This window comes from Pseudochaenichthys georgianus, chromosome 1 (genome assembly GCF_902827115.2).
Source record: "Pseudochaenichthys georgianus chromosome 1, fPseGeo1.2, whole genome shotgun sequence".
NCBI lineage: Eukaryota > Metazoa > Chordata > Actinopteri > Perciformes > Channichthyidae > Pseudochaenichthys > Pseudochaenichthys georgianus.
This window is the reverse complement of record NC_047503.1, coordinates 37,756,213-37,876,662: the sequence shown is the minus strand read 5'-3', so window position 1 is coordinate 37,876,662 and position 120,450 is coordinate 37,756,213. Positions and strand designations below refer to the sequence as shown.

At 42.4% G+C, this 120,450-nt stretch overlaps 2 protein-coding genes across 5 annotated transcripts; one reads left to right on the top strand and one right to left on the bottom strand.

Moving 5' to 3' along the window:
• Positions 1 to 721: 721 nt before the first annotated feature.
• znf827 (zinc finger protein 827) lies at positions 722 to 68,062 on the bottom strand. 4 transcript variants are annotated; one of them, XM_034086147.2, is made up of 15 exons: positions 67,689 to 68,062; positions 46,509 to 47,786; positions 44,028 to 44,200; positions 43,246 to 43,729; positions 34,913 to 35,182; positions 24,264 to 24,503; positions 21,583 to 21,637; positions 21,364 to 21,464; positions 14,051 to 14,188; positions 12,732 to 12,894; positions 12,003 to 12,169; positions 8,885 to 9,094; positions 8,391 to 8,568; positions 5,215 to 5,265; positions 4,785 to 4,875 (listed from the first exon to the last, which is right to left on the bottom strand). In XM_034086147.2, exons 1-14 carry the CDS (start codon positions 67,729 to 67,731, stop codon positions 5,217 to 5,219), a joined length of 3,549 nt encoding a protein of 1,182 aa, XP_033942038.1. In that variant the 5' UTR covers positions 67,732 to 68,062; the 3' UTR covers positions 4,785 to 4,875; positions 5,215 to 5,216. The 4 variants fall into 4 exon arrangements, with proteins under 4 accessions (XP_033942021.1, XP_071059580.1, XP_033942028.1 ...); XM_034086130.1 differs by lacking the exon at positions 5,215 to 5,265 and having other exon boundaries at positions 722 to 4,875; XM_071203479.1 differs by lacking the exon at positions 5,215 to 5,265 and having other exon boundaries at positions 722 to 4,875; positions 12,732 to 12,855.
• Positions 68,063 to 81,255: 13,193 nt separating this feature from the next.
• lsm6 (LSM6 homolog, U6 small nuclear RNA and mRNA degradation associated) lies at positions 81,256 to 83,389 on the top strand. The gene is made up of 4 exons (XM_034092830.2): positions 81,256 to 81,355; positions 81,783 to 81,888; positions 81,996 to 82,109; positions 83,217 to 83,389. Exons 2-4 carry the CDS (start codon positions 81,795 to 81,797, stop codon positions 83,249 to 83,251), a joined length of 243 nt encoding a protein of 80 aa, XP_033948721.1. The 5' UTR covers positions 81,256 to 81,355; positions 81,783 to 81,794; the 3' UTR covers positions 83,252 to 83,389.
• The last annotated feature ends 37,061 nt before the right edge of the window (positions 83,390 to 120,450 follow it).

Sequence of the window (120,450 nt, the reverse complement as noted above, 5' to 3'; positions counted from 1 at the left end):
CAATTCTTGGTTTTCTTCTTGGCAGAATTTGAGGTTATTTCTTGTTTGTACTCCTTGTGAGATAATTTGAATGCGAGCTAGAAAGGAGGATCCTTTGTTTGGGCAGGGGAATATTCAATTTTAGTTTTCGACTCTCAGTGACATGGTGTTGGAATGTCATCCATTTGATTTACAATGAGTTATAGAAGATTTTAGACTATCATTCGACCATATCCAAACTGAAGGATTGGTTTTATGTGTAGGATCTATTTTACTACTATAAATTAAGTATGTACTAACTAGTGCATAGTGTTTTTTATGCCTAATCCTTAAAAAGAAAGAAAATCATTTTAATATAAATAGTTGTAAAGTTTGTTTGAGGGTTTTTATGTCCAGACTAAAAATGGGGTTAATCCAAGTGATGTTGCATCATTTTATTCAAAAATGTTTTTGTTTAATGACAAACACTGAACTTGTCTGTATTAGTATTGCACTTTAAATACTTATTTAAACATACACATATCTGTGAGTTGCATGGGGTTGAGGGTGTTAAAGCCATCTGTTATATCTAGCACAAATACTAAAACTAAAGCGTTTGTCGTTTAGAGATAAGAGACAATGAGTACTTTGATACCTTAAGTATTCACAGTGTTTCAGCAAAGTGTAAGACTGATGCTGCGACCGTAGTAGTGAAAACATTTGTGACACCATTAGAAGAAAGAGAGAAGACAAAACACCGACGTAATATCTGATGTAAGCTTTACTTTCAAATCCCGTTACATTTAGACCTGGCAAGTTGAACATAAAATAATGCCAAACAAAGAAAACAAATACAAAACCAAAAAAGTACAAATGATCTATTTACCAGTTATCGTCACAACCCTGTACAGCCTTAACAATGGAGTAATAAAAAAAAGCTTTGTACAGCACATACCAATCTTTACCGAGTGCCAAAAGATAAGAGAGCTGAGCCTTTTCTAATCATAACGTACAGCCAAACTTAAAGCCAACTGATTGTAGACAGTGCAGTGTGATGCTAACTAAATGCAACCGAGGGGGTTAGTTTTAAACACAATTAAGTGCTGAAGAACTAGAGAGGGCAATTTCATGCATACTCTGAAGTGCTGAAAAGGTAGTCAAGCTTTTTTTTCTTAAAGAAACGGTCACTGTGCGACTTACAAATGGGCAAGATAAGAATAAGTGCTTAAGAATATTGGTTTTATAAACAGATGGAGCCCTGTTTTAACATTACACTCAAACTAGGGGGGGGGGGGGCACACAGAAGTGCAGCCATTCATGATTACGCTGTAATAAAAAGGCAGACATTAAAAAAAAAAAAGGGTGTCAAGAGTGGACACATTCTTTTTTTATCTTAAATTTTCTTAAATCTTTTGGACCCTGACAATTAGTTTGACTCATTCTCAGAAGTCTCAGGTGGTTTCCTTCCACCAAGTGGCACTAGAGTATAAAAGATAACAGAGATAGTACAAGACGAGAGAGAGTGTGTGTGTGTGTGTGTGTGTGTGTGTGTGTGTGTGTGTGTGTGTGTGTGTGTTGGAAGGATGCTCCTTTCACTCCAGAGACAGCATGCCAGACATCGATAGAGCAAAAAGGACCAAACAAACAGTGTAAAGGGGACAATCGAGGCATCGCTCCACAGCAGGACGTGACGGATTCAATCCTAACATCACGTCCTGCCGCGAGTTACATTGTGGTCTCGACGATCCGTGATCTCTCTGTCCAATCAACATCTTTCTGACATAGTTAAGTAGAAAAATAAAAATAAAAAGCAACAATGATTCCATATAAGAAAATGCATGAGTACAATAGACACACGGAGAACATAAGGAACATAAAAAACAATCCCTTTTACAATAAGGGATTTTGGCTTGAAGACCACTTAAAAACACAGGCGCTATGAATAGGGTAAAGCTTTATTTCAAAATAAAATGCTTGTACTTTGCTGCCGTATCTCGCAAACATCTCCTTTTGAGCATTTTACGGATAAATACATATTCTCTGAATCAAAAAGTGCAGCACTGTGCAAAACTGGCTATCACAATTTAGCCTGGGACCTTTAGCTCCCAGGGAGAGCTTGACCTCTACCGTCTAATTCGTGCAATTTGTATTAATTTACGTTCTCTGATTTCACACAGGCAGGACTTTTGCACTGCTAGAAACGCCTACATGTGAAACTAAGGGGTGTTGATTGAGTCATTTACAGCAACAACCGTCCACTTCACATTATGGTGACATGGTGGATCTAAGTTTGCACTTCAAAAAAAAGGAAAATTAAAGGTTTAAGTGCTTTTGGCTTGAAATGTAACTACATTAAGTGCAATTAAAACTCAAAAGGAGGGACACAAAGCAGTACCGTGTCTGCCGGCCTAACAGAAGCCATTGAACACAACGCTGTACAAGTGAATGGCTTTGCTTCATCATTGCACCTACAGGACCTTTTTCGCACGATGGGTTCTTTTATGAATGTTAGTAGAAAATGTTTTATTATGATGTAAAAGGCTCAGTAAAAAAAGTAAAAAAAAAAAAAAATGAAAAACAACCCAAAAGACACAGAAGGCCACCAAACACACTAACTTTCCCGTCTTTCCCAGCACAGAAGAGGTCCCTGTTCACACTTCTGTATCGCTTCTTTTTCATGTACATAAACAAAAATACATTCATTCAAGTCATTTTGGAACAGTTTTTTTCTTTTTTTTGTACACAAAAATTACAAAAAGCTCCAAAAAGCACCATTGAATCGGCCTGTGGTGACCGGGGCCGTGGGAAGCTCGCCAACCCAGAGCTGGTCACCTCCACAAAACAGTTATCTCATATATCTCTTCTAAGTATAGGTGCGTGATACATCGCTCTGCATGTGAAGCTGCGCTGCTGCCACCTGGTCTCAGAAGTTAAAAGTCTCTATAATGCACTGCTTATTTATCTATAAGTGCAAATTCATTGTCATCATTTTACGTTTATATTCAAATCATTCGTAATAAATGTACGGTAGTTCTCCTCATGATAGGTCAGATTCTCCTTATTTACATTATCTTCTGTTTTGTGAGCTTACAAAAAAACCGATTGAAATGCGCTCGTTATCCGTTGAAAGGGTATTCTGAGACAGAGGTGACACCAGGCAGCCGCCATGCACAACGTGTTTTCACCATTATACAAAAACCCAACAGAAATCAAAAAGATGGGAGGGGGAGGGGCTACAAAACTATGTACAAGACTGATAAATAAGTAAGTGCGTGGTTTGAGGCGTTGCTTTGGAAACGTGCCTTTTACAATGAAAAGCAATCCGTTTCATTGGTTCTGTCCACGTTGCACCGCTAACACTTCAGGATATCTCAAATGTAGCTTCCTAACGACGTCAAAGCTAGTTGAAACACAGGCATGCTATTTCGATGCATAATAGCAATAGACACAAATGCACTAAAATATAGCACTTGCAAGTTTTGTTTCATCTTTTTATCTCGTCAAACGACTAACGAAAACAAATCTATAAAACTGAGATACGTTAGTTTCCTCAGATAATGCAACTGGGTCCAAGTCATTCAGACATTTAAAAACGGAAAATAAGGTAATAGAGAGTAGTAGCTGAAGTAGTAATAATTCAATTGATAGAACTGATAAGAAAAGCAGCTTTTTGATATAAATGCATTTTTAGCATGTACAGCCTTTTTGTCTTATAAATGTTTTCTTTTTTTCAATATGTTCGTCTGGTCCAGCTTATCCTGCTGGTCTGATTGGAAAAGACGTGGCTCCCACTGCGGCGGTTCAGTGTCATTCACACCACCGTCCGAGGAGTGAGGGGGAGGGTGGTGAGGAGGAGGAGGAGGAGGAGGAGGAAGAGGAGGGTGAGCAGGGTGAGGTCAAACAGTCTTGGCTCTCTCCATCAGTCCCAGGTAGGCCATGAAGGAGTGTTTGTGGGAGGAGGGTGAGTGTGGAGAGTGGGAGGGGGATGCTGAGTTGGAGGCGGAGAGGAGAGCAGAGGTGGCGGGCCGCCATCTGGAGTGGGGGTGCGAGTGGAATGTGAAGCGGCTGTTTTGGGTGAACAGGGTGGTGAGGGGCATCAGGTGCGCCCGGTCGTAGTTCCTGTACTGCTCCAACAGGTGGCGGGAGGAGGGGAAGAAGAGGGAGGGGCCGCCGCCGCTCGGGCCGCCGGGGGTCCTGCAACCGTTGTTCCCGTTAGTGCCGAGTAAGCAGTGCAGGGGGCCGCCGGCGCCCTTACCCAGAGTGAGGGACAGGGCGACGGACTGCAGCGCCTGGGACGCCGTCAGGCTCATGAGCGGGCTGTTACTCCCACTCCCCCCGCTGCTCCCCCCTCCTCTGCAGAACAGGAAGTTCTCCTGGCCCGTCTGCAGCGAGGTGCCCCCTGGTGAGGATCCCTGGAGTGGCAGCTCCTCCTCTCCCGCCTCCTCGTCTTCTTCCTCCCCTTCATCTTCTTCTTCTTCTTCTTCTCCCAGACCCCCGTCCAGTCCCCCTCCGCTCTGGTGTTTCTTGAGGTGGCGGCTGAAGACGAAGGGGTGTGTGGTGGTGAAAGGGCACTCTTGGCAGCCGAAAGTCTGGCGCGGCGCGTGCTTCAGCTTCTTGTGCAGGTTGAGGTTGTCCTTGCGCTTGCAGCTATAAGAGCAGCGGTCGCAGTGGAAGGGCCGCTCGCCCGTGTGCACACGCACGTGCTCGATCAGCTTGTTGGCCGTCTTGGACAAGTAGCCACACTGCTCACACTTGTAGTGGTTGCCCAGGCGGTGCCCGCGCATGTGGGCCTCCAATGAGGCCTGGTCGGGCCACAGGCCCTGGCAGATGCGGCAGCGGTACTCCATCTTACAGTGCGTCTTCAGGTGGCACTCCATGGCCGCTGGTCGATTGGTGGAGTAGATGCAGAAAGGGCACCTGGGTAATGCAACAGAAAGGGGAAGTAGGGAGGGAGGACACGACACAAAAAAGCAAAAAGGACAGTTGAAGGGAATTTACATTAAAAAAAATCTATAACATACCGTGAAATATAATCACACAAAATGATGGAGAGGAGGAGAAGGACAGGTAAAGTGTGTGTCATGTGGAGTTCTGTGTGCTCATGGTGGTATGTGTGGCAGTTTAATGGTTGGATAATTGACGTTGAGGTATGTGTGTGTGGTGGAGGAGGAGGGGGGGGGGGGGGGGGTGACAGGCTGGAGAAAAGATTGGAGCAGTAGGACATGAAGGGAAATGAAGGAATGGAGTGGCACTTACATTTAAATAGCACCTTTCATCTGCTCTGGGCCCCAAAGCGCTTCACAAACCCTGCAGAACAGAATCACCTCAGAAAAACCTCGAAATGGTCAAGGCCCTCTCTCCCTTTCTACACACTCCTACATAGACACACTTCACATTGCTCGAGTGTATACACGTGTGCACACCAGTCGAGACAATAAACCTTGATCTGGATGTTGAGGTCAGAAAGCGTAGGCACTCCAAGGTTATCTAAAACCCCTCATGTCCAATAACTGACTCTACAGCTGGCCTGCTTCTAACAGTAACTATCATGTGGTTTACATAAATCAAGAGACTATGTAAACCTTGAAGTATAACTCACATGTGAAGATACAAACAGTACAGCAAAGAAGTTAAAGCACATTTTCTGATACATTTAAATATAAAATATATCAAAGGACCTCAGCTCTGCCCTCTCTTTTTTTGATTCTCCCTTATTAAAACAAAGAATCTAAAATATCCACAATCTGCTTCTTTCCCTTTTGAACGACAGCTTAAAGAATCTGGCTTCAAACACATTAACACCAGACAGGAGAAACATTTAAAACTGTTATATATATTCACTGACACACTACAGCTAGCAGCAACTCCTCAAGTGAAGACTAATGCTGTGTGGAGATCTCTGAGCTCTAAAGGGGCTTCTTATGTGTTTGTCTTCTGTTAACCACAGGATATGTATTTAAGTAATAATATGTAACTGTGACGGTAGCTTTAACATTTAGTGATATGCTACCATTTCCAGATATTTAGCAATGTTTAAAACATCCTAAATCCACTGATGGCGGCACAGAATAGGATAAAAAAACAGATCTTTGTTTATGACAAGATGAGGCGATAACCATAATGATTCTGCACATGCACAGCTGGAGTTATGAGAACAACTTAAAAAACAGAAAATGGCTTGTGTGTTGCTTGAAATGAATCTTTTACAAAATATTTTAATTACTGCAGTATTTCCTGAGGCAAATCCAAAACGCTGTCAACTTCAAAAGAAACTAACATCAGTGTGTGTGTTGTGCTGCTTCAGATCGACACACAGGCTTTATGTTGGCTTGACAGACCTGAAATGGGACATAAACGAGTGACAGTACAACAAAGGCTCCTGAGGGACTGGAGTATGGAGATGGGGGGGGGGGGGCATGTGGGGAAACTAGAGCGACAAAACAGCCAATCAGTGTTTAGGAAAGCAAAGCTGCCTTATCACAGATATGATAAAATTAGATGGCTATTGTAGGGGGTTGGGAAGCAAACTGTGGGCTGAAGTAGGTTTGCACATTATGTTTTTGAAGCACTTCATTAGGGTTATTCCTTTCACAAAAGGCATGCATTCGTTTTGGTTTATATATATATATGAGTGGATTGATGTGTGTTTATGACCATGCGTAGTCCAGGGGGGCCAGAACGTTACCCCTCAAAGGTTAACAGTGGGCCATGGGCCGAGGTTATTATATACATATACGTTTTTCAGTGAAACACTTGATATTTCAGGTTTCACTGACTTCCTGCAAAGAACTCTGGGTGTTTCTCAATGTCGAGGACGCTTGCTTGGTAGCACATGTACCTCCGAGTCAGTTGCTTCAGAAGCGACGCAAGAACGCAAGAACCTCCTAGCCTCGGAAACCGAAGAATTGTGGAACAGACTAACAGGTGTGCGTCATATGCGAGGCCCCGCCTTGAATGGAGCGCGATTCCCGCCAAAGATTTGGAAATTGGTCCGGGCGCAAAGCATTGTGGGGATTTTAAAGTCTTAAAATCCCCACAATGCCTCGGAATTTCCCGCAACGAAGTACGCCAGCCTCGGTAGAATTCCAAGTATCCTGGACATTGGAACAGTCCTGCGGCGGCACTCGATGACGTAGCGTCCTTGAAATAGTGGCTCTGGAGCAGCCTTCCTCGACATTGAGAAACACCCACTGAATCTACAAGGACTATTTTCTGGCATACATTTTTACAACTCTTTATAAATAAACTATGATTTTCGTTTTGCACGAACATTTGTGTAATAGTATTTCATGATATATTGTACTAGATATTTCTTAAGGACTTTTTTAAGACCGACAAAATATGTTATAACATTATATAATGACATTTTTCCGGACATCGTTTTATAGCATCTCATTCTATTATTATTTTTTGTTTTCTTCTTGATAAAATGTTATATTATGACATATTTTAATACTCTTAACGACAATGTTTATATCAGTGCTGTCATCACAACCTATTAAAAATAATTCAACCGTTTTTCCCTTTCTATATTTTTGCTGATTTCAAGAGATTTATAATTCATTATTAGGAATTCTACAATTGGAAGTGCATTTTACCTAAAAAAAAACAGCATACACTTGGATTTATATTATAATTGATCCTAATACAGTTATGTGTATCCTGCTAAAGGACATCTGATTGGCCAATTTGAACTTTAGAGAGGGTTACCTTTGTCCAGACCTCGACTGATCAATGCTACAGATCTGACGTTTGTGCTTGTTCTAAATGTTTTTGTTCTCTCGAGGTGTGCCAACAGATTGTATACAAGTGTCTGTATTCGGGGGAGGGGGGTTTCTGGAATGCAATGCTTCAGATATTTCTCTTTGGCCAGGCTGCTAGCTGTGGGCAGTGGAACAACAGACCCTGAGGGGAAGCCCATTTCCATCCTTTCCACTCTCCCTTCTGTTCAGAGCAGCCACTCAGACACAGGGACCACTGTCTAATAACTTAGACCTGCCAAGAGAGGCTGTCGAGCAAAACTACAGCTTGTATCGTTTCCTCTTCTGGCCGCAGATAACGAACATGGAAGTGAGGTTGGCTGATTAAGGACACATGGCTGGAATGACCTCTAAATAGGCCTCAAATCGTGTTCCTGTCTTCAGCTGTATGACTGTGACAAGCTCCTATTTGAAAGAACTCTGATTGTGTACGCCTCTACCACATGTGACATCATTTTAGGGAAGTTAATGTTAAATGGTGGACGCAATGAATAAAACCCTTGTGTCTGATGGTTGAGTTTTAGCCTAATTAAGATATGCAGTAACTTGCACAGCCTAACTATGACTGTGTATGTCCTGTATGTGTTTATGTATTAATGAATTGACAGGGTGAGGGAGGGGGGGGGGGGATGGGTGGAGTTAGGAACCTCTGTCTGTACTTGCTTTCCTTACTTGAGCCCTCCGGAGGGGACGGTGTGGCACTTCTTGTGCTCCAGCAGCTGCTCGGGCGTCTTGAGGAACTTGTGGCAGACGTCGCACTCGAACATTCGCGTGATGAGGTGGATCTGCAGGTGCCGTTCGTACATGCTACGCGTCTTGCACACAAAATTGCAGAAGACACACTCGAAGCCTGGGGAGAAGGAAAAGAGGAGAGGCGGTGAGTCTGGGTTGGCTCTTCAGAGGGAAATCACGTAAGGCAGGAAGGGCGTTCAGAAACAGGAGAGAAGACAGCAGGTCCGATAGAATTATTTTGAATTAGAATTCTATGATACTGATGGGTTTTTTCATCACTCTTAATCAAAGAGTTTCTGACTTACATAATACCTTGCCTTTTCTTTAAATGGTAGTTTTGCCTAGTCAGCATTGAATAAAATGTATGTTGTCGAAGATAACTTTTCAGATGCACTACAATTATTAGAAGTGTACGTGAACCCACAACTCCTTGCCTTTTTCAGACTTGTCCTCAGTTCCGGACCCCGAGTGGCTCCCAGAGCTGGACTGGCTGCCGGCAGAGGAGGGCAGGGCGAGCAGACCCCTGAGCTCTTCGTTAACGTGGGTGAGGTCTCCGCCCTCGGAGCTGTTCAGTGAGTCGCTGAGGGCCGAGAGGGACGAGGAGGTGCTCTTGGTCTCGCTGAGGGGACTCCTCGAGTTCAGACCTGGACACAAGAGGACAGACGGCAGAAAGTGAGACATTTTTATTAATATGATCGAAAATAGAAATATAGCCCCTCCATGGAATAGGAAAGTATATAAACTGAAACTCTGCAGAAATGTCAGGGTATCCTTTATCTTGAAAAATCTGAACCGCACGAACACACAAGCAGAAGAGAAGCAGGCAGCCTCAATTGCCCTGTGCTCTGACGGAGGCCCTGCTGCCCATCAAATCAAGATGCAGTGGGCTTTTATTGATCTCCTTCTCCAAGTCTGTAATTCACTCCGGCGAGAGATGGAATTAGAAGGGGAGGGGGGCGAGAAGGAGCGAGGGAGGGGTGAGGAGCGTGGGTCATGGCCGAAGGAGCTAAGATGGCGGGAGCATCTCAGGGCACTGCTCAACAAAGGGCATTCACTCAGGAGGGAGTGAAAGGAGGGAGAAAAGGCTGCAAGGAGCCTGAAATGGCTGACCTATCTTTTTAACGCAGGCAAACACACAATCCTTAAACACCCAAGGATGCCTGCATGCTGTGCACACACACACACACACACACATACACACACACCGTTTTATACTTTAACGGGAGATATGGTTAATTGCCTTCAATCAAATCTAAATAAACCAGGGTCATTCACGGCAGCATCTTGAATACGGTATTGAACCAGCTGGAGGGAGCTTGTATCGGCTCTGCTGCAGTATTTAACATACACTTGCCTTCTCTTACAATATTCAAAAGGTTAATGCCACGGAATATGAGCAAACAAAGGGGGAAGGATATATAAAATAAAAGAAGGTGCTTGGGCCTTGACCTTGAAATACACCTTTATTGAAAGATATTCCTCTTACAGAATAACTTCGTCCATGATCGTCTGGCATCATTTAAGACATAAGAACAGAAATAAAAAGGCCAAGTCTGCCGGTCTGCCAGAAGAACCCAGGGTAGGTATTAAGTAAAACCGTCACATAATTCAGCTCCTTCCCCCCCGTGGAGAAGGGCACCAACCTTTCCCCCAAGTCCAGTCCTCACAGCTTGAACTGTGACTCCTGCTGAGCCCATCCATCTCCTGCCCCGTCTTCTCAACACAGTTGACCAGATAACTAGCCTTTTACAGTCCGTCAGCGTTCACTGAGTGCTGCTCCGTCTACCTTACTCTGAAGAAAACACCCCTTAACAAAACAGTGCTGGACCATGAAAAGGTGCACATGTAGAAGGTAGAAAGTGTGAATATAAGCCACACCCCTGTACATGTGTGTGTTTGGTGGTGGTGTCCATCTTGTGTGAGACTGAGATAAATGCCAAGCCAGGCTGAGAGACTTCAAAGATGGCCACAGTGGCATCGTAAACCCAGCTCGTCTCCAAAGGAACCGAGGCCTATTGATTTCCCCCCCTCAGGCACGATAAAGGGCCAACCTTCTCAGATAAACAAGGCCACCGTGGCCTCTGAAAGACCCCTCAGCTGTCTGTGCCGGACAATCCCACCCACCCACACAAATACACCAGCACCACACACACGGAGGAACGGTGGAAGAGCAACACGTCAGCAATAAACTGGACAAAGCCGTTTTAAACAAAAACACTCATATCGACCACCGGGGGTTCAAGCCAGCAGCTTTAAAAGTCCACAGAAGGTCGACCTGAAGAGGCTGGTTTGAGAAACTCAGTTCTGCTGCTCGTCTTTCCCCGAGTCCTCTGAACTGACACAGAACTGTGTTTACAAAGCGTTAATTACCGTCACATGAGGATGTCTCGACTTGAAGGTGACTGGTTTTGTACAAAGGAAAATGCCAGGAAGATAGAGAACAGCCTGAACATAGGGATTAGATTCCACTGTGCAGACTACAGGTCCAAGCCCAACGAAATGCACAAGTGCCTTTACTAATATACGATATAAATGACATACAAGTGCAGAAGGTATTAAAGCTATCATTCATTATATTTCAGAAGTTATAAATGTTGGTTCTGTCCTGAAACACTACTTGTTGTTGTATCTGAAATGGAAATAGCGCTGAAGTCCTGAGTCTATTAGTACATCGATTTATCTGCCAAGATGTTTCCAATCAATACCATTTAATTCATTATTTTAAGCAAACGGCACATTTGTACGGGTACAGCTTCTGAAATGTTGGTTTTGTTTGGTTTGTCTTATTAAAAGATAAACTAAATACCAGTATTTTATTGATTATGGGTCAGTCCAGACAGGCAATTTCGATGTCTACATTGTTCATTCTTACCATTTTTTTTTTTACTTTAGAGACCACCAACTAATTGTAAATATAATCTGCAGATTGAGGTTGTTTTACAGACACATGTTGTAGGCATAGTAACAGTATTGTTGTCAGTGATTGCAGGGACTATGTTTATAAGGGCTACACTTCTCCCTTAAAGCCGAGAGTCCGCTCTTTAACGTCCGTTTTTGGTTACATTGAAACCCCATGTGTTTGAGCGTGGAGCCAAAACAATAGGAAATGTGTCACTGTCCAAGTACTGCACTGTATTTCTATTCTGAGCTGTGAACAAGAGCCACAATGTGTAAGCTACCACCCACTCGAACATGTGAGAGTCATTTTGAAAATAACTCCATCAGGCATTTTTCTCGGGGTTGAATCGTGTACTTTGCTACTATCCAGTACATGGAGTTTGAGAGCCGTGCACGGACGGCAGACACGAGGACATCAAACTGCTACATTTAGTCCATAGCCTTAGCCAATCTTCAAAAACCTTTAAATTATATTATTTTTGATTATCAATTTAGTGTATACACTTCTTCTGCATATTATTGGGTTTTCCGCTGTTGGTTGGGAGAAAAAAGGCATTTGACGATTTCACAGGGATGGGAGGTTTTCACTATTTCCCATCTTTTATAAACAAAATAACTATTTGAATTACTCTGCCATGCACCCTGATCGTGTACCTGCATGTCCCGTACTAATGTGGTTCTTCATGTCGTTCTCGTCCATGCAGACGTACTCGCAGACGCTGCAGCACAGCGAGAACATCCACTGCTCCTTGTCCACATGGAGCGACATGTGGCTGACAAACTGGGCGTTCAGCTCAGTCTGGAAATCACACACATGGCAGCTGGACAGAGAACAGAGGAAGAGGAAGGAGATGGCGATAAAAACGGCTTTAGCGTTATATTATGAATGCATAAATTGGTAAGTGGTACAGCCAGGAAACATTCATTTTAATTAATTGAATTAACTGCAGACATGATGCTAATTCTCTCAGATCATTAGTCACTCAAGTATTAAAAGCAAAAGTATTGTACATTTGGGGAAATACACTTATTTGCTTTCTTACTGGGAGTTTGAGGAAAAGATTACAGTAAACACTTTAGCCAGTTTCTTAAAAAAAAAAATATTTTCCAAAAAAAGACAGAACCAGAATAACTAAAACCATTGTTAATGGCAGCAGTAAGATGTTTTACGCCATACATGTTTGTCAACTCTGTAAAACACAGTTAACTAAACTTAAACTAACTCCAGATAATCAATCTTTTAAAAATCCTCGCAGAAGGGGAGAGAGATATCAAGATATACTCGGGCATCAAGCAGCAGATAGAATTGTATTAAAAGCCAACATTGTATCCTCTGCTACCGGCTCGAGACATCGCAGAGTGTGTCTGCTGTGTTCTCACTACCTGTAGTAGTACAGGCAGTTCTTGCGCTCGGCGGTCACGGCGCTGACGATCTGCTCGGCGTCCGTGTTGACCAGCTTCACAGAGTGGATGGTCAGGTGCTGATTGAGGTTAGCCCTGCACTTGGCTGCATAAGGACAAAGGTGACACTTGTACTTCCTCTCTTCTGCAAAAATAAACACAGGCGTAAGACCCCGGGTTACAGAAAACATGACCTCAGATTATATTTTTATTAAGTTACGCTCAGCCTGTGAGACTTTAAAACAAGCTGAAACCTAATTGCTTAATGCCTAGCCCTGCCTCACCTTTGCCTGACCCCAACTGTAACTCTGATCCTGGGAAAGAGGAAGAAAAACACGCCATGTGTTCTCTGACAAAATGTACTTTTCAGGGAAGCATCTGGACATTCCTGTAGATGCCACGACACGGTGACACCATTTCACCTTATTTTCAAGCCCTATACAATTACATTTAGATGGGTCAAATTATAATATTTAGCAAAAACAAAATCATCACAACCTCTAACCCCCCCCCCTCAAACACACACACCATTTGCCCCAAGGACATGGAGCCAGGCAACCTTTATGTCGCCGGGGGAAACCAAAAAGACCATCACACTGACATATGCCCCTGCTTCTGCTCTCTGTGGTGTGGCCAAGCTGTTCACAGCCAACACTCTCAGATGGCGCGTGTGTGTGTGTGCGCGCGCAAAATGTGAGAGCATGTCCAATTGTGTGGGGGCATTTTGTACACGAGTCTCCATTTGTGCTCCCGGTGATTTAGTCTGCAATCCCAACGAGGTTGCATTAAATTCTAATCCAGCGTTAATGTGCTTTAAATAAAATTGCATGAGCAGTATATTCATTAATTTATGTTCCTAATAAGTACTGGGGAGGGATTGGAGGAGACAGTGATGGGATGGAATGGATCAATTGGGAGCAAAGAAGGGCCAAGTTTAAAAAACACAGTGTAATCAGGACACGAGGGAGCGTATAGCTTCATCCTGGGGAAGTCTCCCGAGTGCGAGAGAGAAAGTGAACGAGGGAACCAATCGGGACTGCATCAGAATTACTGGTGTGTGTTTCTGTGTGTGTGTTTCTGTGTGTGTGTGGAGATACTCTGTGAGGCATCCCTCTAGCTGGGTAATTAGACGGGCAGATTTCCCAGTGAGACTAATCATGGTAGTAATCTCTTTAAAGGAAGGGTAATCTAGTCAAGTCAACCTTATTTACTCATTGTGGGAAGCACAAAGAAACACACGCACACACACAGCTATACATTAAAAACAACAACGCTTAAACAACTTGTGTGTTTTTATTTACCTGTGTGCAGAGACAGATGTCTGGAGAGAGTCTGCTGTCTACCGAACACTTTGCCACAGACAGGACAGGGGAAGAGCTGCTCGTTTAGTCTCCACGGGGCGATCCCGTTCCCCAGCTCCCCGTCGTCCTTCTCCGAGTCTGGGACACAAACGCACAGATCCAAACTCATCATTCCCTGCCGACACAAAAGCCTCTGCAGGAACACCACATGCTGTTAGCTCGTGCTATTACGTTTTATTATGTACCGATGCTGAAAGTACCAACTACCGTGTGCCACAGATCAAGGTGGTATGGTTTGAATTAGTGGGGTAAATCTTAATTTGACCCAACTTTTTTTCATTTTGCCTTTAGTCCAATAGGAAGACGGCGGGAGACGGGCGGATGCAGCAATGGTCCGAAACAAACCGGAGAAAGTTGTAGCAACAGTTAAATGTATGGTGCAGTAGGTATAATAACCACTAGGACTCCCCATTTACATCAATTTTTAATGAGATTTAACACCAGTTAAACTGCTAAAACGATACCGTCTTGTTTAGTCCATTCAATATTTGTATTTAGGAATACTTGACATTCTGGTAAATGTGCTTGGCTTTCTTACGGAGAATAGAAAAAAATACTGGCTGATAGTTCACTAGCTTCTTATATGTTATATACTATCTTGTTTTTAAATATGTAAGCCTACTAATTCTGTTTTTGCCTTTCATCTGAACTGTGCCTTTGCTGTTGCAACGCTGTAAAGCTCCCAACTGTGGGACTAAATAAAGGATATCTGATTATAAGCTCTTTCGTGTCTGTCAACTAATTATGAAGCTACAAGCTAGCTAATCACAAACACAGACTACAATGCTTTTTACACAGCTATAACCTCCTCATATAGGATCCTGGTTCATCCTCTTATGGAGGTTGTTGGGCTTTCTCTGCCTCTGGACGGTGAAGGGGGAATGGCAACAGGACACACAGAAAAGACAACAATAGAAGATTTAGATTACCGTACTTTTCGGACTATAAGCCGCGACTTTTTTCCCCATTTTTTTTGTACAGCTAACGGCCACTAGGGACCCTCCTAAATCTATGGATTTTACAGGTACAATTAACCACCTTTAACTCTATGGGCTCTATGACCGGTCCGCGCCCGCCACCTTTAAGCGGCGGGCTCCAGCAGGAAAAGCTGGAGGCCGGAAAAGAGTGAGACAGGTAGCGCGCCAAAGTAAAAGTGGAACCGAGAGACAGAACGAGAGCAAGACAGACGGACAATTTAGCTTCTGCGGCTTATATGCAGGTGCGCTTATAGTCCGAAAGTACGGTATTTATATAGACGAAAAAAGAGAAAAAATGAAGAGAATCAGACGGACACATCTTGTTCAATTATTGAATAGCCCAAATCTACACATTAAAATGGTGTAATCTATCAGGGAAAGTCTCATTGCCTTGCCTCTCAGTGAAACAGAACTACTGATACACTCTGTGTTAATTTGCTAACCCACAAGACTTCAACCTGTCTGCTACCATTTGACAGATGCTCCTTGTGTAGCCTGCGGGTGGGATGAAGTGCAAATGCATTCTTAATGTCAACAGCCAGCACCAGTCCTCTGCTCTACAGCCTGCAGCACACAAACTTCACTGTAGCGCTCCTCACTGTACGTCACCCCCCCCCCCCACCCCTACACTCCGTAATCAAAGAAATAAAAAGAGTGAGAGAAACTATTTTCAGCTGCTTGAATCTGAAGAATTTAAGTTTCTGTTTGAATGTAACCTCACCATAGGACTGAGGGTAATGCCAGAGGATAAAGACATGTACTTTTTAAATAAGGCTATACAACTGTTTGCAAATTGAAATGGGGTTCTTACTTTTGTCTAGTATATGAATTGTTCAGAGAGCATGAAACACGGACTGACATTGACACTGACATTCAATGAATCTGAAAAATAGTTTAAAATTTTTTGTAAGGTTCATAAAGGGTGGAAAAAAGTTCCTTCTCACTAAAAGTTTTGATTCTTTGCAGATGGAAATCATTTCAAAGGATGATACAAAAGAGAAAAGGAATCTTTATGCCACATTAAACACTGTTTATAATAAAACAGCAAGTTTTGGTAGGGTCGTAAACTCACTTTTCAACATTACATTTGTCTTTTTATACAAAACACATTGATGAAAGAATCCTTTCTGGAATGTTCAGGTATTATGTCACACCATGCCAAACAGTGGTGTGACATTTGACTGATTCACAAACCCAGGAGAGTTTTTTCTTTACTTGAGTCACATATTTATGCCCCGGCCACACGAGGACGAAAACGGTCGTTTCCGTTACTGTTTAGTGTCATATATAGACCGTTCGGCCACACGAGGACGACCGAATACGGCACTAAACGACTGCGGAAACGATAACGGGTCCCAAGGTGGATAGAACGGCATACGCAACGCTCTGGGGGGTCCAACGGCTCCGTGTGTGTGCGCCCTATACGATCATTTTCTGATAATGATGAGGCAATAGCCCCGCCTCTCCCCACCTCTGCTGCTCACCCCCGCGTCAAAGTAAACTGCACACTGAATTCAGATTATTTATCTTTCTCTCGATATGGACCTAAACGCGAGTGAAGTCTAATCTGACAGGACCGAGACACCTCTCAAACTACCTACATTAGTTATAAATATGTTTATTTTTACTGTCGGCCGGGTCACTCATCACTGGATCAGCTGCTGCATGAGACAGACACTGACCTGTCCGAAGAGAGGGAGGAAAAAGAGAGGCTCCGTGTAGGCCTATTTTATTATTATATAGATTCGTTATTCATTTGTTTTAAAGCTCAATAAATAACAAAGAAGACCTTTGACCGGGACTTTTATAATTTTGTCTGAAGATTTAAACTTTAATACACGTTGACTGGCGAAAAACTGCCCGGTTCCCTCGGCCCCCACCGCGGAGAATAAACAGAAGGGCAACTATGACAACCATGCTTCTTCTCTGCTTTTGTGGAGGAAGTTACAGCCCCACGTAGAGGCTCCTGCATATGTACTGCAGCTTCTCCAGCGGTTGGAGCCAGTGTTGTAGTCAAGTCACCAATTCACGAGTCCAAGTCACCCTCGAGTCACCACTCTTCGAGTCCGAGTCCAAGTCCGAGTCACCAAGGGAGAGTCGTAGTCGAGTCCGAGTCCAAGTCCGAGTCACCCAAGGAGTGTCCAAGTCGAGTCCGAGTCCGAGTCATCATTACCTGTGTTCGAGTCCGAGTCCAATTCCGAGTCACTTAAGAGCACGCTTAAGAAGAGTCCAAGTCAAGTCCGAGTCACAAGTCTTCATGTATTAATCTTCGTGGATATATGTTTTGAAATGTAGCTGCTCCTCTACATTGCTGTTATCCTGTCTATTGAACTGCTGTGAAGCGAGTTTGGCTACAATTCTTGTAATAGGTGCTATACAAATATAAAGCTTATTTCTAATATTAATATTATTATTATATATAAATAAACTATATTTAAAATGAGTTACCTTTTAGAGAAGTGATTATATTTGTATGCCAATATTTTCCTATGGTAAAGTTTTCGTTTTGCACTTTTATTTTGAGAGTAATAAGATCGGGACTCTTATTTTGAAGGAACTTTTACGGGTTAAATCAGTTTACCGATAAAGATTTATCCCCAGAAAGCACATGGCTACTTAGCATGCAAAATGACGTCATTCTGCATGTTAAGTATGTGCTTTCGTTATCGGCTGAATCTTTATTTATTGATTAGATCACGTTACTCTGATGATAGTGTTCAAGACAGCCTATATGTCTGAACTCGATCCTTAGAGTAATGTGTTACGGAGCCTTCTCTTCTATATTGTTTCCACATAACGAGCATTTTGCTCTTTTCCAATGTGGAAGCAGAATGTGTGAAAGCATACAGCATGATGCGGGTGTGTCTGTAGACATCTCTAGACTGGAACAGCGGGGCCCAGTACGTGAACTCGCCATACAGGATAGAGGACATCAGACTCCAGAGAAAATGTGCTCGAGTCCGAGTCCAAGTCGGAGCGTCAATGTACGAGTCGAGTCCGAGTCATCGTGGGGGGGGAATTCACGAGTCCGAGTCCAAGTCATCCTGTGCGAGAATTCACGAGTCCAAGTCCGAGTCGCGTCAATCAGTGTGCGAGTCCGAGTCGAGTCACGAGTCCCGAAAATCGGCACTCAAGTCCGACTCGAGTCCGAGTCCAGGACTCGAGTACTCCATCTCTGGTTGGAGCTAAACGGAGCGGTCTCGTGTGGACAGAAACTTTCCGGTGAATATTGCGTGTGGACGGAAGCTTTTTTGCGATTGCGTTAATCCTATGCGTTTAGCCGTTTTCGTCCTCGTGTGGCGGGGGCATTAATCCTCACTTTGCCCGTCTACTGTACATGCATCTACTGCATTTGAGTTGTGTGCCTTTGTTTGTTGCTTTTATTTTTGTGACGCAAAATAAATAGTACTTATTTGCCCGAGAGTAGTTAGTATTCATATGCAAACTATTTGGTATGTACACAGGCAGTTCAATGGCAAAGAGGGACACACAATAAAGGCTACTTATAGGCATTTTCTTCCTAATTTTATTATATTATTATTTGGGTTTTATATTCCTCAACCCTGTCAAGATATCTTCTTATAGTGCGTGTAGCTGAAGCTTAGCACATAAAGCATGAACTTGTCCTGACTCAGAGAGAGACTCAGGGACGGCCTGGTCGCACGAGGTGAGGAGAAGCCGGGCGGCAAAGACCACGACCCCGCAAACACACTGATGATTAAACCAGTGAGGGTGTGGCGTGAGCCTGAAGGTGGTTAATGGCTTTATTAGTGCTATTACAGCTGGAGCGAGACAGAGGGATATAAAGAATACATTTAAGGATTGTGCTAAAGGCCTCCACACTGCCTGCTTTTAAATCGCTTCTTAAAACCCACCTCTTCTCCTTAGCGTTTTAACATTTGGCGTTTCAACATCTTTTAGAGTGTTGCTTTTTTGCATTTAAATTGTTTTTTGTTTTTACTTGTACTTGTTTTATGGTGTGTGAGCTGAGCTGTGTTTTATCTATTTGCCTGTACAGCACTTTGGTCTGGAGGTTTAAAGTGCTTTATAAATAAAGTTGTATTGTATTGTATTGTAAACCTCAGATTAAAGCAAAATTACTCACTTGTTCATGCGTAAAAAAGGAAAATATGCACAATTGTACTTCTACATACATTTATATCATATGATGTATACTAAACAAGTACACGTAGACTTTTTTCCCTTATTTGAAATTGTCAAAGACTCAAACTATGTTATTATTTGCTTGTTTTTTCAAATACAAAATACAATTTACAACACAGCAACCTATTGTAACTTCCAATTCATCAAACCATTATTATTGTGTACTAATAATAATCAATATCATGTCCTTTAATAAACTTAGCTAAACCTTTGACTATATTTATGCTGGTTTGTAAGGGACAACAAACAGGAATGGTTACTAGGTTTACCAACCACTGAACAGAACATCTGGGTAATAAAAGTCTGCCTTCCTACAACTGCAACTAGAAATACTTTTGGAGAAAGAGAAGATTAAAAAAAAAAGGGGGGAAAAAGAAAACACTAAAAGAAAATGTACAGGCATAGAGAGAGACATGAAGCAGAGAGAAGAGTACACTAGTACTACAGTAGAAGAGTGAGCAGCAGAGGCTGAAGCTTAAACACACAAGGGAAAGGGGAGGTGGGCTGGGCGAATTAACTTTCAGGACACTCTTGACACCCAGAAGCCAATCAGATTTTCATTAACTGGCAGAGGGACAGGCAAAGCTGGCACAAGCTAATTAACCTCTGGATCTCTCACTGCCAAAGGAACATGGAGGGAAGTTATGGGATGCCAGGGAAGAGGGGAGGAGAGGGAGAGGGGGGATGCCCCGGGCAGAGGCCTCCGGGCTGGGGAAATGTGTGAGGGCAGAGAAGAGGACGGAGCTCGAAATATGAAACGGGAGAGGGGGGTGGGATCATGTAGAGTGTGAGGTGGTTAATTGAGATGTGTCCTCGTGGCTGTACACTCAGATTTAGAGATGTCTTCATTGGTGTTTGAGTAAGGCTACAAAGCTTCTGGGAAAGAGAGAGTGTGTGTGTGTGTGTGTGTGTGTGTGTGTGTGTGTGTGTGTGTTGTGTGTGTGGTGTGTGTGTGTGTGTGTGGTGTGTGTGTGGGTGTGTGTGTGTGTGTGTGTGTGTGTGTGAGTGTTAACTGTATATGCATGCATGTATGAAACTGTATAATGAGCATCTCTGCATAATCAGTTATTTCTTCAAGCTACAGTGAGAATAACTGGAAGACTTTGATGCTCGTCTTTGAAGATACTGGACTATGAAGGATGCAGGTAATGCGTGTTGGCAGTTAACGTCTGTTTGGGCCAGCTGAAGATACATTTGTTCTGTCTTATTATTATTTCTTCGGAGGAGATAGTCTATGTGTAAAACAACAAATGGACATATTGAAACTGCAGCGGCAACTAACATTTAATTTCAAATGGATCAATCCTTTTATTATTTTCTTGATCAATTGATGATCTTGATAGTCTTTGAAATGTTAAAAAAATATTTCACACAAAAACTAAGAAGCTTATAAACATCAGGTTTAAAACTAAAAGAGCTTTGAAACACAATGAAAGATGTTTGGAGTTTTATTTGAGTTATTCATTGAGATGCTGATTTGAAACCGTTGTTGCATACAGTTACGGCATTTCCTGTTTCTGCCGGAGAGAGCTGAGGCCGTCCCAAAGCTTGCCGCTGTATTTATACCCTTAACCCTTAATGGAGGGAACTTCATTCAGCTGCGAGTGTGGCTGCAGACGGAGTTCACTCCGTCACGGAGGGGTAGGGTCGAGGGGGTGGTTTGGGCCTTAATGTCCACGGCTTGAAAAATGACCAAAACGTGAATAATCTGATCATCACGATTGTTTCCGACTAATTGAATGGTCCCACCGGAACCCGGTTTACATATTTAAAAAGAGTAACAAGGACTTGGTATGAAAATAAAATAATCATGGTTTATAAAAGTGATAGGATTCATGTAATTCGTGCTAGAATAGAAATTGAAGTTCTTTGATATCATTTTATCAAAGGCATAATGCTGTCTGCATGTGTTTCCCTCACAGTCCTTTCATTGATTTGGATGTTTAAGAAGTAAAATATATTGACCATCCGTGTTCTATGACCCTGCAAGAAACTGCTAGAAATGTCCGTTCCTCTACCACTACTACTACTACTACTACTACTACTACTACAGTATGTCCCTGTGTGTATGCATTAATGTGTGTCTGTGTGTGTGTTTCCCATGTGTCTTACCGTGGAACAGTGCCCTGGTAGAGGAGCTTGCTTCTGCGGGGGAAGAGCTCTTCGAGCGAGAGTTAAAGGGTGATTGTCTGAAGCACTCATCCAGAAACGGACTGAAACACGATACATAATATTAAAAGTTACTCAGCTCCTAAATGTAACACCTACTGTATTCAAATGGTTTGGAGAAAATGCATTATGAAGCAAAAGCACCGGGTATTATTGACTCACCTGTGTATTCCCACCATGTTGTTGTCTTTGTGGTTGTTGGCTTTGCTGACTTTTTCTGAAATAAGAAAATAAAACACAATGCCGTTAACATATTTAAAATGTTTTTATAATCTGTGCAATAACATCCCCATGGACGATCTGCAGAGACACAGGGGTTCAAATGTACTTCCAATGCATAACAAATGCGTGGGACAAATAATGTGGATTGTATTTAATAAAGTACAAGAACACATCAAGAACATTTAAGAACACAGAAGCAGATAACACATTGTTTTAATTAAACATAAATTAACTAAATTATTAAACTCGGCACACTCGATTTATACGCCACTATAATTTATTTAGTCTCTTAGAAATGGTTACAACATGTCCCAAAGCCTCGCTGCACATTGGCCACTATATGATCCTGATTCTTTCAAGTTTAACTCTGCTGGTAGAGCGCAGGTTGCCCATGGCAGCGGGGGGCACTGGCCATCTGGAGAAGTGGGAGTCTCTCTGGTGGGCCCGCCGACCTGTGGGCCGAAAGTTAGCCCAACAACACCAATATGAAAAGATTCTTTAAAAACTAAAACATGCATAGATGGTCAGATGAGAGGAACCAGATGGCCCGTGTGTGTGTTTGTGTACGGTAACACTCTTGTATGTAAATGGAGAAACAAAACATTACAAACACTTCTCAACGTAGAGTTGAATCATTGCTGCCAACATAATTTCAAGGAAAAGTATAGATGAGATAAGTTTAATACAGTTTTTTTACTTTGAATTGCAATGTATAGATCCACATAATAGACGAGGACTCCTTTGACAATAATATTCAGTCTTCAGAAATGGCTGTTGAAAGCTATTCATCAGTGAAATCCTTTTTTAAGAACTTTTTCTCTTTCAGTTCTTCTCTACATCCTATCGTAAAATATGTAGATATTTCTGATAGAACAACGCGTTGCTAAGAATAATTAAAGAAAAGTTTAAACGATGTGATCGATCAACCAATCACGTCCTGCGCATTATGACACCTAAAGACGCTTAATAATGCTAGTACTATATTCACCAGGAAGTAACATTTTCACCCCGGCCATTTTGGTTTCATGTGAGGCGGTTAGCCACCTCGACTATGAAAGAGTGCAGGAAATACTGAATTAAACATCGCTACAAAAACAATAACATAAAGTGAAAAAAGTGTCAATGACTGTTTTTTCAAAAAGACCGAGATGCCTTCCACAAAGTTTACAGTCTTCATACCTCAGATCCCAACTCTTTAATCACACATGAAGTTGATTCTGTTCAAGTGCAAGGCAGGTACAGTTTCTGCTACACCTCTACAGAAATACACAACTGAACAAATAAAACGGAAGCTATCGGCGTCTTCCAGAGAGAATCACTGTACTGTAGATACAACACAGTAGAAGCTTATATTACGAACGACGAAGTAGCCATTTCCTCGCTGTTAAGAGTTATTGAGCATTACATAAAGAGAATTCAAAGAGGTTTATGAGTGGTATGTAAAGTGAGAATTGCTACAGTTATAATCTACTAATGCTAGTATCGGTTTTCAGTCGTAAAAAGCCCTATACATTGTGTATGAAAATGGGAGTGAGTTTCAAGGCGACGCACTGAAGGGAATTTCAAAGCTGCAACCATCTCAGTGTTCAGAGCGACCTTGCTACTGATGCGTCTCTGTGGTCCTCCTGCTCTGGGTAATTCGTATTGATTGCTCATTGTGTGACAGTGGCCCACTCTGTTCCCGTCCCCCTCACATTCAGACCCGGCTCTAAAAGGTGGTGGGGGGGGGGGGGGGGGGCTCTCTGTTGCCAGGCTAGCAATGCCCTGGCCTCCCTGGGTGGCATACTCTGTACCCCTGCTGCCCTCTCTACCCTCTGCACCCCCCCCTCCCCCTGTAAACACCCCACTCCGTCACACCACTCGCCAAGGACAGAAGTCTCTTTCCACGTTGCCATGGAGATGCCGCACGGGAGAAATGTAAAGGGAGGGAGGAGGGAGAGGAGGGGAAGTGCAGGGGGAGAGCGTGTGCAGCCAAGTGTGCTTGAGCCGGCATGTCTGAAAACGAGTCAAGGGAGAGAGCGAGAGAGAGAGAGAAAAAGAGAATGAGAGAAAGGAGGAGAGGGAGGGAGGAGGGGGCATTTGTGCAGACACCACTCCCCATGGGGCCGTGTGTGAGCCTGTAAAGGTGTGCATGCAAGACTGTGTGGGAAAGAAAGACTGCCAATGTGTGAATTTGTGAATATGTGTGAGAGCAAGAGGAGGGAAACGATTTTACACAAGCCCCTTCCTCTATCCAGCTTCTGATTGCTTCGCCTTATAGAGCTGGGGGTCACAGCCCAGGACTACAAGCCTGACCCCCCCCACACATATGCAGCTTTTCCCTGGGGGGAGACAATGGTTCCACCTCAAAGCTCTGTCTTAATCTAGCAATACAAACAGCTGTCTGCCGCTTCAATGTCACTTTCATGGCCGCACAGGTAAAAAGCAGGATGTCATTACATGTCGTATATAACCTCGACTTTACAACAGAGCCATGTGGGTTTTATGGTCCAGTATCAGAAACTGCCCAAGGTTTACACTGCCGCGCTGCAAGGGGAAAAGGAAACATGTTGCCGTGTGCATGTGTTGTTGCTCGGAGAACACTGTGTGCCTGGATTCGCACATGTCTGGAAGGAACATACCTGACAGTTTGAACAGAAGTTCAGAGGCCATTTTGACCGATATGTCCTGGGAGAAGAGGTCTTTCTGGGGGCGGGCCAGCGTCTCCGGGAGGTTACTCAATGGCTCCGTCTTCTCACTCGCCCCTAAAGTGCTGAAGGCCAGCCGGTGTGAGGCCGGGGGGCTGCGGTCTGCAGGGGGCGGGTCCACCTCCATGGGCTCTGCCTTCACTTTCACCCTCTGGTACTGGTCTTTGCTGTTCTCTGCAGCAGAAGATTGAACAAGAAAGAGGACATTCTGGTTAAACGTCTGCAAAGATTAAACTGTTAAGAGATTATCTAAGTACGAAGATTTTGTTTTTTTCACAGTAAAAGAGGTTATTGTTTCCGTTCAAGCATTACAAACTGACTAACCAGAAAAGAAAACCTATGCATGTGATTGTTTTCTCTTCTTGTGGATTGCAATCACGTTCATCTAATTAAGGTAAAAGGACTTTTACTTAAGGAAATAGATTGAGCACGTCTTCTACAACTAATGATTGCTCATTGTCTACTAATGCTACTAATACAGTTAGCCTGGACTGTATTTTTATGCCTCTCTTTTATTGGAGCGGACTTTATGCATACTACACGTCTTCCACTAAAACCATGAAGAAGAATAGTCACACAGGTGATTACACTGTAGCTGGATATCCAACAAAGATATCATTTAATGTGTTTTGTCAGAAGTCAAGTTCATTGTGTTCATACAGCCAACATTCACAAATCACACATCTGCATCAAAAGTCTCTAAACTCAGCAAGACGTATCCTGTAAGACCCGCTCAATCTTTAGAGACTTGTCATAAAAGAAAATTCAGAACAAACGCGTAACCCTCAAAAAAGGTCAAATAATTTAAGTAAAGCTGAGATAAGATTGAAAAAGATTAAGTGTTTTGATTTGATTGAATTGCTATTAGCAAATCGACAGAATAGACTTGTCCTCAGTGTACAATAATATTCATAGTCTCTGGACAGAAAATCTCTGTTGAAAGCATTTGCAGTGAAACATGTTCCAATACTTCTTCATGGTACTACTGAGGAGGAATAAAGTCAAACATGTGTACAACTGGTGATTATTAAACGCAACTCTCTGACGTGCGATGCAGAGATGTCCCCTCATCAACACCTGATTGTTACTATCTGTGCTGTGTCGCAACTGTTCCTAAACACTGAAAAGGTTTTATTTGTCCCAACATAGCAGCATGCTGTTCCGAATAACAACAGAAACGTGAAAACAAAATGAAGGAAACAAACAGCTGCTGAATCAGACATGTTAGGATGCTCAATAAGCCTAATAATATATATTTCAGAAATGGTAGTAATGTTGTCTTGCCATTATTTCAGACGAGGGGTTGAGCCCCAGATCACTATGAACTACCGTACTTTTCAGACTATAAAGCGCACCTGCATATAAGCCGCAGCAGCTAAATTGTCCGTCTGTCTTGCTCTCGTTCTGTCGCTCGGTTCCAATTTTACTTTGGCGCGCTACCTGTCTCCGGCCTCCAGCTTTTTCTGCTGGAGCTTAAAGGTGGCGGGCGCGGACCGGTCATAGAGCCCATAGTGTTAAAGGTGGTTAATTTTACCTGTAAAATCCATAGATTTAGGAGGTTCCCTAGTGGCCGTTAGCTGTACAAAAAAAATGGGGGGAAAAGTCGCGGTTTATAGTCCGAAAAGTACGGTAATCTCCACAAAATATGACTTTCGCACATATGTACAGGTAAATTACACATCCAGCAAACATGTTCAAAGGTGTTGGAATTAGAGCTTGAACAGTGAAGCCAAAACATTGCCTTTTAATCTGAGCTGAGCCAGTTAGCATCTTGCCGTTTAATTATTAGGGCATGAGGGCACCGCGAGGTCAGACTGTCGCTTGGGGAGGGCTTCTGCCGCTCATGTAGGTTCACTGAAGCAAACAAGGAAGACACTTTAAATGTTAAATCATAGCTTATTATTCTGTGTTGATGATAACTCGAGGTGTTGGTTGACAGAGTCTCTCCTGCTAGTCGTTTTTCAGCACATGAATGGTGGAACAAAATGGCCTGGTGGAACAAAAACAAGCTGTTGACTCCCTTTTCAAACAAGTTCAAGAGGTGAGGCCAAGAGAGCACGCTAGAAATAGTGGGGATGGCATCCGTGAGGAATGTCCCGAGTCGATCTGCAGAATCAAACCCTGGCACTCTTCCCTCTACGCATATTACACAAAACACTATAGGCCACCATTATAGAAATATTAGAAACTATAAAAAGGAAACTGATGCAGGCTTTATTTTCTTAAATGGAGAGCTATTACATTGTCAGAAATTGCTTCTCTAAAGTCCTCGGTGGCTTAATATACTTAAATGCGGTCCTACTTTAGGCTATAGTAAGTAGTACATGTAGTGCAGCAGTGTGATTTGGAATAAATAAATGCTTGGTATGGAGGTCGCTACATCCGTTAGCATGTGAACATCCACGGTATCTGATCTCTGGCTGCAGGGATGGCAGGAGGCAGTGTGTCGGTGCGGCAACAAGCAGGAGCAAGACAAAGCAGCGGGGCTGATACTCAGCACGATTATGGGATATATGAATTTGGCAGGGCATCGGGAGCAGTGGGAGGGGCACGGGGGAGGTTAGAGGAGCGGGATAAAGAGTAGGGAGGGAGAGAGATACGAGACAGTAACCCTGCCGGCCCTCCCCTCACATTCTCCACTCTTCTGTGTGAGAAACTAAGAGCGGACCTGCAGTACAGTGTGTGTCCAGTGTCCACGTCTGAACATGCAACAATCAGTATGTATGCTTCTGGGTTTATGCGGGCGAGTTAAAGTGTGAACTCCCCTTTGCCGCCTCCCTGAGGTGTCCAGGTGTAGCCAGCGTGAGGGGGGGCACTGACAACCATCAGCCTCACTAATCCTTTAATCAGGTGGCCAGAGTTGGCCAAGAGTAACCTAGGAGAGGCTGATGGAGGGGCAGAGGAGGAGAGAGGGGGGGGGTGGAGGGGTGATAGTGTTGTGGGGGGGGGGGGGGGGGGCACAGCTCTGTGAGGGTCAATAAAGGGACATGCTTGCTTCCTATCATTGGATCACCACGGAGGCTGAGTGGACTGCAGCGCTGCAAAAACACCCACAGTGTCACACAAAAATTCATCCCGAGTACCAACGCACACCAAAACGTACTTGAGCTCTCAGCGTGGGGACAAACATGCGTACAACCCGAAGAGCCATCACCGAGAGGTCACGTGACACAGCGAGAAAAAGATTTGGCCGTAAACACGCTGAAAGAATCACATGAAAACAGAGCAGATCAGAAGTGTACCTGTCACACAATGAAAACGTGATAATAGCTATGGCTTTTTGGTCGGGTCAGGACCTAATGTTCCGAAGCCATAAAAACAGCCCTCCGTCTGTCCGAATACAGCGTGTGTGTGTGTGTGTGTGTGTGTGTGTGTGTGTGTGTGTGTGTGTGTGTGTGTGTGTGTGTGTGTGTGTGTGTGTGTGTGTGTGTGTCTGTACTGTAAGTGAGAGTGAGACTATTTGTGTGTTTGTGCCCTTTGTGTCTATGAGTGCATGTGTCATCCCCTCTGGTGCTGAAGCCTTTTTTGTGATACACCAGCTGCCATTGGGCTACAGAAACAGGTCTTGAGGAATATGTGTGTGTGTGTGTGTGTGTGTATTCAGTGTTGCTCCAATTCCTCTGAATATTACTTAAAATATATCAGTAAAAATACCATTACTAAATATATTTTAAGAACTATTTAAGTGGGGTTAAACCGGGGGCTTTTATTACATTTGTGTGATAGTACCATCACGGATAATGAACACGACTATAATTAGATTTATATCGTGACACATCACATCACATGGTGTGATAACAACTTGAGAAACCAGGCAAACTGACGCAATAAGTAATATTTTATTGCAAATCATAATCATGTTCCTGTTCACAGTTTGTCACGGATATTAGTCTTGCCACAAAATGCAACTCGACGAGCAGGCGTCACAAGTACACATAAAAACATCTCTGTTCTTCTGGCTGTTTGTGTGGTAAATAAGCGACGAACTCGTTTTATTTGGGTTTTACGGTCAGTGCTTAAGATGTATGTCTATGCTTAAACAAATGCCCATGGTTCCTCTTCCTGCAGCACTCCATATGTTTCAGAAACTATTGACAATCTGTTAAATTGCAAGTCTGTCTAAATGTGGTGGTTAAAACGTGTCCAAATGTGACTCTTTAAGTAAAAGGCTGCCAACAAAGCTACTTTCAGCTCCATTTGGTTTGTAGTGGGCACCATGTTGCAAATTAACAATGTGTGTGAATGCCAAGTTACTCTCAATGCACTATACATCCCCCGTTCCCTCTGATGCAGCACTACTCAAGATTTGAGTCAGAATGAAAGTGACTGGGGTTTATGCGATGTTCTGTTTTTAGTGATCCAACTTTGACCTCAGATGTCTACTTGAATCTGTGTGGCCGTGACAACCTCTTTCGCTGAGAATATACGGTAGGGAGGTAGACCCAGGACAGATTTGTAACTACACTTAAACAAAAAAGTCACACACCATTAGAGACTTAATGCATGCGAGTCGATTTACTGCACCACTTTGATGCATCGATGGCACAGTAACAAAAACGTGGACAGACAGCCGGACGAAGTAAAGCAAAAAAGTCATACTGTGTCAAAATAAGAAGACCCGAGGGTAAGAGAGGAAGGAAGAAAGTGGGATGGGGAAGAAGAGATGGGGGAGGACAGAAGGATGAGGAACGGCTCGAGCCTAAATGACAAGCTCTCCACCTCTCTCCCCCTTCGCGTTATCCTACTATACCCTTCTCGCTGCTCTGTTATTCCACATCTCTCCATCCCTGCCCCCATCCCTCTCTCTCTCTCCCTCTCCCAATCTCTATTCTCCTGCTCTCGAGCCGACCTGCTCAGACAGGGTTCAAGAGTTCATGCGCTTCAAAGGCTGCAGTGTGGAGACTGCATGTCATGTGGGAGCCACAGCAGCCTTGCCTGCAGACTTCACAGACAGCTGCTGCTACAATTGATCCTCGACCAGCTAGCTCTCAGTAGTCTCAGCCCTCCAATTGTTGAAAACTGCAGATACATCCGACTCTGGATCCGCGCGCTTGATACACAGCCCATAAGGAACCCGATATGGCCCTTATAAAAGTCGTCTTTAAACAAAAAGAAATGCGACACAAGCAGAGCAGATCCAAGGCTCGGCGAGCTTCATTAGGGTCAAGACAAAAGAAGACCGCCTGTAACTCAATCACTTCCACATATACAACCACCTACCCAGGAACAGACGCATACAGCGAGGGGCAAAAGGACTCAACTGGGCGCTTCTGTAAATAGAAATATAGGCAGTGATAGAGAGCGGGTGAGACAGGGAAAAACATGTGAAGGTAGGGAGGGTGGGAGTAGGAGAGGTCAGCGAGCGGCCACACTGAGGGGGCATGATGAGGACACCGTCAGAGCACAGCTTAACATAAAGTAATACTGTACACAGTAATCCCAGTGTTGTGGTTTAGAATGGTGAACTGCTTACACTGTCTGCTGTGATAAGCCATATTGAGTCAACGGTGAATCCTTTCATGTGAGGGTTGAGATAAATAAACACAATCACATTAAAACCGTTACAAAAAGAAGGCCTAGATATTTAATGGATATCATGTTTGGATTTAATATATAACAAATGCTATTATCAGTGCCCCCTCTTTTTAGTTTTGGGTGCATTCCTTCAAAATTGCTTGGTGGCGTTTTCTCCTGAAAGCAAAAGGAAACTAAGACCGTTGATATAAATAAAACTATTTCTGTCATTTGTATTTCATTGAAGATTAAATCATTCTCTTTGTCACATAACAGTTGCTTGACAGTGTGAGCAGTGCTCCGACATGGAGAACATTGGCTATTTGTATTTTTTATTGAATAGCTGTAAAAAGGATCATGTTTTCTTTTCAGTGCACCATCATTGAGTTAAGATAAGATGGACTTTTATTAATCCCCCGTGGGGAAATTGTTTCTCTGCATTTGACCCATCCTAGTGTTAGGAGCAGTGTGCTGCCATTTTGAACGGCGCCCGGGGAGCAGTGTAGGGAACGGTGCCTTGCTCAGAGACACCTGGGTGGCACCCGGGACTTGAACTGGTGACCTTCCAGTTGCCAAGCCAAGTCCCTATCGACTTCGCCACCACCGCCCTTGATAATTAATTCAACCATCATCTTTTGCATTAGAATGATGTGGTTCACATTGCGTAATAAAGCTGACTAATGTAAATACACGCATTCTGAAAACAGAAGACACAAAGAAAATCCCACATTTGCAGCAATTTAAGCAACACTGACATTAAGTCGTCCTGCATCCGTCATCCTAAACTGCTTTTAGACCTTAGGAAAGCCTTCCACTTTGATTGACTAAATCCCTGCAGCTACCTGAAGGCAGCAGGAAATGTAAAATGTGTGTTTTTATCTGAAACAAGTGCTGCATCAAAGAGCAGAGACATAACACGGCCTGATCCACTGTGGTTACCTCGAGGAAACCATGCACAACAAAGCAGGGTGCAAAAAGTCTGCATACATAAGGCAGGCCCGTTACAACGTGGATGGGAGATGGTAAATCTTTTGCATGTTGAGACCAAAATAAAGATACAAAAATGGCAGAATTAAATCAGGGAATGTTTTGGCTAAATGTAACCGGGGCATGGCAAGAGGAGAACAAACCCCCCACAAAACTCTCGACGGAGAGTCGAGTATCTGTCAGATTATCAGCTGACAGTGAGGATATCCACACTGCAGGCTGACAACATGTGGTATGTCAGTCAGTTGTGGCTCCGACAGTAGAGGCAATGTGGAAATCTTTAGAGGGGAGGCCAGGTGGAGCTGGCATGCTTTGATTACAAACAGTGTTAATTATCACTCAATCAATCAGCGTTGGCCACCGCTGCACGAGCCGCCAATGCTTCTGCAAATCAACCCCCACTTTCCAGCATTCAGCTAATTGCTCTGACGCAGAGACAACATGAAAACAGTACAGTTTTCTTATAAAACCATTAGCTTCAACCATCACTGTGGACTAACCTGGGAATCAACACCTGTTCATATTACATCTACATTTGAATATAACCCAGATAAAGCGCTGATGCACAGTATATGTTCCTGGATGTCTAAGAAGGTTGTTTCTTTCTATAAAAAAAAAAATCAACAAAAAGAACGTCATAACCTAAAAATGTGCGGCTGCCAGTTTCTCTTTTAAGGCGTTCTGCTCCTTAGCGGTCACAATGGCTTGATGCAACTTTTATTAGGAATGTAACGAGCAGCGCTGAGGGCCTTTAAAATGTCCTCGGAGATGGAAGGCCTGTTCCTTAGGAATGAGGAATGAGTTAAGCAAGTACAAAGTGTGATTTCACACCTATAGCGAGGGTGGCTGCATGGTGAGTGGGTGGCACGGCTGTTACCCACACGATGCCAGTCTGCCAGGGCACCACCTAGGGCCCTGTACCCTCCCTTCCCCCTCCCCCTCCCTTCCTGTGCCGCCATGTTCCCCTTGCCCTGCAACACCAATGCCCATCTGCTTGGACACGTTAGCCTCTGGCGCCAGGGACTATTTAGCCCGGCGTAATTAGCCCCCAGACACCAGCAGCCTGGTTTTAAACAGATGTGGGGGAGGTAGCGCTTGCAAGGCGACTCAACGCGACCGAACAATGTTTGATAAGGAAGTAGGGGGAAAAAAGGAAGGAGACAAGAGAAGAAGAAGTGACCTAGTTAAAGGGATGATGCAACTCATGTTACAGCAAAATGGGCAGTAATGATGACAGCCCCACTTGCTCGGACTGCCCAATGCCGCGGTTGAGGAAGGACGAGCAGCAGAAATCTAATTAGGCTTTGTCCATTTGCTCTACGACAAGCAAGGATGAGGAAACGAGCGCTTTTTAACAGACAGAAAGCCATGTTCGGAACAAAGAAAATGCTTAGTCCTAACTCCCCAATGTGATTTCCCTATCAAGTATCCTCACTGGGTTATTGTGCTCTGCCGCTGACCTTTAACAGGGGACAGAGGGAGGTTACTGTGGAGACGCCCTTGAACCTCATGACCGTAATCACACGTGACCGTAACGGCATTGACCTTTCCCCGGCCGCCTCCTTCCCTCCCCGGCATCTTTTTCTCCTTCCCTTCCCCCCCAGGGTCATTTGAGGGTCCAGACTCTTGTCAAGGCTGTCACTCTAGACAGCCCTCTCCATCTACCGCCCCCGCTGTTGCCATGGCAATGGACGGCACTGCGCTCCGAGGACTGTGTGAGGGGGCAGAGGGAGCCAGCGGACGGATGAACGCTGCAGCATCTTTCCCTAACCTAGGTCAACCTTGCAGAGCCGGTGTAAGTGAAGGGTGGGGAGAAGCGCTGGCCACGCTGCTTGGGAACCAAATAAAGTGGCAGGATAGCGTCAGTGCAGGGACTGGAAATGGCAGAAGTGATGGAGAGGAAGAGGGTGACGAAACAAAGAACATAGGTGGATGCAGTACAGTGGAGGAATCACACACTGCCCACATCCTCCCAGCTTCTCTCGGATTCAAAACAAAGGCCAGTTCTTAAATTAGTCTTTCCCCCCGTCGTTTTAAAGCAGCAATCATGTGAATGTCCCTCAAACGCACACACAAAAGCAAATGCGCACACACACGCGGGGAAACGTGACCTGGGGGCAGGCAGTGGAGCAGCACACGTGAAGTACCACAGAGCTCCCAGCCAGCATGAGTCACTCCGAACACCGGTCAACTCGGAGAGAACAATGGCAACCGGTGTGTGAGGTGTCCGTCAAGCACACACACTGGCACAGGATGAAGAGCCGCGGAGAGTAACACCCCACTGCGCCGCCACTTGCCATTTTTTTTTTTTTTCACGGTATTGATGCATTTGCACAAGCTTGTCACATTGTTATGCTAATCATTACAATGTTGAAAGCAAAGTGGGGGTTTTTTCTAAAGGAGAGGTAGGTCATGGTATTAGTTGAACTGAAATTTAAAAAATATTGCTTAATTTAGAAAATTGCATTCAGTTTATTATTCAAATAAGGACACATGTGTGTATATCCCTAGGGAAGCCAGCTCTGTTGTTACATACTTCAGCGTGTGTCATCTCGACTGCCTGAGAGATGCACTCCAGCAGCCCACGGCGGACTAACACCTGTCCATAATACACTTGAACTTGACCTGGCATTCAGTAGTGATTTTGGAAGTAGGCTAAAAATAAGCAGTGGCTTTATACTTTATTTAGCAGCGACACAGTGTGTGTTGTAATCGAAGAACAATGGTTGAAACAACAACAACACAAGAGCAGCAGCGCACACAAAGTGCTGCAAAATACATGACTCGGTTTGAATCCCTGCCCGAGGACTTGCTACCAACAGAGTTCAGACCTGACGCTGTAAAGGCTCAATCATGCAGCATAGGATGTGTGGTCAATGCAGGTTGAGACATGATACGTTTCAAATGTCTTACCGTTAAACTGTTGTGGGAAAAGGGTTGAGTTTCAAGTTCATTATAGTAAGCAAATAGATCCGTCCTTTAATAGCTTTCAAGCTGTTGCACAAAACAAAGCGGAACAAAATCTATATAGACTTCTGGTTCACAGACACTAAGACGCATAGACTGGGACTGCAGAGAAGCACCGAGACAACTTCCATATCGTCACAGAGAACACAAAGCAGCCACCACCTGGAGCAAAGGCCTCAGAGACATCACTATTTCACCACATATGCTTTTCCCCCACAGGTATACTTTGCTCACCTTTAAGAAGCCTCCAATTTTAGCTTGTTAAGGTGGAAAACAACAGAACCCTTTCATGGCAGTCAGAGTCAGAAGTAACCTTTGACCTAAAGCTAACCTGCCATTAGCTGTTCTGAAACTCAAACAGCTGACCAGCACAAGGAACATCAATAACATGGCCTGTTTTTTAGAAATAGTATAGAGGTGACGGTTTTCAAGTATATTTGCATAAAAAAGGCTCTTTCACACAATTTCAAAATCAGCTTTCTTAGATTTAGAGGATTCAAGGAACTCTGTAGATCAGGGGTGTCAAACTCAAGGCCCGGGGGCCAAATCCGGCCCGCCACTTCATTTAATGTGGCCCCACAAGAGCTCTGAACGAATATAATAAGTGTATTATACGGTTACATGCCGATTTCTGCACGTTGCACATAAACTACATGTCCCACAATGCATCTGGAATATGATATTCTTTTCAGAATTTTTTTTTCTTCAGAATTTTTATTTTTTCCAGAATGTGACTTTTTTTTTTTTTTTTTTTAAATCATTTTGTGACATTCTCACTGAAGAGACTTCCAATGATTTGCCCTAGACTTCTGCTTTCAGACGTAGTTAATTATGAAGTTATTACCCTTCATAATGATAATGATAAAATGCAGAGGCAATAATGTCATACATACGTTTATATTAAATATTTACATATGTATTTTCATATAGTCTAAAAGTCACAACCGGCCCTTTGAGTGCAACCATAATGCTGATGTGGCCCGTGATGAAATTGAGTTTGACACCCCTGCTGTAGATTGTTCAATAGTTCAGTTTGAGAACTATAAAGCTAATTAGCATCGGCCCCATTTAGATGCACAGATCAACAGTATAGATACATTATGTTCACAGCCTACCTGAGAGTTTCATGAGCAGCTCAGAGGCCACCTTAATGTTGATGTCCTGGTTCAGCAGGTTGTTCTTCGTCATGGGGCTTCCTTCCCTCTGCTTCAGGGACCCCAGCCGCTCTGCTGCCCCCATTGGCCCGTTGTGGCAGAAAGACGCAGGGAAGCTTGGCTGTACCTGGCTCTGGGACAGGGAGGAGGGCCTGGGGCTCAACGCCTCCTCCGCTTTGGGCTCCTCCTTCATGTGGAATGGAGACTTGAGCGTCTCCCTCTGGTTGGCCGCTGCAGGCAGAAAGCAAACAAATGTAAGGAATGAGAAGAAATGTTGAAAAGTATTTGAGGAGAGGACAAATTATGTTTTTGGTAGGTTTCGTATGTAAAGTACCCAAAAAGCTCTTAAGATGCTTCGATGTCATCCACAATATCAACAACACAGATTACAATAAAGTGAAACAAGTAGGTCGATCTCCCATATTCACTATATAACTCACATTCTGATTACTGCTCCTAATTATTTTGCCATTTTGAATGCGAGTTGACCATAAAAAGTCTTCCCTTTAATGTGACATACATCGCTAAAGCTTGCGTGCACCCAAGGGTCAAACTGCATTCTGTATACCACTCATCCTTCCTCTTGTGGTGGGGATCTATCTTAAATTGATAGCGGTGCCAAGTGAGCAAACAATAACAACTTAAAGGTGGGGTAGGTACGTTTGAGAAACCGCCTCGAGATCGCTAGAATTTGAAAATACACAACCGGAGAAAATCTGCCACTTCCTTACAGAGCCCCTCCTCCAACACACACGAACGCGCACATGACCAACGAGGGCACGAGATAAGTTTGTGCCCCGATGGAAGGCTGACAGGCAGGTAGGCCATCATGGTTGTACTTTTTACAGTATTACGGCTTCTACAGATGAACTTTTTTAATGGATTTGTTGTCAAAGTACTTAAGATATTCCTTGCTATCGGGATGTTAAGAGCATTCCATGGAATATAACAAAAAGTGTATCTCGAGCCGGTTTCTCAAACTTACCTACCCCACCTTTAAGTTCAGTGCAACATGCCACAGGGACATTAAATCAAAAGTTCTTATGAGGAGGATACTTATTAAGGTGAGTATGTATTTACACAAAATAAAGTAGAATACATATAGATTAAATAGCACAACAAAAGGACCCACAGTGGTTAAAGCCCCACCGCTGCAACAGTGGAGTGCTGTGGGACGATACCGAGGGTACAACCTCATGACTGTCCTTCTCTCTCAGCCTTTAGGGCATCCGCATACAATTCATTTCCCTCCTCCCTCTTTTCTCCTTCACACTGCCCCCTCCCTACCCCATTCATTTCTGCACTCTTTATTCTCAGCTCTATTCTACTTTAAGTCTGGTTTCTTTATCCCGTCTCGCCCGGACATCGTCTGAATCCTCTTCAGACGTAAGGACATAAAATAACTCCTGTACTTCTAGAGAGAGATGGCAATCAGCTGACGTCTTATCTGCCATCTCTGCAGCCTAGGTTAGGGAGTGAACTGTCACATGGATCCCACTGCTCTAAAGTCATCTTCAAGAGAAACTGGGCCACATCTAATCCGCCTTAGATGAATAATTAATAATTAGACATGGAGCAACTTCCGATAGCCGCCAAGAAAAGAACAGCGGGGCGAGCGCCTCTCTTTGTGTCTCAGCACATTGTACTGCACTCTGTGCTAAAACGAAGGTTTACTACATTGTGATATTTACAATGGCTTTAAATAAGATGTGAGAATAGCTGCAGAAAATTGTTTTCAAATAAAGGTCTTTGCCTGTGCAAAATGACATGATATCTTCACTTGATTCAGTGCAACTATGGAAACGGTGGTTTAAGGATACTATTGTAACCTGATGTACAATGAGTGAACCAAGCCACCTTTCAGAAACAACTACAGCATTGTAAGTGCTTCATTACGTGGATTGTCTGTTAGCAGAACAAGACAGTACTGTTGCAAAATATATATCTTTACAATAGGCATAGTATTGAAACAATTAAAGAGTCTTTTCAAAAATGTTTGTTAAATAAATTGTAGAAGAAGGTATGGAAGCTCCGTCTGGTTATATGAATTAATTACCATTATATAACTTATTCGTTTTGATTAGATTAGTAGCACCCACAGTAGAAGATGGTGGGGAAGCAGTGTTGATTTGAGCGACCATGAATGTAGGCAGTGTGTGTAGAACCTCATCTTCTCTGCAGTGTTGCCAAGTTGTAATTTTCCAAAACAAAGAAGCAACTATGGATGAATAAATATCTGTACACGTGGTGTTGATTGAGATTGCTTCAGACGTGAGTCACGAACAGAGCCGCGTTGCTATAGCAAAGTGTAAGATCACATATGCAAAGGAAATGTGGCAAAGGTTGCTTTCTATATTTGTCTTTGTTCATTGTAAAACATACGAGCACCTCGAGAGTTATTTCCCCCACAGCAGAACATCTGTGTAAGATGACAGGTATCCTTCAAATAAACGTACATTTGATGATGCTTTCACAGGCAGCTGCCAAGGAGCTACACCTACAGTAGAAGTGAACCTCTGTAATATATAATGTTCAATTATGTTTCAATTCAAAATAAAATGTAGTTATCATTTAAATAAACGTACTTAATGAAGTTTGGTTGTGGCCGAGTAGGGTTCCAACAAACAGATCTCTGTGAACACATTTCACGACCTTTGACACATAAACCGTTTTTAAACATTTGTACACTACTACTACTACTACTACTACTACTACCTGTCTCACACACACACTCACACACACACAGGGTTTAGATATAAGAGAGGCCATCACTCTTGGACCGACTGCTGTCCAGTCTCCTCTGGCCACGGCAGAGATCCTCACCCGACCGCCTCACCTAACATCTCCACCCGCCACGGGCCTGCCGCCCCCTGCCCACATCATCAATCTGTGCCGGCTGCAGCCCCTCTGATTAATGATGATCTACGCCGGAGGGATAGAGGGCTCAGGGACAGGGGGATGTGGGGCAGGAAAGGGGACAGGTGCCAGTGTTTTGACCACCTAGGCCACAGTGCCACACCATGGCAGGCCGAGGCTGCAGTTCAAGAGAAGGGAGAAGGAGGAGGAGGTTCGGCGGTGAGGGGGGAGGGGGGAGGGTGGGCAGTGACCTTCAAGTTCAGGGGCAGTGGCGCAGGGTCGCACCCGGCACCAGCTGGAAATGTCACACCGTCAGATGTCAGCGGGCAGGCTAAGTATAACCTGGTCAGCACCTGGAAGGACGTCCTCTAATTAGAAGCGTGTTGGGCCATGTCGGATCAGACAGGGACAGCACACTTGGTCACCGCCTTACAACACACATCAAAATACACTATCCCACGCAGACACACACTTTTCTACATCTTAGGAATAGTCCACATACTACAGTACGCGTGCCTTGCTGCACTCAAGCCATCCAAAACATGCTGGGCTGCACATAACCCACTGATAAATACACACTGAACACAAACTTAAGGTCCTCAAATTCGTCTCCTCTGTGGCCTCATGAGAACAAAAACAACCCCAGGACGTGCACTCGTACACAAAGTCACACCACTCCAGTGACCTTTTGGATTGTCGCTATAAATAGAGTGTATTTCCACTCAGAATCTATGTTACAGAGCTCAATGAATTATTTAGTAGCCCAATTCGGTGGGCAGGTTTTTTCTTTTTTATTCCTCTAAACTGATGGCTCAATAACAGAACGCCTGCGCACACTACCGACAGTAACACGTCAGCCTGCGATGCCAAGCTCACACGTTCGGCCTTTTGTCCGTCCGATTTTCACAATCACATCATGCGCGGCAAGTTTCTGGCAGATCACCGTGTGAAGTGAACACAGATCTGTGGCGGCGATGGGCATCTCTGGGTGACTGGGCATTCCTTCTACGGGCGCCCTGTCTGTGTAGGTACGCAACGCAGGCCAATTCCAGCTTCCTGTGCGTGATACCGTAAGGTTAGCTCGAGCTCAGGGTTGACGATGCCATCAGTTTGTCTCCATGTTATCACACCCTTCTGACACCTGCCACCGAGGCACCCTTCATCGCCGTTCCCCTGTTTCGCTCCCCTTCACCGTGATTCTCTCTCGCGCCTCATCCGTCTCGCTGCCAGGCGCTTGTCCACTCCGCCTCACCTCTCGCTCCGTGGCCAGGGCGGCCGTCAAATAACTTCATTAGCTTTCCACCTCTGTCATGCCGGCCTGCTCCCCCTCTGACAATTGGCTGCTGTTTTCTCCCGGAGAAAAAAAAAAAAAGCAGCACAGGGCTACATGGGGCAGGTTGAGAACCCAACAATAGCTGACAGTGTGCTAGACACTGGACAGTGATACTGATGGCTGCAGTGGGGATGTATGGACCAGAGGTCACAGACAAAAGGCCTGCCTGTGTCTGCTCATGCAGAGCTGGAGAGCAAGAGACATGCAGATGAAATCTAGATGTTAAAGTGACAGAAATATAGACCGGACATTTCCAAATTCTACTTTCTGTGTCAGAGCTGGTGCAACGAAACCAAAGTACCTCTAAACTGGACGACATTAAAAATATGTGCATTGTTTTTTTCAAACACAATACCACAAAAATAATGTCCAGATATTCAATAATGGATAAAAGACAGTGGAAAAAATCTATGATATCAAAAAATAGTCAAAGTCCTCAAGGTTTGTCATGTGCACCGATCAAATTCTGCATGTGTATCACTTTGCTGTAACATGCTACATGCTCTCCCAGGAAAAGGATAAATAAGACAACTGCAGAAGCATCATGACAGATGCAACACCTCCTACCACCCCCTGCATGCCAATTATTCACACCCTGCCAGGGTCAACGCGATGTGCCCGTGTCACCGCAGCAGGGGTTTGGGGATGGGGGGAGCCTTTGGAGGATGTGCAGTGCCCACTGTCATTATTAACTCGGGGTCCACTGGGCACAGGGTAGGGGCTGTGCATTTCAAAGTGCCTCGGCGGCTTTCATCTCTGAATCAGAATGTGGATCAGACTAGATAGCTAACGGTTGTGTCAGCATGCAAGGATAGAAATCAAAGGGTATCAGTGGAACACTCAATGGAAAGCAGAGCAACCCAAAAACATGATATGCTTATTATGTCAGAGGTCAGGAAGAGTTCACTTGGCTTGTTATACCTGGGGAACTCAATTCCACTCCCTCTTTGCCTCTTCCTCTCTCTCCCTCACTTGCTGTCAATTTATCTGTCTCTCTTTTTTAAATCCCCCCCCACCACCCTCTCTCCTCCCTCCCTCCCTCCCTCCCTCCCTCTCCCAGGCCTTGTGGAATTGAGGCACTGAGACAGCAGTGCAAAAGCAGGAGGGATGAGCTGCTCGTGTACACATTCAATCTGGGTTGGCAGGGAGGTCAAAAGAAATGGAGTCTCGAGGTCCCAAGAGGAACTTCCTCACCTCTCCCTCCCTCCCCCGCTGCTCCGTGGCACGGGTAAGTCTCACAAAGATCTGAGCCCAGTTCTTCACAGTTTCCTAACCCGGCCATCTATAACTCCACCCCCAACAAAGGGGAGAACTTTGTGATCAAAGAGGCGGTATTCATTAAAACCCATCATCATGCATTCAAGTTCAACATCCTCTCGTCCTGTCTTTTTATATCCTTCCCCACTCTCCTTGAATGATGCCCTGACTAAGATGTCCGCCACTTGACACTGGACTGACATTGCGAGGAGCCATCTTGGCTCCTCTGGGAGTTGCCTGGGCTTGATTGTGCAGTCTGGGAATGAAGTGCAACTGGCACCCAGGGGGCATCCATTTGGAGCCCGGGCATGCGAGATCGAGGGGGAGTTAACTAAGCCAGCAGAGTCCCCGTGCATCCTGGCGGGGTCACGGGATTGCGCTGAGGGCGCTAATCATTTCAAATTATGAATTCCTTTTTAATTATGAATTATGCATACATTTTTAATTAATCGAATGTTCCCAGGGTTTTTTCCCTCCCATCCTCGCTCAAGATCTCAATCTAATTACACAGCATTAAGTGGAAGAGTGGCAGCCGTAGCCTCGACCCCGAGGCTGAACCTCGGTCAACCTTTTTCCATCAATCTTGCCATCGTCTCCGAGCTCATCCATTGATAATTTGCAACATTGTGAAATGCATCTAAACACGGTCTGGACCTAGTTTACCTTAGAGCAGCATGTTTGTTACAACAATGCTGTATAATCATATTAATAAAGCACCCTGCAACAAATACAAATGTGAGCACAAGTTAACTTCTTTAAATTGTTTCGAGAGATGATAGAAAATGAATTACAAGTATTACTCGTACACGCGTCACCATTTTGACAGTCATAATAAAACCGACACAGGAGAAATGTGCCTAGAGATTATATCTCTGATGAAATGTGAAAAATGAATCCCTCAACAACTATTGCGGAGGTGCCCTTGAGCAACTGAGTCAGTCCCCAACTGCTTCAGTGGAGCCACAGTTATCAGGGTCCAACAGCAGAGGACTGAGGAGGTACTGCCGGGCAGACATCAAGTGTGATTCCAACTGTGCGCAAAAGGAGGAAAACATTCACAGTATTCAGCCTTGACTTGAAAAAGAATCTCTAAAATGTTAGAAGTATGTAATATCATTTGGATATTGTAATGATAATTTTCAAGATATACAATGTAGTTACAAAAGAGACTTAGATTTATTTGGCAGATTAGATAGAACATAGTGTAAATGCTCTGATTTGGGTCTTGACTTTAGTGCTGCCTGCTCAGTGGTTCTTCGGTTGATTTATTATGGGACAACATATCCCCATTGGCCCTTAGCTAAGCATTATTTATCAAATGTAAGAAAAAAGATACATTTTAGAATGTCTCAGTCTACTGAATCACTGAAACACTGTTACTATGCTAAGAATGTTTTCTCCTTTCTTTCTTTCAACACACCTTCATTATACACTACACAGAAGTGGCAGGACACAAGGTGTGCCTAATGTGATTTTCAACCTAATTATACAGTATATATATATATATATATATATATAGACAGTATGCGTTTTGCAAGACTACACGGAACTTAGTCATGTAGGTGGTGTCCCCAGTTACTGTATATGATGAACAGTCAGAGTGCTTGGTGCACATGATCCAACTTTTACATAAATGTTGCTTTTGACAAAAATAGGTGTGTCTGTTTAAAGTTTCAATGCTCAGCAGATTTCTAGGAAATAATTATTTTAAATGGTTTTTTTCTGAGAGCTAAACGTAATCAATGTGAAAATAATCGTATCTGTTTGGTCAAATATACAGTTAAGTATAATTTGTTTTCCTCATATCAGAATCATAAGGACACGTTTTGAATTCTTTGAGTGTTGCCCTAACAAGTTTAAAAGGCATGTGGTACTTGTGAAAAGGCTAAAGGTCCATGGCCTACTTTTCTACCATACTCATGGGAGAGACACTGAAACCAAGGTTGTGAAAAACCCTGTGTACAAGTGAAGGCATCCCTGATATCCACCATGATAGTACACGTCTGAGAAACAACAGCTCAAAGTATGTGCCTGAGAGTAAGACCCATGCAGCTTTGGCACATGTTGTATAAACTATATTTAATTCACTGTGGAAAGGATTATTCCAGCAGGATTTGACTTTTTTTCCTCTTAATGTCCATAAAACGTCAAATCTCATTAATGTTTTTTGATAGTGTCTAAAAGCTAAAACTGTCGATTCACTAAAGGTTTGAACTAAGTCTCATTTTAGGCTCTCATTGTTTTAAAATCCATTTAAAACGGCTCACAGAGAGAGACTGCAGCCTTGACCTGAAACGATAAACATAAAACTGTTTACACTTCTTAAGAATGTTATTTCTGGTGACAGTGAAGAATCAAAACAAAACTTATGGCAAAGGGGAGACAACATCGAGCTCGAGATCTGAAAATATGTCTTCACGTTAAAGTCGGGAAGAAGAGAAAATACTTTTTATAAAAGTGCAACTGCAATGACTGTTCCATTTTCTCAACTTGACTTTATAACTCCAAAGAAAAAAAAATGGATTAAAAAGGAGTACTTTCAGTTGTGTACATTTGACCGGCAAACCAACTGAATTGTTTTAAAACGTGAATATTTGATATTTTCTTGAAATTTTCTTGATATTTCTTGATATTTTCTGTGAAATGAAACTGCATGCTTTTTACTTTTTGACTGTTTGAACAAAACAAGACATTTCCAGATGCCATCAAGGGCACTGCAAATTTATGACGGACATTATTTTTGCTATTTTCTGACATTTTAGTAGATCAATTATTAATGTAATTAAGCATTAGTTTCAGGCCTAGACACAACTGCATGTGTTACTTTATTAAAGACAATGTAGCCAACCTGAAAGCTTCATAAGCAGGTCAGTGGCCGTCTTGGTAGTGATGTCAGGGCTGAAGATGGAGGCTATGGTTGGACCACTAGGACTGGATCTGAGCCCGACCCCGACAAGGTCCAGGGAGTTGGCACTGCTGATGGGACGGTCCCTGCACATGCTGAAGGGGGAGAGCACGGACAGATCTCTCTCCTGCGGCTCCTCCTTGATGTGGACGTGATTGGACGAGGCCTCGAGCGAAGGGGACGCCTGCTGCCGAGAGTCTGAGTGCAGCGGCGACATCTCAGTCCCTCTGAGGTCCGCGGAGCCGCTGTCACCCATCAGGGAGCCCTCGCCCTCCGTGTCCGTGGTGAGCTCTTCTTTCACCTTCACGTCTGTGCGGGGGAAGTGCTGGTGGCAGCGCATGTGAAGCTTCAGGCTGAAGTGACGGGAGGAGGTGAAGGGGCAGAGTTCACACTGAAACGTCTCACCCCGGTCCTGGTGCTGATGTACCTGGGAAAGGGGGCAGGTGTATGTGTCAAATCCCTTTCTTTTTCTCTGGCACCACAGGAGGACAGCAAGAGGAACGGACCCTTTTCACTTTCACTTTATCTACAACAAACATGCAGTAGGCTTTAATTACACCATGTAGAGGATACATTATACATTTAACTAAAGCATGCATACCCTTCAATGTTAACAATTATATTCCAAGAGCCATAATAGCCACTAATTAAACATGATGTGGTGGGGGGGGGGGGGGGACAGGTGATGCAGGGGCATAAGATGAAGCAAATATAGATCATCTTACCTTCATGTGGGACTTGAGATTGTCTTTGCGAGCGCAGCGGAAGGGACACAAGGGACACTGGTGGCTTTTCAAGCCTGTGTGGATCACCATGTGTCTCTTCCAGTAGCTCTTGCGTTTGATGACCAGTCCACACACAGGACACTGGAACGGCTTGCCACCATCCTCAGGAGAGCCTTCAGGACACAAAGCAACATTGTTAAGAGTAGGGTCATTAGGGTTGTTGTGTGTGGAGATGCGCGTAATGTTGCTGAAATGCCGTTTTGTTAACGTGTGGAAATTAAAAACATGCCTTTACCAATACAGACTAGAATACTCACGGATCTGGAAGAGACAACTACCCCTCACCTAACGATGACAACTATCAAGGGAAATGCCAGCTGGAGGCAATGGAACAATGGAAGTAAAAACTGAAGCATGTTTTAGTATCTCGATTATTGTTGTTGGCTTCATATCCGGCATCCATTACTGTTTAATTGGTCTTATTAGAAAGAGGCATGATTGCATTACAGATTCTACAAGGGACTGTCAGGATGGCTTCATAAGTATTCCAGAGCCGTTCCTTGGAAAACATCTGGTAATCAGTGTTTGGTGAAATTACTGTGCTCAGCCATTCATTGACCTGAGGTGTAAAACCTCGAGACTGCCTATTTGCAACAATAAACCGCCATCTGCGGCCCAACCTCTCCACGCACAGCAGAGAACACGAGGCAGAAAGGACTTCTGCTTATTCTGAGCCGAGTGAAGCGGAAATAAAACAGGAGAAAATGTGCGTGATTTTAGTACCTTTATCTTTGTACTTAACTCGTCTGTTCCCATCACAACCATGTTTTTTAGAAAAAAAGGGGAAAAGCTTTCCGTCGATATTTAAAGTGCAGAGCATGCCCCGTGAAAAAGAGTTTTATAGTAGAACTGGCAAGTGGCGACAATAAAACAAGATGTGACAGTCAATAGTCAAGGTCACATTTTTCAGTCTGGCGACCAAACAACTACCTGCATTTTTACAGCGCTGCTCGACCTTGACGGCTCGCGGGTTGGAGCAGACCCCTCTTTAGCATGCAGATCACAGAGTATTACATCGACTGCCTCATCTGTCTGAAGTCAATTTGATCCAGCCATTTTAGATTTGGTGGGGTTGCGACACAATCCGTCAAAAGTGCCCATCCATCTCCCTGAAAACATTCTATTCTCCCTAAAGGCTACTTAGCGAGAGCGTGCACTTTCAAGCTTTCCATCTCCCTGTGCAAGAGTGAGAACTTGGTGTGCAGCCTTGTTTGGTCATATGTCTAGTACACACTTAGAGAATATACTGCATGGCCATTTGTGTGCAACTGAGAGAGAGCATAAGGGGAAGAGAGAGGAGAGTGTGTGTGTGTGTGTGTGTGTGTGTGTGTGTGTGTGTGTGTGTGTGTGTGTGTGTGTGTGTGTGTGTGTGTGTGTGTGTGTGTGTGTGTGTGTGTGTGTGTGTGTGTGTGTGTGTGTGTGTACACGCATCTGTATCCAGTCAGTGGAAAATGTGATGTGTTTGGCCTTAAGTCTGCTGTGCTGATCAGTGCAGAGGGCTCTGGTTAGGGGGGTGAAGCCAGGAGGAGGCTGCCGAGATGGATATGGACTCCAATGCTCCCCACTGTGCAGTGCACACACTGACGGCCCCCTTTTGGCAGCGAGCACATCCGAGCACAAACGAGCTGGTCTGGGAAGGCAGTGAGGTCTCAGTCGGCGCCCCCCGCCGAGCCCACGGACCATTTCCCAGACTAGAAGGCCAGCCAGGGCTGTTTTCTTTCGCCTGTGCTCTCTGCTCGACTGACAGTTAAGCCGAGGCTACACTACACTACACTACACTACTCGCTACTTCAGCGCCAGTGAGGCGAGAACAAATCCATTGCCAAACGAGAGACAACATGTCATGGCAGTTCAGGATTGTGCTTTTTCTGAGAGTATTTCTGGCGACAAGTAAAGCCGATCCCACAATGACAGAGATGTTATCCCTTTGAAGTTGTGCTTCAATTGAAATATTAGTATCAATTTATAAGTACAAACTGTTTTAATTTGTGTGTCATGACATGAGTGGTAATTCTTTGGTAAATGCTGAAAGGGAAAAAAAAGTATAATGATCCAGGAGACGGTGCTTTTGAAATTCATGTGAACGAGACTAAGGTTGAACGATGAAAACTTTCCATTCTCAAATTCAGATGAAATTAATGAACTTCACAGTCTGTCCTTTCTAAACAGACTTAAGGCCACTTTATTTAATGGTAACAACCTTTATTGAGCTAATACAAAGTATTTTAGTGTCAAGTAACTCTCCCTCACCAAGAAACAAAAACGTATTTTCACTAGTTAAATATACAAAATGTGTGTCTAACCTGTGCTGAACTCCAATAGTCTTCTTATCAGTAAAGGTGCGACCATTCATTTTGTATGGAGCATAGACATTACTATGCATTTAGTTATTGCTATTCATTTATGATGAATTAAGATTACCTGCTTGGCTGTTGGGTTTGCCTCTGCTATTTGGAGTAGAGGGCAACAGCATGTCCATGGTCTGCGTGGGTGTGGAGGGAGCGGTAGAATTGTGGTTCTTGTCCAGCAGGGGCTTCACATCCTCTTGGAGGACCCCAGCAGTCGCCAAGGAGGAACTGTCCTTCTCTGCCAGCAGGTTTCCCGCCGCCCTGGCTGCCACCTCTTTGAGCAAGGCAGCAGAGGAGGTCATTGACACGAGAGACAGAAAGGAGCTGGCTGAGGATTGGTGGTCAGTCGCAGCGCTGGTCGTTGACAAGGCTTGGCTCCGCTCGCTGACTTTCTTGGAAAGGGCAGCGAGGGTGGAGCTAGCCGACTGGGGGCTGAACGGAGAGTTGAAGGCATCAAAGCGCACCACATCGTCCCCTCGGCCACCCCCTCCCAGGGTGGGTACTCCAGACGAGGCCGATGTGGAGGAGGAGGAAGAATTCGTAGACGAGGCGGCTACGGCATTCTTGTCTTGAAGTACAGCGTTTGCTGCCGCTTTTAACTTCTGGATGGCAGAGTCCGGCGACAGGCTGGAGCCGCAGGGCGTGGAGCAGCTGGCCGGCGGCCACTTATCTGCAACACCTGCCCATACAAAGCCACTGCCATTGCTAGGGGTGACTGAGTTAAAGGGATCGAGGGGCTCTTGCTTAATGTTGGTGACTGAGGGTGCCAAGGAGGCTGGGGAGGCTGAGCCGCTGTTGTTGTTGTTATTGGCGGCCAGTTTTCGGGCAAGAGCACTTAGCTGCTGGGCATGGTGGGAAGACGGTGAGAGGGTCAAAGGTGGAACTAGACCTATTGGAGGAGACTCCCCCCCAGCACCCCCCCTGGATGACCGCCCCAGGAGCTCCCCAGTGTCAAGTTTCAGCGACCCGGCCTCTAGGAGGCGCCGCAGGTTGCTGCTGAGGGGTTTCCCCAGGGCGCGAGACGCTGCCTCACCGTACAGAGATGATACCACGGAGGAGAGTGTGTCCTGGGCCGAGAATGCACTTCCATCCAGTCCGAGAAGTTCCAAAGAGGCACGATGGACGGGTGTGGGGCAACCCAATGTGCTCTCACCTCCGCAGGTATCGTGGTCCCCGGACCCGCTGCTGACTCCAGGCCGTTCATCGGGAGACGAGCCCCTGGCCATGAGGAGCTCATCCTGCGTGTCTCCGTAGGACGACGACTCTGAGCGCGTGTCAGAAGCATTCCCAAACCAGCCTTCCTCCTCCACTGGACCGTCATCAGGGCCCCCTTCCTCGTTGCTGTCCACATCTGGAAGAGGGGAGAAAACACAATTCACCAGAGGGCACAGACATAAATGCTGTGAAAGTATTGGTACAAAGATATCACCATGACGCTCGAGCGAACCATTCGAGTAGGCAAACACTGGAGTATCCTAAATATGATTTGTGATCATCAAACACTTATTACTAAGGAGAAGCGTTAGTCATAGCCTCTGGAGTTTTGGCAGTGGAATATTTTTTTTACTATAAACCGTTATTATTTCCCATCCTTGCTCGTCTGGTGTTGCAGATAAATTGGTCATCTGTACTATGTGGAAGCTTAATTGGGATTTGAACATTCATAAAAACGCAATTACCTGCCCAATACCAACCTGATAAAAATACACTTCATTGCTCAGAAAGGAGACTATTAAAAAGGAACACAGATTCAACCTCTCTTTTCACAATGGCAGCTTTCCACAAGGCGCATGCAAGATGTTTGAGTAATTTAGATTTTTCTGTCCTTTTTTTAAACCATATTTTTCCCACCCTTGGTCTGGAAGAGTCTAGTAAAGGGGTTACCATGACAACGGGTCCTTCTGGGAGGCTAGACAGCAAAGATTAGGGTAATGGAGGTTACAGAACTAGATTAATATTCATGAGCCTGCAGATACCACTGGGGAGCCAATAAGGATAGGGTTAAGGTCACCAAGGGTCATTAATATACACTTCATGTATCAATATTCATAAGAAAAACATTACAGCTTGCCAGACAAGGGCGAACAAAGAAAAGTGAATATTCCTGATACATATTAACAAACCTCCATAAGAATATGTCAGAAGCACAGAGCCTGGGCAAAATGTCAAAAACTTTTTTTTAACCTCCTCTTTGCGTTACTGTACACAACCTCCCAAGACATCTGATCAGTAGAAACTGAAGAATATAATTGAAATGTCTCACACACCAACATAGAGTACAGTACACACACACACACACACACACACACACACACACACACACACACACACACACACACACACACACACACACACACACACACACACACACACACACACACACACACACACACACACACACACACACACACACACACACACACACACACACACACACACACACACACACACACACACACACACACACACACACACACACACACACACCACACACACACACACACACACACACACACACACACACACACACACACACACACACACACACACACACACACACACGAGCTGTCTTCACCCTCGTGACCCTGAGCCTGGTGGGTCTGCTCTCTGTTTACAGGCAAAGGCAAACTGTTGCCAGGCAACCCAGCCCAGCGACCTGTTGGGATCATTAGAGTCGGCTGACATCTGGCCAGCGTGGCCTGGCCCACAAAGGTGACCACTATCACAGCCCACCATAACTGCTACTCTCCCGCTGCAACAGATATCAAACGGGCTTACACACTTCCAGACAAGTTCTCGTGTTTCACACACATACGTCTTGCATTTTTTCAGTCACACCATAACCAAACGCTGACAGGAAATGTCAGATGCCAAAAAACCAAGGCAACGGATTATGTTATAATATTGGCCTTAGGGCTCTCCAGCCTTTCTATGAACCCATGTCTAATAGACTTCACCTACACAAACAACGCAAGATGTAAGAGGCTGATGAGCATAGATGCATGACCCTTCGCATTTCTCATTACCGTTTGAAAGGCGAATGAAAGCATCTTAATGTGCCAATTGTGAGCCCAATTTTCCAATGCTCCTCGAAGCCATTTTTCCACCTGAGTCGGGTTAACAGGAATAAAAGAGCGGAGGAAAGAGCCTGTGAGTCATGCAGGGCAGGGCTTGACCTATTTCCATGTGACATGCGAAAAGCAGCAAGAGTCACTAATGGCTGTAATGTGGTTAGAGGGAAATCACTAGATTGCTGACCTAAGGTCCCAGCTTTGTGGCTGAACTCTCTTGCTTCCTAGGTTCACTCTTAAACCTCCGGGTTAGGTGCAGCTGAACGCAACACCACACCACTCGGCTTCTGTCAGAGTGCTACAGTGCACTAATGCACTCCACTACCATGGCTTTGTGTGTCACAGACGAGCCACCCCGCGTGGGCGGAATGACATTTCCCAAGGTCACGGTCTCCGGCCTAATCTCTAAGGGGGGTTCGCCTGAGCTCTGTTCTCACAACTGCCGCTGTATACCCACCACAGGCACGGGGGCAAACAAATGGACGTGCATACATACATTTAGACCGCAAACCCACAGCAGAGAATGTATTTAATGCCGAAGTCTTCCCCCCCACTGCATTTCTGAAACACATTCAACTGCTTTGCCTCCAATACAGCGGCAGGCTCTGCGACAGTGACTGCAAACACCCAAAGTGATGGCGGCGAGCGTCTGCCACTGAAAGGGGACCATTTAGTGGTGTAATGGCGGGGATGACTTGCATGTTGAGACAAACAGCTGCGGGGTGCTCAGCAGTCTGGATCTGTTATCACTCACACACACGGGTGATTCAGTGGTGCAGCGGCGGGGGGTTTTCTCTCTGGTCCACTGAGATGTATAGCACCACCACATTATAGACAAAGAGAGCCATAACAAGTCAAAGTGCAAGCTGAGGCCACATAAAGAAAAGGCTGTGAGGCCGGCTAGAACAAACTGCTTGAGCTTGAACAGAGTTGTACATTGAGCAGCTTAAATATGTTGATGTCGCACCTCTGTGACTTATAGTGGAAAACCTGAGTGTTGTGTTAACGGGTTACACAAAAAAGGGATAGCCTGTAACTACAGTAACTACAGATTATAAAACAGTTGGAGTACATGTTCATGTTTCAACACGCGGTGCTGTAAACAATCTCCATTTGTGAACTTGGCAGGATTATTTTGGCCATTGTTTTTCTAGGTCAGAGAAGGGTGCATGTATGTGTGTGTGTGTGTGTGTGTGTGTGTGTGTGTGTGTGTGTGTGTGTGTGTGTGTGTGTGTGTGTGTGTGTGTGTGTGTGTGTGTGTGTGTGTGTGGTACGGGAGTCAGACAGATTTTCCTTGTCAAACAGAACGATGGCTGGTGAAGTTAAGAGTCCGAGAGAAGAAAGAGAGAAGAGCAAGGGGACTGGAGTAAAGGTAGGTCAGGAGGTCACCCAGCACATGACTTGTGTGATGCTGCTGACTAACATAGTCCCTCTCTCTCTCTTTCCCAGACACACACATATACACACATATACACACACACACACACACACACACACACACAGCTATTCTGTGACTTAGCCAGGCATGAAAATTGGCCTCACTGACCCCAGGCTTAAACAGGGTAGAGGGAGAGGAGACGGGAAGGCGGAGGAAGGAAGGGACAGATAAAGGGATGGTTAGGGGAGGGGTTGATTTGGCAGGGCAGGATAGAAGAGGAGGCCATTAGCCGATTCAGGCTGGACAGGGGTGCATCAATACTGTGCCGATGTCAAAATGAGAGTCATGCCCACGAGCAATACAGCAATGAGTAGGAGAAGCAAAGGGAGAGGGAGCACGAGCTCGAGAGAAGCAGTGCAGGTCAGGGAATCACACAGATTGCTGAGCACAAAGCCATAAAAAAAGAAATAACATTAAAGACTGCCACAACATACCAAGACTAAAGCCATCACATCTACGCTGGCAACATGATGATTCTTACATCTTTTGTGCTATGACTGGGAGGGGGAGATGGTGGTGGGTGTGTGTCTTTGGGGGTGGGTTAAGGAGGTAGAGCAGGGGGTGAGGACATAGGAAGGGGTATGGATGCAGTGAGGACGGAGCCACGGCGGTAATTAAGTGTCCGGCTGGGCCCTGGCGGGGGTTGCCACGGCCGCGGGCTATGCTAATGAGCACGCCCGGCGGTCAGGACTGCCTTATTAGCGGCTGCTGGACAGTATGGTGGGAGCGACGCTCTACTGGCAGGCTCACGTCTCTGCAAATGACTAACAGTCCTCCCGAGGAAGGAGGTAATTCCATTAATTGGGACACACTGGATCAGGATCGCTTCCCTTTTCCATAATCTCTCACTAGCTTGATCCCTTTCACACCAACATCTTTTTTTCCCTGTATATCCCTCCCTTCATCTCTTACAGTCTTTTTCCTGTCTCCTAAACTGGGAATAATATAATGTTAAAAATAAATAAAGCGCAGATGCTCGAAATAAATCCAGCTGGTTGTGTGGGAGCTAGCAGACATATAGCCCCCCTTCCTATTACATTATACACCATCAATCTGTTAAATACTTTTTTTTGCAGTAGCGACATGATAATTGCTCCGAAGTTTATCCATGATGGAATTTCCATTAGGAAGTTGATGAAACATGACAACCAACAAGTGCATGAAAATGTCATACAATGAAGCAGGTAACTTGTTTACTTTTCATTAACTTGGAGATGGGGTGACTTGACTTATGGATATAAACCACGCTTTGACATTAACGTCTTTAAATTAAAACTCTAAAAATCAACACTTCCTGTATACAACTGTATGTGTAGTCAATTATATAGGAGTTGTCAAAGCCATTACTTTAAGTGACTTCAAAAACTGACACCAATTTATCTTCCATGCAAGAATAAACTAAACCATTAAATATTACTTTTAGTCATTAATTATTTGGACGCAAAGGATTGATCCAGGGAAAGAAATGCTCCTGTGTTTCATGTTAGACTTTTAAAACATTATGAAAACTCTATATCAACTCCTTCAGTTGAATAACTCCTTCAACAAATAACTATCTCTGTCATGGTGTACGAATAGTAATCATCTTTTATTTGGAATCTGATGTGAGACGATACACTCGGTGAGGATCAGGGATCAGGCATCATGGCTATATATAATGGCGGTTGAGTCGTATTGAAATGTAGTGCAAATTACCATCTGTGTATTTTCAGCCTTGGCCTCCGTGGTTTGTGGGCACTTTGGGCAGCGTGCCAGAGGTGAAACAGGAAGGAGAAGTGTTCTTGGAAGAGAATGAGACGAGAGAGACCCAGACCTCTGAAATTCCTCAATGCAGATGAAGTGTACTTTACTCCCTGGTTTATTTTTCCCTTCCAGTTTTAGCATCGCATGTAAAAAAGATTTGCTCATAACCTCAGATGTCTCATCAAAGATATGGACCTAAACTGCTGGTAGGAGGGAAGTGTATGTTTGTTGCATCTTTGCAGCATAAACCAACATATTACAAAGATCAGGAGACAACAACTACAGGCCTTTTTCCTGCCTTCAAAGATTCAGGCTGGACTGGAAAGTAGAGTACAACCTAGATACAAATGTTTTGGAGCGATCGTATTATGTTGTACATGTGTTTCTCTTACTGAATCATCAAAATATTATTTACCGTCTCTAATGTTGTGAACATTTAATATAAGTGTTATATAAAAGTTGGGATTTACAAACCTGTTTTTCAAATTGCAGATTTGCTACCAACCATCATTGTAAATTAATTTGGTTCAATAGCAGTGTGCTGTGTAGTTATTCTGGCTCCTGCCATTATGCTTATATACATTATTTCTGTACACATTCCTCAGTTGAGAGTAGGGCTGCTCAATTAATCGTATTTTAAATCGCGATTACGATTATGGCGTGAAACGATTACGAAAACAACGTACCGTACTTTTCGGACTATAAGCCGCGACTTTTCCCCCCCATTTTTCTTGTACAGCTAACGGCCACTAGGGAACCTCTTAAATCTATGGATTTTACAGGTACAATTAACCACCTTCAACTCTATGGGCTCTATGACCGGTCCGCGCCCGCCACCTTTAAGCGGCGGGCTCCAGCAGGAAAAGCTGGAGGCCGGAAAAGAGTGAGACAGGTAGCGCGCCAAAGTAAAAGTGGAACCGAGAGACAGAACGAGAGCAAGACAGACGGACCATTTAGCTGCTGCGGCTTATATGCAGGTGCGCTTTATAGTCCGAAAAGTACGGTAATCGAAATAAAAACGATTATTTTTTTATTATTCAGTTGAATTATACTTAAAGTTCAGGGTAATCAACTGTTAAAAACATATGGTTCACATTTTTTTATTCTCCAATAAATGGATGTTTTCAAAGTCAATGAATAATCGCAATTACAATTATTGACCCAAATAATCGAGATTAGGATTTTTGCCATAATCAAGCAGCCCTAGTTGAGTGAATTTCCATCCATCCATCTTCTCCCGCTTATCCGTGGTCGGGTCACGGGGGTAGCAGTTCCAATAATGTTACATATATCCAAATCCTGATCCAAATGTGTGAATGTGTTGCGAGTCATGTCATTGTCATCACATCAATGCCTGGATGAGAAATCAATCGACCAGGAATAGATATATACAGAAAATGTGCATTTTTTTTTTACTTTTTCATCTAATTTAAACACCCTGCAGTTGAACACAGAGTTTCTCACTACATGATTAGGATTCTCATTCTTGGATTAATCCACAGCCCAGGCTCGAGGCAAACTGCAGCATCGGGCTAATGACCCTAATTGGCGAGTGAAAATGGGCCAATGTTCGCTGTCACAGTCCCAAAAACAGCATCAAAATGTTTGAAACATCTATACACACGAGACTGTCAAATCCCTTCTCTGTCTACCAATCCCCATTTCAACTGAAGGGACAAAGGGCAGTCACGATGTGATCACTGTGCCATACTATCAGAGACTTTCAAAGTCATGTTTGTGCGTTTAGTATTCGTCTTCGGAAAATGTCTAGAAAGAAATGCAACTGTGAAATCAGAACAAGGGTGAAACTAGTGATGCATTCATGTGCCACTTTACAGATTAATAAAGCTTTCCAAATCTGGAATAAGTCAGTTTCAAAGGCCATTACTGGATATTGGAGATCCACTTAAATCAAATTAATCTATACATGTTGTTAATGTTTTAGCATCTGCTAACCAAGTGGCGAAAGCAAGCAAACACACAGTTGGCTTTATGAACGTGGGGAACTGCAACTCCTAAGGAGAACAGATATATCTTCAAAAGACTAAAGGCCATTAGAATCAATAATGAACTATCCAATGCACTCTTCCAATCAGTCAGTGATGTGTAAATATGAAACATAAAAAGCCTCAAGGCATGGAGACACCTGCCATAATGTCAGGATGGCCAAAACCAAAACTTCAACAGAAAAGTCTCTGGATGTCTGCGGGCAGATTTCGGGTCGTAGTATAGCTCAGTTTGTAGAGCTGGCGGCCCTCGTAATGGGGCATGGTCCCCATGCAGAGGACCCAGGTTTGAATCCGGCCTGAGACCATGATCCGTGTGTCATCCCTTCCGTCTCCCCTTTTCATAGCCATCACTTGATTAAAAAGGCAATGGTTGCCCAAAAACGTATTTTAGAAAAGAAAAAATGGGTTTATTGCATGTTTTATTTAGAAAACACTTCTTAGTAAGTTAATGGTATGCAACCCCTGTAAAGGTATTTTGCCTTGGGCTGTCTGTAAAAATGTGCGTGAATTATTTCTTAATGCAAACCTGCATTTGGTTTCAGATGTGAATGTATAATGCAAGGGGTGACTGTGGTAACTTTCATGATAAAAAGCCATTGGCCTCCGTAATAACCAATTGTTATCAAGCCTTTCAATAGCAGCTATTGGTCAACAACAAATGATCGATTCATAAAATAACCACAAAGGAATGTCGTTATTGGTTAATCATCAAATGGATATACAAATCATATTTAATGTTGCCAAAAATCTAAATTTCTAATCGGTTTACAACAGAGGCCACTTACAGTATTCGTCACATTGTACCCCCCTACATAATGGCAAGGATTTCTGACCAAATGGATGACATTCATAAAATCAAGAGGAAAATGCATTGGCTCACTTTTTGTATTTATAGTAGGAGTTTCAACAAATAGCGGATATCATGTGTTTGTGGTGGGTGAAAGGTATATCAAATCAGCCAGATTTAACCCACTCCTTTTATTGGCAAATGTTAGATCAGCGTGCTATATATTCCAATAACAGCACATTGATGTGTCGATGGCATGAGTCACTCAAAATATTTCTCCAAGCGACTGGGTGCCTGACTAACATTGGCATCGGTTCTGACTGTGTTCATAACAACATAAAGGATAGCTGCACTGGGACAAAGCAGAGTGGCAAGGGCCAACTGGCTGGTTATAAAGGTGAAACATAATAAAGTAAGTATCACTGCCAAGGCACTATCCTATGGTTTGACTGGTTATCATGAGCGACCTATTCACTCTCTTTCGGTAACGCTGAATCGTGCTTTTTCAACCAGCACTACTAAATCATCTTAACATCCATTAGAAAAGAAGATCTTATGGCAGACAAGGTTGTCATCCTCTCTGAATGCAATTCTATGTATTAAACGAATAAGAAAAAGATAATTTCACTGACAGAAAAAGCTACAATTTCTATTTGGATGAGAGTACTCCACGACATAACGCATTGCTGTACCATTTATTAAATCAAAACATTATCCTTTTAAAAGTATTAAATGCAAGCGGTCCATTGTTATACGTAGTGTCACATGGTCTCACTCTAAAGGGACATCATTTCCTGCTTTCATTTGACAAAATAACAAGTGTCTGTGTTTATAAAATGTTTTACAAAAGGTTTCCCTCTAAGGAATTAGATAAAGAAACCCCAAAACAGATGAGTGTGTCAGGGTCTTTAACAGCATGGTGTCGGTGAGGGTTTTACTCAGCCGCATTAATCTAATCCCAGCATTTAAAACTGCTGACAGGACAGGGTGCTCAAAAAAAGTCATTTGATCACATCGGTTTCTTCATGCGTTTATTGCTTGTCACCATTTTGTTTGTACTTGTCTGCACTGATTTATTCTACTTGCGCACTCCTTATTGTTAAGTGGGTTTAGGCCATTGTGTTTTTTAATTACTCTATTGTTCTATTACTCGTAGGCTTAAGACACATTTCAATCGGGCTTTAGTTTGTGAATATAGTACAAATGCATCCAAAATGTGATGTTATGAATCATAATGTTACATTTATTGTGAATATAAGCCAGATGCCTAGTCTGCCTGTAACCAGCCCAAACACAATCCCTTCATTTTTGAAGCGGTAGGCTACTTTGATGGATGATGTGGAGTTGGTTTGTTTTCTCAAAATAAATGATAATAAATTAGCAATCTTTATCATGAAGTAATTACTGAAAATGTAAACTCTCGCTTTCTCGTTTTACCTAAAACCTATACATGCAATTGTTCCCAACAGTTTATTTAAATTAATGAATTCATTGGTTACTTGCATTGCCAGTATAGTGTCTAAACGCACAACACAACAACAAGGACCAATCTCTTGATTCCGAGGAAGAGCTGTTCCTATTCATCAAGACTCAAGCTGTTCCCTCTCATAGTAATAGGCATATGTGGGTGGCATCCTTGTTTGGGAAACTGAACACAGGCAAACACATGCAGCACACTTAAAAACACCACATATTGTATGAAAAGTGTTTTTACATCCATGTGTGAAAAAAGCAAGAATGTATGCCTCAGACACACAATTGGTCACAACAACACAAGTTACTTTTTGCCAACTGCTGGTTTTCTTATCTAAAATGTACTTGGTGGCAATACATTTGGATCGGCATAACCAGATACATTTGCTGCACTGGTGTAGTTGTTTTTGTTATGTATACAATGTTTTCTACAGACTGGCGTAGTAACAAATCCAGAAGATATTACAGCTACTTCAGGGACAAGCCGGTACTAAATACTAAAACAATGAGTAATTAGCTTATTCCCGCAACTATTCAACCCATTTTAATCTCTCGCATATTTTCTTTAACAGTTCATATTAGCACTGCATGTGCTTTTAGAAAACGACTAATTATAAGTCACTTGACATACAAGTCAGATCCCATCCATGTGTCTTCCGGTCAACAAAGTAAGCTCATTCAAGCAAGACGTGGATGTCGCGCTAGCATTCTCAAGTAGACGGGGTACATTCTTTGAAACAAGTGCGAAAAGAAACAGGCCATCACCCTGCTGCGTAGTTCTCTGGCATACTGAAGCTCCTCACTGAGGTGATTGTGTGTCTGTGGAAGAGAAGTGAGAGAGAGAGTGGGAGGGTGGAAGGTGGGAGTGTGTACAGCGTCCATGTATTGTTTGTAAATCACCCTCCTGGCAAAAGGGACACTCGGCTCTATAGCTGCCAGTCCACCAAGGGACACAAAGCCAGGTCCGGTGGGAGTAGAGTGTGGGGTAATTCTATATGTGCATGCATGTATGTAAGTGGACAGTATGTTAGCGCGACAGAGGCGGCGTCTATTAGAAACACTCAGAAGGGACGGCAAGGGAGAGTGAGCAGAGGAGCGAGGAAGACGAACGAACGAGGGATTCTTGAGAAATGAGGGGGAGGGGGTAAAGATGGCTTTTTTTTTTAATGGTGGTATTGCTTTGACGGCTGTTTGGCAGAGGCGCCCAAGGCAGTGCCTGCTTGGATTTCGTCCTGTCACTTAGGACAGGGACACTAATCAGGATTGGTCCTGGTCCCTACCCCAGGAAAGGGGGGAGCACTTTCAGGCCATTATTAAAAGAAAAGGAAAAAGAGGGAGCAGGAGAGTGAGAAGAATTGCCGTGGCACAGCAGGAAAAGCTAACCGCTAACCTCATTTACATGCAGGTCCAGGGAGAATGGGGGGAGAGCTTATTCCGTTTCCAATCTCCATGTTAAATGCCGGCCAGGGCAGCTGATGGGAATGAGAGGCATTGTTCGCCCCATGCATCTCTTCCTCTCTCCCCTACACCAATACCTGCCTTGCTTTCTTCAAGGTATAAAAGACATTGCCTCGGTAATTGTAACCCTCACCTGAGATCCATATGAACTTGACATGCAATGTATGCAGCGGTTTACTGTGTGCAGACTGTATACGGCAACCAATCCTCATAGGTCTATCTGTTCCGTCATAACCAGGTAGTGACCTGAGGCTGCCGCATTCAAAGCCATCCTTCACCCACTGAGTCTGTTCTGAGGCATAATGATTGCTATGACAACCATCACTTAAAGCCATGGGTAGGTGGAGGAGAGATGTCAGCTTCTCGTCTGCTCTTCTGATGATCTCATTTCTGGCTGGCAGGTGCAACAAGGTCAAACCACTGAAACTGGAAAAGTGGCTGCTCGCTACATGCAAATTTAGAACCGAGTTTCTAAACAATTACACTGCGCTGTCTGAATCGACACGGGGCTAAGCTCAGAGAACCACAAGGTAGGGGGGATAAAAAAAAAAAATGAAAAAACGAGGGGATGTCAGACAGAATGGGATGTCGAGGGTGGGATGGCAGTCTTTGGCCAGCGATGAGCACAAAGTCTGGCTGTGCGTGCCAAATGAGGTTTTTAAATGTTTTTTCAGGGAGGATTTGTGCTAATCTAGAAAACCTTCTGGAGGAAGTGCAAATACATCTGCCGCTGACCACTCCCCTGTAGAGTACGAGGGATTAATGACATGGCAATCTGAACCAACATGGCCCCCATTCAAAACACCCGCGGGGAGTGCTGTGAACATACGGGCAATCATGAGCCGAGCTACCTACGACCATTCATTCATTAACCATGTCTGCTAATTCATCCGGCGCCACGCGTTTCTGCGTCTGGTTATGGTTCTTAGAGGAACAATAAACTACAGGGCTCTCAACTCTCAATGAAACATCCAGTGATTAGCTTATCTCATTAGCATCACAAGGACAAACCCAAGTGACCAAATGCCCTTGGTAAACAAGGAGAGGATGAGACCTGAGTCAGGTGAGTCGTTTGTTTAATGCACTGGGTGATGCTATGACCACATTGTGCCAATGAAAACGTCTTCTCCACAACACTGTATTAGTCAAGATGCTCACCTGCATTTTTAGCATCATAAATAACCTCACACGGCACTGACAATGGCTTTCTCCGAGATGACATCACATCAATGATTTTAACTTCTCGGGATTCTTGTCCCGGAGCCAAACACTTCCACTTCCTTTTAGAGGTGATATATGGTTTCCCTAGAGAGCTGTCACTGCCTTATGGTCCTACTATCCCGTGTCTGAAACGCCCCCCCTCCTTCTCTGTACTTTTAATCTCCCTATAAAACTGATGCCGCTTCCCAAAAAGCTGCAGACACACAGCTGTTAGCCCGGCTAGTTAAAGACATTAGCTCGTGCCTTGCTCTTGACTGCCTAAATGTGCAATGTGGAAACACTTCCACTGCAAAAGGAGAGAGGGGTTAGCATTGCTTGTGCACTAAAGGCTAACTAGAGCCTGGCTATGCTTGAGAGAGAGCCTGTGTGCATGTGTGTGTAAGAGGCCTCCTGCCCTGCTCTACCCACACAGGAAGTGAGGTCATCTCATAGCACCGCGCTGTGCAGAGTGCATTCAGCGAGGGCGACAAAGATCAACGTGTTGGCCAAAAGCCATTTTAAGCCCCCTGGCAAAAATATACATACTCCGATGGCCTACACAGGATTAATATGTTTTAAAACGCAGAGTTACGGACAGCTCAAGCAGTATGTTAGTAGAAACGGTGAAAAGGCAGAAACCAAATCCAAAAACACAGAAATTAGATGCGGCGCAGTGCCAAAAACTTCTCAATATCACAAATGCTTCACAGCCCACAGGCAATGGCCTTTCTACGAAGACAATTAGGGAAGTTCTTCATCTTTTTATATTGTAATTTGAGTACTTTCGAGGAGTGAAACGTGAGACAGAGTCCAACAATAAATCACATCCCTGTTTAGAGCGGGCGTCTGGCACGACTGGCCGGCTTCAGCTCCCCAGACCACCACCTCCTCCTCCACTGCCACTGCCGCCGCCGCCGCCGCCTTCTCCTCCTCCTCCTCCTCTCCTCTCATGCTCTCCATCCCTCATGCCTGTTAAAGGCTTGTCCTGCAGGGCCTGGATGCACTTGTGTGGTACAACAACAGAGAAACCGCCCAAAGCTCTTAACAGCTCTTCCTCTCCACCTCCTCCCTCCCTCCATCTCCACTGCTACCACCACCAGCTCTTCTCTCCCTCTCTGCTCTGCTCTGTCTTTCCCAGCTGCACCGGCGAGCTGTTCTGTATGAACTGCTGCCAGCTGAAAGCCTGCTACTCCTGTGAGATTGCTATTACTCAGTGCAAGCAGGGCTCTGTGTAGCCAAAGGGCTGCTCTCCGAGCTGTAGATCTCCATGTTGTGACTTGTCAACACGGGAAAAATCGTTACCAAGGCTGAGGCGATTCCATTCCACACAGAGGGGGCTCTGATTGAGACCAGGTACTGTACTAGAGGGACCAGGGCGAGTACTGATACCTGATTTCGGCTGCAGGAGGGTGGAATGCGTAGAGAAGGCACTTTGAAGTGATGAGATAACAAACATCTTAAGAAACAAAATACAGATGTAACGTGTAATGAGATGCTGATAAAACATAAAGGGTTTGAAAACTTGACCATTTCAGGGTTGTTTTTTTAGCAAATGCAAACAGACAACATCATAAACTAGAAAGAACAAGCACTCGATTTCTTACATCCCTGGTAAATGCAGGACTAAAAACAAGTGTGTGGTACTTGCACTGAGAATACGAGTAAGGTTGACAAAAGAATATAAGAACCGCATTCCGTAGCAACTTCCTTTTTTTACGTGTTTGAAAAACTGTAGCTGTGAAACCATCTCTATAGAGAGGCGAAGTCCCTCCCCTTCCGGTGGGACTCATGGGACGTTATTTCGGAAAAAATATGCATTGAAGTCAATGGAGAGAGAAAGATTATCTTTCGATCCCGTTTGATTTGTGCCACGAATTACACATATGATGTTTGTCAATCTTAAATAATCATTTCAAATTCCATGTCAAAAAAGTCACAGTTTGTCGTAAAACTGTTGAAATATAAGACTAAGAAAAATATGCAACTAGAAAGACTACAAATCCCAGAATCCCGGTCCCGCATGCTGGCTCTTACGGAACCGACTAACTCCCCCTTTGTGTATGTACAGTTCTCAACATGCTCGGAGTGATTTTGACCTCTTTTAATACTTTTCACTTCATTCTGAAAGAAAGAGGTGCAATGTGCCAACGTGACGGCCGTCTGGGTGTGTGGTGCGAGACGGGAGATGTAGTTCATTGAGCGGTTCACACAAAAAAAAGTGTTACTTCACAGTTTTACGACACATTTTAATTTTTTTGACTTGTAAAATTATCTTTTAAATTGACAAACATCATATGTGTAATTCGTGGCACAATTCAAACGGGATCGAAAGATAATCTTTCTCTCTCCATTGACTTCAATGCATAACTTTTCCGAAATAAGGTCCCATGGAGGTCCACCGGAAGGGGAGGGACTTCACCTCTCTATCAGTATCCATCAAACTCCCACGATAAAAATGTTTAAGTTAAGTTAAGTTATTATGTGATAATATTTACCAATCAAATATATTCATAATAAAGTACAAAGCACAATATTTTCAATAAAAGATGCCTTCTAACTTTGTTGCTTTGCCATTTCACATGTGAGCAACTTTAACAGTTGGGGTGAGCTGTAGGGCTCAAAATACACCCCTCATCATTGACATCGCAATGTGAGCATGCACACCAGTCACACTGCATGACGGGCTACGTTAGGTTAGGCAAGTTAACTCAAACTCATTATTCACAACTTTTTTGCTGCTTGATAGAAAAGGGAATTAGTCATGAGAAAAAATGAATGTTTCATGACTCATTTCCAAAATAGATGGTTGCTAGTGAGGCACAGCAAACCAATGGACACAACTTTCTTATGATCAATTGAACCAGTAGGGGCCTCATAAGTCATCGATCGCAACCTTTATTTAGACTTCTGGGACCGATATCTAGACTAATACAAGCAGAGTACACACTTAACCAGCTCTTCTGCCGAAAACACATTTGTGTTGCTAAATTATTAAACACGCATGCCTCCTTCCTTCCAGTGACCTCAAATGTTTTGGAATCAAGAAAATGTGAGAGTTATAAGACGAGATAAGAGCAACAATTTAAAAAAAGGAGCAACTCAAGACGATTTTCTTTTAAAAAGCCATAGATCACAAATAACTTGGGTTTTGATTTATGTCTGATCAACTTCTTGATGCCTGGTCTTTCTGTAATTCACCAGGATTCCACGATGCTCTTAAACGGGAGATCTAAATAATCTTTAGGATATATTAGATGAATGGACTTTGACTAGCATAACTAAGCTAACATTTAAAGCTTTTCTGACAAGACACAGCCTCCAGATATTGAGTTCAAAGGGTGTTCAGAGGGTACGGTTATGTAAGGAAAAACATTTTATATAAATACATACCGGCTTCGACCTTAAAAGACCCACACCCTGAAACAACACAGTTATGAATCTTCAAACTTGTTGCCCTGAATAGCTTTTTACTGAAGATGTGATTAGAAATGATAAGTGAGGTAGATAAAGGTCATCAGAGGCTAGAACATTTTACTGGACAATTACATCTCTTGAGGGATGGAAAATAAAATGTAATAGATTCTTATTATTAATACAATTCTTCATAGATTGCTGAATAAAAAAAGATTATACACAGGCAAGACTTTTTTTATATTATATTCTTCTTTGTTATTGTCATCTATGGTGGTTATTTGTATAAAAATAAACATTTCAATAATATTATGAAACAATGAGGAAGTCATCATTGTATTTCAATTTGCCAATTTGATTAGATTTTAAAAAGATGGGCGTTAGTGGTGTTGTTTATGTATCATAACCTGCTAATAGCTAGGGTTAGGTAGTCATAATTCCCTCTCCAGTATCTATTTGAAATCCTTATCTAAGATAAAAGTAATCTCCCTCAAACAAACGTATTTATTCAAGTTTCTCTCCAAAGATAAATGTTACTAAATCTTCAACTTACTAGCATTTTAACTGAATAGAGCATAAACATTTATTTTTAAGTTGTATTTACCCTGAAACGCATCACTACCGTGCTGCCTATGTACCGTGCCATTTTAAAATAAGCTTAGCGTATGTGTATAAGATTCACACCTAAGATTTAGCCAGGCCCATCAAACGTGACCGGTGTATTTACATCGGTGTTTACATTTACTATCGAGCAAAAGACAGAGTCCAGTTTGGCGGCTGTATGTTCGCTACAAGCCGGTTTCTCACTTCTCTGTGACAGTGTATGGTGAGCGAGGCATCCACCACCTTTCCCCTGCCCTTTAATTCATTTCTAAGTTAAAGTCTGTGTATCATTATTCGCTTGAGCTTCACTCGCCCGACACCGCCAGAGCACCCAAGCCCCATCAACCTGAGGGGGGGGACGTAGCGGTGGTGGTGAGGTACGGGATTCTTGGCAGAAATACCCCACAAATCTTATGCCAAGAGCGAAATGGAAACCTCCTCTAATTTTCCTTTCCCCTTAATCCAATGTTTTTCGGGCCCCAGCCCTACCAAGGTCATTATAATCATAGCAAGTGGAAGGGAGCCAGTGACCCGCCATTACAGTGAGGTAGAGAGCCACCCAGTCAGTCAGCTATTGGCTGACAAAGAAGAGCCGATATCAGTCTGGAAACGATTCAAAAATCTCCCCCATTTGAAATGTAGATTACCATTGGATAAGCAGGCAGGATGCAAATATCTAAATATATAGTTACGGTTGTGCTGTTTATGATATGGACTCTCAGTTCATATTTTTAACATCCACACCCACTTTATTTTGAGGACAAGAATGACTTCTCGTTGAGAAATCTTAATGGTAACGTTTGACCTAATGACAACAGACTATAATATCAACATTTTGAAATGATATATGCCAAACAATAATGGATATAGGCTTATATTGACTTCTTCAATGTCATTTTTGAAACCACAAAGTCACACATACAAAACCCTAAGCGTTTCTACTATCTGCAACTTTAAAGAGAGAATAATAAGGCAGCTAAATTATACCAACAATAACACACTGCAAGGTCATAAAGAATGGCAGTTTTCATTGTGGCACCAAAGGTCATGTTTACTTGTCAGAGTGAAGGCGCCATACTGTACTGTGACCTCCATAGCCGGCTTATGTACCTACAGACAAACACACACACACAAACACACTAGATCACTTTCACATGTGCGTGCCCTGCACACACACACTTCAAGAATAGTCTCCTCTCGCAAGCTGTGCCACACACAAAAGGACAGTGCACACTGGGCTACACAGGCCATATATCTGGGTCTGTGCTAAGATAAAGCACCTCCAGCATTAAAGCCAGTGTATTGGCTTGCCCTTTTTCACCACAGATGAAGAGATTTGAAGCTCGATATTGTGCTTGCTGGCTGGCACACCACCAGGGTGTTGTTGGCTGAATAATGAAAACACACAGACTGACAGAGGGTGACACTTCCTATCCAGAGTGGGAAGATCCAAAACAAAGCGCAGAAAGCTTCTGACAAATTCATACTTTTTGTTGACAGTTTGTTGACTGAGGAGGGGAAAAAACAAAGAAATCAGAAAAGGCTTTCATTTAAAGCCGGGAACACAGGCACAGTCGTGCTCCAGTACAGCGCCTACACAGGAGTACATCATTTCAGATACGTGGGTGAGGGGTATTTCTGTTACAGACCAATTACAAAGCTGCTTAATTGAAAGGTTGACATGGACTAACTTTCTCCTCTTGTCCAAAAGATGGGAAATATTGGACTTCATGTTTGACGGATCCAGACAATATAATGAGGCCACTGTGTGAAACAGAGCTTCAGTACACAACCTCATGCATTTTAATCGTTGGATAACACAATTTTTCTGATGGGACATTGATTTATTATTTCCCTCTTGTTTTTTATAAATCAGAAGTGATTAAGCTTATGTATTTTTGTTATATTTGAAACAAAGAAAACCTAAATATTCTATTTTTTATTTTAACATTATCTGAGTAGTCAAAATTAAACTCCAGGGTGCATTAAGGTTTTTAAATAGACAATCAATTGAGATACCTAACCTAGGTGGGCATCATATTAAGAGCTTCAAAACAATTATGTCAACAAGTTATATATTTAAATGTAGCTACTAAATTATATCACAAAAAATCTAAAGACTAGAGTTTTGTTTTGACTTTTGATTTGACCAGGAAGTCACACTTTACTCCAATTATGAAAGCCACCATTCTTTCTTAATCCACCATCACTGGATGTACCCCATACTGTACTATGCACCTACTTATTTATGAATGCCACTAACAAATGGACATTTAGCAGAATGCACCCTGCTTTAGGTATGAAGATAACTGCATGTATTTCACGTGTACACAGAACACTAAATTCGCTTCATAAAACACAGATGTTGGTAACAGATAAGGAAGATATTCAGTGAACAAGCTCCCTAAATAAGCCTCGGTATGCAGAGTGGTAGTAAAGAGGCTGCAATGGGTTATATATATATATACATTAATATGTGATACATAAATATCATGACCCTGTTCTGTGCAGTTCAACCATATGGCTTACATACTCCTTATGAAGCATTTCACTGTACAAATATCTCCCTGCCACTCAGTAACACCCTCACTACTGTCACCAACTCTCCACCTTTACCTCTGAACCAACCGCTGCCATTTCCCAAGTTCAACCCTAGGTAAATCCTCTGAGCTGTTTATCAGTAAATATTACCAAAATAATATTAAAAAACTGCATGTTTGTCTTCTTTGTGAAGCTACAGGAATAACTGTATGTGTACATGTTTTAATATGTCAATATTAAAGTATGACATGAGCTCATTCATTCCTCAGTTCCTGTAAATGTAAGTAAACTGAGGAAAAGTCACAACTTAAAGTGCTTTTATTTATGGTGACAGGCTTTGATGAACAGCTGGCATGGTCTGACATTTAAGAAATGAAGAAAATAGTGTGTCATAAGATAAATGTATTGGGACGTCGTTGATCTAAAGATGAATCACTTAATTATTCATTACATTTTGCACACCAATGTGACTAATTGAGCTGGATTACTCATGTATTGAGCAGAAAATGTCATGGTGGATGATTTCTTAAATAGTCGTTGTCACTGCCCACTACCTTCTAAGCAATCCTCTAGTGGCCGGAGTATGTTATCGCAGCTTTTTCATTATCTGGACTGATAAAAGGCACAATACGAACATCCAAGATACGGAGGGTCAAATGTACAAAAGTAGACCAACCTCCCATCAAAATCAACAACACGGAAACTACAATAGGTTTCGGCTGCGGTTAATTGTTTGTTAAAGCAACGTAGGAGAGCAAAACTGTCGCTTCCCTTTTCTAACCGCGTTATTGATCGTAGTCTGTCTGCAATGAATGGCTGCAAAGGGAATGGGGGAAAAACCCTGAACTTCAGGTGACCGACCATGGCTCTGACATAGCCTGCATGCAGACTGGGAGGGGTAGAAAAAAAACACACACATTGCCCTGGGGTAAAAAAGAAAGACATTCTCTCCACACTTTTTAAAGTCGACGACAAACAAGCGCGAACAAATTCGGTTCCGCGATTTGGAGCAGCAAAAACTACGGGGTGAAAGTTACACGTTTATCAGAGGAAATTAAGTTTACCGAGGTTGCTAGATAGCGCTATTGCTAACTAGGAACACGGGGGTATGGGGGAGCCAGACTCTGGATGTCTGATCCGACTGACCCTTCATTTTATTGCGGCCAGACTCCCAGATCCTCCCCTTTCTACCCGAAAAAGCGAGCAAGCAGAGGCGAGCACATTACCGAAAACGCTCGGCCGTTATTCCGTCACACACACATTACCGACATGCCAACTGACCGCAACCTTTAGCGGAACCGGACCTCCAATCGATTATACTCTTTAATAAAGCCACGTATCATTTATCCACTCACTGCCTCAGCTAACGTTACCCATCGCCAACAACATGGCTGCCTCGCTCGGACCTAAAAAGGGAGAAATAACCTACGCCGAGTCTTTTGTCTGTTTCACCTCTTTAACCCTAAACTACTGCGCAAAACACACGGAGAGACATTAAAATGGTACAAATCCGACTTACGTGAAGGCAGGCGCTTGGGTTGCTCCTGCTTCCTCCTTGGCATTTTCCCCCGTTTTTAATCACATTCTCGTCCTTGTTTAGGGATAAGAAGAAAAAAGGTTTTTCCCATTGAGACTGGAGGCGCCAGTGATGGCAGGGACTCGGTCGTGCACCTGGCTTTGCTCGGTTTAAAGTGTATTGTTGGGGAATGGGAACACAGGCGGAGGAGGTGCCGCTGTTGTTGTTGCCGTGTCTTGACTATGGCTGCTCTCGGTGCAAGTGTGTCTCCGAGCCCCTAACTAACACTAATGCAGGGATCAAAGGGCAGCAACAGCAGAGCAGACACACACACGCGCGCAGGCACACACACACACACGCTCACTCACACACATTCACACGCTCTCTCACACACACTCACGCACACACTCAAACACGCTCTTGCGCGCCCCCGAGAGCAGCGTACGGACAAGGTGCCCCCAAGCTTTCAGGGTGTATTACTGAAAAGAAAATGTATTTGAAAAAAAATAAGCAAAGATGGTATAAATCAGCAGAGAGAGCATATTGATCGAATTGAATACATTAACGGTGTCCATTTAATTTCCTGCAAAAATATTACGAGGAGTGACGATAATAATTTATGCGAATGATGCAAACATGAATGTCAATTTAGACTGAGAAATAGCCTACATAAAGCAGAGGCATGTGAATTAAGCTTGTTTTAGCACAACCGGGAAGAATAGTCTATTACAAAATGTATATTTTAATTAAAGCTAAGCATCCCCTTTGCTTCATGGTGGAATTAAAATGCTGAAAAGCCATTTTTGTATTTCAATATTGAATCTTTGGCTTTTTCTACACAATGATTTTGCTAACTTTACATACATTCTATAATGCTATGTAATTATAACGTGTTTTTGTGTGTTTTTAGTAATATTATCTTAAAACCAGGAGAACCTACACAGAAGGAAAGACATTTCAAGCATTTGGCTTATTAGAACCACTATTGTTTCCCTCTAAAGTTTCTATTTTAACATGATTTAAAAAAACGATATAAAAAGTTGCATGAAGCAAAACACAACTGAAAGCTGCAACTTGAGCTTAATTAATTACAACAAACATCCTCATTTTCAAAAATCCTATATATTAATTAGGTATATTGCTGTCATATCCTCCTACCCCACACACAGTCTTCATACATGTCGTGCTGCTCATTTAAAAACAGCCTGCTGAGTTATACCTGGAATTTTACTATTAAAATAATAGTTTTTAGTGGAAGAAAAAGTACATTGTGTGGGAACCAGTATTCAATCAGGTAGGAACAATAACAGTCCAACAGTTATCCAACCCAATGTAGTCATCTCCTCATCAAAGTTGAGAGAGCAAAACTGGCCAGAGCTGAGTCCTCCTCCCTCTCAGCTGGGTGTTGGGGCTTTTTCACAGCGCAGCCTGTCCCCCACTCCCTGCTGTTGGATTCCTCCAGGCTGCGTTCTGTTGGCCTGTCGCGTTCTTTCACACCTCGGCCGTGTGTGAGGAGAGCTGTGTCTTCATCCCTCCATCCTCCATCCTCCATCCTCCTCCTGCCATGCCTTCCTCCACCCCCAGTGGAGGCGCAGGAGGCTCGTTACCGTGGCAATTAGTGAAAAGCCCAAATTAGCCCTCTTGGCTGTCCACAGGTGACAAAGACACTTTGCATTTCTGCTAATTAGGAAACAGAACAACATGATTAAATGGGGCCTATCAGGAGGAGAGTGGACAAACATGTTCCACAAATAGAATAGCGGTATGTATTATTGCATCTCCTGCATGAAATGATTAAGACATCCCATTAGGTTTTTCATTTGTGGAGAGATAATGTTGGGTTGTGATACTGAATATTATAATGGTTTACATTACAATTTTAATAGACTTGTGTGAGTGTTTGTATGTCTCTGTGTGTGCACACAGCTGTGTTTCTAACCTTCACCTGCAGACGGATAGTCTATGGACCGGTGCTCTGACCGCAGAGTGAATGAGCTGCTACAAGGCAAAAGTGAAATTATCATTTTTAGATTTGTGCACATATTTTTGTGGACAGAACAAAATATGCATATGGCAAGACCTCTAGACGATTTCTCAAAGTACCTCGGGGAAAAAGTACTCAAATGTAGTTCTGCTGGAAACACTGAACTTGGACAAAGAGTTATACATTAAGCAGTTTGTCCAACATACATACATTTGTGATTTTATGCTAGTGCACAAATAAGCCAGAAATAAGTTGTAAAAGAAGGAAAAGGTGACTTTAAGAGCATCCAGAGATATTTCCTGGTCCAGATCAGTTACCATGTTCATGAAATGCAGCCCAGTGCAAACAATATTTTTATTTTCCCAGTAAATCATTGTAATGCAGCAGCTCAGTTGTATGTCCTGATGAAATCACAGATAACTGGCGTTCTCTGCGGGTTTCTAGATTTCCAAGAGCGATGTTTATGCTCACAAATGTGGTATTTACAATCCTAGGGAAGCTGAAATTCTCCTGCCTGATGACTTATTCAGTGCTAAATCATTAGGGATATTTAATGAAAGAAAACTGTGATATTAAACTTAATTCAGCAGATTGACTGAAATAATTTAAAACATGGTAATCATCTGCATCCAATGCCAGCTACTAAACATGACTTAACCTCATTGCATTAAAATGTAATTAAAAAACTGCAACTACTTTGCAAACTTGTGTAATGATTACATTAGATTAGATATACTTTATTGATTCCACGGGAAGTGTTTTTTTTTGTGTTCACAATAACATAACTGTAAATATATAGATATAAACGGTATCAATAAAATATATAATATAAATACAAGGAATTAGTTATATACTGTAACACACCAACGTATTACAAACAAATAATATACAAAAATAAGAGAATACATACAAACATAGTATGATGTATAGTATCCTATTTTAATATTTTATAAGCAGTAGGTTGGACTGTTATAGTGACTTTTTACTTGTTCTTTGTATGTCATATTGTGTAATACAGTATATAGATACTCCATAGATATATGCCTTTCAACCGTTGGTATGTATATACTATATATTATTTAAATGTTCTTAACTCAATGCAATGCCTTGTTAACACGTTGCTGCTGTAACAAAACATTTTGGTAAATTTGGGTTTAGTAATGTAAGTCAAATCGAATTTTTATTGGCAGAAAATTTGCTGTACTAGACTATAGTTAGCGGTGTTTTTGTCAAAAGTTGAGTAAACCGTGGGGAGGTCACAGCCTGTTGCCTGACCCTGGCAATGCCAGGCGGCTGAGGTAATGCTGGCACCAGGAGTCTGCTGATAGTAACCATGGTAACTCTGACATGACCTCACTCAGGGTTGAACCTAAAGGTCATCCCTCATTCCTCCGGGGACGTGTGCTCCAGCTACATTACCAGTGACAGCGCTCGTATTTCCAAGCTGGAACACTGTACACTAAACACATACACTAATGCAAAGAGCTTTCACTGAATGGCCCTTAAATAACACCCCAATAAGAGCTGTGCATTCTACTTTTCTAGCTAAGTGGACATGTAGCATATACCCGAGATCAATTACAACTGTTTCCCCAATAACTGGCACAGGTTCCCTGCTTTGAAAACAGCTCATAGTGTCAGTCGGTATTATTACTACTTATTAAAACGGTTCCCTATAGTGGCACAACTGTTAGTGGGGGCCTAATGAGTTTGAGGTGCAAGTGGAGGATGGAGCTGACTGGAGAGAAATAAGCTAACTTGCTTATGTGCCTTGGGGGCAAACTGAGAATCCTGCAGTTTTTCTCTCCTTTCCTTGTCTATTTCTCTTCCTATCCTCTCAGGCTTTGTCCTGTGCGGGCGGGCGAGGCTTGTGGGGCTAACGTTAGGCTCGGCCAGTCAGATGTTGCCCTGGGGTAAACAGAAACATCTGTCCCCTGCCCAGCCGTGACTGTCGCTGAGTGATAAATCCTGGGGTGGCCTGTGCCAGTGCTGTCCGCCGTGCCACCTCCCCCCCCCCCCCCTCCTACACAACATCCCCAACTCCTGCACGAACACACACACTTCACCCTATTTGCACCCGCTCGCCTTCATCCTGACAGTGTGACAGAAGCAGGTGGTTCACACCCTTTTTGCCCTCTGGCCTTCTATGCTCTCGTCCTCGCCTGGCACATTTATGCAGGGAGCGAGGAAAGGTTGTCGCCTCTAGCAAATACAAGCGGAGAGATCCCTGCACCAGGTTATTCAGCTGTGGTGCTATGAAACTCCAAAGCCTGAAGCAGTCGTTTCCTTCAATCAGACATAAAGATTGCAGATCAGATAAGTTTCATAAAGGTCAACAAAATGCCCAGCAAGCAAGAAACAACATCAGAAAATGCTGGAGATTTTATAAGATGTGACTTCAATTATAATGTTAGTTATTTAAGGATGTTTAGGCCTCAGTTAAACACATCTGACCTTAAATTCAAATGTCTAACAAAAATGTATGCTCACATACTGACAGACATTCATACTTTCGCTTTGTCTCTCATGTGTTACTCTCCGGCCGCCACTTCCTCTCTATGCTCTCTACTTTTACTAAAGTGACAGAGGCAGGTGGCCAACTTCCTGCCCTTTGACCTTCAACAGTTTCCAAGCAGTACGAAGACAGAGCCCCCTCTCTCTCTCACACACACACACCACACACAGAGGAGGAGCCTAAGTTGGCCTGGGTGAACTCGAGCAGAGGTCTTGCAAAAGGAAGGGAAGTGAAGGTCCTTCAAATCAGGGACAAGACTTATTTTAGCAGTGCCAAACCTGACCCACTGAATGATAACCTAGGCACACCAGAAAGAAAGTGATATGCACAGTATCAAATGCAGCCCTATCTTACTAAAAACGGATTTAAAAATGAAAAGAATGATTAGTGGGACACTCCTTGCAAACCGGGTTCTAAGTAAAATGTGCTCTTTTATCATTCGGAGCATTTTGCATACTGAATTGCAGTACATCTTTCTAGAACAGTAACACTGTCTGCCACCTGCCTCTAAATCACTTTTCATACCAGAGGCTCAGGGAGCAAATATAATTATAATATATAATATAATAATTACAAAACGTGTTATGAACAGCTATTCATATGTCCACCCTTCTGCCCTCGGGTGCTCGACTATCTTTCCCTCAACAATATGTTTGAATTTATCTAGCGAAAGGCCAGTGATACATTCTTTATAATACCATTTAAAATAATATCAAATGGAAAAGCACTCCAACATGTGTTTTTTGCGTGTATGATTTGCATGTTTGTTTTATGCCTCTATGTGTGTGTAAGAGGACCCCCGCTGATTGATGTCACTTCGTATTGTAATGTTACCAGACTCAGCTTGATTCTACTGCCATGGTCTAATAGGATATCGCCACCACCACCATTTGGATTAACTTCCATATCACTGTTGTTAAACCGAGTGAGATTTGTATGTGTGCACACAACTGACAGAGGAGTGGGGATGTCTATTGGTGCGCTTTGCTCCGGTCGATTAATTTCACATGCTGCACCTCCTTCAAAATGTGTCTCTTCTGTTGGTCATCACAATAGTTTCTAATTTGAATCGTTGCAAGTGCAGTTTTTCCCTCTCACTGATGTGGTGTTTGAAAATGTTTGACCCTGTTTGAATTAAGGCACTGCTGTCTGAATTTGCTACGGGGGACAGTGTACTGGCAAGTGCTTTTGTGTTTTTTGTTACCAGCCTTTTATGATTGGCTTCCGTCTGGTGCCAACACACACATACAAACACGCACACACACAGGTATAACGAGCCCTGGTGAAGAGGTCTGCCATGCTTTTATCTGAACATTTTTTTGTCAGCAGGGAGCAGGGAACTCTATGCAGAGGAGGCTGCCCTTACTCTGTGAGTCCTTTGTCTCCCCACATCCCCAGGCTCCACCTCTCTTTCAGCCAGCCCTCCAATGGGAGAGCCTTCAGGTGTTGACCTTATCGGGTGGAGGTCAAAGCCAGGTCAGGGATCTGTTGCTAGGCTACCATCAGATAAGTGGCTGGGGTAGGCAGCAGTGGGTAGCTCTGTCATTCAGGGCTTGTCATGTAATCTTGTTCATTTGCAAGCGATTGTCTGGACGTCGGAAAGGCTATCTGGTCCATACTGTTGTAATGAAACACATTAAAATATTAAAACCAGACATGCTGAGCATTGGCAGCTCCACTTGGCACATGCCTTTTTTTACAGTCATGCCAACTGTCAGGCAGTAACATGAACCCCTTAAATCCGCTTGTCTGGTTTGCTGTGGTATAATGGTTGTAGGGGTAAAGGTGCTTTTAATTTTTTTCTTTTTCCTTTTTGTACTTCAGCTGATGTAAATGCGATAACATGAATAATATAATTAATAAAAACCTTGTAATAAAACTAAATTTCAGCTAAATTATTCATATAAACAGTGATACAAACTTGATATGTCTATTGGGAAAGAACAGTTTTACACTATTATCCATCTGTGTATATACAGTATGCTCTTTTCCTGCAAATACTGTTCATAAATAAATTCATTCATGACTCATTTGGGGGTACAGGTGGGGAGGCATCTTGTTGTTTGCTAACCTAAGACCTTTAAATAGAGTACAAAGAAGTGCTACAGCAGTCTGTTTGAAGAGGGACTGGGAGGGGGGAGTGAGGGAGGAAACGAGAGAGAAAGAAAAAGAGAGCGATAGTTGTTGCATCTTCACACAAACATGGTCTGTTCTCCCACTCTGCCATTCCACCACCTGGACCGAGCTATGTGGGAGACTGCGCCACACAGTGACGAACGACACTAAACAGTATCATTTCTGTTCACACTGCGGGTCATATGGAGTAAGACGAGCTGACACGGCATCTGTGTCATATCACAGGTTCCTCTTTGGTGACACCTGCATTCTGTCAATGTCACCCACTCAGCCATTCAGGTTAACCGCCAGGTCTGGGAGGAAGTGGCCTTCGGAGGCCGTGAGAGGAGAAAGCCCTCGGACAGTTAGACATAGAGAGACCTAGATAAGGCACGTGGCAATTTATCCATGCCAGTCCTTGTACTGCAGCTCCAACATGGGATCTCGTCTGTTAGATTGGCGCATTGTGAAAAGAGGTTCTCAGTGTCTGGGCGCTTGCCAGCTGACATTCCACGGAGACAAATTGAGAGAGAGGCTCCGGCAGATTTATCGGGCCATTGGCTCGCCTCAGGAATTCTCTTGTAACATGGCACTCCTGTGAAAGGGATAAAGAAATTAGTGTAAAACAGCCCCCCCAACGCCCACTCTCCCGAAGCACCCGTTTAGATATCTAGTACTACTGCCCCCCCCCCCCTCCCCACCCAACACACATTTCCTTTTTTTATATATATAAATGTGGATGAGTACAAGATGGATGGGTCTGAGCTTGAGTCCTCTTATTTCTATGAATATTCAAGAGGGTAGGCAAGAGAGCGTGGCTGTATCCTGGCTGATGAGTCACAGGTCCTCAGTGGCAGGAAGCACTGCTGGTCAAATGACAGAGAGAGAGAAGGAGAGAGAGACATGGAGGAGAGAGGGAGATATGCGTGTGTGTGGGATTTGAAAGGAACTGCTTCTGGCTGTCTTGGATATTTATTCCTTTCTAAAGCAATGAGGTGTTTGGAGAAAGAGGCCAGTTATGTTGTTAATGCTGAAGTGAGAACAGGGAGCATTCTTTTGCACTTGTCCTAACATGTCTTCTGACCTGAGACATTTTAATTGACTTTCTCCAAACTGTCTGGAGAACAAGACCATACATTATACTGTATACACTTTAAAATACAAATTATTAATTATTAATTACCGGTATAGGCTTCCCTGTTGGAAATTCACTTTCGGGTTTTGCATACAGTAGAGCCCTAATGCCATCCCCCCATATCATCTGTCAACTATAGAGGTTATCTGCCAAGTTGATGAACAGAGAGATTGGCTATGAAACACAAGGTGTGACAGTATGGCAATATGTTATAGTATGCAGGCAGGGCTCATCAGGAAAGAGAGGACGAGCGGCTTTGTTCCAAATGTCACGATGCATATTTATGGGAGCACTGGAGTGGCTCCTTGTATAAGCACCATTCACCATCTATCAAGCAAAACCACTACAGTGTCTCTGACAACTTGGTAGGATAGTGTTGTGTGACAAAATGAGCAACTGGGCGATCTGCTCATGGCTCGAGCCAAATTTTCTTGTGAAATGGACTGTCATTTAGATGGTTGAGACGAAAAAGCATGCTGAGGTTAACAAAGTGTAATTATAAGTTACTTTGCACATAATTATTTTCATGACAGGATGCTTCTTCCTATCCAAACAAGCCTGTCATATTGTTTAAAAAAATGTATGTATTGTTCATGCGACAAAAGGGAACAGTGGGATGGCTGGTTTTAGAATGCTTTGCCTCCTTGCCTTCGATTGAGATATTGAAGGGAAGTGAGAGAGGAAAGGTGACATGACAGGGTGTCACATACAGAAAGACAGACAGCAAGATACAAGCAAAGCCCTCAGCATAAGCTCCACTGAGCTCACTTTCCACAAAGGACGATCTCAGGAGAGTTGTGTGCTGGCTGGCTGCGCCCGGCCGTATACCACAGGACGGCAGCCTGACTGTCTGTGCTGCCACTCCTTTGGGAGAGAACATGGCTCCAGGGCTGAAGCTGATTTGAGATGGTCCCAGAACAAACCCCTGTGGGACACCAACCAGGCAGAATTGGTTCTCTCAACCTCTCATCTGAGGCTTTTGAAAGCAGCAGAGCTTGGTTGCTGTGCAGAGCGACAAAACAAGAGGAAGGCTTTCATTTCGAATGTGAGCAGCTCAGTGGATTTCCTCCAAATTACAGGGAGTGATTATATCCCACCTTGTTGGCCATGTGCCACCCCCTACTCTCAGCAAGGGGCCCCCGGGTAGCCAGCCACTGTTAACTGTCAGTGATCACAGCTGAATCATTTAGTGGAAGCTGAGAGGTGTGTCATTGGCACAAAAATAATAAGGAACTAAACCCAAAGAGGAACGAGAGTCGTTGCACACTGTAGGTAATTTACCAATACCTATGATTCTTGATTCGTTATTGCAAAAATAAATGTTTTTCCATTGGATTTGGGAAATTGCAGAAAATAAAAAGCAATTTATGATTTTGAAATCATAACAGAAATGGCTGGAGGTAAAGATTATATTATCAAAACAAACAACATAACAGCGTTACATCAACACAACAGTTATCAAAGGCGCCCTTGTCTTCGCTTTGAATAGTTTATAGTCTCATTTAGCGACTTGTTTGGCACCGCTGCTTTTAAGACAAATTTAAGGCAAGGCAAGTTTATTTAGCACCTTTCAACACAAGGCAATTCAAGGTGCTTTACAAAAATGAAGGACATTCAGACAAAGGCATTTAAAAACAGTCATTACAAAAAAAAAAATATGAATAAAAAGTTACAGTGCAGTTTAAGATATGAATAGTTCACACAGAATGTTCATTAACCGAAAACAAAACACAACCGCTCAGTTTCAATTAAAAGCAGCGGCAAAGAGAAAAGTCTTCACCCTGGATTTAAAAGTAGTATGAGTTGCAGTGGACCTGCAGGTTTAAGCTTCAGAGATTCACAAGTGGGGTGTTGTTCGACATTAATAGTTCAAGCTGGTGTTAACAATAGACCTCATTTCAGGCATTTAAACAATAAACATATCCAAAAAAACAAGTTATATTGTGATGGAGGGACCAGAAGTGCTAAAACGCTAACTCATAGGTTTTCAGGTATCTGAATCACTGTATAACAAAGGGATGCAGAACTCTTAAAGGGGATGAGCTTTATGGATGTAAAGGTCCGACCATCAATGAGACAGTGTGCCACTGAACAGTTGCACAGACAATGCACAGGCATGGAGGGAGTTACAAGAGCTTTGAACAAGTGTGTTTTTAAAACAACCATTGATGCCTCAAAAGCAACAGATCCAAGCGTGCAGCCATGCAGCGGGGGTTTCCTGCCCCCATTTTTGATGGAAGAAAGGTTTCCCATCACTTCTAAGCTATTGGCTCCATACAGTTTGGGATTACATAGAAGCACGAAGGAGGACACTCTGTTTACCAATCTGTTTTTTTTATTTGAAAACTCCCCCAAGCTTTTCCATTATCTACTCCATATCAAGCTTGACCTGAAGAGCAAACCTGGCTTCAGAAGGGTCAATGCAGTCGAGACCTTCTCCACATCCTGCATAGCCGCCCCCCGCCTCCACCTCCACCCCCATCCTGCATATTGCTTTAGGACACAAGAGGGATGTGCACTCCCCTCCTCCTTATTCCCACCCCTGCCTCCATTTACAACTTACAATAGCATCTCCCGTCACCATAATCTTTCTATTTCACTACCCCGCCCCTTGGGCTTAAGATGGATATGGGATTTGTCTCTCAATTGACAGCACCGCTGTTGTGCTTTCTGGCTCTGTCCACTCTTATGGATGGTCAGAGCATCCATTTGAAGAAAAGTCACTTACCGTTTGTCCAGACATTGAGTATTAAAAACTATAGCTTCATAGGGCGAGTGAGCAGAGGAGCCTGACAAAAAGGAACTTTAGATACCTGATTGATTATACTAATAATTATATTACGTACGAGCAATAAAATATAATGTACAGTAGGACAATTACTCATTATAATAATGATGGCAATAAACCCTAATGGTATACCATTATTGCGGTTGCTTGTACTATACTTTCTTAAAACTACTACTTCTGCTACGAATACAAATGGTTATAACAGGAATCATTTAATACCATTTTGATAAATAATATTTTGAACATTTAAAATTGCTGTTACCCAGGCAATACACCTGCATTTATTAATTGTTTTGAGCAACTTGGGGGCAGCTGCACCAACCAGTGAGCACAACATTGACATAAAAAAAATAATCCTTTTTTTTTACGTAATGATACTGTGTTAATTGTCAGCAAACAGTTGCTTATCTACACATATGGAGCAACATAATTATTATTTTAGAGTTTTCTTTCTCACCACTTGAAGGAGAGCAAATCTATAACGAAGTAAATTAATATCCAAAGAAATTGTTGTAAATATATTTCTTTGTTCATTAATAGTATATTTTGTTAGACATCAGATGGGTTAGAACTAGAAGCAAAAACAAAACCTGCTAATGCTTATGCATTTCACTGCTATAACAGGATGGTTATTTTAAAAGGTGTACTGCTACGCAATCCAATTTTAAATAATGTATAGGTTGCTGAATGTGGGGCCATCATTGACATGCTGATGGTGATTGTAAACCCTGATGTCAATCATTACAATTAACCTCCATTTCAGCGTAATTAATATTTGTGTATTTTTGCAGGTTACAAGCTAAACACTCTCATCTCAGGGCACCTGGATACTATGATTTTTCTGGGATTGCTCAGTTTATGTGTATTTTATCATTAGCTCCAGTTACCAAGCTGCCTATTAAAACATAGCCCATTGGAGACACAGCCTCGGTCCTAGGTTACATTTTATTTTAACCATAAATGTAATGCCCTGGGGGGGGGGGGAAAGGATTACCTTAATATCACATTATAGGTTTAATGTATTAAGCAATCAAGTAGTTACATTTGCTGCATTCAGCTGCATAATGAGTAAACATTTTAAATAGCAAAAACACTTTATATTATGGCGAGTCAGACCATCTATTATGATAACAAAGGAAGGTAAATGTTAGTGCACAGAGGTCATTTATTGAAGGCAACAGAGATAAACTGGGATTTTTTTCTGTCCAAAATGTTCCTTCAAAGCGAGAAACAACGAAGGGAACAGGGGACAGGGGAGAAAAAAAATCTTCATTGAATATTCATTAACCGTTGCCTAGGTGTATACATGGCTCTTATCCACTCTTGTTTATGACTTAAGGACTTGTAGTACTGACCTTAGTTTAACACAGAAGCAGATACCAAATTAACCTCTAGCCTCCACAGGGCTAGCCATGCCCTGCTAACAAGCAACCTGTCTAGACACACAAGAAGTACTTTATGATCCCACCTCTCACGATCGCTCTCTCTCTCTTTGCCTCTCTCCATCTTTCTCTCTTTCTCTCAACCTCTCTGTTAACACGTACCGGCACATCCTCTATCCCTACTAACCTCTTGTATCGTTCACCTCAACATTTCATCCCTATTTTGCCCCTGCACCATTTATCATGTACCTCCCAAGCTGTGCAGTGTTTGGGTCATGCACCCAGCTACCAGAGATTTTATCAGATGGTGGACTTTCTCTTGTCCTTCACAACACAGCCTGGCCAGAGCAGAGTAAAATAATAATGGGAAGATCTGAAACCTCAAGGGTGCTTGATTTCAATTAAAGTCACAATAAGTAAGAACAATAGTAAAGCTATACAAATAAAAGCTTAATCATGTTACAGTATACATTTCAAAGCAGATGTCCACATGACTATTGTAAGACCAAGAATTTCAGAAAAGATGGCAGAAATATCTAGCAGAACGTGCAAAGAGGTCACTAAACTCACTTACTGTGTATCATATGCACAGTATAACTATGACATTGTAAAACTGAAATATTACAATCATTTATCTCAAAGGAATAAGATGATAGGAACAACAATTTAAAAATAATTAGCCCTGTCAATTATAGCAATAAAGGCACTTCATTGGTTTCACTATATGTTATACAAATATCATCTATGTGATTCATTCCTTCTCCCCGACTGAGAAGAACAAAACATGTTTATTCCATGTTGAGCCTAAACATTTCAGAAATGAGTGCAAATGCAGGTTATATTTCCCCAATCCAAGGTGATGTATAAATTGCTTATTTTCAACCAACCAGTCAAGAATATGCAGTTCATTTGGGATGCTGCCTTTAAAAACAATATAAAAACAACTGCCAACTGTCACTTATTAGTTAATTGACTAATTGTTGCTACTTTACTGTACTTACAGTCTGCACTATGATCCAGAAATGTCTGTCCTTCCTTGCAGGCGGATCAGACCTGAACCTGTACATCTGGACTCCAGCTAAAGGCTCACTGTCCAGCAGCAGCCAGTTCTCATCTAGACTGTGACAGTTTGCAGTGGTCCATGGAAACTGTGCTGTAAAAATATAGCATAGTGCGGGAACATAGTTATAAATTAGGTTAGAAGCATTCCAGGAATGACTTTTTATAAGGCCTGGTCAAAATCTAAAGCTACCTTTAATAATTTCTCCACAATAAAATGTTATAACAAAGTAGTCATATTCAGATATTAATGTTTATATTTCTACTTGAATGTAAAAGTAAATTGCAAGATAACACATTTATATTTTATACAAATAAAGCAATTGTTAAATGGATGAATTTGAGCTTTTAGTTTGTGTTAGGTCATTTTATTATAACACTATTGGGGATATCAGAAATGTTAAAAAAAAAAAAATCTGTAACAGGCTTATCCACATAAATGCAACGTTTGCAAATTGTTGATGTGTTTACTAAAACTGTGTGTTAAATAATTATAAATATGTCAAACTCTCGAAGCAGAGATTACCCAGTGTCTGTCTACATTTCTGCTCATGTAGTTTTCACTTCACTCAGAATATGTACCACCGCGTTCTTAAGAGTTTTGTCCTCGCTCGGTCTCCGTATAGTACACGCCTCTGATTGGTCAGTTCACGGTCCATGCAAAATACAATCGTTTGGAAGACGTACATCGGGTAAGTGAAACACTACCAAACATTTCGCTTATAATAACAATTATAAAAGCAAACATCTCCATGTGCACTCCGCTTTATATTCAGTAAACGTATACAATGTACTCACAAGCAAAAGCACCCTCTCACACCATTAAGTGCAAGCATTTTCGTGACAGAGTTGGCAGTTAGCCGGTTAGCTACACTCATTAGCTAGCAGCTAACGCTACTTGTCCATACAGTGTGAAGCTAATTATTATTGACTACATCAGTGTTTGGGTCAAAGTGGGAACATGACTACGCGTTACGCTCAGAACCCACTGAAAGACAATCTCTCCTGCTGTTGAATTAAATAAATAAACGCCATCAAGCACGAGTTAGCTGGCACGATGCTAATGTAGCTAGCTGAAGGAAACCATAACAACGTCACTTGTTTCTGCAACTTTTTCAGATCACAGCAAAGATGAGTTTGAGAAAGCAGACCCCGAGTGACTTTCTGAAGCAGATCATTGGGAGACCTGTGGTGGTCAAACTGAACTCTGGAGTGGATTACAGAGGTAATTCACCCGGCATGTACAACATATCCCTTTGTTTCCAGTATGTGATTACAAGTGTTAAGAGTTCTCTTATGCTTTAACAAAACACGTGTGTGATCTGCCTGCAGGTGTCCTGGCCTGCCTGGATGGTTACATGAACATTGCCATCGAGCAGACTGAGGAGTATGTCAACGGGCAGCTCAAGAACAAGTATGGAGATGCTTTTCTAAGAGGAAACAATGGTAAGATTTTCCAATTTATTATTTTATCGCCAATTTGAAGAAGTGAGCATGTGTGCACAATGTTGTCTTATACAAGCCAGTAGCCTCATGGTACTATAAACAAAAACAGGCCACAAGTAGTCAGTTTTTAACCTTTTACACTAGAAAAGGTTCGTTTTTCTAAACTAATAACATTAAACATTGCTTTGTTCCATTTAAGTATCCCTGTGTACAATTACATATCATCTTAATCCTTTAGAGATGTCTTTTGCTCAGTCTTAGAGCGTTGTGGGCAGAGATATCTGTGTCAGATGGTGCCAAAACACATTTTAAGTGACTACACAAATCGGTACTGTTCAACAAAAACAAAAAGTATGACAACCGTCAGAAAAGCACTGACACTGTATTCAGATTCCCCCCTCATTCGTTTAGAACAAATACAAAAGTTTCATTTACTGGCCCCTTTGATTGTTCCAAAAAGTGAACTAGGATATTGCTGATGCTGTAGGAGCTATTATTGTGACTGAAGTTCTCTCAATTGTCGATAAATAAAAAATCCCAGCATGTTTCATTATTTTAGTATTCACTATAAAATCAATGTCTTCCTTCCTGTCCTGATTTCCCCTACACCAGCCATGTGCTGTATTTACTGTTATTCCCTCTTGAGTATGAGTCATGCTGCCCGGTGGAGTTCTGTGTGAAGAACGAGCCAACCGCTTAAGATGGGGCTATTTTAGTCCAAACAGAGCAGGCTCATAACCGGTTTCTCGGTACAGTCTGCAGCTGTACTCGTCCACCCAGAAGGACCAGTGCAAAAAACATTTCTACAATTGAACTCGGAAGAGAGATGTGATCACTCTGAGATCTACATCAGTGAGCCTGTTCTTACAGGGAATGTATTTATGGTGTACCATGGGAAGTCAAGGGTGAGCTATACCGTAAAGAGCTATAAGCATTACGGGTCAGCCTTAAAGTACATGCATATAAATTCCATATGAATGTACAATTGCAGCAGACTTGATCGCATCAAATGAACACATACCAAGACATAATGCATTTCAGATGCCATTGTGTTTATACAGTAAAACTACAGCCTTTTTTAATGTTCAATGTTTTTTCTCTCCACAGTCCTTTACATCAGCACCCAGAAGAGGAAAGTGTAGTGAAGACCCTTGTTTTTTTATTTCCAGTGTTTGATATGTCGGTGGACAACTGTCCTATGTTGTTGGTTCTGTAAAGGCTGAATACCTGTTTGATTTGGTCGAATCGGAATATGTTAATAAATCCCCAGTTTTGATTTACATCTGATTTGGTGAATATTTTTTTGTTCGCATTTTGGTTTGAACTTCACAAAGATAACAATGTTTTTTCTTTCCTCAAGTGTTCTTTGTAAAAATGTTAATGCTGGGTTTGAGGTAACGGTATCATTTCAACAGGCCTTGTTCTCAAAAAGTTTGTTGCTCATATCTTTGGATTTAATTCTTGAATATATCGGGCTTCTTCACAAGTGCCAGTGGGATTGTTGCAGGGGAATACAGATGTTTGGGTTAAATCCCTCTAAGTTCATCCCTGGAGGAAGCAAATCTACCGATGTTTTACCACAAGGCTTCAAAGGGATTAGAACTCATGTGTAATTTGCCAGTACTAATTTTGTAGTTGATCTTGATTCAAATTGCCTACAGAAAGCAATTACTGAATAGCCTGTGTACAAATGTACTTAAATTATAAAGCAAGAGCAGGATGTTAAGTACATTTGTAATTTGAACAGGTGTTTTCATTATTGGAAATAAAACAAAGCAATTGTTTCACATATTAAAAAGACTGCATTTCTACTGAAAGCTGTTGTTTTTTATAATTCTTTTCATAGTGAAGATGAGTGTTGGTACTGGAAATGTTCCTACAGCTCTGACTCACTCCGTTAATGTACCTGCTTCTGAACTTCACTGGTGTCCAGCTGAGACAATCATAAAGCATACGCCTGCATGATGGAGTACTTATGCATACAAAAGCAACTCCCTTTGTTAAATGCAGCATTGGAGAACACTTCAGTACGTACATGTGAAATTAAATTCTTCACTTACTGGCCATTTAAATCAAATCAAGTTTTATTTATATAGCACATTTATAAACGATTTTTGGTCGAGCCAAAGTGCTGTACATATAATAAAAATAGCTAAAAACAGCACAGATTGTTCAGAATATCAGTATGAGGAAAAAAAAAATCCATTACTCAATAACACGAACGACTGCAGGACTCATCTATAAAAGGTGCCACTGCAGGCTATGTCTCTCACATGGACACAGATCTGTCAGATCAGATGTTTCAGTGCTTTTACATGTCTCGCATCACACAGCTTACCTTTTGTCACTGTGACTGCACATAGATGCTCTTTGTTCAGGTTGGGCTTCTGCGGTCTCCATCGACGTGCCCTGTGAAAACGAACGCAGCGGCATATGCAAGGAATTGGAAGTTTATTCCATTTCAGTGTGGCCTGTGGTAATTTAGCAAATGAGTTCAAAAGTGGCATCACCTCATTACACTAAGATAAGGACGCTATAAATACATGATTCATTAGGCTCTTAATGAGAATGCTGTAGTGAAGAGGCAGTGAGGGGAATTATTTTCCTTCCAAGTGTGGATTTTTTGAGAACCTTGTTTTCCAACCTGTACATGCGCGCTCTGGCCCCTGGAAGGAGACAAAAGGCAGCCAAGGTCAGGCCCGACTTGAGAATGAAGGACGCGTTATTGATCAAACTCTGCCGAGCTGCAGCTGTAGAGAGGGAATGTTGTGGGGGGGGGGTGAGCTGCAACACACACACACACACACACACACACACACACACACACACACACACACACACACACACACACACACACACACACACACACACACACACACACACACAGGCTGACATAGGCACTGAGTGATGTGTACACAGAAACGCATTGTACACAGTGCGACCCACAAAGAATCATTATGGCACCTAGTGAGGGTTAGAACAGGCTAATATTTACCCACTGGAATCATAACTGAGCCGCTGGCTGTGTGGCCTTACAGGGAACCCAATTAATACTATTCACGCAAATGACCTAGTGGCTGACATTTTTAAACAAAAACAGGGAAATTAAGCATTCACTTTCTCATTTTGCATGATGGCAGAGTATTGATGTTAGCCTCAACCCTTTTTCAAACGAGACAGTGGAAACAACCGTCTTTTTATTTCACAAAGCTTCTTTCAAGATGCCTTTTCCCCTTGTCGTGCATAGTTTGTTTAGGGCACTATCGCCACTCGCCCCATAAAAGCAGGCGGGCTCAGGGTCTGGCCGAGGATGCTGCAGTGGTTCAGCGTTGACGTATGGTGGTGAGTGATGGAGAGGAGAGGACAAAGGAGGATAGAATAGGTGACAGTCTTGTTATGTGGGAGAAAAGAAAGGAGGAGACTCAAGTCTTATAGCACCACCAGCTGCCCGATGTACAAAACTACAGTGGAGTCGCAGGAGAGAGGAAGGAAGGGGGAGGGAGAGGGGAGTACGACTTTGACCCTGACTGATCACTGCAGCATGACTGTCTAGCCTTTTCACAAGGGATCAAAGGATGACAAGGACAACCTGAAAATCAGTGATTTTCCCCCCATGTTTGACTGTACCATGTTCCTATTTGGACGAGGACTCATTTCTTTCTTCTTCTATGCAAATCTATTCAGAGGCGATCTTTTCATATGAAAGGTTTAGCCAGGGTTGAGAGTTCGCTACACATAGGGAGTCATTTTTCTCTCCCTCGCTTATTTCTTTTCTTCTTATTGCAGTATCAAGGTGAATCACGACACGACAAATGAACGTGTCATCATGTGTGTGCAAAGTAGGAATAATGTGTTGAATGTACAGAGGTTAAAAAACATATCAGAAACACCTTAAATGCAACGCTAAACCAACGCACATTACATCCTCATAACTTAGGGCTTAATCAACTCTTCTCTGGACTGTCTGTCTGCAAACAAAGCACAAGACGTTTAACAAAGATTGGCTTTTGGGAAATATATATATATATTTATTAATATCATCATATGAGGCTAGATATCGTCATTGTCTTTGTATTGTAAATGTTAGATAGGATGCCATTTTCTACATTTAACCAGGATGTTCTAGCAGTTTTATTATTCGCATTTGCTTGCTTAGTCAATAAATCCACATTACTGATGATTACTTATTATAATTCTCATTGTTTTAACATTTTGTCAAAGCTTCAATGTTCTACCCAACATATTGTGATATGATTATGTTCCTATTGCTATCCCGACATTACACTTTCATTGTGTTTGCATAGATGAAAGTTGTATACCGGTTTTGCACGTGTACAGACTCCTCTCTCCTAACAGTGGACGTACTGTCCCGTGTGAACTTGACCAGCGTTAACCTCCACTGACAGCCTGTCATGTGGTTAGGATGTAAATGATGGCAGTGACCTCCCAAACTGTGTCTCTGCTCTCACATTCCTCTGGCTGGGTCAGAGGTCCTGTGAGGTTACTGCAGGATAAACAAACACCTTAGAAACGGCGTTACAATGGCTGACTAATGTTGGAAACAGCTGCTGTGGATTATAAACGGAACACTCCTTGTTTGGCTATTAATCCATTAATCAGATGCGGTGATTCCTCTGAAAATATATGAAGTTGTTGCGTCACTGGCGTTTGGATCCAGAAGGTTCTCTGCTCCACTTCCTTGTCTCTCGGTAACCTAAATACAAGTTCAAGTTTGACGGTTGTTTTGATCCTAATTGAGTGTGAGGGGCCTGTGCTAGCCTCTGCCGCTCGGCAACCCCTAGGCTCTTTATTTAGCCCCGAGGACACTCAACCTTGGCCAGAAATGTAACCCTTGACTTTCTTATCGGGAAGAAGCTATTCCCAGCATGGACAGGGGCTCCTGTGATTTATCTTGGCTCCAAATGGCTGCGTGATGCAGATGGTGAGGTTAGAGGAGCATAACTAGGTACCCTTCAGTAAGCCAGAGAGCAGTACTGTTGCACTCTCAGAGCATTTCACGTGTTGGAGAGGCTCTGATGCTACACTCGCAGACAACAGCCGAAAAAAGTGTTGCATGCTACAGTAACACAGTCCACGTGAGTTTTTGAACCTTGACCCCAAAAGGCTTTCCAGCTGTCACACAACAGAAGGGTCTATTTAGGAAACACACTTGCCTGAAATCTCTTACTAGATTATAAGCATATTGTATTATTGGCCCTGACCTGACCCACTTACAGTACACCACAATAAGCTGGGAGGATGTGAATACAAAGCACTCTTTATCTCAGCAGGCTAACAGTTGTTGTGTCGATGTGTGTGTTCTGTGTTATTAGTGTGTCCTATGAACTTTTGTTTAACCTGTTATAACATAGAGGTGAGGCTTCACAGTTTGGGTTAAGTGGTTTCTTTTATAAACTTCTTTACAATATATATTTCAATGTATGTGAGAGGCTATCTTTCACATTCGAAGACTTGAAACTCAATTCAGACTAATGCCACTTTTCCACTCTCCACTTTGGAAACAGGGCTGAAACAGAGGGGATTATGGGTAATGCTGCAATGATCTGTTTGGTGTTTCAGACAAACACTTCAGAGACATGTTTTGTATATAACTGAGAGCTATAATATATTGATGTAAAACAGTAAAATATGGGACCTTTAACTTTGGACCTCAAGCATTTAGCAAATATGGACGAGAAGTCAAGAACAGATTAAAGAGTGAGAAATGCTCACAGTTCTTAGCAAACAAGATTAGTCTCATCATGTTAGACATGTGTTGAAGAGCAATACAGCATGAATATTTAATTATTTGGAGAGGATTATGACTCAACTTTGTAAAAACACGCTCAACACAGCTTTGAAACAAAACGCTCAAATGTCTCATCATTCAGCGTCTGAAAGACTTAAAATCACCTTGCAGTTTGCTTTGACAAACTTTGACTTAAAAACAGTCCCGCTATCTTATTTCTACTACGTCCCCTTTATTAGGGAATATATAATGTCCTCATTTCCTTAAATTCAATTAAAAAACGTTCTCAATCTGAAAGACAAATACACACCTCTTGTATTCAATGTATGATCTACACAGGTCAAACTAATCAAATTTTAAAAACCTGTGTACACATTTAATAGTTCTGCTTTTATGTTCTTCTTTGTGTTTGGTCTAAATGTGTTGGTTTATCCCTTTTTTAGAACAACGTATCTACCATTTGGGGGATGAAATAGTCCCATTACAAAACACTTTGTACAAGGTAGTGGAAGCGTATTGAATAGCCGTCTCGGGACCTTATCTCACCAATAGTATATTTAGGAATGAGATCATCATCACTTGTGAGCAATAATTAGTGAATATGAAGTAATCAGGCCGTGTCAAAGAGCCATTTTTAGTCGCCTTTTTGTTTCAGATAGGCTATAGCTTGTTCTGTATTGTCAGCCAAGTCCCACTCCTATGCATATGAGATTTGCATGAAATACAAACTAACCCTGCACTCAAGCAATTAGCCTCCATTACGCTGGCGTTCCAATTGCCAATTTGTCTGCCATGCAAGGTAATCCGCAGTGTTGCTGGCACGCACCCAAAATGGTAATAATGTTATTGTAAGAGTCCTTTGTCGTTGTTTCCTCTCAGACTAACGGCCACGGGGCGGCTGGTGTGTCACTGGATGAAATGTTGAGGAAGTGGAAATGTTTGCACGGCAGTCAGGAGTCGAGACATGACCCTTTGCCTCCAATGCTGCAGTGCAAAGGCTTAAAGGCTGCAGCTGCTTAGTCTTTAGTTTTACTCTCTCTTAATGGGTTATTCAGGGTTGTCTTGTTCTGTGGTTGTGTTTTGAGTCTTAATAATAATAATAATAATACATTTATTTTGGGCGGCGCCTTTCAAAACACCCAAGGACACCTTACAGGGTTACAGATTTACAATTTACATTTACAATTTTACCTTACAAATTAAAACAGTGGATTTAGTGAAGTATCAGCCGGGGTAAGACAAGACAAACAACAGGAAATTGACTACAAAAGGACACAAAAGGACACAAAAGGACACAAAAGGACACGGGGTACAGATTATAGAGAAAATGCCAGTTTGAACAGGTGGGTTTTGAGTTGGGTTTTGAATGTTGTTATGGAATCAGACTGTCGGATGTGTCGTGGCAGGGTGTTCCAGAGTCTGGGAGCCGAGCAGCTGAAAGCTCGAGCACCCATGGTTTTGAGGCGATAGCTTAGGACGGTGAGAAGTCCTACGGACGTCTTGTCTTGTGTCTGTTTTTAGGAGGGTCAGACAAAAAAGTAACCAGCAAATGTCTTCTTTTCTTATCAGCGTTGCTTTAAGCCACAGCTATTTTCATCAGGTAAGCTCTTAAAGGTTCAAATCAGGAGTTGGTAAAGGCAAACATAACTAGTGGGAGGGGCAATATTGACCTTATCCAAACATGTTTTGAGAGAAAAAGAAAGGTTTAAGCTAAACTGTCTCTTGTAAACATCCATTACCATTTATACACCAACTTGATTCCACTTTGACCTATTGTCCTGGCCGAAAGTGCTCACAGTGTTCCTCTGCAGTGTGGAATTATTACTGACATTTTGGATGCAATTAATTTCAGGTTAAAGTGTTAGAGGTGTATAAATACAACCTTTCTGAAAGCCTGACCTCTCTTATTCGTTTTGTTGTCGAAGTGATACTGCAGTGTGCCCCAATGTCAGCTTTGGTAATGTTATTATAACCCACAACTATGAAAATAAGACCCAAGTTGTTACAAACAGGAATTACCTGTCAAGATCTGTCTTTATTGTATTTTGTCTTGTCTTTTTCTGTCTTTTGTTTCATGTTTTATTTTGAAAGGTCTTCACCTCCTGTCTCCGGTCTTCTTGCCTGTTTCTGTCTGCGTTGTGTTTTGTCTTTAGATCTGTCTGTGGTTCCCTGTCATTAGTTTCCCTGGTGTGTCTGATTACCCGATTGTGTTCACCTGGTGTCCCTGTGTTTTCTCCTCCCTCCTCACCTGTGTCTTGTTTGTATAATTAGTCTTGTGTGTATTTAAGTTCTGGTTTTTCTGTCTGTCTTTGTCGGTTCGTCTTGTGTTATGACTTGGTCTTCGGTGAGTGTTCTGTTCTGTCTTTGTGATTAATTTAGCCTTGAAATAAAGGAGTCATTTTTGTCACTATAATCTGCATTTGGGTCCTGCTTCCTACACACACCGTGCCCTTTACTGATTTTACAGCTTAGCCTTTTATTGTGTGGCTGTCTGACTGTGTGCCTTTGTATGTGTGTTATTTTCACTTTGTGTGTCCTAAGTTATGGAGCTCAGTGCTTTGACTCGCTGCACTCAGAGTGCCTGTGATATTGCTCAAGGGTAAAGCCAGACAGCAGAGTTATGACTTTAGCCCATCTCCGGCCATCAGGGAGGTCATAAGGAGGCTACAGTCACGCACACACAATTTACCTAACACACAGGGACACACACTAAACAACCCTAATCTATCAGAAACACACACATGCACGGACGCACACACTTGGACACTGGACAAGGGCCATGTATTGAAGTAAGGGCACTGTCATAAACACAATTACAGCCTTTCAGTCTTGGACCTGGGATAGGTCTCTCTTCTCCGTCCGTGTGTGTGTGTGTGTGAGAGAGAGAGAGAGACAAAGAGAGGAGAGACTGTATGTGAACATTTGCGTCACAACATATTATGAGGCAGACGAGGGAGAGCACCTTTCACATCAAGATATGATTTCCCGTACAGGAACAAGAGGCCATTAAATTCAATGTGACACTGCCCAGGTTAGCCACTGATGCTTTTTACGTGGGCGTGTCACTTTGAGAGTTTTTAACGACCATCATGGAAAGTGGAGAGGCGATGCTCTCCAGTCCCCCCCCCCCTCTCTCTCACACACGCACACACACACACACACACACACACACACACACATGCACACGCACACACACCTTTGGCAGAATGAGCTGGTAGGATTGGAGAAGCAGCTTTTATAGGGTAGAAGGATATTAAATGTAAAACCTAGGAGACTTGTATTAAGTGCCAAAAGGAAAGGGGCGCTCCTTTTAACTGTGCATACAAATTGCAACTTGGAATATATATATTTTTTGTTTATTATGACCAATGATGTAATATTCTCCTTAAGAAAAGCTTGTATAACTGTCAGATGAATGTGAGGTGACGTCTGGTGTTCTGTGCATGTTATCTGGGCCGTCCCCAGTCCCCTGGCTGCTGTACTATCACTCTTAGCTGTGTTTTATACATTTTCAAGACATATCTAAGCCCCTTGTGCCCTCTTGTGGCAGAGCTTGGATGTGATTTCCCTCTCAGCCCTCTTGTTCCTTATTTTAATTGACCTGGATTTGTTCCTTTGCTTTGCTGTAATGAAAAAGCGGGAGGTGCCTCGAGACTGAAAATCCTGTCAGCTTCGCCCTGCAGCAATTCCCACACCCTAAAACTGGGTCCCCTTCACAAGATCTACTGTTTGAAGCTGAGCAGAAATAAAATTGTAAAATACCTGGGTGCTTCAATGCCTTGCGATGGATGAATAATTAAGGAATATGCATTTTCCAGATAATGGAGAAGGGCATTTTAATACAATTGGATGTAAATTAATTGAAGAAACACTTTGGCATATATTTGTGTGGGGCTTGTACATGAGTTTGTCTTGTATCCTTATTTCTCTGTGTAAAGAGATGGTAAAATATTCATCCGGCGTTTCACATTGAGTTTCCCTTTATTTGAAAACAGAAAATGAGCGGAATCACTTTTTAAAAAACAGAAACTTGTACAAATGGGACATGTGCTGATTCGGGTCCTGCACTAAGGGAATATGAACAGGGATATCCGACAGATACACATGCATATTCATTCTGTCTGTGTCGACTTCTCCATGCCGCTGAGACTCATATTATCAATACAAGGCAATCAATAATCTACATCATGAACAAGGTCATTCAATCAGAACATGTTGGATTAAAAATTAAACAAATATTAAATTAGTTTCCGAAGGAGATGAAGAATCCAACTTTTTAATTCAAAGATTATACAATCATTTGATAGTTACAGAGACCTTACATGAAAAAATTAAATGCTGTATAAATATACAAAATACTGCATGGATGTGTGATTAAAATCAATCATCCCAGCAGTAAAAAAATAATAGATTTTCCCATTTGTTAACGACTGTAAGACTGCTGTGGATTAATCTGAATAATGATTCAGTTACTTTAAAGTTATGTCAGATGATTAACTCATAACACAGTGTGGTATCACATACAAAGTATATTTGAGGAGGAATTCACCCTCAGTCCTTTTGGATTTTTATTTTACTGTTGTCATAACAGAGGTTATGTCCCTGCAGTTATACACTTCGACCATCGTCCTGTTTAATTTGACACATGATGACTCATCAGAGGTTGCACTCTTACATTAAAGCCTGGTGACACATCAGTGGCCTCTACATGAAACAGAAACCTCTCTCTTCATCACTCTTCTTCGTGATGCAGAGCTGGATTGAATCATCTTTGCTCGGGGATGGTAGCAGAGAGCCTGGCAGGCTGGGGTGGAGGTGTGTGTACATGTTTGTGTGTGAGTGTGTGTTGAATTTGTTGTGTGTGCGTTCCGTCCTAATTAAGCATCAGCAGCTTCTTGGACCAGGGGGAGGCAAGACTTCACAGCCATTAAATCAGGACAATGCTTTTTGTGTCACTGGTGCTGGCATAAGATGCCCTGCCTCCCCTCCTTCTCCTTGCATGTCCTCTCTCCCCTCACCCTCCCACCTCCTCACCCTCCGTCAGTCTCACAGCTGCCATGCAGCATACTGCTCCAAAAATAAATGATGGCTTCCCAAGAGCATGGTCAAGGCCGGGAGGTTGGCAGAGTTGCCTTCTCTCTGGCACGACCCCTACTGGTGGATCGTGGTCACTACGACACACTATTATCTTGATAATAATAATAATACACCGTAATGTGTAATGTATGTGCGGTGGTGGCGAAGTCCATAGGGACTTGGCTTGGCAACTGGAAGGTCACCAGTTCAAGTCCCGGAAAGACTAAGTGCTACCGAGGTGTCCCTGAGCAAGGCACCGTTCCCTACACTGCTCCCCGGGCGCCGTACATAATGGCAGCCCACTGCTCCTAACACTAGGATGGGTCAAATGCAGAGAAACCGTTTCGTTACATGGTACCTGTACTGTGTAATGACAATAAGTTGAATCTATCTATCTATTTCGTAGTTTGTGTACATTTTATTTTTATTTGTGTATGTTTATATAAATATTTGTTTTCTATTTTATCTTTTAATGGAAGTTTAAAATACCTTTATTGTATCCCCTTATTGCTCTTTTTATATTGTATTTGATTTCATTCTTAAATGGAGCAACGGTCACAAAATCCAATTCCCCCTTAAAAAAATAATCATTTTGATTCTGATTAATTAGAGACATGAACAGAGGCTGCACAAAATAACAGAAATACTGTTAAATATAATACCAACAATTACAGCTTTTTTCAGTAGTTTTTTGCTCTTGAATCACTTTATCGCTCGTTTTCATGCATAAGAAAATATTTACAATGTTTAAGTTAATATTGGATTACACAGGTGCTCATGCACTTTATTTAAAATGTATTTTGGGAATAAGTCATTCAATATCTTCAAACCAACACTGAACAAAAATATAAACGCAACACTTTTGTTTTTGCTCCCATTTTTCATGAGATGAACTCAAAGATCTAGGGTTAGGGCAGCGTTTCTCAAAGTGTGGGGCGCGCCCCACTGGTGGGGCGCAGAGATGTGATAGGTGGGTCGCGAAAAAAAAAAAATTATTTAAAAAAAAAAAAAATCAAATCAAATCAAATTTCTTTTTTTACATTTTTTTTTCACATTTATTTATTATTTATACACTGGTGGAATATCAAAACAACGTCCCGCCCGGGGTGCAAAACGTATCAATGAAAAGCGACCCTCTACCACACAAAACAACACCTGTAGATAACACAATTTGTGTTCTTTGAAATTGAAAAGGATATTGCATTGTGTTTGTTACTTTCGTTGCAGTTGTATGTCTTAAGTGTAATTTGGCATGCTTTTATTTTGAAGGCGAGTTTACGCTGTTGACAGTTGTTGTTGCTATGGAAACAAGAAACTTTTCACAGCGGGCGGAACTTGTCATAAAGTCCGCGATAATAAAGCCCACCCATTTAGAGGGAAGAAATGATTGGTCAATTGTACTGTCATTTGACATTACTCTCGTTCAGTTACTATAGCTGGCCCTCTGTGAATTCATAGCTGGACGTCCAATCAGCTCCTGTCTTCACAGACTCGCAGAGAGGAGCTTCTTTCATTTAACCCTTCACATTCAAACTGAATAGGCAGATTCAAAGGATTTGAAAAAAATCATCAAAAAGTTATTTTTGGTAAAACTATTGACAAATATTACTAAAAACATATTTAAAAAAAAATACAAATAAAAATATAATTTGTTTTAATGTTTTTAAATATTATTTTGTAGAATATCTTAGGCCCTCAGAGACAGGCTCGCCACTGGTAAAAATCTCTCATACACACGTGTGAAACGCTCTCACAGACACACACAACAGCGTTGCAGTCGGGAGGAAAAGCAATGTGGAGCGAGAGAGCGAGAGAGCAAGAGAGAGAGAGCACACCTTTATCTATTTAATAAAGTTGTGCAAAATAAAGTAAGAAATCATTCCAATGTGTACTATAGGACAGTAAAAAGTTTAAAAGGGGAGTGATTAGTCAAATATGCATAAATAAAAAGAAAGAATGCTAACTAGGTAACATAAGATAAGAATAAACAAGTTTAAATGATTTGTTGTGATCATATTCTAAAGATGTTTGGATTATTGAAAAGTATACAGCTCCCTTTCATCTGAGTGTTGAGAGCTGTATCCATAAATTCATGTTCAAGTAGGGCTGCTCGATTATGGCAAAAATCATAATCTCGATCATTTGGGTCAATAATTGATATCACGATTATTAAAAACGATTAACCATTTACTTTGAAAAACATCAATTTATTGAAGAAAATAATTTGAAAAGTATGTTTTAAGAGTTGATTACCCTGAACTTTAAGTATAATTCAACTGAAAAACCTATTTAAAAAATAAATAAAATCGTTTTATTTCGATTATGTTGTTTTCATAATCGTTGCAAGCCAAAATCGTAATTGCGATTAAAATACGATTTAATTGAGCAGCCCTAGCTCAAAGTGCACCAGATTGATGCATTCAACTTTAACATTTAAAAAAAATCTTACTGGGGGTGCATGCCCCCGGACCCTCGAGGATGTGACGTCCACCACCAAATAAAGCAGGTTAAAATAATTAAATTGCATACATTTTACTTTAGTAAACACTGAAAACGGGTCCCACAGACCCAAACAGCACTCAAAGGTTAAAGGTAGCATATAATAATGTTAAAATGTGCTAAATATATACACTGCAAAAAAACAAAAAAGAGGAGTAAAATTAGCTCACGACTTGTTTTATTTTTTTAAAGTAACCCTCATCCTAAAGAAAGTTGGAGAACCCTGTTATAGAACGATACATTTGACAATTTTAAGCTTGGCCTACCATTTGATTGGAGCGATGAGGAACAGGTGGGGCTTGAAAAGGCCCACCTGTTCAAAGTGGGGAATGGCAGAAAAAGTTTGAGAACCACTGGGTTAGGGTAATGTTGTGAATCGAGTGGCCCATGGTGGTGGTGGGGTTATGGTATGGGCAGGCGTATGTAATGGACGACAAACACAGGCCACTCGATTCACAACATTACCCTAACCCTAACCCTACCCCTAACCCTACCCCTCACACCAGATACTGACTGGTTTTCGGACCCCCCCAGACCCCCACAATAAAGCAAAACTGCACGTTTCAGAGTGGCCTTTTATTGTGGCCAGCCTAAGGCACACCTGTGCAATAATCATGCTGTCTAATCAGCATCTTGATATGCCACACCTGTGAGGTGGGATGGATTATCTCGGTAAAAGGAGAAATGCTCACTAACAGATTTTTTCAGATTTTTGAACAATATTTGAGAGAAATGGTTATTTTGTGTATATAGAAAATGTTTTAGATCTTTGAGTTCATCTCATAAAAAATGGGAGCAAAAACAAAAGTGTTGCGTTTATATTTGTGTTCAGTGTAATTTACTTTCTACTCGCTGTATGTCAGATCCAAACAGATAGTGTCTTTATCTGACCTGGTGTTTGTCTGTACACCATCAGCTTGTGTTTTGATGAAAGCACAAACTGGACGAGTAAAACAGGAAATGAGGGCACTGACCATTGGAAGTGGGTCAGTATGAGAGTCCTGATACAGACATGACCTGAGGCTTAGTCACTCTCAGGAAAAAGGGAAGTCAGTAATAATAATAACTAATAATAATAGATTCAATATTTCAATCCTTTTTCAGCTTTTCAAATATGAAGATCTGCTGTTTTTCTCTGTTTTAAACTCAATTATAATTTCTTTAAATGTGGGTTTGGGACTGTTGAAACAAGACATCAGCTTGAGTTGTGGGAGATTGTGATGGCTGTTTTCACTTTTTTTTAATGGAACAAACATTTACTTGTTAAATCAGAAGACACTATTATAGTGATAGTTTGCAGCCCAACATAAATCAGAAATCAGTGTTGCATTTCTACAGTTGTATCTATAATCAGTAAAACCAGTGACATTATTGGCAACATAAAACAGGGTCAGGGAAATGACAGGAACACAGACAAATATAATACAACTCAATACATGCAGCAACCCCACAAGCTCAAGAGCACCATCAAGTTGACCAAGTATTTGACGCAGCAATATCACTCAAATCTGAGGTCAGTGTATGATATTGTATAAGTGTTCATATCATTCTGTTCATACACTGCAATGCATGGCTACTCATGTTCGTAGGCAGTGTGCCCATCAGATGTTTGGACAATATTAAACTGTTATCTGTATTATTTTGCAGATCAAATCAAACATACATTTGCATTTATCTGCAATATAATACAAAAGGGATTAACCCGATATTAAGCACACGAGTAGACACACACACACACACACACACACACACACACACACACACACACACACACACACACACACACACACACACACACACACACACACACACACACACACACACACACACACACACACACACACACACACACACACACACACACACACACACACACACACACACACACACACACACACACACACACACACACACACACACACACACACACACACACACACACACACACACACACACAGTCTCATCCTCACTCCATCAAACTCGGTGCTGCAGAGTGGATGAAGTAGCTCGGAGGCAAGTCTTTTTGTCTGGTATTAATTTGACATATTCTGAGGAGGCCATATATATCTTTTACCCATTTAATTAGTTCTGCTGTCTCTAAGTTGGTCAGATCTATTTTACCCGTATAGGCTGGTCCAGTCATGGAATTCATCAATATATGAAATATATGCTTTGCATCTCCGAGGACTATCCGGGCTTTAATACATATTCAATGTGTGAGTTATTGTTGTCAAAGGCAGACGCATGGAGCTGCAGTTGAAGAGAGAATTGAGAGCAATTTAACTCACATTTCCACACAGGCTGTTATTGACTTTGGCATGAAACATTATGAATAATGGCGTAGTTTACTTAAATACAAATACATGTTCACAGACACAGACCAGTGCTAAGGGCCTTAGGCATTTTAGCTTGAATACTTTCCACAAAATAATTCAGGACATGTGTTGCTTGTGAAATGCAATCAAAACATCTCAATAGATGATTTATTAATTTAAACAAAAATGTATACAAGTTTTATAGATGTTTTCCTTTGACTGTTTGAGTGTGATGCCTCTGTAAATGAGAGTGGTGCAGCAGTGGGTGTCCACTAGGGGTCAGGATGACACAAAACATCCATGACCTGCTGAAATAACTCCACACAGGATGTTTAAACAATGTGTTATAATCTGAGATCCTTACAAATATATTCACATACAAAATTGGTAAGAATATTAGTTTTAATTGAAAAACTATTTGTATTTGTATTTTATTTATGTTTCAATCAATGCATTACACTTTAATATATGTTGTCGTATATTTATTGTAGGGACTATTAGAAAGTTTGACATATGTTGTAACAATAAATGTTAAATTAATAAAACCTCCATAATTAACTGGAGATGTTTTTGTTTTAATTAGTGACCAGAGCCCAATTGAATTTAAAATCTTAAACACATTCCGTGCAGTCACCGAGCCATGAGCGATGTAGAAATGACCTAGAGCTATATCCTAGAATATGTTACCCAAAGTTATTAACTGTATGCTGTCTTTATAAGACTCATGGCTATATTTAAATTTGCAAACCAAGGTAGCAAGTATATTTCTAAATGTCAGACTTTCTGAAAAGTGTTTGAATCAGTTTTTGTTAGAAAGCTGAAACGGAAAAAATAAAAACAGAATGACCGAAGAACATCACATTTATTTTAAACTTTCCTCTATTCCTTATTGAACTCACTGTAATATTGTTAACTTAATTGGTCCTAGCAGCAGTTCTAGATGTACGCAACACATTTTTTTAAATGTATCTCCTGTTAAAAAATAAATGTTCTGTATATGTATTTTTCTGCTGACATCTGTAGATTAAATTGGATTTTAAAATGTGTCAATACACAGCAGTTAAACGCTCTTACTAATATATTAACAATACAAACGATTTATATTTGGGAGTGGACCAAAACAATTAATACAATGTCTTTTTATTTTTTTATATAATTATCTCCTCCCTTTATCGTTTGTTTCGTATGTTAAGAGGATGAGTATTTAAAAAAAGTTGCTATTCAAAATGTATACCTATTTATTTTGTATTTATCTTATTTATTATTTTAATGAAGGCAAGCACTGCCAGAGTTTGGTCCATCGTTCTTTCATTGACACATCCTTCACAACACAGCCATATGTGTATGGGTTTAACAAGTCCACTAATCAAATATAATCACAGACAGAACAGAAAATACATATCTTACATATAAAAAAGAGCAAATAAATCAAAAGTTCACACTCAGTACAGGCAACTAAGGTTTGGTCTACCTGGTGAGGGACAGCAGCACTTTTTGTTATGAAGACAAGAAAGTTTCAGTAAAAAAAAAAAAAAAACGTCATGAAGTTCCACTTCTTTACACTCTCACCCGTTAGCAAACAACACGTGTTCCCTGTTAGTGTGTGGACATATGTGTTGTGTATCGCAGGGTGCTAATACACACAGCACAGCTCCAACATGCTGGAGCCTTTAACAAGCTGTCAGGGGCCAAAACATTGTTCTCCTGCAACAGTTAACACAGCACATCAGCACAGCTCCACAGTGACACCCTCAGTGCACTACAGAGCACCTCTGCGGCCTGGAAAACACACACACACACACACACACACACACACACACACACACACACACACACACACACCACACACACACACACACACACACACACACACACACACACACACACACACACACACACACACACACACACACACACACACACACACACACACACACACACACCAGAGCAGCTAATAGGCAGCAGTGTTCTTGCTTAATGGAAGTGCAGAGAGAGTTCTGCTGTTGAGGTAGATAGGGCCCTCTGGGCAAAAACACATTAACCTATTTGGAGGGCGTGAATTCTAGATGGTGTTATTAGCAGAGAGTCTCAGCACCTTGAGCTGAGCCACACTAATACTCAGTGTGAGTTTGTGTTTGTATGTCAAGAGAGAGAAAGTAGGTGAGAAGAAGAAGAGAGAAAATTCTCTTTCAGACCCGAGTGAAAGTCTTTGCACAATCCATCTCTGAGGTGTGCATCAGCAGGGCGAAGGAGAGCCGGACTCCCTTCACTGAGGGTGTATTCGTCATGTGGCGGCTGCACAACAAGTCAATACGGTGCACTGAAAACCTAGTGAGAAACAAACATGGCCACAAATGGACTAGGTTCACAGTGGGCTTAACGACACGTTGTGTTGCCTTGCCCTTTAAACAAGAGCAATGAAATGTCTTCTCTGTCACTACCACTGCTATTTTTGCACTAAATGCTTTGAAAAGAGGGGGCAATTACGCTTAAGCCATCACCAGTTCTATCCAATTAGCCAATTAAGGCTAATTACAGTTTTAGCTTTGGCACAAGGGTTTTCATAATGAACCATTTATCAAATCTCCACCCTCTTTTTCTCCCGAAGACCCCCAGACAGCGCAGCAGCCTGCTTCACCACAAGTCCACCTTTCCCAGGGGAGTGGAGCCGTAACTGTGCTGCATATTCCCTGGATTACCTTGTTAGGATTGTAAATACAATTTTATTTGACCTCTTTTAACAGGAAATATTAATTAAATATCACTATATAATTATTTTATACACACTAGCAGTCTGGGTGTATTTACAGAGCATTACTTTGTTGAGGTGACCACAGGGTCAGCAGGGCTTCTAACCTGAACTCATCGTCACACACACACACACACACACACGCACGCACGCACGCACGCACGCACGCACGCACGCACGCACGCACACACACACACACACACACACACACACACACACACACACACACACACCACACACACACACACACACACACACACACACACACACTATTGTACTACTGCATTACCTACTTTCAGTTAGATTCTCCAGTTTCACAGTGTAAGTGAATTTCGTGGAGTTGTGCATTATTAAAGGGCAGAAATTATTTATCTAATATTCATTATTTATATTTATACAAGGAGCTTGTCCGCAGGGAGCAGGTCTCATTTTCAGCCTCATATTTTGTAAACAGGCAGTCACAGAAGCGACAGTTCCTCTGATTTAAAGAGACAGGTCTGCTTATGGAGAATGATGCCTACCTTGAATTCAAATGGAAAGGTGATCAATGTTTTATACCTCTTCATGCAGCATTTGCATTGACTCATTCTCAGGGTCTGTCGCGGCTCCTCTTCTCAAAGGGACAATGAGGGCAGACAGGTGAGGTTGAAGTGGAAGAAGCAAAGAGGAAAGCCATCTGTGCTGCGGCTGCCGGAAAACAAGACATCATTCAGGCAGAAAACGGATTTATTCAAACTTTGCTTTGGAAAATAGATGGAGATATAACCAGAAAGACCGAATTAGAAGTGACATAAATATGCATTCAGAGTCATGGGTTACCTTCTTCTGAAACAATGCTTGTGGAAAGCCACAGGCCTCTTCCTGTGTCCACAAATAGTCTAGGCCACAAACTCAAATTCTGGTGAAGTAAAGTTTTCTACTGAGCACTTGCTTGAGGCCTGCGCATTAAGAAAGCAGCGTTCAGTTGGTCGGATTGTAACATTCAGTATGCATCTGTCCATGTTAACAGCACAGAGCAGACAGACAGAGGATGGCAAGGCGAGGAGCGTGTCTGTTGGCCCGAGTGTGTGTGCTCGCACCTCCACGTCTGAGCAGCTGTAAGTACGAACAAAATCGCTTTTCAAAGGGAATAATGTAGGACAACATCATGTCAACTTGAGCATATATTTATATATTTCTTTGGGCCTGCATTAATTTTAAAGCAACATTTTAAAGTTGAGGAAAAGGGAATGCTGTGCTCAAACCGAGACGAAACAAGAAACACGGGGAGCAGTTATGCAAATGAATGAAATAAATGTCAAAATGGCAGTGAAGAATTGATGAGGACAGAGAGCGCTTGTCTTGGTTGCGAGCGAAGTGGATGACTGAGAGGACAAGTGACGTTCATTTTCAAAGGAAAGTTTCACGCCGCTATCATGGCAGCAATTGTGACTTGGAGATACATATTAATGCCCCACTCTGACGATATTGTGTCACTCTCCCTCCTTTCTTTCTTTTTTTTGTGTGAGTACCCAATGCTTTCTCCTCTTCATATCTTGCTGCGATGACATCCGAACAGACACATGTGCATGTGAAGTGCCAGGGCCCAGAAAGCCTGTGCACATGGAAAAGAAGGATGGGGGGGAAAAAGTCTCCATAAAAGATTCATCAGAAATGTCTCTAATCCACTACTGCATTGTCAAGGAGATGTTATAAAGCACACATTGTAAATGGATTCTTCCCTCACTGACTAAAGTCATTTCTGCAGAGGGATGGGGGAGTGGAGGGGGGGGGCGACAGGGGGCATCCTTGTGTGGCACCAGACAAGTACATAGTGTGAGCAGATGAGCAGCACTCTCTGGGACTGCATTACTACCTGTCCCCAGTGCTGCCTGGGAGCCTGACTCTAATGTACAAGCCGGCCACATTCCCCTTGTCAAGGCCTTGACGTGCACGTCAAAAATTACCCAACCTAAAGTGACAGCCCCCTTTCTTCCCGTCTCTCCCCTCTCTGCAGCCAGGCTGGCTCTCCGCCCTGCGAGGAGAGTGCTTTGAAAGCCAGGACTACCAATGCCACACCACAGCGGCAGCCACTTTATTTATTCCTCACTGCAGGCAACGGGAGGTAAAACAATATGGATGGCGAAAGCTCATAATATTAGCTTTGGCTTTGGGCAATCGGCCATCACACTTCCTCATGGAGAATATGATTGGAGCCACTTGAAGTATAAAGATTTTGAGCAAAGGACTGGGGAGAAATGGGGGAGCGGGGTGTCACTACCTTTCTCTCATCTCTTATCAAATCACCCTTCAGCTGCTCGATCCTCCCCGCGCAAAGTGACATAAGTCTCTCATGCTTTTAGTGGCACTTTGAAAAATAAGACCTCAGTGAAGCAAAAAGAATCACTCTTTTTAACACTTCACTTCATCTGGCGATGCTCTTCACTCCTCCATTTCAGAGTCCCCTCAATCACATATGATGATATTATGTATTACTTATTTATTTTCCGTTGGAGAGGTGCAGAGGTTGAAAACAGGAGGAAGCGACAGGGAGGTGAAAAGGGAGTCTGTCCCTCTGCTAAAGCACACACACACGCACGCACGCACGCACGCACGCACGCACGCACGCACACACACACACACACACACACACACACACACACACACACACACACACACACACACACACACACACACACACACACACACACACACACACACACACCACACACACACACACACATGCAATCTGACAAACTCATTGTGATAATGTACAGTATATGTGTGCATGTTAGTGTGTTCAAGTGTGTGTGTGTGTGTGTGTGTGTGTCAGGAAGAGATAAAGTGGAAAGAAATGTTTTGGTGCCTCATGTTTTTTATGACATGTTTCTCTTGAGGACAGATTACCTTTTTGATTCATAATGCGCTTAAAAGCAGCTGCTGAGAGGTGTTTTGACACACAAACCTGTAAACACACACACACACACACACACACACACACACACACACACACACACACACACACACACACACACACACACACACACACACACACACACACACACACACACACACACACACACACACACACACACACACACACACACACACACACCCAGAGTCATCCTGTTGAACTTTCCCTTCCCTAAAGACATGTACATTAAATAAAAGGAAAACATCAAGCACGAGGATATGGACACCTCAGCCTGATTCAGAGTGAAAATGTTGCCGTTTCTCTGATCAATAATCGTATAGCTTTGATGTCGGCTCTGTTCTGCGCTACAAGTCCCCAGACTGACACTGTTCTTTGTCTCTATCTCTATTAAACACAAAGAAAGAGAGGCAAACAAACGGTTTGTTTTTCACACTGCAACAGAGAAGAAGAACGTATACACACCCGACACAAGGGAGAACAGGCTAACACATACTTTAAATAAGGTTGTTTAAAATATCAACACAAGTCTTGTTGTTTACAAAAAAACACATGTTTACAGATGACAATGGTAAGAAATAGCATTACTATGCATATAAATGGTTAGGAGACTCTAGAAGTAGATGTTTTGACTTGGTAGGAAAGGTTGATAACATTAAAGCTGCATTCCACTTCAGGTATTATGCATGCTGGCTCACTGGAATAGCGTACTGCAGCATGTAATGTTAATGTTACCTGTGGGTATCCTGCTATAACATGTGAACATGTCTACTGACAGAAAAGTCTATTCACAACAGGCTGACGTGAACGACACATTTAGTGGGCTTTTTCAGTTAAAGCTGCATTTAGTAACTTTAAAATAGGTAACTTTTATTTATATATAAATATGCAGAAATTGTCACAATATCCTCACAGACCCTCTCTCCCCCCCAGTGCTCCTCAGGATATTTGTAAGATTTCATTCAGGAAAAAACAATCTTACTTTACAGTAAACTGATCTATGTTTATGTAAAACATTTGAAGTAATTATTTTTCAGCTCTGCTTTGTTTGAGTTGAGGTTTTTGTTAGTTTGTGCAGGTCTCATGTTTAATTAGTTACTGGTTTTTTCTTGTCCCTTTCGTTTCTCTTTTGTTTTGTTTTGTTAATATTTGGACAAAGTGTGTTATGTGGAACTTGTTTATGAAAAATCAGACCAACTGCTATGCAACTGTAACATGTTATGACATGACTACTGCTCATCATCCTACCATGATGCACATTTAGAGAAAACACAATTGCAAAAACACAATTGCAATAATAATATGTAGTATAAACCTAGTAAAGTAAGAACGGCAAGGCATCTCAAGTTCATACTTAACACATCGAACTGCAACAAACTGCTAGTTCAATATAATGTGAATAATTTCAGAGAAGTTTATTTTGTGGGAGTGGAGCATATATTCAATCAATCAATCAATGTTTATTTATATAGCCCAATATCACAAATGTTACATTTGTCTCAGTGGTCTTCACAGTGTGTACAGAATATCAGTATGACAATACGACACCCTCTGTCCTTAGACCCTCACATCGTACAAGGAAAAACTTCTGGAGAAAACCCACAGTTTAAAGGGAACATGGGAGAAACCTCAGGGAGAGCAACAGAGGAGGGATCCCTCTCCCAGGACGGACAGACGTGCAATAGATGCCGTGTGTAAATTGAAAAGATAATACATTTGCAACATAGGTAGTTCAAATGTTTGGAAATGCATGTGTGTATAATAGGAAGATGAATCCACGAGGATATCCATCCAGGACCGATGATCCAGGACCACAGCAACAGGCACAGCCACGACTCGCGATCCAGGACTCAGGACCGCAGCAACAGGATCATCCATGACTCCGGATCCCGGCGTATATAGACACCAAAAAGAAAGACATTTGGGGAAGCTGGGTTAATCGGAACATGAGAGTACACAGGTACAGACAGAGAGAAGGAAGAAGTAAGGTGTCCCCCGACAAACTAAGCCTATATCAGCAAAACTAGGGGCTGAATCTAATCAGCCCTAACTATAAGCTTATCAAAAAGGAAGGTCTTAAGCGCACTCTTAAAAACGGATAGGGTGTCTGCCGCCCGAACACAAACTGGAAGCTGATTCCACAAATGTGGAGCTTGATAAGAAAAGGCTCTGGCTGCCATTGTACTTTTAGAGACTCTCGGAACAACCCAACAACCTGCATTCTTGGAACGCAATGCCCTAGTAGGACAGTAGGGTATAATGAGTTCTTTAAGGTAAGATGGTTTTCTGCCCATTAAGGGCTTTGTAGGCGAGAAGAAGAATTTTAAATGATATCCTGTGTTCTATAGGGAGCCAGTGTAAGGCAGCCAGAACAGGAGTAATGTGGTCCCTTTTCCTAACTCTGGTTAGTACACGAGCCGCAGCGTTTTGAATCAGATGAAGCGACTTGACTGACTTCTTGGTACACCCTGATAATAAAGAGTTACAATAATCCAGCCCTGGAGTAACAAATGCATGGACTAGTTTCTCTGCATCGTTTTGAGGCAAGATATGCCTGATTTTTGCAATGTTACGTAGATGGAAGTAGGCGGTCCTTGAAATGTATTTTATGTGGGCGTTAAAGGATAAATCCTGATCAAATATATTCATAAGCAGTAGTAGTTTAAACAAAGCAAAGAATGAGTATCAATGTTTATTTATATAGCCCAATATCACAAATGTTACATTTGTCTCAGTGGTCTTCACAGTGTGTACAGAATATCAGTATGACAATACGACACCCTCTGTCCTTAGACCCTCACATCGTACAAGGAAAAACTTCCAAAGAAAACCCAGTTTAAAGGGAAAAATGGGAGAAACCTCAGGGAGAGCAACAGAGGAGGGATTCCCTCTCCCAGGACGGACAGACGTGCAATAGATGCCGTGTGTAAATTGAAAAGATAATACATTTGCAACATAGGTAGTCCAAATGTTTGGAAATGCATGTGTGTATAATAGGAAGATGAATCCACGAGGATATCCATCGAGGACCTATGATCCAGGACCACAGCCACGACTCAGATCCAGCGCTCGCGATCCAGGACACAGGACCGCAGGATCATCCATGACTTCCGGATCCCAGCGTATATAGACACCAAAAAGAAAGACATTTGGGGAAGCTGGGTTAATCGGAACATGAGTGTACACGGGTATAGACAGAGAGAAGGAAGAAGTAAGATGTCCCCCGACAAACTAAGCCTATATCAGCAAAACTAGGGGCTGAATCTAATCAGCCCTAACTATAAGCTTTATCAAAAAGGAAGGTCTTAAGCGCACTCTTAAAAAAGGATAGGGTGTCTGCCGCCCGAACACAAACTGGAAGCTGATTCCACAAATGTGGAGCTTGATAAGAAAAGGCTCTGGCTCCCATTGTACTTTTAAAGATTCTAGGAACAACCAACAACCCTGCATTCTTGGAACGCAATGCCCTAGTAGGACAGTAGGGTATAATGAGTTCTTTAAGGTAAGATGGCGCCTGCCCATTAAGGGCTTTGTAGGCGAGAAGAAGAATTTTAAATTCTATCCTGTGTTCGATAGGGAGCCAGTGTAAGTCAGCCAGAACAGGAGTAATGTGGTCCCTTTTCCTAACTCTGGTTAGTACACGAGCCGCAGCATTTTGAATCAGCTGAAGCGACTTGATTGACTTCTTAGTACTCCCTGATAATAAAGAGTTACAATAATCCAGCCTAGAAGTAACAAATGCATGGACTAGTTTCTCTGCATCGTTTTGAGGCAAGATATGCCTGATTTTTGCAATGTTACGTAGATGGAAGTAGGCGGTCCTTGAAATTGATTTTATGTGGGCGTTAAAGGATAAATCCTGATCAAATATAACACCAAGATTCCTTACAGTCTCACTGGAGGCCAAATTAATGCCATCCATAGTTAGTATGTCTTTAGATAATTTGTTTCGTAGATTCTTCGGGCCAAGTACAATAACTTCAGTTTTGGTCGTGTTTAACATCAAAAAGTTTAAGGTCATCCACGTTTTTAAGTCCTTAAGGCAGTCTTGAATTTTATTTAGCTGATTAATTTCATCAGGCTTGATTGATAAATATAGTTGAGTATCATCCGCATAACAATGAAAGTTTACAGAATGATTCCTTATAATATTGCCTAACGGAAGCATATATAATGTGAACAAAATAGGTCCGAGCACTGAGCCCTGTGGCACTCCATGGCTAACTTTGGTTTGCGTGGAAGATTCATCGTTAACACGTACAAACTGAGAGCGTTCAGATAGATAGGACCTAAACCAGCCTAAAGCAGTTTCCCTGTATGCCAACTAAGTGCTCTAGTCTTTGCAATAGGATATCATGGTCGATAGTATCAAATGCAGCACTAAGATCGAGCAAAACAAGAATAGAGACAAGTCCCTTGTCTGAGGCTATTAGAATATCATTTGTGACTTTAACCAGAGCTGTCTCTGTGCTATGATGTGTTCTAAAGCCAGACTGAAAATCTTCAAATAAATCATTGTTTTTTAAGTAATCACACAACTGTTTTGCGACCGCTTTCTCAAGAATTTTTGAGAGGAACGGAAGATTAGAAATAGGTCTATAGTTGGCTAAAACCTCTGGATCGAGGTTGTGCTTTTTAAGAAGCGGTTTTATCACTGCTACTTTGAATGATTGTGGAACATAGCCTGATAATAAAGACATATTCATAATATTTAATAAAGAAGTGCTAATTAATGGAAAAACTTCCTTCAAACAGCTTAGTTGGAATTGGGTCTAACATGCACGTTGATGGTTTAGAAGAGAGAATCATTGAATGTAATTGTTCAAGGTTAATGGCTGAAAAGCATTCTAGTTTACTATCTAGTGTAATATTAGAACTTACGATTCCGGGAGCTGTTGATAACACTATACTGGTCGAAGGCAAGAGGTCATTAATTTTGTTTCTAAGAGTAACAATTTTATCGTTAAAAAAGCACATAAAATCATTACTACTGAGTGCTAAGGGAATAGAAGGCTCAATGGAGCTGTGGCTCTCTGTCAGCCTGGCTACAGTGCTGAAAAGAAATCTTGCATTATTCTTATTCTCATCTATTAATGAAGAGTAGTAGGCTGCTCTCGCTTTACGCAGTGCTTTCTTATATTCATTGAGAGTAATATGCCAAATTAAACGAGATTCTTCAAGTTTAGTGGAACGCCATATCCTTTCAAGTTGTCTAGACTTTTGCTTTATTTTGCGGGTTTCGGCATTATGCCATGGAGCTAATCTATGTTGTTTTATTTTCTTCTTTTTCAAAGGAGCAACAGAGTCTAATTTATTCGCAGCGCATCTATAGCACTATCAACAACATGATCAATTTGGGGTGGTGTACATTTTGTATAAGTTTCCTCCCCTACATGCAGACATGCTATCGAGTTAAGTATTGGTTGAATCTCTTCCTTAAATGTGGCTATAGCACTAACAGATAGGTTTCTGCTGCAAGAGCTTTTGACTAATGCTTTGTAGTCTAGTAACAGTACTTCAAAAGTTACTAAGAAATGGTCGGATAAAGCAGGATTATGCGGTTCGACTAATAGTTGCTCAATTTCAATACCATAAGTCAGAACAAGGTCGAGAGTGTGATTATAACAGTGGGTTGGTTTATTTACACTCTGACAGAAACCAACAGAATCTAATATAGAGTTAAATGCAACAGTAAGGCTATTTTTATCATCGTCAACATGAATATTAAAGTCACCTACGATAATTACTTTGTCTGTTTTAAGAACCAAAGTTGATAAAAACTCAGAGAATTCTGATAAGAATTCTGAATAAGGACCTGGTGCACGATACACTGTAACAAATAAGATTGGCTGCAAAGTTTTCCAGGTCGAATGCGTAAGACTAAAAACGAGGCTTTCAAAAGAGGTATAATTACATTTTGGTTTAGTATTGATAAGTAAAAGTATCAGCCCTTTCTCTCTTCCTGCTCTCTTGTATCCACATCGGCGCACAGACAACACTCACATCCGAGCCGGGTCACTCAGGACCTCTGCCTCATCACTTTAACTAAGTTACACAATCCTCTGCTCCGCTGTCTTTTCATCCCCGCTTTCCCTAACCTCGCCCTCCTGCACTCGCATCTGTGTGCATCTGCATCCCCAACTGCTGCGCAATTAAAGAGAGATGAGCACTGCTGTTAGTTTATAAAAAAGGAGTGAAAAAACATAATGTAGTTTGTGTGTCACGTCCAATTTTCTGCATGGTGAAACTTTAAAGGGCGGATGAATAATTTGAGAGGAGTGCAAAGGGGAAGATGGGTGGTGGCGGGTGGCAAAAGAAATAGAGTGAACGTAGAAGAGACGACAACAGGAGAAGGGGGGAGAATGTCGAGAAATGACATTGTTATTCATCCGACTCTTTGTCACAAGTTGAGAGTGAAAGAGGCGAAACTTCAAGCGTACTGTCTCCCGTGGGTGACATACTGCAGTTCAAACAAAGTAAACAACTGTTTTACTCTGATGCACTCTTTAGTCTAGCTGGAGGCTAAGTTGCCTTCCTGCTGCAGCTGGTATCGTGGCACACTTTGCCGGCAGGGGAGAGCGCGGAAATTGTTGCAAAGATCTCAGAGTATTCTCACCAAGTGTGGCACGCGGGAGACACTGCCTTGTTGTTATTTACAGAAAACAAGCAGGTTGCCTTTCATGTTAGGGGGGCTGCTGGAGTAGAAAGGGAACATGAACGCAGTGTGACAAAGTGGAGATGCTCTGTGCTCTGAGAAGAACTTTCACCGTCACAGATGAGGATTTACATTTGGAAAAGAACAGAGGTGTTTGCAAAAGTGTTCCCCAAACTTTAAGGCAGTTACACGATTGACCCCTGAAGCTGAATATCGTTTTTTATTATTTTATTATTTATGTGATTAGGATGCCTTGATTTACCCAAACCGTTTTTGTGAAATTACCAAAGGAAGCTAATTTGTTTAAAATGTTAAATGTTGTCTGAACACAAGCAACCATGGACTACTGCACAGGATAGTATCTATGTTTTCCAATTCAAGCACATGTACTTCGTCTACATTGTGTTTAATCAAAATGTGCTGGAAACTATAGTCAGTTAAATCATTGGTTTCCTTTCGAATTTGACAATAGAATTGCACTTTTTGTTTGACTACAAGTTTGACTCAATACTTAAAAATGTATAATACAAACAAAAATATCTGATCAATGATTGACTAAACAAGAAATATATCCAGACATGTTTCAACACTTTAATAATATAAACACATGCCATTTGCCCAAAAACATAACTGATGTTTGATGGTCAGACTTAGCTACTAACACAATTACTAACTTTCAATTTCTCTTGAAAATAAATATATCTCTGGTATAAAGAGATATTAACAGGGGAACAGTAGGTGTCCAACATTGTTTAACACAATACAAACAAACCAGTTGTTTCAAAAACACATAGATGTAAAACAAATATGAATGCAAAAAAAAGAAGAAGAAATGCCCTGGGTGAGCTACAGCTGTTAAGTGAAGCGATGAGGCTTTAATGTTTTACCTGGTCCAGGAGAGAAGCCCCGGCAAGAACACGAATCAAAGCTCCTGCTACAAGGAGAAGATTACACAGAAAACATGTGAGAGTATGTGCAGCATGCAAGTTGTTTATCTGAATCATTTCATCAAGTCTAAAGTCCGGAGGCATACGCACAATTTATCCCTCTCTCAAATTCAGATTTTTAGCTTTAAAAGAACATGCCTTTGGCTTTTCTATTGTAGCAATTTGACTTCCAACAAAAAGACCCAGGTTGGATGTGTGATCACGAAGAACAGGAATTAAAAAAAATGGATTCAAGCTAGTTTATTTTGAACAGTGGCGGCTTGTTATAGTGAATGAGGGATAACACAGAAAAACAAGAAAAGGACAAGAGAGAGACAGGGATAAAAGAGTGGTATTATAAAACTGTTTACATGTGAGTAGCTCATGCTACCTTTAAGCTAATAACAGCTGAAATACAACACTCTTAATATACAGTAGCGTAGTGGTAACCAATCAGCACATACCCACGTGTCCCATTTAGGCTTGATCAATTGAGAGAGGGAATGAATTGTTAATATATCTCATATACAGATGTCATAATGTTAAATAGGTGTGATATGTGATACTAAATGATATACAAAGAGATTAAAGATACTTTTTGTCTTAATTAAACATGTTAAGTTTGTATTTTCATTGCTTTTTTCTTATATATTTTCATATGTTTTAAATGTATCATGGACGATATATTCAACATGCTCAAAGTATTTGAGTTAAAACTTCTCAAATGAGGTACAGGCACATTCACATTGAGAAAATGCATCAGCTGAATTCCTTCAGACATTTAATAACAACATGTGCAGCTTAATTAAAATAAAACTCCTCACAAACAGACAACAAACTAACGCATTGCTTTCTGTTCACATACTAAATAAGATATGGGGTAAAATGAACCCATTTCCCCTCTTGTTACTTTTAAATGCAAATTGGGCTCTTCATTAAAATGTGAGGCGAAACTTCATTAGCAGCAGATATTGATTTTCAGGCAGCGACGATCTGATAGGCCCTATAGGCAAGTGAAGGTACAAAGGTTTGTCTAAATGCTAACTGCTAGTATGTAGCTCGGGGGCTAGTTGGAGTTCTGAGAGCTATGGAACATCTGGAGAGGTAACATTTACATAAGCTTCTCTTTGTACATGGGAACCTTCATTAACATCACGCTGCTTTGAACTCAGGAGGAGATGGTAATACAGACGAAACAGAAGTTAAGGAGAGGGGCGCTGTGTTGGATGGTTGCCGCGACGTGCTGTTTTCTCTCACGGTGTTTCCTGTTTTTGCACAATATTTCAGGAGAAGTGCAACAGCTTCTGGGCCATCCAACAAGAACACAACTTCTAGAAATGTATGTCAAGATTTTACATATTTCATTCTTGCGGCCTGCTACAAATTAAACTGCAACTTTGACTATGCTGGCCGCAGATTTTGCACATAATGACCAGTTAACTTAGTGGATCATTTAATCACTTTACTCATCATTGTTGCAGGTGACTAAAGTGCACATCCGGCTGCACCGTACGCTCTAAAACACCATAATAAGTATGATGAATATTTAAACGCTTAAAGGGGCCCTATTATGCTTTTTTGGGTTTAAGAGTGCTGTAGAGTAGAGTGTACTGTAGAGTGTTTAGGTATATAGGTTGTTGTGCCTGTAAATGGTCTTAAAAAGGTGAAATCCTGAAGTTCACTCCAGAGGGAGTTTCTCTCCCATGCCTAAAACGCCCTTTGTTTACTTCTGCAGCATAGTGACATCACTATGTAATCACTTTTTTGGTTGAATAAGCTCTTTTTACCCTCTGTAAAAACGGTACTGGGGATGCAGGAACTTCACATGATCACCTGAAGATCACTTCACCTTTCCTGCTCTCACACAGCTGAGAGTCTTCTCGCTATCCTCTGTCTCTTCCATCTTCCCACCGCCCCTCCCCTCTGATACCCAGGTCCCCACCATAGACTCTCCGTTAATTCAATCTCATTATTTCCACAAACACGGTCATACTGTGTGGCTCCCCCTCAATCACTGGCCGGCCTAACCCCCTGATCTCTGGCAAATGGGGGCCCAGGCGTGCGCCGCTCCTCTCACCGCACGGAGCACACTAAAGGCCATGACCCAAATTGCGGGGGATTTAGGCTCTAATCTGTCTTTACTCTGCAGAAAAATGGATGGCTTGGATAGAGACCAGAGGGAGAAGAAGGATGTGGAGCCGGGGAGGAGGAGGAGGAGGTTTAATAGGATTTTAGGTATAGAAACATTAGAGGCATTCCCCCAGTTGGAAAAACATCTGCTCTTTATCATCTGGTCCAGAGCTGTGTGTGTGTGAGTGTGTGTGTGTGTGTGTGTGTGTGTGTGTGTTAGCTTGGAGCTTGTGGTCGGTGGGCAGAGACTAACACGGCCTGCTTTACATTTTTAAAAAGCAAAACATGAGGCATCTCCTACAATCACGTAGTGTGTAAATTATTGAAATTATCCGCAGTGTCAGTGGTCTAAGACAGCACAACACGATACACAGAGACACGGTGTGGCTCTACCTGCCAGGCCCCCTAACGCCCCTCACACACGTGTAAACAACTGTAATTCTCTGCAAAGCAAGCACAAGCACACAAGTACAGTATGTCTGTGTGTAATTTATTTATCATTTATTTATCCGCCTCCCAACAGGCGGGTTGAGGAGAGAGATGCTGTATGTTTACCTCTCTGTGAACACACACTCAGGGCGGCCAGTCCACACACACTCAGGGTGGCCACACACACACACACACACACACACACACACACACACACACACACACACACACACACACACACACACACACACACACACACACACACACACACACACACACACACACACACACACACACACACACACACACACACACACACACACACACACACACACACACACACACACACACACACACACACACACACACACACACACACACACACACACACACACACACACACACACACACACACACATTAAGAAGCAGAGTTAATAGTATAGCCTTAAGGTTAGGGAGGGAGGGTGATTTCAGGACTGGTTTCTTACACGATAATTCTGCTTTAGTACAACTTGAGTCACATTCTTGTACATTGGCCATCACTTGTATGAGTTATGAAAACATGGCTCATTGCTGAGAGCTGCAAACAGACTGATATCACTAAATCCAGCAAGACAAAAATCATGAGCAGTTGGATGATCAGGCAGCGTGGAAACATACCAACAGTTTAAGTACCCTTAAAGGTGGGGGTGGGTAATTTTGGAGAAACCAGCTCGAGTGCGGTAGAATTTGAAAATACACAACCGGAAAAAATCTGCCATTTCCTTCAGACTTCCTTACAGAGCCCCTCCTCCAACACACACGGACGCGCACATGACCAATGAGGGCACGAGATAAGTTTGTGCACAGATGGAAGGCTGACAGGCAGGTAGGCCATCCAGTTACTTTAGCCGGGCCGGCTCAGATGATTGGTCGTGCTTTTTACAGCGCCATAGCTTCCACAGATGACATTTTTTTATGTATTTATTGTCAAAGCATTTCATTTATTCATTGCTATCGGGATGTTAAGAGCATTCCATGGAATATAACAAAAAGTGTTTCTGACGTGAATTACCTACCCCACCTTTAATTGATATTTAATTCAGTGAAAGTGAGTCCTACCAAAATGTTTGTGATAATTCCTCATTGCACAGGAAATAGTTTAGTCTATAAAGTAACCCTAATGTGTAAAAAGTCTTGCGACCCATGGTGCCTGACAACCCATCTTAACCTAATCTATTCTCATGTAAAGATTAGGCCACATTTCTTTTTAATTAGTCAACAAGAAATGCACTTATTATCTACGTCACCAAGCTTGTAGCATCAAATAGAGTATTTTGATAAGACAGTATTTAGCTGTGCGATTAAGGTGTGACAAACCTTAATCTGGGGTTTGTTTTAAGTCAGTCATAGTCAGTCAATTGTATTCATATAGTATGAACACAAATTACAAACTTGGAGGTGCTTTAGACCCTCAATTCAGAGGCGAAACGTCCCATAACATTGCATACACCTTGCAGATATGCAGGTACGGTTTGTACATAATAAAACAAAATAGTAGATGGTGGAATATCAGGATGAGAAAACCAGAGAAAAACTGTTAAGATATATGAGGAATAGGTCCAGCACTGCTGACAAACAGATCATGGAGACCTGGAAAGAGGATATGTTATTTTCACCAAGTTTGTAAAGACACTAAATCACCTGTTGGAAAGAGACATTTATTTTTTGCAATCAACAACTACCGAGATATTCTCCAATCCAGCTGACCTCCACCTGCTAGTCGACAGGCCTAGTTTGGCTATGAGGTGAACAATGAGCAAATACAAAGCCAAGTGTGTTGTTTTAAAAGAAAGACATCAGCATTATCGAGGAAGAGGAAAACAAAATAGTGTTCATATGAGTGTCTTTGCTCTGTAAGGACTGTACACTGGATGCTACACCGTCCCGAGCAGCAGACTAATGCTTAACCAGCCCCGGGGAGCGGGATTATGAAGAACAACGATCTGATTTCTTCCTCCGCCTCCGATCCCCTGCCTTTCCCCAAATCCTCCCATCTCATCACCGCCCCTCACTCACCCCCAGCCTCCTCTCGCTGGTATGATTAAGGGTCAAGCGTGCCACCTCGTCTCCAGGCCATCATTAAAGGGGCGACAGAAAAGAGAAAGAGAGAGAGGGAGAAAGACACCCTGGCATACGGGGCTAATGAAAGCCATGAATCACAGTGTGGTCTTTAAAGAACATATTAGTGGCATCATTAACTCTGCACAAAGGCCAGAACCGGGGTGAGCAGATAGGTCGCTCCACCAGCAAAGGCTGCTGCTGCCCCACCCACCCCCCACCGCCCTACCGCTCTGCCTTTCATATCCCCTAGAGCCGCCTCTCATTAGGGAGGCACCCACACATACGCCACGGCTCTATGTCCCTGAATATTTCCCCAGAAAGATGTGAGAGACATCTTAGGTGAACATGAAATAAATTGTAACCCTAATGCTCACCATGACCCTGACCCTAACCCTTGGCTCGGTGTGTTTAATTACGAGTACGATCTTGAAACAAAAGGAAGAGGCACCCAGAGCAGTAGGACTATCCATGTTATAAATGTATTATCTTTTTAATTAACACACAACATCTATTGCATGTCTGTCCGTCCTGGTAGAGGGATCTCTTCTCTGTTTTTTCCCCCATTAGCTGTGGGGTTTCGTTGGAAGTGTATACTTGTCCGATGTGAGGGTCTAAGGACAAAGGCTGTGATATTCGCTTTCATATTCTGTATCAATTGTAAATCCCCTGGTGACAAATGTCAACGTTGTGAAATTGGGCTAGATATATAAACTTTGATTGATTGATGGAAGTATCGATACATGAGTCGGTCACAAAACGTGCTTTCATAGTTTTCCTGGAACAAACTAAAAACAAATAAAAGCCTCTACTTCTGTTCGAGCAAACAGGAGACATATTTTTGATGGACACGCTCCTCTTAACCTGCCACTTCCTGTTTGAACAAAAACAACTCTCCCTGCAGACGCCCTGCAGCGGGGGCCTGTGGGTACTCCTCACGGGCAGTGACCTTTTCACACAGCCTCGGGACAAAGTGGGTCTCCCAGCTCGCCCTGGAGCAACACCCACCACCACTTTCGCTGCACATGCCCCCCCCCCACCCCCCTCTTCAGATACCCAGGATCTGATGGTGTTGCTGGTAGAGGTTGGAGCCCCTCAGTAGGCTCCATCAGAGGTGTGTCTGGAGCCCCCATGCTCAGGGAGTGGGCCCAGGCCTCATTAGGAGCTCCATGATGAAATGAGCTGAAAGGCCCCGGTCTCAGCCAGCTCCATCCAGCAATCACAGCATCACGAACAGGCGAGGCTCCTCTCACGGCCCCACAGGCGTTAAATCATGGATAACCTTCTCCTTTCTCTCGCTATCTAACTATCCGCACCCCCTAACTTGCTCTCTGTCTCACTCAGACAATGTATGGTGCGCCATTTCTCTCTGTTACACCGACAATGCCCCCCCCCATCCCATCCCCTGCTCCGCCAACCCCAACCACCCCCCCAGCTCTTCTTCTGTGTCTATTACTGCTACTCACAGACCACGCTGTACTTCTTCACTCGCTGGAGGCATCAAAGTTTAACGACAACAACTTACAGCTGTCACTCACATCTCATCTCTCATTTTCTACATTTCTGTGTTTCTCTCCCCGATCTCCAAGCTTTTCATCATGCGTTATAATCGCAATACTTTTTTTGTTTCACTTCCGTCCTTTCTTAACCTCTCTCTTTGAATCATTCTGAATCTTCAATCAACCAACATGAAAGTTCTGTAACACGTCAAAGTTATATCCATCCATCCATCCATCTATCTATGTATGTATCTATCTATCTATGTATGTATCTATGTATCTATCTATCTATCTATCCATCCATCCATCCATCCATCTATCTATCTATCTATCTATCTATCTATCTATCTATCTACGTATCTATCTACGTATCTATCTACGTATCTATCTACGTATCTATCTACGTATCTATCTACGTATCTATCTACGTATCTATCTATCTACGTATCTATCTATCTACGTATCTATCTATCTATCTATCTATCTATCTATCTATCTATCTATCTATCTATCTATCTACGTATCTATCTACGTATCTATCTACGTATCTATCTACGTATCTATCTACGTATCTATCTATCTACGTATCTATCTACGTATCTATCTATCTACGTATCTATCTATCTACGTATCTATCTATCTACGTATCTATCTATCTATCTATCTATCTATCTATCTATCTATCTATCTATCTATCCATCCATCCATCCATCCATCCATCCATCCATCCATCCATCCATCCATCCATCCATCCATCCACCCACCCATCTACAAATCTATCTTTTTGGTCCTCAAGAACCTGTTCCTGCTTTGAAATGATAATCATAATTCCCTCAGCTGAACCGTACTGGTGACACGCAGGTCTAAGAGCCTGGAGGCATGCAGGTACGACGCTCCGTCTGCTCTGCATGCACCCCTGAACGAATCAAAGAAAGAGCAGTGTGAGTGTTTGAGGGCCTATCACAGTAAAGGGGAATGATTTGAAGAAATAAAGAGAACAGTGAAGACTACAGTGATTTGCTTTGTTCACAGAGCTGTTAGTAAAAAATCTAAACATTTCAGTGCGCTTTGAGTCAGTTGTGAGCAGCGAGGCATCGCTTGAAATCTGAAATGGAATATCTCCAGAGGAGTCGAATGCCAGAAGCAGGTGATAGCGAGCATTATACAGCCTTCCTTGAATATATATTTGAATAATTGAAAGCCACTTAGTCCCATTTGAATGCTTGAGTGTTGTGGATCAACTACACCTATGGAGGGGCGAGGTCAGTGTGGCTAGCAGGGACGGCATTTATGCTAAGGCTTCTAATATATTCATGAAATTTGAGCGTATGAATTTTCCTCACGCAAATCACAACACACACAGAGCAACGGATAATTAAGGATTGTCGCATTGCTTTATTTCTGCAGGCAAAACATCTCTCCCCCGCCCTCGACTCCACACCTTGTATGGAAAGCATAATTCTATGATAAAGCTAGTTTAGGGAAACCTAATGTTATATTAAAGCAGAGTTAATCAATGCAGGGGGAACCTTCTCACCAACATTAATATGCGCACCAGAATGCTTTAATGTGCAAAAAAGGGACCTTTTTTTGTTGGCCAAGAGTAGACATTATATTAATACAGGTTAATAAAACTTTGGGTTTCTTAATTTTTCATAGTGGTTAGTGCATATGTAAATATTTAATGAGGTCTTTATGCTCCAGATATTCCAACAAAAAGGTTAATAAGCTCTAAGATGGAGGAGAGGCTATATAATCGCTGGCTTGTCCTACAGAGAGAAGAGGAATGGCAAAGCAGTAATAAAGGACTCCAGAGAAATAAGTGAGCGGGAAGAGGAGCAACGCTTAAACTGCATTATAAAGTAAGATAAACACGTATAAATGAACGCCTTAATCTTACAGTCTGTTATAAAGGTCGGTTGGTCGATTCTAAAAAATGCAAAAATCATTTTTATCATTACCTGTCAGTTCTTTTTTTTACTATTTATTAAATTATAAAAGGTCAAAGAAATAAAGAATAATCACCCATTAACATCGTGTTTTTTGACCGAACAACCCTTACGAATATTAAACTTTGAGAAAAGCATTCAATTCCTAAGAAAATAATAATAATTGGAACCAGAAAATATCTAAAATTTGAGCATTAAACTATTTTTGGTTTCTGTCAATTGACTTATGGCTCTAATAAGATGAGACACAGAGGATATATTACAGCAGGCTTCTATTTATATGTATACATTAACAGTTGAATCAGTAACCAAACATACAACTGTATTACTTATCTCTATATTCAAATCAAATCAAATTAAGTTTTATTAATATATAGCACATTTAAAAGCGATTTTTGGTCGAGCCGAAGTGCTGTACATGTAATAAAAACACATTACTACAATCACAATAAAAGACAATCATTTACAACAGAAATATAAAAACAAAAACACGGGGAATAGTCAGGTGTCATACTCCGCTCTGACTAGAAGGCCAGAGAGTTATGGAGAGGTATTAGTTACCTGCATGCAAAATGAACATCATAAAGATATTCAATCACATGGTCAATGACAGAAAGTAGCTGTCATTGACTCTCCTGGCAAGTTTGACATTTAATTTCAGCTTTACTAACTTACAAAGACCTTATAAAATAAAATCTACATATTGACACCGGCCTAGAGCTGGGAAAACCAAATGTCACTTCAGTTTAAATCATCTTCCACCACTATGGTGCGTTGAAAGCCATGTCCCATCCAAAGCATATAGCTCTTTCCTTAATTAACACTCACACTGTGGTGTGTTGCAATATCAAATTAATATTTCAAAGCCTGCTTCGTTTTATGGCCGCTACCATTTGAATAGGCCTTAATAGAGTGACACGACATTCCCACCAACCACTGTCCCATGAAAAATGCACAAGCCACTTAAAACCAATGGCCAGTCACAAGGAGACACTTGGCCCCTCAAGACAAACCATGACTTCTTTCCTGATGAGGGAAAAGAGGCATATCTTCAGCGCCTGCTGCGGAAACTAATGCCTTCCCCTGCACACACATCTGTTATGAAGATTGGATGAAATGGTTTGATAGTGAAACATTAGCTTCTTTTAAATCTCACGCCTGGTGAGCATTCTTCAAATGTAACGCAGATTTAATAATTAAAGTGCCCCATTCGCCATAATATTAATCGACAAAGTCATCTGATAGTGTTCTTGTCCAAAGAAAAAGGCTTTGACTTAGATATTTGAACTAAACCTTTTGGCTGCAGAAGAGCTTATGGGGATTGGAAACACAATATTTAATAGAAAAAGAAGAG

Bases quoted from the DNA above. Each gene is read 5' to 3' on its own strand.
- znf827 (XM_034086130.1), bottom strand. From the start codon at position 67,731: ATGCCAAGGAGGAAGCAGGAGCAACCCAAGCGCCTGCCTTCAC. The intron at 43,730-44,027 runs GTAAGATGATCT...CCCCTTTCCCAG, and splicing joins ATCTCAAGTCCCACATGAAG to GTACATCAGCACCAGGACCG. The intron at 8,569-8,884 runs GCAAGGAGTTGT...CCTTCTCCCCAG, and splicing joins TGAGGACAAGTCTGAAAAAG to GCTTCGAGTGTGTCTTCTGC.
- lsm6 (XM_034092830.2), top strand. From the start codon at position 81,795: ATGAGTTTGAGAAAGCAGACCCCGAGTGACTTTCTGAAGCAGATCATT. The intron at 81,889-81,995 runs GTAATTCACCCG...ATCTGCCTGCAG, and splicing joins CTCTGGAGTGGATTACAGAG to GTGTCCTGGCCTGCCTGGAT. The intron at 82,110-83,216 runs GTAAGATTTTCC...TTCTCTCCACAG, and splicing joins TTTTCTAAGAGGAAACAATG to TCCTTTACATCAGCACCCAG.